The 144,179-nt window shown below is 34.7% G+C and overlaps 1 protein-coding gene across 8 annotated transcripts; it reads right to left on the bottom strand.

Annotated features, from left to right (window-relative positions):
* Positions 1-9,163: 9,163 nt before the first annotated feature.
* Positions 9,164-89,583, bottom strand: LOC121329840 (RNA-binding protein Nova-1). Of its 8 annotated transcripts, none has more exons than XM_041275732.1 (7): positions 89,022-89,576; positions 87,352-87,495; positions 87,149-87,205; positions 36,005-36,171; positions 33,785-33,856; positions 25,256-26,254; positions 9,164-12,164 (listed from the first exon to the last, which is right to left on the bottom strand). In XM_041275732.1, exons 1-7 carry the CDS (start codon positions 89,155-89,157, stop codon positions 12,087-12,089), a joined length of 1,653 nt encoding a protein of 550 aa, XP_041131666.1. In that variant the 5' UTR covers positions 89,158-89,576; the 3' UTR covers positions 9,164-12,086. The 8 variants fall into 8 exon arrangements, with proteins under 8 accessions (XP_041131666.1, XP_041131670.1, XP_041131669.1 ...); XM_041275736.1 differs by lacking the exon at positions 89,022-89,576 and adding an exon at positions 87,834-88,595; XM_041275735.1 differs by lacking the exon at positions 33,785-33,856 and having other exon boundaries at positions 89,022-89,583.
* Between the last annotated feature and the right edge of the window lie 54,596 nt (positions 89,584-144,179).

Here is a 144,179-nt window from a genome sequence, read left to right on the forward strand (position 1 = left end):
TTCTGTCACTAATTGTATCCACAGTAATCTTTGCTAATCAAATACTTATTCAGCTGTGTAATTACTCACACTAACAGTTCTGTCACTTGCACCCTTTTTTGAAAACAAAAGAACACAACCTGTAATTAGAAACCAGCGCCTCTGGCACATTAGCTTGGTAGTCAGCCATTTGCTTGGTACCTCTCTGTGGAGAGTACTGATCCTTTTCATCTCCAATCCCCACACAGGTTGCTGCCCTCTGGCATCAGCAGCCCTGGCCCCACTTGTCAAGGGGAACAACGTAAGGTTCGGGCTGGTCTATCAGGTTTTTATTAAACAGCACATCTCACCTTTGGAACACTCCAGCTACTATTGACAGCACAGAAAATCTTTACAGCTTTTGAAATAAAAGGTTTGGCACTTTTGGGACTATAAAGGTGTTGTGTGTTTTTTAATACATCTTTTCTTGTTTGTCAGTGGTTCAAACTCATGTACTGTAGTGTACACGTGAAAAAATACTATGCAATGATACATTACCTTTTTTATATCAGGGCTGAATGTCAACTCCAGGTTTAAACCAAGAGATCTTAGCATTGTATAGGCTTTATTTTTAGGTTCTGGGTTGTGCCTAAATTGGCTGTCACTTTGACTATTAAATGCAACATTTAACAGGACTTTTACATTGAAATGCCTGTCCTTTTGTGCTTCAAAAATGTCTGTTCACTCTACATATGAACTGTATCCGAGACCAAATACAACTGTTTTTATTTAGCATATTTACTAAATATTTAGTAATATTTCGTTCATGCAATTCAGAAACTATAAAAAAAAATATTTAGAGAAGGCAGCATAACTTAAACATTGCATATTCCTCCACCCATAATGATCGAATATGCCAATATTATGTACATATATTTCTGAGCATGACAGTTCTAAAATGTTTCCTTTCTGAAAAGTATTATCCTATTGAAAATACTGAGTACAATATCTTTGAGAAACTTGCATTTGGAGTGTATGCTACAGCTGAATTATACTCTTTGCTTCTATTGTATACTTCTTATGCTCTTGGACAGCATCTTTGTTTGTGATTCATTTTGTTTTAATGTTTTAGAATTAAAGAACAAAACACAGGCCAATCCTATTAAAAATTTTAAAATAAATATTTCTACCATCAAAAGCCTGCCAATTTCTTGGTATTAATTTTCCCTCTTTTTCTTTCATATTATTATCAATACAGTTGAAGTGCATGAATTAATAGAAGTCTCAACAAATATTGATGAAAAAATAAATTAGAACAGAAATAAAAAACATGAAATAAACAACAACAGCAGTAGCTTCAAAGGCATTTTAAGAAAAGTGTTTGTAATTTACTTGAAATATGTAGCTTTTTGTTACTTTTTATTAGACATTCATTGATCCAATTCACAGATGGGAATAAAGGCAACCCAATGAAAGTAAAATAATGATTTGAATTTTACCATGTAGATTATGGGCACAGAAGTAATGACTGTTTTATTGACTGCCTTGCTGTTTACTGCTTTTTAAAACCTACAGTTACCTCTCTACCTTTGTGCATTATTAGTTTTGATGAGAATTCCTCTGAAAATAAATGGCAATCTTATTTGAGCATGGCTACTGTAATTATCATGGGACATTGTGTTGTCCACCTGAGGCATAATACATTATACATTACTGGTTTAACAAAAATATAGTGTTCTGTGATTTATAGACTAACATCTGATGTCACAGACTCCAGTAAGCACAACCATTGGTCTACCATACCTAAGATTGGGAGTCCAATATTACTGCCATTTTGTAAGTTATATATCTATAGTAGAAAACAAAAAAAAAAAAATTATTGTAAAAATAAAAAAATTAAATCATTCTCGACTTCGACAAAAGGTGAGAAAGGACACAAAAAACTACCCCTCTTTTTTTTTTAAGACCATTTGAAAACTTGTGGATATCAGTAATGTTAATAGCTGTTCTTTTTTCAGTAGGCATGGCCTTATTTTGCATTCTCTTTCTTAAAAAAAAAAAAAAAAAAGCCAAGAGACACCAACTCTTGTATAACTGCTTGTTTTTGACAAAATCATTCCTATGAATATATTAATCTTGTATTCAGTTTTATGTTGAAGAGTGAGTTTTGATGTTGCTATGCCCTCATTTAATTTATATGTCAAAAGGAATTGAGAGAAAATCTTGATTAGAGAGAATTAATATATGAACAAGGAATAATGTGTTCTTGCTGGGTTGTTATGCCGTTGGGGTAGGAAAAATTAAGAACAGTTTTTAAGAACTGCTATGTTCTGTATCTGTACCAGAAAAAAAATAAAATAAAAACATTCAACAAATTTACTCCCATTCATTTTTCTACCTTTCTGTCATACTATTTCATTAAATAGTTACTGTATTTTTTAATGATTGAAGGGAAAACAATTACTTACCCCATGGAATGGTTAAACATCTTGCCAGATCCACTTTTAAACCTGCATACAAATACGCCATCTCACTGATCTGATCAACTTAACCAGTGGGATTTGGGAAGCACATATCCCCTTAGTTTTTAGTCTGGCTCACTTACACTTTGACAAGGTTTTCCATCAAGCAGTCGGAATGACCCTCAAATGAAAATATATGCAATCATTGAATATCTTTGCTAAATGTACTGCAGAATTACTCATTTGACCACTACATATTATATTCTGGATTTATACGTTGTGTATTGGGTGTCTTATTGTAGGGTCTCTTACTGCATAAGAAATGCCATCTCACACAGTTTGGTTGAGACTGTTACTTTAAAACAATTTTAGAACTATGCTGTATGCTCCATCAGTTTAGGGAAGGCTTCTCAAACCTGATCCTGGGGACCCCCTGTGTCTTTTTCATTCCAACTGAGCTCTCAATCGCTTAACTAAACCCTTAACTGAAATTATTTGCTTAATTAGATCTTTAATTGTTTTCAGCTCTTAAACAGTTGCAGAGTTGAAGCTACTTATGAAATTTTATAGCTAACTTGAAATCTGCAACTGTTTAAGAGCTGAAAAGGTCTGATTAAGCAAATCATCAGTTCAATTAAGGGTTTAGTTAAGTAATTGAGAGCTCATTTGGGATGAAAACCAGTAGACAGTTTGGGGCTAGAGGACTGCATAGCAAATCTGATTGGTTAGGGTTGCTCAAGCAATGCAAGATACCCTACACATGATGCTGTAACTAGATTAAAGGCATTATCTCTTCTTGGGTTTCCTGCAGCAAAAACTGAGCCTCTGCCACAGAAAGGACAATTTTACTACTTTGAATTATATCTATTTCGGTCGCCCTTGGAAAATTATTCGCTTTATAAGATTCGTTTTTTTGCTTGTCTGAATTATATGTTTAGTTGTCTCGAATTGGAATTTGTAATTTTGTTTTGCTTGTGGAAGTTACTTTAGATACTTGGTGGTTTTTGCTGAAATGCATAGGTTAAATTGTGTTTTTGGTCGGTTTGGTGTGGTCTTATTGAAACTCTAGTTTGGGACTAGATTACTCAGCTCTTAAAGCTTATTGGTTAGAGTTTGCTCAAGCTAACTTGAAATTTTATTTTTGATGCTGTAACTTGATTAGAAGGCTGAAAATGTTTTAGTAATTTTTTTTTTGGATCAAGTAATTCATGCTTTGAAATTTGTCTTTTTGGTTCCATTTTTTCTTGGAGTGACGAATTTACTTTTTGGTATTCTGGTTTACCTTCCTGGTCATACTTTTCTTTGTTTTAGTTTAATTTTATTTATTTTAATTGGTTGTCATTGTTGGTTACGTGTCCTCGATGTTTGTTTTGGGAAACTGTTTTGATCTGATTTCCGTTTTAGACTACAAATAGATTTTCGTCTCATTTTGATTCGGAGAACGGTTCTGATTTTGTTTTGTATTTTTTGGGGTTTGCATCTGTTTATATTTTTTTTTTTAGTTTTTTTTTTATGGGTGTTCGGTGAGGGCTTTCTTTGAGGATTAATTCTAGTTTGTTGGAAGAAAAGGCTGGATTAATATGGTATGTTTTGTAACATTGTTTTTGCTTTGGTTTTTTTTTCTGTCTTTTGTTTGGGTGTATTGTCTGTTTTTTTTAGAGGTTTGTGGGTGTTAATGTAAAATATATGTATGTGTTTTTCCGTTTCTATTGTTGTATTTAGGTTCTTTGTTGTTGTTTTGCTGTTGTTTTACTTTGTACTTTTGGGTACCAGACCTAATAATTGTGTCTTACGTTTTTCTAATTCTGTTGGTTGTTTTGTAGTTGTAGTATTTTTGTGTAATGTTTAGGTGTCTAGTGGATTTGTTTAGAAATGAAGGAGTCTTATTGTGTTGTGGTTGTTGATATGTTTTTTGTGAACGTTGTGTTTTTTTAAGTTATGTTGATTTTTGCTTCAATTATTTGTTTTGTTTGTAAATTTTTTATTTCTGGACTTGTTGTATATGTATGTTTAAGGCTTCCTTAAAGCTGTGATTGTTTATTTTTGTATTCCGGTGTTTGTCTGTATATGCTAATTTTTTTTTGTGGTTTATGTTGCTGTGTTTGGTTTTTGTATTAAATGTGTGTAATGTTTCGTTTGGTAATTTTGGTCAGTTTTTTCAGGTTGTTAGTATTTTGTAGTATTTTATCTCTTTATGTGTTTTTTGTTTGTTTTTTGTATGTTTGTGTGTGGAAATCTAATTTTTTGTTTTGTGTTATTTTTTTTTTTGTCCGTGTTACTGTTATTAGTTTGAATTTTGTTGTTGTTTATAATGTTTGGTTTTTGATTTTAATTATTTCTGTTAAGCGTTGTTTGTCGTTTTGTTTCTGTAGTTGTTATTATGTTTTACGCTCCCTCTTTTTAATTTTTTTGTGTTATATATATTTTTTCTTTTTTGGGATGTTTATATTTGATGGTGTCTTGTGACTACTGGTATTCCTTGAAATTTATTTTTTTTGTCTTCATGTTCGGTTGCTATTTTTTTTGTTTGTTGACTGTGTGTTTTTGTTTTGTGAATTGGTTTCTTGTCGTTTAATTTTGTTATTTTTCTTTTTGGTTTTTTTTGTATATTTTTTGTTTTTTTTTTTTTTTTGTTCGTTTTTTTTTTTGTTATTGTTTTTAGGTTTATGTAGATTTTTTATGTGATTAATGTAGTGATTGCTGTTTGTTGTTTGGTTATCTTCTTGGTTGAGTTTTTTGTTGTAAAACAATTCTTGTGTTTGCTGCTATTTCTGTTTTTTTTATCGTTTTTATCCCTCCCCACCAGTCCCCTTGTCGCATTTGTTTGTGTGATTGATTTGTTTTTTTTTTATTTATCGAACTGAATTCCTAATTAAGATCAACAACTTCTTTCTGCAGTACCAATTAATTTTATTGTGTGTTCCTGCTGGTGACAACAAAAAGATTGTATGCTTTAGAAAGAAGGTGGTGTATGCAAAGTTTTTAAAGGGACAACTGAGAAATCTTGAAGATATACAGGATATTAAAAGGGAAATAGTTATCACCCTCGCATCACAACATTTGAGTTGTTTTTCTAGGTGCTAATTCTGTTTCCTGAAGCAGCCATCAAACTATTGGACTTGTATTCTGACTTGTCAGTAAGCAGGTATAACAACATTTGAGACTGGAGGAATGAATTGAAGGAATGACACTGTCTACAACACATAGCAAATGCCAAAATACAAAACCCTACAAAAAAAAAAAAAAAAAAAAAAAAAAAAAAAAAAAGATTTATGTATTGTAGTAAGAATGGGTAGAGGCAATAGATTGAACACACACTGGCAATAAGAACTAGACAGTTCTGTCCCAATTTAAGAACTAAGCAACGGAATACACCAACCAATTGGAAACCAACTAAAGCCACAATGCACTAAACATAAAATACAATGTGAATCAAAAGTCCTGTTAAGATATTATACACTTCATAAATTCTTAGTTACTGTACATACCCTTACAACTGGTTTCAAGGACCCTGATTAGCACTAATCTTGAGCTATCTAACAGTAGTGAGTGCACAATTAGTTTTACTAGGGGTTTTAATAGAATGAAAATATTAACCACAAAGACAGTCTGCATTGTACATCAGCTCAAGTAAACATAAACATATGTGGAAACCTTGTGATGTTTTACCCAGCAACAATACAACTTTTAAATAAATAAAGTCATTATGAAACATTTAAAATTTAATTTAATAAAAGAATGTAATTAAGCCAAGCAATTATAATTCTTGGAAAGCATAACAGTTCATTCATACCAACCTTAACCTTTATCAATTATGTAACTAATTGTAAAACAGTGTTGGCTTTCAAGCTGTTAAATCAGAAGCTTACAAATAAGTGTTTTTTTTCTACGGCAAAAGTCCACTAATTTTGTTACGCTAAGATTCAGCTTCTCCTCAATTAATAGTCAATATTAGGAAGAGTTCTGGCAATTTAAACTTAAGGAATACAACCTGAAGAAATGGGCTTTCCCATCAAGTAAGGCCCACCTCATGCAGACAAATGTCCCAAGCCAAAGGCAAGGGTCTCAACAGAAGTTAAAGCCATTGTGAATGTACTGTTGCTATTAGAAAACGGCTGCATTTAAAAAGAAAAAAAATCTGTTTCTTTGTTTTTTTTTATTTTTATTTTATGTATTTGTTGCTAATGAATACACATGTTTTCTTATCATTCCATGAGTAGTTCAAGTTGCTGAAAATTCCATGTGTGGTCTGGTAGCCTTTAGGCTTCAATATTCCAGTTGAAATGGTTAATTCAGAGGTCTTTACAATATTGAAATTAAGTTCCCCTTTTTTCTGAATACATTTTCAAGACTATTCATGTTGGATCAGGTACTGTATCTGTAAAACTTTAAACTACTACTCGTGGACAATGTTGCATCGTGGGTATTTCCAATAGCATAAATAACAACACACACACACACACACACACACATATATATATATATATATTATATATATATATATATATATATATATATATATATATATATATATATATATATATATAAACTTTAGAAGATGAATATATGAAGCTGCTTTTTGATTCAGGTCTTGTACACAAATGCAAACATTGTTTGTGAAATGTTTGTTTTTTATCGACGTCTTTAAAAAGAATAAAAGGTAACGTTTTAGTTTGTTTCTTTTTTTCTTTAGGATCCGAGTGCAGGTTTATGTATCTGTATAAGTTTCATTATTAAATTATTTATTTATTTAGGTCCTAAAATGTATTAGTGGAAGTAAAAAACATTTTTTTAAAAGTTTTAGTAATTCAAAATTAGTAGCCAACATATGTTAATGCAAATTGTGCTGTTTAGTCAGTAACTTGTTCACAGTGTGTTCATAAAGTTTATTCAAAGCCTCCAAGGTTTGTTAGAGAAGTCTGTTATTATTATATGCTAAAATGAAGTTGCTGAAAGTAGATCAATCTGAATCCAGATGACTAGCAATAAACAGAATTCTCCAATTGTACTTGGCTCGTAACCTGAACCGTCAATTCTTTTTATTTTGTACACAGAATCATTCAACATGTCAAGCCTGTTTAGGGAATGTGGCTCGGTTCACAGGTCTTTTATTTTGTATGGTCAGAGATTAACTTTAGTAATTCAGGGCTCTTTTTATTTTGGTACAGGAGATAATGATTGGCGTCAAAGGTTCTTCTTCAGCTGTTCCAAAAATATTATACGACAACTTTTTGACATTAAAACTGCCGCAACAGCAGTTTTGGATTTTTTTTCCATGTGCAATAGTCCTAAGAACATTTACTATAGAGGGAATATGGAATACATTCATATTGTTTCTGTAAGTAATATTGATGCCAAACGTATAATATCCTGAACTGGATCACATTTTATTATCATTTTTGTTTATACAATATCTTTATATCAAACACTCACAAACAAACAAAAACAAACAGGCAACAATAGGCAATACAATTGATACAGTTTTTATAAAATAATAGTTAACACTTAAAATATATATTTATAAAATAATAGATAACATGGCGATTATAAATATTTATTATGACACGGATTATGTTCAATGACAAACATGTGTGTGTTTGTGTGTGTGTGTATATATATATATATATATATATATATATATATATATATATATATATATATATATATATATATATATATATATATATATATATATATATATATATATATATATATATATATATATATATATATATATATATATATATATATATATATATATATATATACATATATATATACAAATATATAGATTACTCCTAATATATATGCTTTTGTCTACTTTAGTGAAACTTCTAGTAACTAATTTTTGCCAATTTAATTATTTGTTGTCATTGTCATTTTCTTTTTCATCATTTTCAGTTTCCTTTTGACATTCAGAAGCATGATAAAGGGCTGTGAGCCTACAAGAGAGAGAGAAAATCGAGGCAGCGAAACAAAAGCATGCCTAGTGGCTTTGTTCACATATTTGGTTTGACCCAAGTTAAGCTGTTCAAGCTTTGGGTTCTGGCAAACCCATGCAACCCAATCCATCGCATGAAATATATCTAATCAGAACCCCTTTTTTTAAAAAATACTGTTGCATACTGTATACCTCAGTATATTTTAAAAGGGATACACGTGTGTCTTTGAAGAACATCCTCTGTCCTATTGAACCAACTCATGATGTATGACTTCTTTAGAGATTCAATAAATTTGATGAATGTTCATCCCCATGAACTTCTAGTATTGGACAGGTGGCATACAGTTGGTTATTAATGATGTAATGATGAAAGTGCTTTGAGAACATTCTTCATTTGACCTTTCAAGTCATGTTAAATTACATAAGCATGTGTGAGAAAAATGTTTAATAGATTTGTATATGTCCATTCTTTGCCAAAGTCCATGCCAAGACTACTGTAAATTATATCTTAGATTATTTCTTCTATCTACGTTTAAACTACCTTTTATTTATTTATTTATTTTTTTTACTAGCCATTCATTATACATAGTTCACAGGAAGATACTGTCAGTTTTATCCCCAAAAAAATGTAGATAGCTAAGACACTTAGGTATAGATATATATATATATATATATATATATATATATATATATATATATATATATATATATATATATATATATATATATATATATATATATAATGTATTTATCTAAAATACATGATTTAGTCAATCATAGTTACAGTACACAACCCATTTTATATATGTCTGTTTTTAGATGAGTGGTGGTTAATGTAAAATAAAAGCTTATGTTTAACTCCTAAAGCGAAGTACCTGCTTCTAAGCAGAACTAGAAATCTCTTTGTCACAAACTAGGGACCTATGGCTGTAGAGCAGTCTTACTGCAGCACTAGTTTCCAGTTTACATAACTTGCTGAAATTCAATAATAAACAATCCCTCACAATCTTCATAAAGATAAGTGGATACATCCTGATTATTGCTAAGCATGTTTCTTAAATTTCAATCAACCCCTTAAGTACTAATTAAGGGATCCCTACAATATTTGAATTAGTCTATTTGTCTTTTTAATTTTCCCTTGAGTTCAAAAACAGTTCTGTAATTATATATATACGGGTATTAAGATAAATTGTAAAAGATTAAGTCATTAAAATCGGTAATTCCCACAGAATGTTTTTGTACAATTAATGAAAACTGTAAGTTTGTATTAGTAGTACTGCTTAAAAACACTATTAGAGAAGGGAAGCCTTTTAAATATTTTGACTATGTTGGGCCATATTTACAGAAACTGTAAAGACTGTTTTATGGACTATTTTGTGAAGGAGAGTGGTCAGGATTCATAAATGACCCTCACCCCACACACATACATACATACATACATACATACAGAGACTTGCCATAAGACCAAGCTTACTACGTTAGGATACACATGACCATTACAAACAAGTCAAAAACACCCCTTAAAGCTGTCCTAAAGTTTTGTGAATAGGGCCCATAGTTTGTCTTATGCCAGCAGTCAAATACTAAAATGACTTGAGATTCTAGGATAGATGTACACGTGAGCAATGTGAGATAGTTGGTGCAGTAGTTTTTTTTTCCCTCCAGAGGCCAGGAATCAAATTAGTAACAATGATGCTTTAACTAAGATATTCAGGAACATAATGTTAAGATCTTCAGAAAGCTGTCCACACGACAGAATGGAAGTGACAGGAATTTACATAGTTCTTAATACAAACGCATGACAAACAACCCAGGCAGCACATTAAAACAATGAAACACCCAGTATTGGCTTCACATACTGTAATCTGCAACCACACTCATACTGGTGCCATGCAGTTCAATACATTTTCCTTACTGCAGGATCCAAGACACATTATTTTGTGGCTTGCCTCTCCATACTGCAGAGTGTTGAAATTAAACCTGCATGCACTGCAAATTATTGCCTCACGCCACCAGCTTATAATCAACCAGGTTTCCCTGTATTAACCACTGTGAAGAATTGCACCTCAGTGTAGGATTTATTTCATTTAAATATATAGAGCACACCCTCTTCTCATTTGATGTGAAGTGTGAAGGGAAATGGCAGTGATGCTGGTTTGTGATGTGTTTTCAAAGCCAACATCCAAAGTCTCTCCATTTGCTTCCCACCTAATTAACACTAATTTAACTGACAAGTAATCCCTCGCACATGGTGAATAAAACGATAAAGAAAACCCTCAGAATTTTTTTTTAAAAAATGACATTAATAAATAAAATTGAAGATGTAATTATACATTAGGATCTACTTTACTATTTATAGCAGCATCCTCTTGATTTTCTTTTGTACAGAGCCCCCCATCATTATTCCCCACAGCAATATTAGGTAACACTGCTAGACTGGGAAATTAGGATGAGGTGATATTTTCTAGGAGTGTCAGATCCAACAACTTTCTACGTTAAGTTTTTCTTTTTGCAGCAGATATTAAAGGAAACCAAACAAGCCTATTAATTAGTTTGATGATTTCACAAGGAGAAAAGATGGCTTCTCTATTCTCATATATAATCAAAAGTTTCACTACACTATACAGTAGATATGTCTATCAATAATATATGTGAAATTAATAATTGGTTGGTTTTTTTTTCTGGATCTTTTCGTATCGGTAAAATGTGAGAAGATGATATCTATTACTGCAGAAGGAAGGCATATATATATTTTGAGCCTAAAAAGAATGAGAAGATAACCTTGTTATCATTGGATTCATAAATGTTAATATTACGTTTATACTTGGGCTGGATAGTGATTAATACCTTTCCAATGGATGATAACATTTGTTATGATTTCAGTTCCAAATAAATCACATGCCAGCTGTATTCAAGCTCAATTTAATTAAAGTTTTACAGAACACCCTGCAGTGTTTACAATAAATGTATTATTCTGTCCGGTGTTGTCCATATCACAACAATTTATTTTTCATCGTAATCCCAGTTGTTTTGATAGCTTTATTGAACATCGTGAGGCAGAAATCAACGTTCACTCAAGAGCATTCAATAGGACAAAGATAGTTTCTCTTAGGCAGTGTGATGCTAAAAGAAAAACCGATCAATGTAATTCCAGCTGATTTATAACCCATGATGTGTGAATAAAATCAGGTTTATGTTGAAACATTTTAAAACACAGGATAAAGCAGCAATGGTTCCTTCTAAACACTGCAGGGTATTCTGTAGCACGTTAAGGTTGCTATGAATGTTTTCAGTGATTTTTTCATAGCTGTTTATCCTGACCACTCCTATAATGCAATACTTGTACATTTAAAATAATTATTTCCCAAAAGACATTGCTCCTTAGAAGTGCTCTCCTTAAAAAGTACTCTTTTCACCAGGGAAATCCCATTTCACTACTTGTAAGGCTCTTTGGTTTTTCTTTTCTTTCCTTCCTTAACAATTGGTCTTCCATCTTGTCGGTTGGTGATGTATTTTTTATTTTTTTTTACCTACAGTAACAGCAAAAAATCCTTGAACAATGCCATCCTTATTTCTCCATTATATTTAGTCTTGCATGCATGCAGATATTACATTGCTGTGTCTCTCCTTTGATTTGCTGAAGATGTTTCATAGGTTCTGTCTTTCTGATACAATATACTTTCGATGAATTGTCCTGTTTTTTCCCCCAGTATTCATTCTCGCCGCTACATATAAAAATAGTTTGGAGAAAGCTGACGCCATACCTGCCTTTCAAAGATTTTGCTTCCCAAAGCCATTTTGATCTGAAATGAAATTGCAGGAGTCAATATTAGGAAAATAAAATGCAACATTTGGCATTTTCATGATTACAGATAAAATAGTAACAATATTTGGTGCCTTACCCCAATAGCTACCCCAAAACTGTCACCCTTTTCAATGAGTTCCCTTTTGAAGAGGTAGTATACTGTACTTAAACAAAAAAACAAACAAGAAAAAAAAACACGCACACAACAATAGCAATCCAGGGTAGGCTGATAGCCTCTTTTGTGGGGAAATAAAACCACGTATCTATTAAAATGACTGCTGGGACAAGAGGTGGACATTTTTTTCTAATGTTTCTACTGGAGATGAGTGGACACTGACAGAAGTCTGGGAATTATTGGGATTATTATGTATGTTGAAGAGTGGTTCATGAACAGACAGAAATGAATAGACAGAGAAGGTTATGACACATACAGACAAAGCTACAGTAGAATGTTAACTTAAACTTCGGTCCTAACAAAGACCTAATACTGGATCACCTAGATGGTCTAAAGAAACTTGTGAAACAACAAACAAACCTAGTTCTGGGCAATAGGTCTTTGATTGATACAAATCTGAATGTGTTATCATTAAAACTACCACAATATGCAATTAAAATGAATTGGGATACACTGCTTAACCACGGAATTTAGATAAATAATTTATCAAAACGGGTTCCAAATTATGCAACATTTATAAATGAATATAACATATACTGCTTATAGAAAGGTATTCACAGATCAGTCTGTCAAAGTGTCACATCCTACAGTGTTTAAAATAAATCATTTTCTTCAATTTATTAATTTTTTCCCACAATATGATATTTTTTCTATCATCATCTATCTAGTTCTATCATCAATCAGATGGATGATAGAACTCTCAACATTGACTCAGAAGTGTTTCCGGAGGAAATTTTTATATTCACTTTAATGTCCCTACTGCAACAATGCTGGTGCTCTAATTGAAATGTATGGAAAATTGTGGGGGGAAAAAAACAAGCATTGTTGTAGGAGGATACACAACAATGTCAAAGAAAATTTCTCTCTTTCATGGTGAGCCCTCCCGAGTAAAAGTTGAGAAATATATTTTCAACTGATTTATGACTCATGGTGTGATGACACATAGGATAGAGCAAAGGTAAAATAATTAGTTTTAGTTAAAGGGTATTTTGTAACACTTACACTCTTCCTTTTGTCCTTTCTGTCCCTGAGGCTCTATATTGTTAGTTTTTACGCCATTCAGATGCATAAATAGATATGGGATATCAGGAGTCTTGTTGTAAGACTACACATAAGAGATAATGGCTTACATACAGGAGGAACCTTTCTATCTAGAAGACCTCATAGAAAAGTAGCAAGAGAGACTTCTGTTGATGCCCAGGCACAAGCCCTTTTAGCCTAGTATATAATTTTACATTTCCAGTATATCAAATATCCATAGGTAAAATAAGAACTGCATCTTACATGACAACACAAATCCATCTGTATCAGTATATATTATCTATAAATACCGCTCACATTGAAATTAGGTTGACACACCGTAACAAAGAGGCTGGACAGACTTTATGTAACTTTATATGATGCTGCTTTTCTTTAAAAGAAGGTTTAGCTTAGGTAGGTTGCATGTTTGAGTATGCCTGACAGTTGTCTCTGGTAACATGTTGGTTACTATTTTGAAGAGTATACTAGATGAGAAGCTGTTGACCTAACCTTCATATCCCACTCAAAGTATTATAAATCTATTTCTATATACACACATATGTAAGGAGACATTGATTTCATGTTGAAGTATTTCCCCCACTTTCCAAATGCCATTTTTTTTTTCCTTTCCCTCACTTAATACCAAAAGGTCTGCTCCCCCAGGTGAGTAATTTTAAGAAGGATTATCATGGAACATATGCCTTTTTGAACATTGGTAGATACCCTCTTACATGATAGAAGACCCAAATCATATCTAGGGAGAAGAACATCAATCAGTTGAAGTCCTTCGTCTTTCATTTTCCAGATATCAGTCTTTTTTTTATTTATTTTTATCTCCAGCACTCCCTGAAGCTTGCTTTATTCCTTCTTTTCTATAAAGCGAGCCATGGCTATTACAGCAGACCTGTACTGTATTGCACACAGTGGCATTACTCTGAGAGTCACAAGCAATATCTTACTGTTCCCAGCCCACTAGCCCCCCATTGCTTCTTGTGAATATAATTGGATTCGATAGTTGATATGGCCTTAATGATTCTTCAGAGCATACATTTTCAGCTGTTTCATGAGATTCATATGTCAGAATAGCTCTATTTATCTTAAAGTACATTTCAATTGTTTCTGTTGTATTGATATAGTGCACAATATGAGATCAATACAAATGAGTCACAAGGATGTCTCTGATGTATAATTAATCGATGTCAATATCACTCTCCAAATTTAATATCTGATCTCAGCAAGGGGGGTGGGGGGGTGGGGGCTAGATTGGTCAACCAGATTAATCTTTACATTATCCGGTTTATGTCTTGCTTTGACTTTGGAGTTGAGCAGTTCATGTTGCTGCATCACTTTGTCACAGCATGTGACAGAAATAAAATGACAAGCCAGAAGATAGTGCATCTCTTTTTCCTTAGCTCTATGTTTGTTCAAGCTTTCTTGTACAAGTCAATTTTCATGGTGGCTTTACACATTTTAATTTATTTTTCACTTACTTGCTTATCCTAGGCTTCATTAGTTTGATGTGGAAAGCTGTTCTCTAATTTGGCAACTTTCAATTTGCAATGTTAGACCGTTAACATTACATACCTAACAGCATTTCCCCCCACATAATTACTTATTAAATGTCAGAAGCTGCTACATTCTTTCCTTGCTTGAAATACAAGTTACACAACAATGGGCAAACATGAACGACTTTGTATATCAATTTCTTTTTAAAACTCAGAAAATCAAAACCAGTCATGTGGCCTCAATACAGCTCTCAAAACATGTCTAATCCCCAAGTACAGAGGATACGCCAAAGTGTAACCATTAACCGGTCCCCTTTGACCCCCACTGGATGTAAGCTTTACACTTTTTAAAAAGTGATCTGGGTGTATTGACTGAAACAGAATATGATATACAAAGTGAATCTAAACAAGAAAATGAATAGATAATTAAGATAACTAACATTTTATATACATACCAAGTGGCTCCTTACATACTTTCTTTACAATTGGGCTCATATTACCTTAAAACAGTAATTCTGGCACTGATGTGCAGATTAAGAGAATGTATTAATTGCTATCACCCGCTGTTAGACAGCTCACGTTGCATACAGGTATTGCAGAGTGATGTATTAAATGAATGGCAGTCAAAAGAGTAAAGTGCCCTTCTCTCTAAAAGCCTATCCTTATGTAAAAGGAGCCTTCGCTGCACATCGTTTCATACTGTGTTTACATGCAATGTCATTAGTGTTTATCCACTCAATAAGAAAAATAAATCATGCAGGATATTATTTTTCTTTTACCGTAGCGGTGAAAAACTATTTAGTTAATCAAACCTCCTTGTTTTATTATCCAATGATTAGCCTATGAGTCACCACCTTCATATTTATATTGCATCACAGATGATGGCATTACTGAAAAGAATACTGTATTTTCTTGTTACGTTCTAATCAGGGCATTTTTATTTTACAATCTGACCAGGAAGAAGTCTTAAAAACAAGGCTAATGTTTGCTTTTGTACATGTTGTACATATTATAAATAACTTTTTCATTTCTTATGAAAAAGTGCAAAACAATGGTTAATGCATTGTATCTATCATATTATATATATATATATATATATATATATATATATATATATATATATATATATATATACATACACACACACACACACACACACACACACACACACGCAGATGAAGGCTATATTTGTATCCTGAGCCATTTGGAAAAAAAAAACAAAAACGCAAAATAGTGCAGTAGTAATGTCAAAATGTCATAATTCCTCTAAAGAAATACTTGAACTTTGACCCATTCGACTCGAAACCACTTTGAATTCATACACAAAATGCTTCATTTTCAAATCACTCAACAACACCCACAGTAGAGAAATGTTCACCAATGAGCAACAAAAATTAAAATACGTAAAAAAATAATAAAAACGGAAACAAGAAAGATATTCTTGTCAATGACTTTCAATCGCTAGCCAACACCCCCATTTCATGTTTTTAAGCACTTAACAAATCTGTCTCTGAAGATTTACAAGCATCCTCTACCAACTGGAGCACCAACCAAGCGACAACGCAAATCTTTAACTCTGACAGAGACTTGGAGAGAAAAAAAAAAAAGAAAAAAAACATACCCCATTGAAAGACATTTTCCATTTTTTGCAGTTCATTATCTACCCAATATAATTCACCATTCCTGAATTATCAAAAAGATAATATTTGAGATTCTTTAATATTGACTTAATATATGTTATTTATTAAATTCACTTGTAATTTGAACCTTAACACCTGTTTATTGTCTATTTTTATAACAGATACTAATATCCATGTACTATAAAAACTAATAGATGGGCTTCAATGAGTTAACGGTCTCATAGTTTATGACATCACATAAACCCTAGATGGAATTATTTTCCTGCAACTCACTGAATCCCAGCTATTATTCTTTCTCTCTCACATTTTATTTTTATTTTATATATATTATATATATATATATATATATATATATATATATATATATATATATATATATATATATATATATATATATATATATATATATATATACACACACACACACACACACACACACACACACACAGGTTAACATTTGTTAGTAACATTTGCATTTGAATGGGTGGTATTTAATTCAAATAAACGTAAATGTTAGTAAAGGTTAAACTGTTCATAATCTGTTTAGAATTTCCAGTACTTTTGCTTGCTTCTCACTTGAAGTGTATATCACAGACAAGTTTTCCCATAAGGCTTCATTAAAGCATGCAAGCAAAATATTTTTTATTGATTTTATATTCTAACTTAATGACACATATTGAGTGCACTGCTGTCAGCTGAAATAATTTAAGTCAGTACTTTAAGCTATCAAGGCACAGGGAAACTGTCTGCAACTTGAGCTGGGGTGGAGAATGGAGTTTAAGGTGGATAATTGCACCTGTTGACAAATGGTAATACAACTCTTACAATTACTTCAGCTACCACCGAGACATCACCTCACTGAAACGTGGCACACATTTAAGATATGTGCTGTGTGTTTAAGGGCAATGTATTTTCTTTTGCTAGCTTGTCTTGAAACGTTGGTGTAAGCACCTTATTAGGAGTGCACAGTTTCCATCATGTCACAAAGCACACTATATAATACAATTCAAACCCCAGATTTTAGTAAAGCTTGCAGAAACAAAAGCAGTGTGGCTTGCCCTGTATAATGAAAAAATCTACTTGAGTGAGAACTTACTGACAGCTATTTGACCTTTTATTTCTGGTAGCTAAAGGACTGCCGGCTCCTGCTAAATGTAAAAGAGGTTTAGGAGCTTTATGAAATTGAAGAGTAGAATTTAATATTTGCAAGCTGAGATGCATATATTGCAAGATCACTCAACCTCAACTGACAGTACGTCTTGTTTTACATGGACTTATCCCACAATTTGCTACAAGACCTTATTTGCCATGGCTTACGCAGGAATAGCATTTGATGAAATGCCCTGATTTATGAACACAGAAGACCTGTTTCAAACAAGTACAGTGGCAAATTGTTGAAGATTAATTAATCATACAATATATAGTAACGATTTTCTTGCCAGGAAATTAAGAGTCAGAAAATGAAAGCATTCCTATGGCCTCAATACAGCTCTCAAAACAAGTGCACCGTATAAGAGTATAAAAAGAATATATTCCCCCACATCACCCCCCCCCCCCTCCTCCTCCTCCTCCCCTCCACTGTAGATATCTTTGGATATTTTCAGTTTCTAAGTAGAAAAGAGTTAAAGTTCTTAGAATGACTTCTGAGAATTATTTGATAGAGTACATTTGTTTTCTTTACAACTTAACTGAATGAAAAGGAGAAGATGGATCCTGAAACACATGCTAATGAACCCAGTGCCTCAAAAGGAACAATAGAGAAAGGAAACCAGTAAGGTTCACAATATCATCATGTCACATACTGTAGACAAATGTGATGAAGATTGTGAAGGAAATCTTTACCTATGTATCTGAACTTTCTCATTGATATCTTAATTTGAATGTAATGAACATGGTGAAATGGTCCTCACTAATATCTGAACTCATTTGTTCCTGGGTGTAATTCTGGAAGATTAGGAAATTGTAGCTAACTGAAATGCAATACCTTTGTCTTAAAGCAGAACTATCTAGCAGAATAAAATCAAATAAGAATTTCAATAAACATAAGCACATTTTCAAGAATTTACTCAGAATGGAGAATGTCTCATTATGGAATGTAAGAGGAATACAAAGGATATAAATGCATGTAATTATGGAGGAGAAACCAATTGAATCAAATAATGCCATGAGGGCTAATTGGCTTCTTTCCTTCTCTTTAATCCATTAGTGCTTATTTATTTATATAGCTATTTGCCAAGATAGACCAAATAAGATCTTCTGCAAATGTGAAGTTACTACTGTATGTGTATACCAGATCAATGAACCATTTCTGTGTCTGCTGCTTACAGAAACTTTTTGTATGTTTAAAATTTCTGTAATTCTGAAAGCATTTAGTCAGTATGTGAAATGCAAGATTTTTGTCCAATTTATCAAGTAACTTAAAAATAACATTGAACAATTAGGTTCATTGCATTTACATCATTGCATCATCAGAATTGCTCATATTCAGCATTTTTCATCAGATATTTATGATAATTACCAGACTGGAATTTTGGTCATCATGGAAATTAACCAGATACAAAATCAACCCAGAAGGCCATCTGAGATTTAACAAAATATCTGGTACATTCTGGTAATTAAATAGATATTCCAGATAGAATATCTAACACTGCCTGGTGCCTTATATGAAGCAATATTCATTTATAGAATAAGAATTAATTAGTAAGGCCACTGATAAATGATTCTATTATTAATGAGTTTGATACTTCAGGGACCCAGTGAAACCACTGTGGCAGTATATCTTCTATCAGCAATTGTAGTATGTTTAGTTAATCGATTAATGTTAGACAGCAGTGCTTACTTCACCTATTCCTATTGCTTAATATCAACAGACACTTCCAAGAAGTCTTTGATTTCTTGAGAAACATTCTCCTGCCTCTCTGACAGCCACTGTAACACTCTGTACTCTAGTTTAATTCAGTTTATCTGTGTGCAAGGAGTAGCTGTTGACTGGTTTAGCAAAATGCTAAAGAGAGAAGTTATAGTATTATAATGCAGGAGTCACGTTAAGTGTAAAGTAAGTCCTGGTTTTAAAGTCCTCAGAAAAAAAAGTCCTTGTATATGTTTAATCACCAAGGTAGAAGGTATTATCCTATTTTGTTTATTTTTTTTTTGTATTTCTCTTTGATTTTTTTTTTTTTTTTTGTGTTGCACTACAAATCATAATTAGAAACAATCAAATGTGTATTGTTATTTAACAAAACTCAAAGCAACATTATAACACACTTTGTTTATCTTAACTACACTACTGTAGCTGCTCTCTGGACTCGTCCTGTTTGGATGGGAAAGTAACTGATCGAGTTCTCCCCTGGTGACTGGAGAATTGCCAGTTGGGATCTTCTTTCCTCCCTTTTTTTTTTTTAAATGTCTGTGGCATACCTAAAATGATAAAATAAAACAAAAGAAAATGTAGTTTATTGGCAAGTGTGCAAATGGCTCTCTCGAGAACCCTGTTTGTTCTGAACCCTCTATATAATGGACAATTAACAATCACAGGGTCACTGGTTCAACCACCAGTCCCAACGCTGAAGTCACTTGGTTACATTGAAATTCAGAAGTGGCTAATCAAGTGTCTAAATATCTTCAATAATTGTGTTCCTAATGTAAATCATTAAGTATCTCCAAAAAAACAAATTGTTCCATACGCTATAGCAACAAAATTAAAACACTTTCTGAACTGTAAACAAATACACTTTCACTCCATGACTTCCTACTTGTTATCATTGTTTTGAAACCTGTCATTTGAATGATACACTGAATCCCAATAAACGATGCTCCAAATGTTTTTTTGAGTTTATTGCATGAACTTATTTACCAAAAGTTTTCGAAGCGCACCCATTACATTATTTTTGGAGCAAAACCTGGCCACAGGTTTTGGTAATGGCTAGTTAATTAGTTAATGTATACTAAACTAATATAATATACACTTTTCATATCCCAGGCCCATGAGAAGAGCATTGTTAGCAATCGCATAAAATTGTATTTTATACACATGCTACAATTAACTAACCATTAACAATTGGGATCAAAATTGAAGAACTGATGTATATTTCAAGGTGTTATAATGGATTCGTATTTGAATGTGTTGGTGAACACGTTGTAGGATCCTTTGGGCTGTTAATCTGTTTCACAACATTATCCCATTCAGTATTGTTCTGAACATTATGGTTAAACGCACCTCTGTATTACATAAATTGGCCTATATGCATGTATTTACCTATTAGAGGAGAAAAAATACATGTTATAAAAATAATGTATACATGTTTCTTTTGTTGGTTTCTGTACAGATATTTACAGGGTTTAAGATTCAGGATTTTTAACACATATATAATTGGTTGGTTTCACAGACCCAGATTAGCAATAACTCTGGACTACCTTACTTCAGGCAGGTCAAGATTAGCGCTAATCAAGAGATCACAATGAACTAATCATTCAAGTATGACTTATTAGCAAGGAAGTTATAATGAAAATCTGAAGCTTTCAGCTAATACTACCATGATCAATCACTGTGGACACCAAAATCCACCACATTTATAAATATTCTTTGCCATTTAAAATATTGGAAAATGTCATCAGACTCCGTACAGTGTTGTCCATTGTAGTTAAATTTTAACAAACAAAATCATGTTTTAGTGACTTGCTGTGGAAATTGTAAGTGAAAAAATGTTTGTTATTCAAATCCAGCAAAAAATCTCAAATGTATGTAAACTAATCTAAACTTGTGCACTGCATTCAATGTAAAATTGAAAATGCTTTAAAAGTTAACTAGGTTCTTTATTCATTGAATGTATCAAATGATCACAATTACATACATTTAAAATTATAAATTAATGGGAACTACTGTATAATTTTAATTGTAATATTGCAATCCCCAGACTTCTGCTTAATAGCTGTCTAATATTAGGATTACATTAAACTCATATTCTAATAAAATTCATATAAAAATGTGAAACGGACCACTCAAATAAGTTTACATTTTAAAAAAAGTACTTTAGTTATTCCTTACAAGTTCTGCAAAGACATTACTCTTGCACATAGGTAAAATACTAAAATCTACCATCTTTATGCTTTCATACTGTTTATTATCAATAGAAAAATAAATCTTATACATTCGAAGTCATACACAAAAAAACTGGGATGTTTACCAGATCCTCTATAGCACCGTTTACACAACCTTGACGTAAACATTAATTACAAAGCACTTTCTTAGAAAGCGAGATACATATAATACAGGAGGTTCTGACCTCTGTTAACCAACTGAATGTGATGGAATTGTCTAACTCAACGGCAAGGTAGCCTTGTGCATGATTGCGTGGCAAATTTTGTTTAAGGTTTGTTACAGATGTGATGGAAAGCTGAAAAGGAATCAAAGAAGCAGAAAAAGAGCTTAGATCTGTTGTAAGCAATGAATCGGAATGAACCGTTAGAATTTTTTTTTGTTTCTGATTTTGAATTGATGAGAGGAATGGATCCCACATTAAATAGGGGAGGTGAGGAAAAACATTTCAAATTATGATCATAAGGTGTGGTGCTGAAAGGAAAGCATACAGTGCAAAGTCAAGATTGCCTTGAAACTAGCTATAATGCTGCGGTGCTGATAGGAAAGATCCCAGTGATGCAGAGAAGCTGTACTATTAACTCTAATTGCAATTGTGTGGTGCTGAAAGGACAGCTCCCAATGCTGAAGGAGAGATCTTGAATCTAGAATGAGGTGTCCAATCTGTATGATAAACAGCACGCTCCATCTCAGAGCACCCATTCAATCTCAGTAAGTAAATGAAATATTGATTGAAAGTGACCCTGAAACAGAATGTATTCAAAAACACAGAATGTTGCAGGACTGAGGTAATTCTTATTCAGTGCATTCACCAGCCTCCATATGGCAACCTGAGCCTATAAATAGTTGCAATTTATAACATGGTTGGCTTTTGTATCAAAAGCATTCTCCCTCCTTTCATTTGAAATAGCTGAATTGCTTTTTGTTGTTTGCTTAATACTGTCCATTTTGAAGGCATTCTAATTGTTTAAAATATAATTTAAGTGCTATTGAGGCACTTACCTTTTTAAACAAAAGCATTTTGTAATCCCAAAGATCACAGATTAGTCAACTAAGTTCTAACAAAACACTTCAATTTCACTTAGAATTTGTCTTATTTAAAAAAAAAAAAAAAAAAAGGTCATAGTTAAAAAATTTCAGAGTACATATCCACTTCACTTAAACCAATAATAATTCAACACCTAATGTGCATTTTATTGAGTAATCTCTATACATGATTTTAGCTTAAATAGAGGTAAAAAAAAAAAAAATGTAATGAAAGCTCCACTGTCAAACTACGTTTGTTTTTGTTTGGTTTTTTTTTGTTGTTTTTTTAAACTCAATTTTATTTAAAATCAGGGACCAAAATGGTTGGAATGTTATCTACTATAATACAAAATCCAGACTACTCATGCTTTACCATCTCAGCCGATGAAATAGCCCCCATTAATTGCCTTTGTTCACTGCTGACTAAGACAGCATGGTGAAAGAAACTTACAAAGATATTATTAACTGTTAATGTATTATAAATGAACTTAGACTTGTGACATGCAAGAAAAAAATGAGACGGGAGACAAGTCATGCTACATGATGAACTAAGCACATTTATAATGATAAAATGAGTAAATATAATAGCGGCAATGCTAACCACTGATTTCACGAGATACACTATTTGTCAAAAACTTGCACAGCTACAGAATATTTGACGATTAAAAGTCATTTCCAAGTAACAGAGTTTACTACAGCTTTTCTCTTTCTTTAAAACAAGCAAATCATTATTTTTAATAAATTCTCTAAATAGTATTTAGAGATTGAGAAATCTAAATGAAATAACAATCCAATGCCAAAAAATTGGAAAATGAGTCTACTCTTACAATTTGACAGAAATGAATTATTAATAGGGAAAAGGGGGAGGGGTCAGGGAATCGTTTCAAGTTGTCAACGTCCAAAAGCAAATTGCACAGTAAATTAATATGAAATGAAGAGTCCATACAGTTCAATGAACAAAAGGGAAAGTTCATGGAGGACAAAGATCACAGTTCAGAAAGAGGCTGGACGAAAATTCAGGACGTGTAGCATCACACTCATTGTTCTTTGATTGGTTGCACAGAAAGGAGCAGCTGGGATGCCATTTAGCTTGGCAGGATGGACGTTATCAATGGGTTGAAGTTGAGATGGAAGTAATTCTCTTTTAAAAATTCAATTGCTCAGCCTGATGATCCAGAGGTAGCCAGCATGTTATTTTGTCCATTGAATTTAAGACTGCATGCACAGCATGAGGAGGTGCTTGGTTATGAATGCCCCTATGAGTGGCCTTGAGTGGGCAAACAGATGGTGGGTCAATGGCCTGGGCAGCTGGCACTCAGGAGAGGTACAGAACAGGGTGACAGTTGTTGGGTGTTGGGAACAAAGGCTTACTCAGAAATTACCTGTCCAAAAGCTTGGGAAAGGTAGATCACACTACCTCTTGAGATTAACTGCCTTGTCTTAAAAGCATGCAGAAGAATACTGGCTGGCTGGTGACATAAAAATGCTCCACATACATGCAAATTACCAAGTAGTATAAGCTGCACTGGCTGCTAACACCATGCTGCAAAGAAGCCATCGTTGGAGCGCATAGCTAAAATCACAGTTATCTTCACAGTAAAATCTACATTCACGATACTAATGTTTCTAGTGTTAAGAAATGATACACTTAAGTATAAGCTCTTAAAATGCAACTTACTGTATCAAGCAGTCGCAGGTAATTAAAACTATTTAGCTGTCATCATTTTTGTTGGCACTTTCACTTTTTTTCTTTATTATAAAATTCCTAATACACTGAATAAACAACAGTTATATGTTTAGACAGTGAGGATGTTAATGGAGTAATGACTGTTCTACTGGCCAGGCAATGGGTTCAGTAGTGATTTTAGTGCTTTAAAACAAATATACAAACCTCTCTGGAGGTGGTATTGTGGGGGGGGGGTATTTTTGTTGAACTTTCAAGACATGGTGAAGAATGGGCCATGGCCAGCGTGCAGCATTATTTCCATTGTCCAGTTCAGATGGAGAACAGGTGCTTTTGTTGATTTGTAAACTTACCAATACAATAATCCACAGTTTTAACCTTAAAATATTTTACAGTGCTTTTGCAACTATATTGCTTTTTAGTTATTTTTTTTCCTTTCATAACATATGAATTCCTACTTCTCTATTCCCTACGCAGAAGTAAGACTGTCATGACAGTGCTTTGGCCTCACTCCATTTCAAGTCACTGACCCGACCGGACCCGAACTAACAGTAGTTAATTTAGCGATATCACCTATTTTAACTAATACTGAAAACTATACGCATATCCCTGTCTACATTCAATCGGTTCTTTTTTTGTTTGTTTGTTTGTTTTTTAAACTACAATAATGCTGGTAAAATGGCAGGCTAAGATCTTCTCACACTAGAAACAATTCTGACAAATGTACACAAGCAAAGTATAGAACTAAAACATACCAAGAAAAATTTCTTTCTATGAAACATCTGGTAAAACACATTATTTACATATACACATCTTCAACATAAATCGCATTCTTTTGCATATAATATGTTAACAGAAAAGAATACTTCTGCAAAATACAGTACATCCTTCTTGAAAATGATAAAAGGAGGGATTAAATAGAATAAGTTTAGGCATTAACCCACTTTTTGAGGGTTAGCAGCCCGAACCCCTTGCTCGTATGTGATCCGCTGTGTTATTAAATACTGTGCAGCCTGTGTAGCAGCTGGTGTTCCTGTGATCGTCACCTTCCGGTTTCTCGTGCCAGGTACAAATTCTCCCTTTTTTGAGATCTGTATCCTTGCACCAGTCAATTCCTGGTATTCCACCAACGTTTTTCCTCCTTTGCCGAGTATTGCACCGACTAGGTTTTCTGGCACTGCTATTTCAACTACATCTTTCGATCCGTCTGTAGTTTTCTCTGTTCCCAGGATGGCACTAGCTGCAAGTGGAGAAGCGGCACCAAAATATCCATTTGTTGCAGCAGTGGCAGCTGCCAAGCTACCTAACGCGAATGGGCCTGCCGCACCGCCAGCAGTGCCGCCGCCGCCGGAGGCTTCACTTGCATAGGTGGCGATCAAGTTCGCTGCCGCTGCTGCAGCTGGGTTTGCACTTGCAGCAGCTGCAGCCAGCGCCCCAGTGGCTGCAGCTTGGCTTAAACCCAACCCTAATGTGTTGAGATTATATCCATAGCTGGCTAAAGTGTTGAGTGCAGAGGTGATGGCCACCAGATCGTTCCCGGTGAAGCCGGATAAAACTGCTGGGAATGCTGCAACTCCAGCAAGGTTAGCATGTCCTAGCAGCCCCGCAGCAGCTGCAGCAGTGGGTAACACTTCAGCAGTATTTGCGTAAGGAGAGCCTGTTGGGTTGGAGTTGGCCACTGGACCAGTGACATTGGCATAACTGATATTGAGACAGCTGCCGCTTTGGGGATCCTCTTGTATCTTTTGGATGATGAGTTCCACAGCTTTGCGGTTCTGCTCTGGTTCACCACTCACTGTAACTACTCTCTCCTGCAGGTTTATCCCATCAGGTTTCTGAGAGAGCTGTACCCAAGCCCCTGATTGCTCCATTATAGCTTTCACTGTTGCACCACCCTTTCCAATAATCAAACCTGCTGTGCTGTTGGGGACTATTATCTTCACCTGCAAAAAGGGGGAACAAAAGAATTAAAAAAATGAATTCCATTGAAATACATACAGAAGCCACTGCACGACTGAAAACAAAAAATGCTCCAATATTAATTACATACGTGTTTTATACATCTAAGAAACTATATTCTTGGTTGTGACCTTGGGAAGCTGTTTATCTTCCATTCTTAGGTTGCTTTACTTTGAAGGCTATTAAAAATGATACTTCTCTCCAAATATTTTATTGTTTCATTTGCTTCAGAGAAGCATAATTCTAAATCCATGAACTAAAAATAAAAGTTAAGTGACAATTGCTGCTTTACCCTATTTAATACTTCAAGGCTTATTTTGGATGTATGTATAGTTTACTTATGGTATGCACAAAATAAAAAGGAGAGTTTACCAGGTGTCAAGATTTAAAATGAATATGCCATTTTTATTTTAATTATTTCACATCTGAAGAAAACCTATTTGGATCAGAAACTGTGTATATTAAAAAGCCTACGAAGGTACCAGCTTTTTATCAGCTTCTCTCAAACAGTAATCTGTGGGTATTACTAGACCATGACTGCACAATTTATTTTAGAGAAATAGCATTTGCTTTCATGTTTAACAAGAAAAACATGTAACATAGTATCCACCTGAAGCGTAGGCTAACTGTGAACAGATTAACTGTAGTGCTATCAAGGAAACGGTGTATAAAAATGCATTAGATGTTCCTGTAATCTTTGTAGATAGCTGTGTTGCTCTCTAACATTTGGAAAAGAAAAATGAACTGAACAGGAAAGCTAGAGTAGACAAGGAAACAAGATGACATTTTAAACTAGAATTTATAAATTTAGGTCTCATAAAATAGACCAATGAGAAAAGTGACAGTGTAAATTGAATGATTTCAAAATCGCTCTGTGTACTGTTCATAGCTAACTAATTCCTAATTTTACCAAAGCAGTCTCAATAGCAAGGTAAGACATAGATGAATTATCTATTAGAAACCCATTAAGAATTTGAAACAAACTATTGATTTAAAAATAAACGAACATTAAAAATGTTCAGTAAGATTCTATTTATGCATATGTGTAATCTATCAAGGGTCTCCAACTGTCTGAAAAAAAGACTAATTAAAATATGCATTACATTTTCTAAAATAAAACAATAAAATAAAATACTTATCCATGCTTTCACCTTAGAGGCAAATGATTGGCATGCTTCAAGCTGATGAATTCAATATTTAAAACTGCCGTTGGGGCCCCCCATTACGAGATCAGAAAGCCTGTGATGATGACTTTAGGAGTTATCAAAATATATCAGCATTATATGTATTTCATTTACACTTTTTCAAAATGTTACATTCTTGTGCAAAGGCTCTGTCCTGATCAATATTAACTGTTACTATACATTCTTGTAACATGACAGGATTCTTTGCAATAACACCTCTTTTCTATAAGCAGGTCACATCTGCAGGGACTGCAGTTTAACACCAACGTGTTAACAACTAAAAACACAAAGCACCCCAATAACAACACATGCAAATTAATTCCATCAGATTTAAAAAGTCTTAAACAAGACTAGATTCTATGAAGGTCTGTAAGCCAATAACTATCATATTGCACTTTCAATTATATTAGTTCATATGTTTGTTTGTAACAAAAAAAAAAATATCCGTTGACAGAATTATTAACATGCAGGTACATGATCTGGAGAAATTGTGCATATAACTTAATGAGAAAATCTACTTAAGCCATTTTAAAAGGGGAATGAAACAACTCTTAACCTTTCAATCCTCTCCGAATCACATTTTATGGAATGCATGATTACTCAATGCCGACTTGATTGTGCTAAAATTAAATGGTTGAAATTATCAAATGTAGTGTGAGATTAAGGAAGTTCTACGAGGGAAGTTTCAAGTACAGTATAATAAATAATACTTTATTTATTATTTATAATAAAAGCGGAATCTATATTTGTATCACTTAATCTTATGCTGATGGGGAGCCAGTTCTCTAATCAGGTCATGCCTGTGGCATTGGATTGCCATTATAGATAAATCAGGAGATCTGAAATATCAAACTTTGTTAAAGTCAAGGTGATCTTTCTGAATGTTTGTAAAAAGCATATGATATAGGACAATAGTTTGCATGAACATCAATTACCTCAAGGAATACTGAGCTTTTTACAAATAGAAGTATCAAATGAAAAACACATGCAGTGCTCCCTAATTACTACCTGCCAATGCAAAGCTGTATAAAGAAAAACAAGTCTGAGTGCAGGTAGTGCTATATTCTATCACCCTGCTGCAGCATGCAACACAACACTACACATTACAGTGCACACAATGAAAGGTTTATAGCCAGCAAATATTTTATTTTATTTTGGTGCACTCTAACATGGTGGGATAGTGCAGATTTAAGGTTCTGCTTTTCTAGTTATTCATTTCTTTGGAGTGTAATATTATTATTATTATTATTATTATTATTATTATTATTATCATCATCATCATAACAAATAGTCTGCTATTTGTTCCACCGACATTCTCAAAAGAAGTTCTTCATATACAATGATTCTGTTATTAATGTACACATATCTCCAACTATGTTACTCAATTGTTCGACTCGACAGGAATAGAATCAACAAAAAATGCTAGTTACCTGATCAGCTTCAGGTACCATTTGTTTCTCTCTGCTACAGCACATTTGGAAAAAGGCAGTAGTGTGTAGAAGATTTTAAAGAATTCAGTTATATGGTCCACTTAACGTTCACTCGTTCACAAAGGAACGACATTAATCACAGTTCAATTTCGTAAGTAACAGTAATCTAGTATCTGCTTCACAAAGCAGCAGCTTTGAAAGATTAGCTTACATGGAAGACTGCATATTAAATATCCACTGGTAGGGGGTACAATAATTGTCCATCATAGCTGAAAATTAAAAAGAAAAAACATAAACCTTTATTTTTATTTCTTGGAATTAATTTCTGCTTTTTGGAGTAGTGGATGAGGCTTCAGAGCATGTCTAATTGTATTAGACTACACTATACTTTCTTTCTCCAATGTATTCATGCTGAACACAGTGATTTGCAATGTGACAGCAACTGCTGATGATCCAAAACATTTTAACACCTTGTTAATTTTGTTTGCAACTTGCTAAACACATAAGGCACACGAGAATCTAATTCAAATACATGGAAAGTGATTCACAAAATCGGACTATCTAAAAATGTACAAGTACCTGCTTACAGAATGTATTAATTCTGTGGAATAGAGGGAACAAGGTTCTAAAATTAACTGTAGATGGCCAAACTGATGATTCCAAACAAAACTGACCCATACTGATGCACATGCCTGTAAATGTTAACGTTGAGCTCAAACTTCACTGTGTTATTTAATTAAAATCTGGCTTATTATTGAAATAAAATGCATCACTTGAATACTATTAATGCCTTTAAATTGAAATTACTGCAATAATATTTAGTTATGATCATGTAATATGAAACACGAAAGAGTTTATAAGGTTGTGAAGAGCTTTGCCTAAAAAAATTAAATTACTTGATGTTAAATAAGATAGATTATGTTCATATAGCTTTATTTTGTTTTTATAAAAAAAACAAAAAAAGTCTCAATCCTAAAAATTCAGGTGATGCAAAACTTGTTTGTTTATTTTCTATTGCATTTTCATTAAGATATAACAACAACAATCAAAATGCAAAACCTTTGGCCACAGATGTAAATGTAACAGAGGACACATTTAAAACGTGCACTACAGCTTTATATCCTTACATAGTGAGTCTTTTTCTTTTATAAAAAGGAAACATTTTGGGTCTTACCACAGAATCAGACTGGGGTGTAACCCTTATTAAAGCAGTGTCAAAGTACAATATTGATGAGATTATTTTCAAATATTATTTTATTTTGTATTGTGTGTTTTATATGAAAGTTAACATCTTGATGGTTATTTAAATAAAATGGGCAAAAAACCAAAAAAAAAAAAAAAAAAGAAGATGATGATGATTATTAAGCCATTCTGGGTTTGATGTTTTCAGCAAAGGTTGTTCATTAATTTGCTCTGTATTTAACTTATGTTTAATTAATATTGTTTAGCAAAGAGCATCTAAAACATATGTACTTGAATTAGAAGATTTTCATTAAAACCCAATGTGAAAATAAAAGACTTTGCAACAAGACCAATACACTTGTCAAACGTGTGTGACTGAAGAGCCTCTGGAGTTAAACAGGGACATAAAAGTATATTTAAACATTACCAACATTTACTTGTGGATTTTACTTCACTTCTTCTAAGCCACGTGAAATTCTATTTTGAACGCCTCGAAAGTAATTATTCTAAGTACAACTTAATTGTATTTCACTCTGAGTCATATTTTGTATTAATAGTTTCTAGATATTGACAGGCAACAATAATAAACCCTAACACGATGAAAGTGTTTTCTTGCTTTTTTTTTTTTTTTTTTTCTTGTTGCTTCAGTGCACTTGAGATCACAAGATTATAGCTAACCTCATTTTCTCACTCCGAGTAGATCTGGCAAGGACTGGATCAGATATGGCCTGGTACAAAGATGATGTGCAAGGAAGACTCACTAATGGATGGGGTAACTATATAGAGTGTCAGATTAATTGACAGCACTAAAATTAAAGTGAACATTCTGTGTAAAAATCTAGTGTCTTCACAATTGTGTAGTTTTTTCAAAACAATAGTGTCTCAATTATAATTATTAATTAGCCTAATTATAGAAGTCCACTTATCCAGAACAGCAAAAGCATTAAATGCTGGATAATCACATTACGTCACACACACAATTTGCCATATATTAATTTCAATGAGCAGTGTGACATCACTACAGTTAAGAAACTCTGCAGGGCTGCAGTAGGGGCTATCATTACATCAGGCATTAGCATCACCTTGTCAAACAGGGTCTTCTCAGTAACCTACTGTTCCAAATATTAAAATCTCATTAATGACATTCTTCCCTTTGTTATTATGTTTACATTACTGGCGGACCATGTTTCTATTCTGCAGTATCCTTCAAAGTAAAATTGATTTTATTTTTCTCCTTGTAAACAAAAGAAAGCTTTTTCTCTGCTTCAAGGAACATATTTATCATGCCTTCATTCCTCCCATCCCCTCCTCCAGATAAGGCTAATCTCTGTTCAAATACAACAGTGATGAACGGTGTGGTTTTGCAAATCTCCCTGTTACTTGCTTATAGAACCACTGACAGCTTTGAGATTGCTGTGCAGGAACCTTTTCTCATTCAACAACCGCAGTGCAGATGCATGCCGATATACTAGAGCAGAATGTTAATCACTGTTGCACTCTGGAAACAATTGCCTTCTACTGTATGTCAGTTACTGCCACAAAAGAACAGCCAAGTTCCAAATTGCCTTAACCGTCAAATCCCTTACAAGCAAATGTGCAATTCTAGAGATTCAGTTTCACCAATACAATAAGTATGGGACATTATGATTATGTGTATTAATAACGAATTGTTTCACAAAAGGAGAGCCAAAATGAATTAAATGAAAAAAGAAAAAAAAAATAACATTTTAAAAAAGGCAAGATCAGGAATTTTCAGTCTCTTATAGAATACACCAGAATTTGATAAGAAATTTTCTTTAAAATGGTATATCTATATATATTTATATATATATATATATATATATATATATATATATATATATATATATATATATATATATATATATATATATATATACACACACATACACACACAGTACTGTGCAACAGTTTTAGGCAGGTGTGAAAAAATGCTGTAAAGTAAGAATGCTTTCAAATATATATACATACAATAAATATGTCAGAATAGACATTTATCCTTTACGTAAGGTTTACCATATTAAGAAAAACATAAATTACTTACAGCAGAGTATATCAGCATTGGTATAAGAAAATCCAGGTGGAAAAGGGAAAAGAAGATTTCTCTTTTCTGTTCATGTTCTCATTCTGAAAAAAAATACCTAACTGCTGCTTTAGAATAATGTATTCTTATTTTAAGAGCCAAGCTGTTCAAATGTTTACTTCAAGTTGTATATCATTTAGATATAAAATCTGAACAAACATACAATCACAGAATGGGGAACCCGTTAATAAAAGAAGTGTGTGTATATATATTATATTATATATAAAAGATATATATATATATATATTATATATGGTGTGCCATCAACACACACACACAGTACTGTGCAAAAGTTTTCGGCAGGTGTGAAAAAACGCTGTAAAGTAAGAATGCTTTCAAAAGACATGTTAATAGTTTATATTTATCAATTAACAAAATGCAAAGTGAGTGAACAGAAGAAAAATCTACATCAAATCAGTATTTGGTGTGACCACCCTTTGCCTTCAAAACAGCATCAATTCTTCTAGGTACACTTGCACACAGTTTTGTATCCTGTTAACCCATTAGGAGCGATACATTTCTACATCTGTAGATTATGTACTGTATACAGCATTTTCTAGTACACAAACATCTGTAATCTGTTACAGCGTTCATTTTTAGACTCAGATTAATTTATTTTGCCTAGGCAGTAGTCAGATTTTAGTTAAATGAAGTAGGACTATATATTGTGAAAGCAGCAATACATTTAACCAATTTCATATGAAAGCATATCAACAAGACAGCATGCAATAGCTGTCTGCAGCTGGATACCAAGTAACTGCTGTCACAAACTGTTTCTATTTTATAGAGCCACCAGTATTTACATATAAGTGAGGGTTAGTTCATGGATCTTAAACATCCTATCTTTAGGGTTTCTACCTTGCAACGTAAAAATCACTGATAAGGACAAAAATTACTAGTTTCTTAACACACAACAGTATGTTTATATTCTATTAATATATATATATATATAATATATATATATATATATATATATATCTATATATATTATATATATATATATATATATATATATATATATATATATATATATATAATATATATTTGCTAAAAGGGTTTACCAGTTTTCAGATCTTATATAAAGCTAAAAGGGTTTACCAGTTCAAGCGTACATTTTGAAACACACATCCCAATTGCACCCGAACATCATATGGCACCACATCATCACAACAGCGGCTGCAGTTTTGCTTTTGCAGCAGCAAGTCAGTTTCTACCTCAGTAGGGGGTGGCTACAGATTTAGGGGCAGCTGTCTGTATGAGGGTTATAACTAGCATTTAGACTTAGGATAATTATTTGTTTATCCAGCTGTTCTCAAAGGCAAATAAAAAGTTTAGGGGAGGTGGTCTGCCGTCATCTGGCTGGAAAATGTAATGGTGATGTCAGATGCTGGTGAAAGAGGAACATCAATAATTCGCAGTTCTGCCAAAAGTAAACCTACCTTTTCAGCTTGAAATCTTCCAAACTGTTAATGCTGTTTTGCAAACTGTAAAAGGCGGCTAAGGTTTTCCCTTATGAAGGAAATCTAAAACCCTTCCTCTTCCTGTGTGTACCTGTTCTCCAGCTGGCAATTGGTCACCTGTGGAAGGCATGGTGTAGATGGTAGGATGATACTGTACCTGATTGGCTCTGGAGGTGGTCATGGGATCGGATGGAGAGGACTTGGTGGTAGTTGGGGAAGATGGCAATGTCTGGGAACAAAGCAGTTCAGGAGCAAAATCACCAACCTTTACAAGCTTTATAAACATCAAAAAAAAAAAAAAATGAATGCAGATGCAATGTCAAACAATTTTGTTTAAATCAACTGCAAAATTAAGTCATAGCAAAAATCTAGGAGAACACAATGAATTGTTTTCAAGACAAACAATGTTCTAGAATAGTCCAATTAATAACTGCCATTACTTTAACAATAAAATAACTGATTATTTTAAAGCAAGATACCATGATCCGAATCAGCAAAAGTTAAATCTTTATCCTGTACACTTCCATTGCTGCATAGCCTTCAAGTTAGTTTTTATAGGTGAATCGCACCTTCCCTGGGAGGTAAGGAACGATTGTGCAGTGTATGTTTGGTCTATGCTGCTATAAGAAATTGTCATTGGCTTATTACATGGAAACTGAGATTAACCCTTCGCTTCCAGCACTCTACACAGCTGTTCCGATATGAACACTGATGCGTTATAGTTGTACACATTCATATATTACATACATTTAAGCAGTTCCCTGCTCCATTTATCCAGAACAAAATCAATAAAGGTTGTCTACAACGTTCGATGAAATGCTGTTTTATTGGTTACAGGAAGCTGCCCCTTAACTTTGAGAGTGTTAAAGAATAACTCACTTTCTGCTGAATTGTCTCTGTATAAATGTGGACTTTTGCTTCATTTTTAATTTCATGATTGAGTCACATTTTATTGTGGATACAGGGACACACTGCAAAGGTTTAGAAAACACACACATACACAGAGCTCATTTTCTCTGATGTACAGTACAACATTTATTTTATGGCAGTTGTGAAATGTTACTGGCCATATAAAGAAAATATTCCTTACAAGCAGGGGTATTATGATTATTTGTATATGTCATTATACAAATTATCCAGAAGGGTATGGAGACTTCTACTGTACATACAACTCTTACTCTTGTCTGAGATTAAAAATAAATACATACATAAAAAAAAAAACACAACACATTGTTGTGTTTAAAGTAAATAGTTACATGCATATAACTGGCCCACACAAGACACAACGAATTTGGTAGAAAGCCAAGGGTTAATCTTAAATAAATAGCAAATGTACCACTGAATGCAGCTTGGTTTGGGTGCAGATGTTTAAAATGATGAATGAAACACTCACATAATCCATGCATGCTGAAATGAATGACTTTTCAGAATTACTTCCTTAACAAAAGTCCTTCAGCAACAAGCAGTACAAGTGAACAATGACAGTCATTACATATTAAAACCACATTGCAATAACATCAAAAAGTATCTTGGCAGTTTTACTCTGCTTTTGCAATTTACCTGACATTTTGAATACAAATACACCACTTTGCAAAAAAAAAAAAAAATTTTAACAGTGAAAAAACATAACAATCTTTCCTGCAATTCTAATAATTCCAGCCAAAACATTCAATATAGTTTAACAAAATGTATACTCTTTATATTATTATTATTATTATTATTATTATTATTATTATTATTATTATTAGTTAGTAGTAGTAGTAGTAGTAGTAGTAGTAGTCATAGTAGTAGTAGCATACAATTAACAAGTATATAATCAGATCACTTCTGTAAACCAAATTATACAGATGAGTTTCAGCTGGTAAAACTTAATTACATTTAATAACAGATAAAATATCTAGAACAAGTTACAAGTTACAGGCATATAGAGATATTGATTAATACATCTAAAGAAAAGAAATCATGACAGATACCAGTTATCATGCCAATAATCATTAACTGGTACCACTTTGCTCTTGGTTTAAAGAAATATACCAGCAAATTACAAACAGCTGCAAACATTTGACTAAATTAGCACCTGGTAATGGGATGCAATACACCTAATTTTAATATCTGGCAGATTATCTTTAAAATGCACGGGTCACAGAAAATTATGGTTGCTAAGCATAGCCAACCCTAAACACTTGCAATGCCCTAGGCTCTTTTAAAAATCAGTATCATAACTCATACTAGATTTATTCACACCAGACATAAAAACACCTGTGTTTTTTGTAACCTTGGAAACCTGTGTGTCAATAACAGTGTATTCATTTATTCTGCATATTATGAAATGCCATTTCTGCACCTAGTTAGCAGACGGAGAGCTCTATTCTCTCACCTGTTTGATGCGATCTGGGTTAACGGTGGTCTGGGGCTGCAGGATGCTGACAGGCTCTGTTTTTGCTACATTCTGAGGCATTTCCCGAATCTTCTCGGCAATGAAGCCATGGACTGCATTTAATGCTTCAACTGTTCCCTGGATCAGACATACCCGTTCCGTGGTACCTGCAGAGCCCATAAAACTGACGTAAGTACCTTTAAGGAAAAGCAAGCAAGGAAAGTAAGGCAAAATCAAGGCAATAATCATTGTGGTAACATTCAATGTTATCCAATTTTAAAAATAGTTTCCCCCTTAATAGTTGCATTAATGCATATTAAGCAGGATTAATTCAAACATTTAAAAATGTAATTATTCCTAATGTGCAAAAAATATAAATCACCTGGTTAACCTTTAACAAAAAAATACATATTCAATTGTTCAATGTTCAATTTACTGCATTATTTTTTGCATAAACAATGTGAGGAACAACATACTAACGTGACAATGAATTATTCATTATGGTATTAAAGAACAGAGTTGTGAAAATTCTAGTAAATCTGTTTCAGCACTCTGTATGTGTATTAACTACTGCTGAGATGAGTAATTTGCTGTGCGTTTCTAAACTGCATTAATTGTTCACACTTTAAATATTTGATCTTAAACTATCAAAGCATATTACAAAATCATGAATCATCATTAACTGTCCAATACTTAGATTATTATTATTATTATTTTTTTTTTTTTTTTAAAAGTAAATGATCATGAAAAAAGGGTAAAACAGTAAATACATAAATAAGTAGTAGAGTTCATTGGTTGCAGCATAACAATTTGTTTTTCTTGATAAATTACCTGTTTTTTTTTTTTATTATTATTCTAAATCGTTACTTATTTTCACACATTGTACCTTGCTTAATCTTTGTGAACAGGTGGATACACTTTATAACCTCAGCCTTGTATTGTTGTAGGACAAGGTTGTGAGAGTTTTGGTGATTGTCATTGTCATGTGTTTACATATTAAAATACCAAACAGGTATTAGTATAATATGATTATTCTTGAAAAACATAAGGAAAGCATGGCCAAAACCAACACAGTTAAAAAATGTAATGTGTGAACTAAATAGCACAGTACCAAAAAGGAACGTCCTCATTTGACAACTGTGCTAACAAACATTTCAAACCCCTCAGTAGTCCATTAAATTAATCCTTGAAATCCTGTGTCATTGTTCAAGTTTACTTTTTATTTTGTGTGTGTGTAAATATTATATTTGAATTACCAATTCTGCTAATAAATCTTGCTTGTTACAAAGTTTGATTTGTAGAAGTTTCTTACAGTACATTAGTTGCGCAAAAATGATCTCCTTTAATGACCAATACCAGTGATACCAGTTTAAATTGGGGTCTGCTTCTAATATACATCAAATCAAATGCCTTCCATAATTATAGAAATATGCAGTAGACTTCCTAGATGACACGGTTTAAAAAAACTAAATAAATAAACAAAAAAGGTATGTAGGTACTGTAGTCCAAGATTAGTGTGATCACAGTGTGAAAGTAGTCCTTAAAAATCAGCTTGCTGCTTTAACTCTTACTTTTCAGTTACAACAGACTTAAATTGAAATTCAGTAACAGTAACTGGAATCCAAACTGTTGTGGTTTTGTTTTGTAAATCACATTTAACGTTGTGTGGTTTCCCAGCTAAAATATTTAGTTTCATAGATGTGCCTTGAGGAGTCCTTACAATGCAGTACTACTTGCACGCTAAATGATGAGAAGTGATATGGATTGATCAGTGTAGCTAATACAAATGTTTTTTCTCCGGGTCAGGAGACAACACATTTAAACAACCAGAGATTGAGTTACACTGTGCTGCAATCACAGCCTGTCTGATCTGGAAAGCAATGACGGAGTGAAGATAGGTGCCAACAAACTGCCATAAAGTTAACCTTGTAGGAGACGCAGCATATTCAAAACGATAACAAACAAATAAAAACACAATTTAAAAATCAATGCAAGATCCTTTTCAAACATTTCCATTGAAATGTTTAATAAAATGCTATGCTGTTTAAGGTTGTTTTTGTGTTTGTTATGATACACTCAATTTTTGAATCTTTTGTAACAATCAAGCAACAGTCCAACACATGGCAGTTTAACAGCTTTGCTAACTCATGATCAAAAAAAAAAACCACTAATTAAATCCATACACTTCTGTACTAATGTCAAGAAGAAAAAACAATCTTTACAGTAATCTCCCTATCATTATTTCTTTTTTGTTGAGCTGCTGATTAAATGTATTGTTGTTTTCAGTAAAAAGGATTATGGGAGGTTCTTACTCCCGATATCCAGACTACAATGATCTAAAAAATGTTTTTTTCCTCCCTAGGGTTTTTAAAAGGTGTATTGCAACTGAAGTTGCTGTCTGTGACAGGTTAAACAATTACTAAGAAAAGGCCAAACAGATGTCAATCTAAAAACAAGTCCACGTCATCTGAGTGGAAATTATTTAATCTAAAAGGCTCTTTAAAAAAAAGAAAAAAAAAAAACTAAGGGCAGGCTCAAACAGCGTGCACATGTTTGCAGTGCCACTCAAAGCTTTTTATTCAGTCCTATTTTAATTCAATCTAGGATATTACAATACTATGAATTTGAAAAAGAAGAATGGCTTTGTACAAGAAAATAATTCCAAAATGCTTAATATATGACCAGCAACTATAATGGCAAGTAGAGTGAGGTTTTATGACTAGTCATCCCTGACAGTTTTCTCTAGTTTACAGAGCTTTTAAGATCCATTAGTGTCTAAAGTAAACTGGTAACTTGTTTTTCATTTTCATTTGTTTGGCAGAAGAAACATCTCTTGCTTTTGTATGTGCACAGTAAGTGTGGAGAAATGTAATGTATGCCTCCATAAACTTTAAAGGCAGAAAAAATACATGTATCTGAGGCTTGTGCAGTTTATCCATAGCTTTCACTGAGATTCTCAGAAACCTCAAAACCAGAATGCAAACTTATAATTAAAGAAAATAGATTACACTCTCTTTCTTACCAAAGCTGGAAAAGTATATCAGATGTAACCCATGGTACATCTATTTGTAATTCTTGTAAAATAGCATTAAATCTGGGGTATACCGGTTGTAATTCCAATCTGATTGCAAACCTTCAGTTTTGAAGAAAGTCACAGAACAGTATTTACAGGAATACCATTCAGATCGTCATTCAGCAAAAAACATTTTTACATTCATTTATAAATACTACATATTGGCAATTTCAATGAAGTTTGAAAACGACAATATTTACAAAAGTGCTTGAGAAGGAAACAGCAAGTGTTACTTGCAGCTACTGTATTACCAACTGTTCAGATTTCTGAGCAGATGTTCAATACAGACCATGTTTGGAACTTTTGGTTAACATCACACACTCATTACTCATCTCTGATTCATCACCCTCTACACTGCACATCTCTCTAGGGAGAATGTGGATGCTGGTATCCAGCTCCAAATCAGCAGATGCAAAAAGTCACTGTAGGAGCATGCACATGAATACAGATGATGCAAGGTTCTGTTGTGTTTTCTAATCAGCTTCAGCAAGACAAACACAAAAGCAAATCATGTTTTTTTTTTTTGTTTGTTTGTTTTGTTTAAAACTGCAGTGCTTACTGATCACATTTTTAACAAGGTAACACATCCTCATCAAGCAGCTGTAGCAGGTCAAGCAAAGATTTGAATCAAAGCGAACTAGCCAAATTATATTATTTTAATGAAGTTCAAGTCCAAGTTTCAACAATGTAAAACCTGCATACTAATACGAAGACACATAGGGTCACTGTTGTACTACCAGAATATCCAATACGCCACAGCATTACAGTACATGACTGGCTTGGGGAACTGCAGGTGTAGCACATCAACTAAACAACTGATACTCCTTACAAGCCAGGATACTCTGTTTCTAATTGCAAAGCACATTTGGAAATATTTGGGTACAGTACTATCAAAAGCTATGTCCAGTACATTTCATTTGACAAACACCACATCTTTGTTCTTCTCTCAAGTTGTATCCTTCAAACAAAAGGAAGTTAGAAAGGCCAAGATAGAGATAGGAATGAGCAAGTGGGCTAAAACCAATTCCAAAAATGTTTTTCCAATAACAGCAAAAGAACATTCAAGGAGGAATTAAAACGTCTCAGGAGATACAAATAGCAAAATCACAGATGAAGAGAAAAAAAATATCAAATATAATAAATTATTACTTTTCACAAGTTTTTACAAAGGAGGATACGGACAATATGCCCCACGTCGACCTGCTCCTATCCAGTTTTAAATAACTTTAGCATAACAAAGGCAGAAGTGTTAAAGGGACTAGGAGCTCTTAAAATAAACAAATCCCCTGGGCCGGGTGAGATCCTCCCAATAGTACTCAAAGAAATGAAAGAAGTTATTTACAAACTGTGAACCAGGATCATGCAACAGTCTTTTGAGACAGGGGTTGTACCGACAGACTGGAGAATTGCAAACGTAATAACCAATCCACAAAAAGGGAGACAAAACCGAACTGAACGCAGTAGGGATCCAAGAAAATGCATGAACATGGATTAGGTACTGCACACAGGCAATACAAATGTGCATTGTAAATGCCATATAGGGAGATACTGGAATTGAAGAAAGAATCTATGAAAAACAATCTAAGTTTATGTTGACTCAGAAATGTCTTCATCTAGACAATGTGGGGAAGCTATAAAAAAAGGCCAACAAAATGCTTGCCCATATTAAAAGAAAGCATATGTCCAATATATGATAAATATATGCCATATATACTGTTTTATATGTTACCTATATACTTCACATATCCATATATTGGTGTGCATATATTCCTAATCTAAACAATATATGTAACAGCATAAAACATTTGTAGTCTAAATATAAAACAAATGACAGGCTTACATATATTGCTGTTAATATACGTAAAATATGTTCTTTCTGTATGGGTGGATATACAGTGAAAAGCATTGAATTTAAATCAAGGGAAGTAATGTTAAAACTCATTAGTAAGACAAAATCAGTAGTAAGACCTCATCTAGAATTCTGTGTTCAGTTCTGGTCACCTCGCTACAACAAGGACATTGCTGCTCTAGAAAGAGTGCAAAGAAGAGCGACCAGAATTATTTCCGGGGTTAAAAGACATGTGATATGCAGACAGGCTAAAATAATTGAATATATTCAGTCTTGAACAAAGAAGACTACGCAGCAATCTGATTCAGGCATTCGAAATTCTGAAAGCTATTGACAATGTCCACCCAAGGGACTTTTTCGACCTGAAAAAAAAAAAAAAAAACCACAGGTCACAAATGGAGATTAAATAAACGGGACATTTAGAACATAAAATAGGAAGCACTTTTTTACACAGAGAATTGTGGGCGTCTGGAACCAACTTCCCAGTAATGCTGTTGAAGCTGGCACCCTTGGATCCTTCAAGAAGCTGCTGATGAGATTCTGGGATCAATAAGCTACTACCAACCAAACGAGCAAGATGGGTCTCCTTGTTTGTAAACTTTCTTATGTTCACAAAAGAGTACGGCTATTGTAGTACTCAATGCTGTACTGCATACAGAACTAATTTGATCTTGCATTTGACAAACTAGAACATAAAACAGATTATCAAATGCTTTACATATTCTATATGAGACTCCACAGTGAAAATGATGAGAAAGAACAGAAATCACTTAATACAAAAAAGCAAATCCCAGAAGACTTGTGGCAGGCCATCAACTACACAATAAACTGTTTGGTATGCCAAGTAAACAGAAGAAATAGACTATTCTAAACCACATCCTAGCATGTACTTATATACTCTAGTAGGCAATCCAATAATTTACCATGTGCAGATAGTTATCCCTTAAATAATTAGTTAACACTAATAACATTAGTATTTAATTTAATTCTTTTGTTTAAGGAGACAAGCCACACCCATATACAGAGGTCAATCCCTGCAATTCATCTGGCAACGGTTATTAACCTACTGTTTTGTGATAAGTTCCACATGACCCATAACAGATGTTAGGATTTTTATATTACACTAAATTGTTTTTAAATATTTTTTTATTTTTTTTATTTTCTCCTGATGTGTAAGAAAGCCAATATATTAAACTGATTTAACTCATTCAGCCCGGCAACATGGATTTAAAATGTTAAAGTTGTTGCCAATACCATTTCAATGGATTTCCTGGTTAAAAAGTACAGTGTGTCTATTTACCACAACATATCTAAAGAAACACTCAAACTACATATAAAACCATGAGTTGCAAAGTTGTTGAGCACTGACAGCACTTTTCAATGGTGGCTAAAGTGGATATATCTAAAGCTAACTTCTTTACAGGTTTAATGTAAGCATGAAAAATAATTTTAAAAAAATTAAAAAAAACCTTTTGTACACACATGATCATCCATCATTTACGGTTGAAGCCTTCTGGGGGAAAAATATATATACAAAAGATGTATTTCTTTTTTTATTTTCTTTTTGACACCGTGAAATAATTGGTTGCACACGTGCAGCTAAAACAAAATCAGTGTTCTCACAAACAACATTTTGGCTGCATATGCCGATTATGCGTACAGTATGTGGATCTCATATGTGCACAAGTAGCATGTCAAATATAAAACCATGAAAATGCTGTAACAGAGCTAGCGAATATCCAGCTATATTACATCATCACAAGGCTGCTATAATTTCAAATTCAATCTCAGTGAAAAAGTCAAGCAAGAAGACTTATAAAAACCTAAAACAAGAATCGAATCTTAGCTATCGCCTGTCATGTAAAATCCCACAGAATGCTGAAAGCAGGAATTCTTGTGTACAAAGTACATTAAAAGGAACATTAACAGGCTGCTACTGAATTTGTTGAAACATAAATTATGCTCACCAATACGTCTATGGGACTTAACAATTCTAAAGGTAAAGCACTGGAAAGAAAGTAATTTTGTGGCTTATCTAACTCATTGGTGAATTAGTCTAGGAATTAACAGCTCAAGCAATCTGCATGTTTATGTAGAGATACAGCATGCACCACCCACATTAAATTAGTTTAACCAAATATCCATTAATAATGGATTCTGTTGCTGCCAAACAATAAAACAGAGTTTCACTAACAACATGTGGTGAAGACATACAGCAGACAAACGATGCTGCATTTGACAAGTTTTACCTATAAAACTGCAGGTTTTGTCATGCCGCTTGAAGGAATAAAACTATAAAATCACACATAACAAACATGGCAAACTTGTCAGTCTCGGATTCAATCTTACCGATTTTAGTTTGTTTCATCAGACAGTACATCTACTGTACTGCACCCTGGCAGAGGATGTATGGTAGTTTCATACAATAAAAACAAACAGACTCAATGGGCAATTTGACAACTTCCTAAACTGTCCAATAAAAATCAATAAGCAAATAGTTTATAATAAGCAAATCGGTTACTGTGTGTTGTTTCTCAAATGATAGATCAAACAACTTTGCTGTCAAGGATGTTTAGTTCAGTAACTATGTTTTTCTTATGCTCGGGTTCATTTCATAACGAACTTCCAGATGTCTTCCATCCGTTGGGTGTAAATGAAAACAAACTATTAACAGCATAAAACACTAAACTAGCTGGGATGCAGAGTCTTAAATGCAACAATGAATGAAATAAATACTCCGTGAATACTGTAAAAAAAATAAAATCTATATTATTTTGTTTTTTAAAGAATGCATGCAATTATTTCCAAATCCTTCCAGTATGTAAAAGTAAAACTTCACTTTAATATTACAGTATTGTACTAAATGAAATGCTCATACAGTAGATAGCAGGTAAATATACAATGTGATGAAGGAAGTTTGTTAATATGTACTCTAACCAATTATGTTTCTGATGACGACTGTTACAGATACCGCTGACCTCTGCTATTGAATGACAATTTCATATTTCTTTAGCTACTGGTTGAAACTGGTCTGAACAACACTTAAGATGCTAGCTTAGGTAGCACAAGGTAACAGATTTGCGCCCAATCTCTCCTGATTGTGGAGGTCTCAAAAGGGAGAAGAGTGTACTGGAATGCAGCAACATCATGGTGTTGATGCTTTGGTTACACATACCGCCAAACACCCATTTAAAAGAACAGTTAGCTAAAAATATGACCTACTTTTCAAGGAGACTCAGAAGGATAAAATCAATAGGCTATGTTACATCTAGAGAGGGAATACTGTAGCAAGAAGTATAACAAACTAAAATAAAATAGTCTTGTCTACCATGCTTCTGATACACTGTACCATCTCTCTCCCTACACTTGAATGTATGGCATGGTAACACAGTATAAACTCACTTAAATACAATTATTATAATTTTTTTTAATGTCATGCACAACAATTCTTTGCCGCAAGCAAAAAGTGACGGCTGTATTACTGCACATGCTGACGTTTCAATGAACTGCACTTCTGCTAGCTGACCGTGAGCCGATCCCTGAGACCTCAGCCGCATTCCATCCCATCTTATTGAGTTTCATAGGAATCTGCATATCATCCAGCAAAAACAACAAAGGAATAATCAGGATGGTCAGGAAAGCCCTAGGATGTGCTATCATCTGAGAAACCACACTATACACCTTACATACAGCTCCGAATATTAGGAAAGGAAATAATCCAGAAAGATTCACTATATAAAGATCATTTGATAAACTAAGCATGCAAAAAGAGAGAGAGGCATTAATAGGTTGGTCAAATATGCAGGATGACCACTATATTCTCACCCTTTTTCCTTAAACCTGGTCTTGAGTAAATAGTAACATTCCAGAGATAAAATCGGCAGCTTTGCGTCTTGTGGTTTACAAAGACACAACCACTGCGACTCCCATTACAGGGTCAGATTGATGCTGACAAGCAGGTCATGGCCTCCATTCTCTGGAAAAATAAACCAAAAGGACGAATGTGTTACCATATTAAAAATACCAGGAGAACTTAAGATGCAGTTTTGAATGTGTTCTTGCAAGAATTTAAAGTAAAACTAATAAACATCCAATACTTATGTAAAAATCAGATTCTGATACTCTTAATAACGTGTGCTAAAGGATGTCCTTTTAGACACCCTCTATATACCCAACGAGTATAGTACACTCAATGACCTTTGCTAAAAAAGGTCCTTAGCAAGCTTAGTCACAAAAGGACACTCACATCTGTAGATATATATACAAAAATCTATTGTAACATGTGTGTACATCTTCATCTGCATCCCAGGTGGTGTTCATAGTTGCTCAAAATTAGCCAGAAGCAATTGGATCATAAGAATAGACTAATTTTATTACTAGTTTTGAAAAATATTTTTAGTGATGCAAAAAACACATGTTTATTGACATGTATTAAAATCACTTTTTTATTGCTTAAACTTGAAACCCTGATACAGACCAGCAATGCAAGTGATCAGGAGGTAAAAAGGAAACAAAATCCAGTCCTGTGCACATCGTAAAAAATTAAAGATGCATACATTTAAAATGGCCAAGCTGCAGTAGTAGATTAGTGCAGTTTCAAACCCAGACAGAATGCGGTTACACTTATATTTCATCCAGCTTCTTCCTTTAGAGGTTTTTTCTCCCCAAATTATTTAATGCCTACCTAGAGTGGTCACTATTGAAATCTTTATCAGAAATCTTCCGCCCCCACATTTGGAGCACAAACAACTCTATTAAATTAACTACCAAAAAGGCACAACATGTGCTTAGTGTTTAAAAAGCAGAAAATCGAAACAGAAAACACAAAAAGCTAGATCTCAGTTGTGGAGTATGGTAAGGTGACAGATGCAGAATATAAGTTCATCCTTGCTGTAATTGCAGGGCTGATACAATTGTCAGAACCAGGGATGGATTGCCACTGATGCTGGGTCACTGTGGAAATATCTTTCTGAAAAAAAGATGGGTGACTTCAACATCATAAACAATAAATAATAAACACTGTTCATGAGGTTGTGTCATCACCTTAGACATTTTAAATGTCCTCAAGTCAATAGAAGGAATAAGGGCAGAGTCATGCAGAGCTACTGTAGGGGATGTCTGCTGTAATATCAGCATTTCTCCAAGCTCCTCCTTTTGGTAACTAATATAGAATGTGCAGTAAACTGCTCATTATTATCATGATTTAATCTGATACAGCCCTTGACATTTACTGAACAGACTACATGCAACTGCAACAGCACAACATTCTAAAAGTGTTACTTAAAAGTAACGAGGGCGCACATTTAAATTTGAAAATAAACAAATATTATTTAACTCAATGTTATTCTGCCATTTCTCTCAGTTTGCTTCAACGAAACACATTAACAGATGGCAATTTTCCATTCTTTAAGGCCCCACAAGACCTTGAGACACACGGCATCTACATTACAGTACATACACTGTACCAATTCTGTAGTTTGTCAGCCAGAATATAACAATGTGTGTTTTGTAATGAATAGACGAACCACCCCCACCCGTACATAACTGATATATATGTGTGTGTGTGTGTGTGCGCGCGCTGATGTGGTAATAATTTCTAATAGAACACACACACACACACACACAAACAGGTGCAACGTGACCATAACAGATAACACATTATCTACGGAATAAAGCTGTAACATTTGCCTAACTGGCTTGGTCACTGTATCTCTTAATTAGGCTATAGCAGAATCCACAGGGACCTAGCATGTGTTGGTTAAAGTGGTTTGCCTTGCATTCCAATAAAGTAATTTATTTACCCGTCACTGCTGAGCCTCCACAGCGAACAACTTGCAAGCTTCTTAACTTTGCCCACACCGCCTCTTCCAGCCCAAAGGTTTTACACCATATGCAGATATAGGATGCCAGTCAGGCTGGGCTTTTTATACACTCATTTTGGACCTTTTAATAATCATTGATATTCGAGCAATCTTTGTGTGAAATATATATATATATATATATATATATATATATATATATATATATATATATATATATATATATATATATATAAAAACACACACAATTACATACTAGCAGAAAAGCAGGGCATTCTTTAAAATGGTACATTTGTTTCAAGGTGTCACTGGACTACTAGCCCAGTAGCATGTAAAATACCCATGACTGGTCTCCCCCATTCTGTATATCAATTTACTGATGGCAGGATTATAAACTTCCTTATTTTCATGACTCTGCCTTTCAAACCCTGTCACAGTATTTAACATATGTATTTAGATAGTCCTAAACGGACAACTGCATAACTTTCAGACACGCAGAGTAATTTAAATTTAAAACCTCAAACCATCAAAATGACTTCCGTGGCAGTTCTAGTGTGAATACTGGAAAGAGATTCTTCTTATACAGGGGGCCTTACAGGAAGCAATTCATATAATGAAGAGAGGTTAAGTAAGGAGCACACATCTTGTTTTTTTGGAAGATGCGTTTAAACTTCTCAATATTTAAATATTAAAAAAAAAAAAGAGTCAAAATGATCAAGGAAATTCAAGCAGACATCATGTCAAGAAGTTTTTTCTATCAGACTGAAGTGTTGCATTCATTACAGTATCTTACTGAAATCAAACATAACCTTTCAGACATTAAAAGAAAAAAAAAATCCATTGAGGAAGAACACATCTGCACCGAGTCAATTCCGAATCAGAAGACAGATTATGATGTGGTTTGTCGCCCCTCCCCCAGTTACAATGCAAGACACTGTTGTAATAAACATGAATTTTTAAATAACATTTCCACCCAATTAACAATTGTGACCCAATCCTCCAGCTTCTGAGTGGCGCACTAAGAGAAATGTTGCCATGGAAACAGCCAGCTCTCATTCTACAATAAAATCATGAGAACACGTCAATGCCTTTGAACAGTGCAATGTGAAAGTACCTAGTCAATAACCGTCCCCCCTCCCCCCCCAAAAAATACATAGTACATAGAAGGAAAATTTGATTTTTCACACCAGAACACTAAACATTTGACTTGCAAGATGGACTGCCCTTATTTAAATCAACACATTTAACTAATGATCGCTAGATAGAGGGTTACATGTGGTTGTTTACTTTAATAAAGCGTTTGCTAAGAAGATTAGCTACAATACACCATAATGTCAGAAAACCCTCTTTAAAACAACAGAGCGGTTAAAAGTCACCTTTGACACATTCTGACTGAAGGGTTTTGACCGATTATTAAATATCTACTGGTAAAAACACGCACTGTGGTTACCAAAATGTGAAGCAGATCTTGTAGAACCAGTGAAGAAAATGAGGGAAGCAGAATCACCCCAGCCTGTGATTAATGATCCTGTAATATTTCCTTCCCAGTCACCGAGATCAATTTTGACCCAGTCAGACAATGTAGGAATATAATAAGCAGACATTGGTTGACATTAAATCATGAACATATGACAACAACTCAGGAGAGCTTGATAGAATTTCCCTCATCTCCATTGTTTAGCCTTTTAAAATTAATAAATAATTACACAGAATATAACAGAATATAGTGGCATTTACAAGAAAAGGGCATACAAAAGGTGCCCTATTATAATGCTTCAAATTATGCATCAGAAATTGATTTCTACGTTGCTGGAGGGTTTAAAAAAATAAAACAGCTGCATGGTATCAAATCAGCCATTTTAAAAGCAGGACACAGACAGCAAGTCAACCATCTTTGAAAAAGTAATATCCTGTTTCAATTTTTTATAAAGAGAAAAAAAGAAGACTTTCTAATGACCAGGAACACTAACATATCAACACATGAAACAGAAGAACATGAGGTAACAATACTCCTTAACCAGAAACAGGTTTCACATGATCTCAGTATTTTAATAGGCTGAAGTCATGACACCATATTTCTTGAAGAAAGTCTCAAGAACTCCCAGTGTAGACATATAATCACTGGCAACTACACAGATGCATGATGTAACAAACACAACATGTTGTTGGGTATGATTTGCCTTTTCATCTCTCGACAGCAGGGATGCCCAATCCTGGTCCTGGAGGGCTGATGTCCTCCTGGCTTTTGTTCCAACTGTCCCCTAAATTGCTTAATTGGACCAATTATGCTTCTAATAAGTGCCTGATTGGTCCAATTAAGTAATTTAGGGGGCAGTTGGAACAAAAGCCTGCAGGACCAGGATTGGGCACTGCTGTTCTATAGTATAAAGGACATTTGAGTTATCTGAAGGTTTGAGAAGTAAACAAAGCAAAAAAAAAAAAAAAAAAAAAGTAAACAAAGCAAAAAAAAAAAAAAAAAAAAACCTGTGCAGAGCCTTAAAATCATGTCATTGCTTTTTGTAAAAATATTTCACACTCAAAATGTTATTCACAGAAGTGAAAAAGAAAATCTGTGCACATTTGCACTAAATACTAAAACATCGTTCAGCAGACTGCCATATCCTTCACATAGCTATAAGGTCATCAATAAGGCATTCCAACTAAAAAATACTTTCCATGTGATGTCATTAAGTTAAAGCCATCCAGGGAATAGGGAGAAACAAATGTTCTGTTTCTGTTAAAATACTCCTTGTACTCATTTAAAACTAACAATATAGCACAATACAGCTTGTACTATTTTTATTTGGTATTTTGACAAACGACGTAAGGCCTGTGAAAAACCCAGCTGCTGCTGTTAAAGACAGCACATATTTAAAGTGATAAAACTTATAAACAATATAAACAAAGCTAACTATCTTTAACTGCACAACTGCAAATTGTTATGTTATGCTTTGCAACATAATCACAGAACATTATGTAGGTTTTTCTGAAGCTAAAACCCGCTTGTAAAACATTAGGTTAACTACAGTAACTACAGTACATGTGCTTTTCATTAGTCCTTGTAAAATGCCCAGGGATTTGTTGGCTTAGAGAACTTCCTGTTCTGTCCTCTTAGCTCAATATATGTTGACACCCAAAACCTTTGTTTCTCCGAATCCCCATGCTTGGAACCCAACCCAGAAGTCTTCGCTGCCCAGTAAAGACAGATGCCCTGAGCAGAGAGAGTGCAAACTCCAACACCTGAATCCTTCACTGGAAATAGGAGTGGAAAAACCAGAGCCATTCTGAGCCCTTGCCAAGCAAAGCAATAAATCAGCATCTCAGGTGAAACCACACTCTGGCGAGTTTTCATTTATACCAAAAACTTTAAATGCACTTAAAGTGATTTTGGTTGTCCCCCAATTCAAGTTTTAAAGCTTGAAAAACATGCTTTAGTTACAAATACATAACCACGACTCTATAGACGTCTTGTATGACCATGCTAAATGGCTGCTAAAGTTAAGAGCAATGCAACAGGAAACCCACAATATTTAAAACGATCTATTTTAAAGTAGTAGAATCACAAGCTTATATTACAACTCTTTCCTCTTCGCAACAGTAAGGGTTTTATAGCAGAGTTACAAGTTTTACAAATTATGAAGCTTTAAAGACTGCTAAATTATACACGAAGAAATGTAATTGTGGTGGATACGGTTTTACACGGTTTTGTGTTGAAGACAATTTTTACAACGCTGGTATTTAAATGTTGTGAAATCTTAATAAAACCTTTTTTGCATATCTTACATTGTTATTTTGATGAATATTTTATATCCTTCAGAATCTGAAAGATGTATTCAACTGCATGCCAGTACCCAAGACTTTTCTCTCGTCTCACGAGTCTTAAGACTTGATTTAAACCGATGTGCAATAGGTGGACTTTTTGGCACACAAGTAAAAAAAGCTCATTGTGCTCAAGGGGTTTTTAGCTATGAGTTAGCACTGTGATGTCAGCAAACAAGTTTCATATGTATGTCAGACTCAGGACTATGTGTACCAAACTATGAAAGTGTCTCTTTGTTAGTAAACTGTTTATATATCCTCTATGCTAATACAATCTCTCTTCAAATATGGTATTTCTTGGCTCACTTTGTCCCGTCCATCAGAGGCCCAAATGCCAGCCAGGGAGACAGAGAAAGCAGACGTTCGAGATTTTTGAGGTCAGTCTCAACCTGAATGATGAGGTTGTTTTGAACTTTACAGACAGTTTGCACTGCCATGTCTCAGGGTGTGAAGCAGAGTATTCAAAGAAGGGATGAATGAATTGAATACATTATTAATTCCTCTCTATGCATCCATTTGTTATGGACCAGTATTAAGCACCTAGTGCATGACTACATTCGATCAGTTATTACATGCAAAAATCAGTATGCCCATGACTGATCAATTAATAAATGGTGTTCCGTAATTCAAACATACAAGTTTTTCATTTTTGTTTAATTTAAATAATTTTTTTAAAACTAAAAAAACTTCCAGCTTCAGTGTTTCACTTCATGAGTAAATACATTTTATTTTGAAAATCTAAGGTCAGCTTCAGATGATACTGCCACCACCCACCCACCCCCCCCCAACAGGAACGAAGAGCTGGCAAGCTGTGCATGCTTGCTGCATTTGCTGATCATTTTGGACAACCCCTTTACATAAAAAAAAATAATATAAAAAATAAAACACTTCAATCTACTGTATTACATTTTGCAAAAATGAACACTAAGCACAATCATACTGTAACACATATCCCTGCAAGTGGACTAACAGATGTGTTAGGAAAGGGAATTCTGGAATGTTAACCTAAAACTGGACAGCTTAACTAAGAAGAGAAAGACCTGCTTGTTGAACAAATTAGAAAGAAAACTAAGAGAACAAAAAGTATGTCATTCTTGAGAATTCACAACTGTTGAAGTTTTTCAAATGTCTAACTGGTTGTGCATTTCCTCCATTTCCATTTTAGATTATTCAAGGTTGTTCTACTCTGCCCTCAACAGCTTGCTTGCATGACATGAACTTCCACAAAGAAAAACAAATACAATAAACTCCCACTCCCTCTGTTAGCTGCCAACCTCTTTGGAATAACTAAAATATTTTATATGTGTTTTTATAAAAACAGTGCTTGCCAAGTTTATATATATATATATATATATAGAACAACTATTTTGTAACGGGGGCCTTTCACAGATTCCCCTATTTTTTGTATTTATTTTTTTAAGTCTGAAACAGCTTTCTGCTTTCAATTTGCCATTTGATTTATTTTAATGTATTAGCAGTCATTGTAGGGTGGACTCAGCTGTAATTAATAACACGGATGCCGTCAACAAAAAAATAAATAAAACAAACAAATAAATAAATAAAATTCCAGTTGAGTGCAATTTCCTAGGGTCATCTTTCTCCCATTGTTTATGCATGTGTAATAGTGCCATTGCCAGAAGTGACTAATGTATTTCCAAGGCAGCTGGACACGATAAGCTCTCACTTTCCCTTACAAACTTGGCACATACTGGACTGTCACTGAGAACCTCTTATATACTGTATTTATATTTAGTGCCTTGATACACTAGTAGATTAGCCTGCTTCTAGGGGCTGCAGTAGAAAATAAAATAGTTAATTATAATATAAATTATCATTTACAAAGTCTGAAGGACATGAACAGCAGTCTTTTTGCACATTTACCCTGCTTCTTACAGTATGTTTCGCTCAGATTAAAAAGATTCTGCAAGCAGCTCTGTTGACATACATTAGTAAGTGCAAGCACACAATCTAGAAAACAGAGCTTTTGTCTTCCCAGCTGCAGTCATTTCAGCAATCCAAGTCTTGCATATTAAAACCATTTTTAGTGGGCTAAAGGGACTTAAACACACACCACAGCTAAACCGGTAAAGCAATTTGCAAACAAAAAGTGTGTGCATACTGTAGCTGCTGTAGCTGTAGTGTAATATTGGTGCAAAAAAAAAAAAAGTGTGTGCATACTGTAGCTGTAGTGTAATATTGGTGCAAAAAAAAAAAAAAAAAAAAAAAGTGTGTGCATACTGTAGCTGCTGTAGCTGTAGTGTAATATTGGTGCAAAAAAAAAAAAAGTGTTCCTGTAAAAATAAATACATCAGAAGCAGTATTTTAGCATTTGAACCCATACCATACCAACCCCCCCCCCCCCCCCCCCCAACCGTCAAGTGAAAACCCTTTGCCATGCTGTGGGGAGCGGTACCGTGGGGTCAGGATTGAGGGTTCCAGGCAGTGTAAGGAAGCCTGTCATTAGATTTTCATATCTGAACAACCACCAGTGTCCAGAGGGCTTTTTCGGTGCTATCAAGCCTTTACTTTCATTTAGCAATGAATTATTTAGCACTATTTAGAAAAACAATTTAACAATAAGCTTTCTTCCATTTCATCCTGCTTTATTTAAGCTAGAAAGAAGGGGTAGTACAGTAAATGTACCATCAATCCTGGTCCTATTTTACAGGTTTGATATAAAAGGATTGGAAAAAGGATTGGATTAATAATAATAATAATAATAATAATAATAATATAATAATAATAATAATAATAATAATTAAAAGGCCAAAAACTACTCTGACTCTATCTGATCTGATGCATTGAACTGCAAAATACTGTAAGCAGGGTGTACATTGTGAGCAACTCTGTTAAATGATCTGTAATGCTGCACTGCTGATAATTATTTGTCTCTTACAGACTTTTCCTTGAAGGCAGACACAAAGCCCTCATAATGAATTGTGTGAGGGTAGCACAGGGAAATTTGAATTTAATAATTACCTTTGGTGTTAGGATGGATTAACTCTAATACTGCTATGGAAGAACAAATTATTTATAACTTACTCTAAGAAGGAATTAAACAGTTGAATTGCAAATTTAATTGCAAATGTCATAAAATTTGACAGCTTTAGGTCTGTTAATTAACATTCTTTGTCTCTCTCTAGACAAATGTACACATCATCTAAATCAATACTTAAGGTATTGTATATCAGAAAGGGTAGCCTTTTTTCCCTGAAGAATGTGTCCTGACTTGCTGTATGTTCTGAAGGATTTTTTCAGCAATTTTGAACAAACTTATACAATAAGAGATAAATAAGTCTACCTTATTATATTTCCATTGATTTCCTATATCATGTTATCTTATATGCCACTTGGGTATCCCCATTTTGCACAATCAATAAACCTAATCAAAAGTTAGAAATCCTATTTTAAAAAGACAAAAAGGCACATTTCCCTTGGTCTGACTTAGTTTTCTGGCCTACCAGAAGTTAATGAGTTGATTATACAGGCCTGAACTGGTACAGAATACTGCTGGCAGAATGCTTACTGATACTCACTGTTCTCAATGTATCACTGGCTTTTTCTGAGTTTCAGAATTAATTGAAAAAGTCATGGCTTTGCTTACCACATCTAAGACACCTACAATACAGTGCATGGCCTTGATGACACACCACCTTCCAAGTCGTTCCCGGCACACACTGAATTCTGATCAATTGGTGCTTCCAAAATTGATTTTTTTTTTTTTTTTTTTTTTTTTTTTTTTTTTTAAAACAGAACATTTTCTGGTTGCTGACCAATGAAGCAGAAGTTCTGTCAACACACTTCAGAAACATGTGCCTGAAGCTGAGCTGCTCTTATAGTGTATGGAACAGGGCCTAAATATGCAGAGAATCCAAAAGAAAATCAAAGGTGGCAGACAACGTTGCACTTTCTGTTCTTGACGGTGTGAAGTAACTTTGTTTCACTCTTTGCCCATGTTAGCTTACTCCACCTCACTCAGCACGCAAAACTCACTAGAGATGAGAATGGACATTAAAAACAATGTCTTTGGGAGTTATAAAAGTAAATGGTTAACTTTTAATAGCAGATTACAGAAAATATTTTTTTGATCTGTTAACATCTTTATACTGTACAAAAACTACAGTACTCTGTACAATTATTCAAATACAAGGAGAAGGGACGACAGCGGATTTAGAAAAAAATCTTAGAATACAAATTATTGGATTTGTTTTGCTTTTAGAAATATATATATATATATATATAGATATATATATATATATATATATATATACACACACACACACACACACACACACACACAAAAATAATATTAAGCTTATAAAATCTGTTTACAACACCATCAACCTGTTATCGCTTATGAATTTGCATCGAATACATTAGTACATCGGAAGAAGCTCATTAAAAATACTTATGCTTAAAGAGCATCACATTTACTGTGTTAATACTCAAGATGGGGTCTGAATATTTAAACAGAGAATCAATAACCAATGACTAGCATAAATAACTTGCACACACACAACTGTAGACTGATGAGTCTTGTTTATTATAAAGCTGTGAAATGTGTTTGTCAAAAGAGCTGGGTGTCATCTTATGTTGCAGCTTTACAAAATAAGGCTACTTAAATGACATGGAAGGAGAAGATGGGAGGCAGCAGGAATTCAAAATGCTTACATTTTCCGTCAGGGAGGGAATGGAAAATGAATCCACCAGCAAGCAACAACTGACTGGAGGGGAATGCAAATTATGGCAATAACTATACATTTCAACATGTTCAATTGAAACCTGAATAATTTATAGCAAATTGCAATGTGAATATTCAGTGCAACAGTACATTTAACTGACACTGACATTGTGCTATCATCATGCTTATTAGGATACAATATATGCAGATCTATTTTTCAATGTTTATGACAGATTTCTTACACTTCCCTCCAAACTCAAAGCAAACCAATGATAATGAAAGCATCAAAAACGTGTGCATCTGTACAACAGTATTTTCAGTGATAAAATGGCTTTATGTTACATAATCAGAAGCAAAAGCCAGTGCACCATTATAAGTGACAAAAGGATTAGAGAAGACGATAAGAACATGTCTCTGCACTGTTCCTAATCAAGTTACAGGGCTGTTGGTTCGCTCCATTGTTAGGGTTGCTTTTCAGCACACTAACACGATTTTATTTTTTGTGTATTTTCTTTTTTAACCTCATAGAATACCCAAGACTTAAATTAAGTCAGGGCTCATATGTAGTTTTCTAAGGATTAATATTCATGAGGCTTGCTCCTTCTGATCGAAGGAGTCCTTGAAATGTCCTTTGAGAATACATTAATTAAGCTCTTGTACCCTAGTTATAAGTTTCTGGTCACGTTTAGGGCAGCACACAGTAGAATGCATTTATGGTATTAGGAATTTATCTTTTTAATTAAAAAAAAAAAAAATCCCATAATTGACAGAAATTAACAGGTCTTTGGGTAAACAGACTAATTTATTTTACAATATACAGACTGAAATTATTTACAGACACTACATAAACATTTTGAATAAAAAAGAGACACATTGCTTTAGTTTTGTTGTTATGAAACCTTGTACCATTATGTTCACACCCTCAAGTGTGCATGACACTGGAACTACAAGGCAAGGAGATTAAAACAAACTTGTATGAAGTGCAATCCTGGTGTTCTTCAATGCATCTACCATACTGTACTAATAACTGCTTTAAAAAAATTAACTAATGACAAAATCCTGCCTTGAATCTAGGTCTATACCCACAGATTCAAAGAAATGTCTGCAGGGCCACACATGGGCCAGAATTAAAAAACGTGGACTTTATAACATAGCTTATAAGAACAAATGCGAACCACAAATTGTTAGGAAAAAAATACACTCCTTATTCAACAGTACGAGAAAAAACATCTTTTTTCATCAAAAAAAATTTACATTTTAAAGTGTTCCCAAAGTTATGACATCCCATAATAACCTGAGACACTACCGTAGTACAGTGCCTATATATATTTGATGATTGCCTAGCAGCCACAGCAAAGCGAATGGCTACGGCTCTTGTTGGCATACAGAGTTTAGAGATCTGCAAGGCAGAGCTGAGTTTGTAAAATGCTTCTGTTCTACAAATATATTTTTCCAATTGAAAAAACTGCGCCTAGCCTTGCCAACACCAGTGCAAATTCCCAGAAAGACACTAGCATTGGACTGGTTTATTGGAAGTAAACAATAATGCAAAACCATGTTTTAGTAACCTTTTAAACAATTTAAACAAAATAAAAGCATTCAGGAATGACAGATGGGCTAGTCTTCTGTTTGCTGATCTCTGCTACTCATGTAGTTTTACGTTAAATGTGGTTGTTCTATGTTATTATATTATACAATGTCAACTGAACCATTTCAATTACTGTAGCTGTAACACTTATTTGGAATACCTCAAGTGGACCCTTGAGCTCAGATAAGCTGACTAGAAGTTTTATTTTCCTTCTTCAGTCAATTTTTTCGCCTTTGGCTCTGTTTTTGTGCCAGGCTACGGCTATCTTCATTATTATCAGCAGTTGGTTTTCCTGTGGTCCCTGCAATCTGATCTGATCTGAAAGGAGTTTCTCCATTAAAACTCGCAGACTATGAACATTTCGCAATGCAATTTCTCGCTGCTGCGCTGCTTCATTTACTCAAAATAAACTCACTGGAGCCTCTCAGCAATTAAATGTCTTCAGCACTGCATTTAAACCTCTACGAAACTCATGTTACAAGGTTTGCAAATTTTCCAGAAGGATGGCCATTAAAAAAGTAAATTTCAAACAGAACAGTATGCCATGACTAAGGTATAGTACTGATGAGCAAAGCTGTACCATGAGAGAAGCCCATTGTTAATCCTCTTATTTAGTGAGAAACTGTCCAACTCCATCTCAGTTTGAAATTGAACTTCCATTGGTTGTAGTGCTAAGAATCTCATATTCCAAAAAGTATGCATTCCATATTTCACAAAGTATCCATATTTTTGAATTCCTTTTTACAATCAATTCCCAATTCCAATTTGATCAATTCATTGATCAAGATTGCAATTAGCTGTATTCCGTTAAAATGAGTTTCTCAGAGTGACCAGAAATTACTTAAATTTACATCACTGTTAGTCAATTAAATTGGCTTCAAAATGAAATCAGTTGATTAAATCATAACAATTAATGTCTCAAATATCAATTCCAATTTCTTTGAAGGAATTGGAACTGGGATTTGACTATAAAAATGAATTGGAAATGAAATTGCAATAGAAAAACAGGAATTGACCACAACCCTGGATATGACGAAATATCTCAAATATATTTTGTTTATCTGTGTTTTGCTTTTTGTTTTGTTGTCAGGGTTCTAAACCTACTTTGAACCACTGTATGTAAACAGTTGTTTACCGGTTTGTTCAAATGTTCAGTGCTGTACAATATATCTTTAAAATCAGAATACAATGTACTGATACCTAAACTTGCTACTGTATGCCAAAAATGTAAAAAACAAATACGACAGTTTGTAGAAGACCAATGTACTATTTCTACCCCTCACCATAACATTTAATAAAATGAGGCAATAACAAAAAGTCAGTATTAAGTTAGCAAGCCTGTAATTTTAAATAGTTACATTTATGTATTTATTATTATTTAAAAAATCAGACATTGCATTACTCACATGTGCATAAAGAAACTACATTGTCTTACAACAAAATTAAAAAATATTTTTTAAATCAATAAAACAAATTAATTTCCATGGGTAGCAAACATTTAAAAAAAAAAACAATCACTTTGTGGGGACAGCTAACTTATAATAATGTCTAAGCATCTACCTAACACGTCCTACATGTATTTGTTTGCTGCATAATTAAATAAATTAAATAACATGCCGAAGGGTAAACCCTGACTTTAATATTATTCAGAGACAGATCTCTAAAAACATACATCTGTTAAACCCATTAACAAAAAATGAGTTTGTTAATGGGTCATTGGTGTTGTACTTAATTTTGAATATATTTTCTTTCTAAAGAGAAAATCCTGTTAAAAGTCTTAGCTTGGCCAACCCATCCTTCAGTCAAACAACAAGACGACCCCTTTAAAAATGCTGCACTGCAGTTATTAAAAGTTATTGATGGGTCTATACACTGCAGCTTGTTAACCTACTATAGACACCAAACACTTACTGTAGCATTTCATTCAATTTTACTCAATGTATTCTTAAGCTAAATGCTTTTTTTCACAATTCATTTAACGTCTCTACCAACAAGTAGCCTAATTTCTATGTAACAAAGACCTCACAGCTTTTCCCACACTTCTGAAGTGACAGCTAAACACTGTGGTGATATTTTCTTTAGTTTTATGCAATATGGAGTAAGTGGAAAATAATCAAGGAACACAATGCCAAAAAGCCTATAACCAGTTCAAAGGCACATTTGTATACTGAACAAGAAAGTCATACAGTAATAACTTAAGTTCAATAATTCCTAGTATAGGCAGCAATTTAAACTTGTTGTACAATCAATTAAACATCTGCTGTCAAAGGCAGCTCGGATAGTTGATAAGTTAACCCTTTGGGCTCTACAACAATTTACCACATCATTTAGCATACCTCTGGTCAGCTTGGTGTATATTTGCCAAAAAGCCTGAGGCTAGAGAAATACAAACGGCTGGAATGAACAACTAAATGAGCATAAATATCAAGAGCTGAAGTAATATTGTCAACATTGATTTTTAGTTCTGTGTTGGGAATGTCGCACACAGACTTTAGTCATTACATACTTTTCATGGGCTCTAAAATTCACATTAGATTACATGTATAAATATGTTTCTTATTACTTCAAATTTGGTATTATGCACATTGATGTATAATAATGTTATATTCTAGTAAATTCTGTGTACTCAATTATTAAAATAAGGAAATGCCCATCCCTAATATATAGTTATCTAGTAAAACTAATTAAACCTGACAGAGAATAATAACTATATGCAGAATGTCCCATCAACTTATTTATAAAAAGAAACCGAACCAAGCTTTAAAAAAAAATTCCAATTAACAGACATATAGCATGATTTCAAAGTGGTTAGGAAGCACATTTTCACCCAGTGCACTGGCAAGTTTACTGTCGTACTTAAGGCCATAAATGGACATAAAATGTCGCACTTGACCAAGAGAATCATAAAATACAGCTGTGTACCAAGTATGAAGTCAAACCTCATCCGGAAACGACAGGTTTCTTAAACTAAATATATCACATATATAATACAGTAGGTAGATAGGTAGAAGATTACAAAAACGACTTTCAATTGATCCAGCACTGATATTGCACACTAATCAAAGTTACAGTAAACACAACAGACATGATAACAGATCTACACAAATAATCTATGGCCCGTACCGAGGTGACCATTGAACTGTCACAATTAATTCCCACAATCGGATTCATACAGCAATGGTACCACAAGTATGTCAGTATCATGTAAACACAACATTTTTGCTATCGGAGGATAAAAAAAATTACAGTAGAATACCATGACCTGTAGGCCTACATACAAGTACTTTGGTATTTAATTACAATTGGATATGAAGATCTCTGGATATATGATCCAAGTGTGAATTTCTCACAGGCAGCTCTGTTATAATCACCACCGCCATGCATCCCTTGTGTGGAGAAAAAGAATCTTGCCTCATCATTTTGAATATAGGATACAGTGGGGCTTTCAAACAGCTTTATTATTTAATTACCACTTTCTACACAATAAGTGGCAGATTCACTTCAAATATAATTTACAGTCAACATCTCAATTTAGCAGCATTTAGCCCTGCTTGATAAACTGCATTATCTTATTCATAATTCTCTCTGCAAAGAGCTAAATAAGTGTGCTAGAAAGGAGGGCATTTTCCAGCTGAAGTAGGCCAGCAAAAACAAGTTAGGTCATTATTTTGTCTCCTTGCCAAGTGTTCCCAAGGACAACTGGCTGCATGTTACAGACACTTATAACAAATATGGAGAACACAGCTAATTGGAGGGCCTCCTAGAAATATACTATTTCTGCTTCATTAAAACAGCATGAAAGACACCCACAGCTTCTCTGGTATTCAGGTAGCATATCTAAAGTCAAGGAGACACTAGTCTAGACGTTGCTAGAAAACGTAGAATGAAATCTGTTGCTTCTGCATTGTCCAAAATTTCAGGGGACACTATTCCACAGTAAGTAGAAATTGTAGACAGAACGTTAATAGACAACAGAAATGACAATACAGAAATGATATTTACTATCAAAGTTTATTGGTGTTTATTACGGTCCACAAACTGAATTTTCTGCTGGCAAATATTGTAAATAAACGCTGGGTCTCTGTCATTACCACTGAAGCCGAGCAAGATGAGAAGGAGCTTGAGTGTACTGAGCTGATAAGTGACAGCAATGAAAGAGAATCTCTAGATTAATAAATAATAAAAAATGTAATTTATGATAGGCCTACATGTAATGCATACTTGTTTAATGCAGTTATTATGTTATTAAAGGATTTGATCATTTTAAGCATGCTGAAAGTAGGCCACATACAAACCTCTTGGTGTATTTTGATGTGTTTTGTTGTATTAATGTACAAGTTTGAGATTAAACAATATAATTTGATAAATGATACTGATTGCTTTTATTTTTCATTTTTTAAAAACATTTAAGTTATTATTATTATTACTATGATGCTGTAAGCGTAGCCTACACACCTGTGTTCTGATATCTACAGGGCTGTCTTTTAGTGGATTTAACTATTATTATTATTATTATATATTATTATTATTATTATTATTATTAAATTTTCCAAAATTTGCATATCATATCCTTGTTAACCAGTGCATTTAAAAGGACCGTAATAATACTTTCGTTTTATACTTGAAGGTGTACAATACAATGTAATTGTTATAAAATAAAACTGTTACTCAGTCCCAACTGACACACAACCTTTTAGCAAAGTTGCTGGAATGTTGAGTTATGATGTTGCTACAAGATTGTGTGTTAGCACCTTCTCAATGACCACACAAAACATGTGAAGCTAGTGATCCATTATAAACGCCGGTCTCAAGTACGCGCGGGGTCTGCTGGCAAATACTATAAATAAACCGCAGAGGTGTTTAATTGAAGTCTTACAGGAATATAATATTCATAATTTTGTGACTTCAATCAACTCCACTACATCTTGTGGCATTAACTACCAGGAATGGAGTGATTAACACTTACTTACCTGCCTATACCACCTCCCTCACACCGGCTCTGCATTCATTTCCTCCACCATTTTTTTAAAATGTTTTTTTCACCAGCAAAGAAGCTAGTCACATAACTTTTTGTATCACTTTCATTAGCTGATTTATTCTATGATGTAATGATGTTTCTATAGCCATTTCATACAGGTTCAGGTAACAAAGTTCCTTTCTACATTTTTCCAGCAACATGTAGACTAGTGTCCCCTCGACTTAACTGTTTAGTAGATACAGTAATTACCTGATTGTATACAGAACAACGTACAAAAACCATCCAAACAGAAGAAAAAAATAATAATAAAAACACACCAACGCTTCTGCACTTAATTTCCAGTGCCAAATCTATCCATTTAAATTAAGAAATGTTGCATACAATAAATATATTTTGTTTTACATCAACAACTTTTCAGTATTACAATATTTCCTTAACTCTTATTAGTCTCAATTAAATTAAAAACACCACCTTCACTAATGCATCAGAAAGTTTGCACTGTAGAATCCTTTATTTGAAAACCATATAATGGTAAGTGCCCATAACCAAGATAGCAGGTAATTATCCTTCTGAGTAGACTTTAAAATTGCAGAAGTTGTTAGAAGAGAAGATGTTTTTATAATGTTTTTTTTTTATTTGACATGTTTCTATGCTTTGTGTATTTTCTTTTTTTCTCTTGTTTGAATTTTGCAAGTTTTCAATGTAAAGACAAGCATGTGGAAAGTTACAGACATGGACAGGTGCCTTGTACTCTTTTGTTGTACTCTTTTGTTGTAATCTCTTGTAGCGGTATATCTTATTAGCAGGGTGTGTGTGTGTGTCAAATGCATGACTTGAGAGTATGTTATTAGAAGGACTATAAAAAGATATGAAAGGATATGAAGTTATACTGGACAACAGTTACAAAAAGAAAGAATTGTTAAAGAACGATATAACCTGCACGTTAGGTACTAAAAGGAATATTTAGAACTTTTTTAGACCACAGGATGCTGTACAAACTGCTGTATTGAGCGAATCACTCAAGGTTAATCTACACAATAAGACACACCAGTGAGCCAGTTAACATTATAGGTTATACAATAAACCTGGAAACCAAGAACAACTCTTCACATTGTATGTACAATATGGAGTTCAACAAAAAGTGGGTGGCCAGTAGATTCAGTTCATGTTGGTACCCTTGAAAAATGCAATATTTAATTCATAAATTCTTTACATTACTTATTTTGTCAAAAGCGTCTGCAACAAATATGTGCACCTTAAAAAAAAAAAAAAAAACCCGATCGACATAAACTTTACATCTCATAAAGGTCAGGGTCTTTTTTGTATTTTATTTCTGACATAACTACTATAGCAGTATACAACATCCAACTGCATTATTACTGTTATGCAATAGAAATAAAAGGGCCAAACACTGTGATTCTCTTTCAATAAAACAGTGAGTAATACTAATGATACAATCAATTCACTTTCTCACACACCTAAGTGGCATTTCAAGTTGCTAGGATACCAAACAGCAACACCAAAGTGTAATGAAGTTGCAAGTTTAAAAATACCAGTAACATAACTAGCATCCACAGAACAAATTCAACAAATTCACAGACTTTGTAGCACTTTTTTTTGTTTGTTTGTTTGTTTTTTGTAAATAGAAAAATCTACCTAGAAAAGTTAATATGAAGCTAAAAGGTTTATAGCGTAACATTGAGTATTTCACTTAGGTTTTCTTAACAAAGTATGGATTCTTAATTTCTAACCAGATTTTTTCTTTCCCCTTGATATAAACAGATATCTATTTCTGAACACATGTTTGGGGATATGCATTTTGTGAGGCATCTACCATTGTGGTTTAATTATTTCTTCTCCATACCCTGTAACTCTAATTAACACAAACAGGGTTCCTCATTGATTTGAGTATAGAGGAAGGCTCGTTTCAGTGAAGTGTAACCCACACCAATTTATGAGGTAGCAGAGCAGTGGTTAGTCTTAGCCGAGACATGTCCTGTGCTTTAGCTTTAAGCATATTGGCTGCAGGAATGTAAATACCCATATTGTAACAAACAAGACAATCATAAATATCACATATACATACATACACACACACACAGTACCAGTCAAATGTTTGAGTACACCTGCTTGAAACCAGGTTTTTCATGATTATCTATGCTTTTAACTGTATAAACTTGTCTATAAACACTTAATATTTCATTATATGATACGTGTACTTCTATAAGCTGATAATCATAAGTGGATTGCATTGAAAAATTTAATTTTTAAATGAATATGTAAATCTTGTCAATTTCAATGAAAATCACCCAAAGCAAGGGGATTTCAGTCTGAAGCCCAAGTCAGTTAAAAGTCTGAAATGTGTGTTAACACGGTATTAGAACACTGGCATAAGTATACAAGTGTCTTTGTTAGATGTTCTCTGAGTTAACTAGCATGTTACCTAATTAACTTTTTGTCAACAATTATTGTTAACAGGTGAGGGTCCATTATTACTATAAATATAGGTAGCAAAGACAGAAGTTTGTCATTCATGAATGTAAGGGAGCAAAAAATGGCAAAATACGCTCAGTTAAGCAAAGAAAAAAGAAAAGTCTGTAATTACTTTAAGAAATGAAGGTCAATCTTTAAGACAAATCACAAGAACTTTGCAAGGGCCTGTAGTCAAGACCAAACAATTTGAAGGAACTGGCACTCATGAGGACCGAACAAGGCCAAGGGTGACCTCAGAAGTTCATTCGAGTCACAAGTCTGCGAAACCGGCGATTAACTGCCCCTGAAATACAAACTCAGCTAAATGCTACTAGAAGTACAGACGTTTCAACATCGGAGATTGTGTGAAACTGGCCTAACTGGAAGAACTGCTGCAAAGAAACCATTGTTAAGAGTGCAGAATAAGAGTAAGAGATTTGCCTGGACAAAAAACACAGAAACTGGATGTTTGAGGAGTGGAAGTCGGTTTTATGGACCGATGAGTCAAAATTTGAATCATTTGGGTCCAACTGCCAGGTATTTGTAAGACGCAGAGAGGGTGAGCGCATGAGTTCTGCATGCGTGGTTCCCACTGTCAAGCATGGAGGAGGCAGTGTCATGGTCTGGGGGTGCTTTGCTGGTGACACAGTTGGTGATCTTTACCAAGTCCATGGCAAGCTCAAACAGTATGGCTAACATAGCATACTTCAGAGGTATGCCATTCCATCAGGATTACGACTAGTTGGGCAGTCCTTCATCCTTCAGCAAGATAAAAACCCGAAACACACCTCAAATTTGTGCAAGAACTATCTGGTGAAGAAGGAAAGTGGACAACAATCTAATGACCTGGCCTGCCCAGTCTCCAGACCTCAATCCCATAGAACCTGTATGGGACGAACTGGACAGAAGAGTCAAAACAAAGCTACTCACAAGTGCCCTACATCTCTGGGAATTGCTGCAGAAGAGCTGGGAAGACATGTCAGGTGATTTCCTGCTGAAACTTGTTAACCGAATGCCTCGTGTTTGTGAAGCTGTTAGTAAGGCAAAGGGTGGCTATTTTGAGGAATCCAAGATTTAGAGACAATTTTAAATTTTCTTGAACAATGGTTTGATACTCCTTATGTTTTGTTTTGTATATCGTAACGTGTTTTCATTTTCAATTATTTCCAGAAATGTATACGACGTAAAACATTGTCAATTATGAAAAAAGCCTAGTTTCCAGCAAGTGTACTCAAACTTTTGACTGGTACTGTATGTATGTATATACGTGTGTGTGTGTGTGTGTGTAATTTTTATATATATATATATATATATATATATATATATATATATATATATATATATATATATATATATATATATATATATAATATACACACACACACACACACACAGAATATAAGCTGTTATATGAGCTGTTATTTCATCATCATATGAACTGAATTCTTTCAAAAGCACTATAGTAAAAAGTTTAGTTTTTGTCATTGGAAATCTTAACAGGCACGTCTGGAAAACCAGTAATATTACAGATGGGAAAAAAAAAAAAATCTGGATGAATTGTCATTAATTAAGATGATGGCGATATGTTTGATCCAGTGAGCACTACAAGCTCTTTCATGTATTTATTTATCTCTACTTTGCTATTCTGGTTCACTCACTGCTTGGTGAAGTAATTTTATGACTAATGTGTTCTACTCTTTGAAGTTTCAGGAAAACATCATGTGGCCCGAAGAATATAATTGGACGGCTAGTTTCGATAAGGCTCAAGCATGTTTCTTTTGTTGAGGTTTTGCCAAATTATCTCTTCAGTTGAAATTTACTATACACAAGCCAGCAAAATAAAAAAAGCTGCAATAATTCCCTGGAAATAGCTATGTTTCTGCACAGGATCTTCACACAAGCTGTATAACTGGACAATCTATAGTCGTGCTTTCTGCTCTTATGTGAATAGTGACAAAGAGCTAAAAATGGCAACATCATTGCCTAAAAGCAGTTGCAATCAGAAGTAATACTGCCTACAGCCAAATATTTAGAATAGAAGCTTATTATTTATTTTAAAGCATACATTGATGCCTTTACATTGACGTTCTATTAATTAAAAATCAGTTCTTTTTAGAAAGGATTATAGCATTTTGGGGGCGGGCTAATTTTAAATTCAGTCATGTGATAATTTACAATTCACAATAATCATTAGGCTATTTAAACTGTTTGATATAATGCAATATATAACAAATATATTCGTATAATATCCTCAAATTGAATGTTGTAAACCTTACAATGCAATTATCTGTCAACGTTAGAGCCATCATGTGTACATATTTGATAACCCTCAGTACTAACCAAATCAATGGTTTAAATCAACAGACCCCGTCCCTTCCAAACCTACATCACTCCCCCCCCACTACTTGCAGTAGCAGGGTGGCAGGTTTTTAATTTTATTTGACTAAACTCAAACTCATTCTCAATGAATAAATAGTATATAATGTTGAAAATGCATTTTTACTTTTTTTTTTTCTCTCTCTCTCACATATATCACACATTTTCCATTTTTTTAAATTGTCGTGCAAATTCTGGTGAGACGGTAAATACTTGCAAGATATTTGATTTTTGTATCTGAATACATGCCAAAAAATATTTGTTTGAATACTCGGATATTTGTCCCAACACTAGTTATATTTTTTATAACACATACACACACCTTTAATCTACCTGCATTTTTATCAGCACCGGATTTGTTTAGCTTGAGCACATACACTGCCTTTATAAAAACACCATCTGCAGAACAACATGTCAGTTCCTCATTAAAACATTATTTAAATGAATTGCTGTTGTACCCTACTTAACACTAGTCATTAAGTTTGGATAACATACAGTAATTGCACATTGCAAGGTAAAAAATAATTGTTACCTTGCAGGTCGTTACAGTTGCATGGTATTTTATTTGTAAGATAATGTGTGTTGGAGTCCTTTCTGTTGTACATTGGTAAAAGATACCAAGAGCAGCTTAGTGATTTATAGCAAAAAAACAACAAAAAACAACTATAGCCTATTTGTAATATATACTGTACAAACAACTAGAACATATTTTAAAAACAATAAAAATATATTTTAAAAAGGATCCCCCCCCCCCCCCCCAAGTAACAATAAAAACAATCAGGAACGTGCAGATCTGTTTTCTGATCCTCATTGCTGTCTTGACTTTGCAAACATGATTGTGCAGAGCTTTGAGTGAAAGTAGTTCTCTGGCTTTTTTATTGGCATTTTTCCCCATCAGCGCCAGGTCCGATGCCTTTTTTATTACAGTAGGTTGTACTTTGTCAGGCGCTTTTAAATGGCAGGCAGTTTTATATTAGATCAAACTAAGGTCTTACTATGCAATAGATGTTTATGTTTTTTTTGTGCAGTCACTGACACAAGCCAAGAGACTCTGAAGTCAGCACTCAGCCAAATACAAAGCCATTGCAAATGCAGTAAGGAAAAATGCCATTTGGGATTGCATTTTCCATTATCTTAGCATCTCTATAAAAGCCAGGAAATTATATTTTTTATACATATATAAATTAAATCAAATGGTTCTCTCACTTCAACTTGGAAACATATTCCATAAACTCTGTATGGAAAAGCTGTATGAATCATTAATCGGTCATGGTACTTAAAACTACATTATCTTTCACTTGTTTACTGATAAATTCAAGTGGCAGCACTGGGTGGTTTGGGCCATTGCAATGCAAGCAACAGACATAATGGTTACTTAGCTCTTTGGGTTTCAGGGCTTGAGGAAACAAACAAAAATGTATCTCGTATCTTAGTTTGCTGTAGCCCCAGAGCATTCTTGTTGCTAGCAATATTTATTAAGTTGCATAGCACATTGAGTTTGCATGTACATGAGACCTGTTGGAAATCAAAACACATTGGGCTATATTCTAATGAAGTCAGCAGACCATACATCTCTTTTCAGCTTATGTGTGCAGTCCTGGAGCATGCCATACAATAGTACATGCTATATGAAAACATTTTCAAGAAATGTCCAGGTATTTGGAAAGAGCTACTGTACTAGTATTGTACCGTATGTCTTTTGACTCATAATCCACATGTTCACACTTCATAAAACCAAAAGTAGCTAGGTTTATGCATGTACACAGCCACTAAATGAGAGCTACACTTATCTTTAAACCACAACTGGTTTACTCAGTGCACATTAGGCTTTTACAGAACTGATTTTTACATACCATGTAACACAGATTCTTTTAATCTCAGGAAACCACAACTACCAAAACAAATTTATTGAACATTATCATTACCACTTGTGTTTCATATACAGTGGCTTGCAAAAGTATTCAGACCCCTGACCAATTCTCTCATATTACCGAATTACAAATGGTTCATTGAAATTTTGTTCTGTTTGATATTTTATTTTTAAACACTGAAACTCAGAATCAATTACAGTAAGGTGACATTGGTTTTATGTTGGGAAATATTTAAGAAAAATAAAAAACTGAATATCTTGCTTGCATAAGTATTCAACCCCTGTGCTGTGGAAGCTCCCAGTTTGCACCGATGAAAGAAATTGCCCTAACGAGGACACAATTACCTTACCATTGGCCTCCACCTGTGAACCATTAAAGTTGCTGTCACATTTTCTGGATAAAAACCCCACTGTTGAAGGATCATTGGTAAGGCTGTGAATCTGAAAGAAAATGAAGACCAAAGAGCATTCTACAGAAGTTAGAGATAAAGTAATACAAATGCATAGATTAGGGAAAGGGTACAAAATAATATCCAAGTGTTTGGATATCCTAGTGAGCACAGTTGTATCAATAATCAGGAAGTGGAAGCTGCATCACACCACCCAGGCACTGCCAAGAAAAGGCCGTCCCTCAAAACTCAGCGCTCAAACAAGAAGGAGACTTGTGAGAGAAGCCACAGAGAGGCCAACAATCACTTTGAAGGAGCTACAGAATTCAGTGGCTGGGAGTGGAGTAATGGTGCACCAGTCAGCCATATCAAGAGCTCTGCATAACACTGGCCTGCATGGGAGGGTGGCAAGAAAGAAGCCGTTACTCAAAAAGTACCATCTGAAAGCACGTCTGGAGTTTGCCAGAAAGCATGAGTGACCCAGCTGCGATGTGGGAAAAGGTTTTGTGGTCAGATGAGACCAAGATAGAGCTTTTTGGCCAAAACTCAAAGTGCTATGTGTGGTGCAAACCTAACACTGCCCATGCCTTAAGACACACCATCCCTACAGTGAAGTATGGTGGTGGCAGCATCATGCTGTGGGGATGCTTCTCATCAGCAGGGACTCGGCATCTTGTTACAATTGAAGGAAGATTTGATGGAGCAAAATACAGGAAAATACTGCAAGAGAATCTGCTTCAGTCCGCTAAAAAACGGAAGCTTGGGAGGAAATTCACCTTTCAGCAGGACAATGACCCCAAGCACAAGGCCAAAGCAACATTGAAGTGGCTCAAGAACAAAAAGGTGAATGTCCTACAGTGGCCCAGTCAAAGTCCTGATCTCAATCCCATTGAGAATCTGTGGCACTATTTGAAAATTGCGGTCCACAAGCGTCGTCCAACCAACCTGAACAACCTGGAGCAAATCTGCCAAGAAGAATGGACCAAAATCACTCTGACACGGTGTGCAAAGCTGGTACATACTTACCCCAAAAGACTTAAAGCTGTTATTGCAGCGAAAGGTGGCTCTACCAAATATTAATGTGTGGGGGTTGAATACTTTTGCAAGCAAGATATTTCAGTTTTTTTTTTTTTTTTTTCTTAAAAATATTTCCCAACATAAAACCAATGTCACCTTACAATAATTGATTTTGAGTTTAAGTGTTTAAAAATAAAATATTGAACAGAACAAAATTTCAATGTACCTTTTGTAATTCAGTAATATGAGAGAATTGGTCAGGGGTCTGAATACTTTTGCAAGCCACTGTATATAGGTATTTTAAAAAACAGGTCCCATGGGGGTGTTGATATTACAGCATATCACCATGGGTCGGTACTTATTTTCAAAAAGGGGCAAATCACTGGTAGATATCCATATGCCAAGAAAAAAAAGAAAAAAAGAAAAAAGGCTGACATTGGAATTTATCACAATAAACGACAGACGCAATTTATGTAAATGTTACATGAGATACTGCGAGTCAGACACCAGTGATTAATTAAAAGTAGTGAAAAAAGCAGAAGTATTCAATTCAACATTCTGATCGCTCTCTGTCCGTTCTCCTCTGGTCAGTCTGCCTGCCTGCTGCAACTAGTCCCACCCCCTGCACAGCCGTATGGTCCAATAAAGAATATTTATAAAAATGCACCTTGGCTATTCCTGCCGTACCTTTCTCTCCACGTAAATGTGTCCAGGTACAATGGTATCACCTCTTTTCCTGTGCCTTGCATTGTTTTAAATTGTTTCTTAACATGAGCCCAGTAGTTCTCCACATAGTCGAGCCATAAACTGCAAAGGCAGTTTGACAAGTTACCAGGTATTCCATAATAAAAATGACTTTTTTTTTGTTAATTAAAACTTCATACTTTTGTTTTTCAATTTAGTTAGTTAACCCATTTTAGTTAACACAGCAATAAGGCACATCAGGTTGTTTGATTTACTCTAATATGACTATGCTCCGGGTGTTTGAAGCCACTCTGCTTTGCCTCAAGACTTACAATGCACCCGGTTCATGATGACATTAGTATATCACACACTCAGTCGTGCCTTATTGCTTATATATAAAAGACCTGTAGTCGAGTCCGAATCATCAGGGTCAGAATCCGAGACACTATTATTCGAGTCCAAGTCCGAGTCCTTGAAACAAACTCAGATACATTTTTATTAAACTAGTAGTCGTAGTGGGGGAACAGTTTACCTAATGGACGTGGTCTGATAGGAAAAATGCACAAATAATAAAAAACAAAAATACAAAAAAAGTTATTTCAGTTTAGTTTTTTCTAGCTAGATTATTCTATTTGCATGCATTTTTCAACTTGTCTGTCACCATCTTCTTTTCTTTTGGAATTGGAATACTGTTTGAATGTGCCTGAAGTTTATAGATAAGCTTCAAGTTCAAGCTTGTGGACGTTGTTTTTCACTTTGATAGAAGCTGTGATCTGGGCTATAGAGCTGATGTAGTGTTAGAAAGCGTTACATACTGAGAATGTGGTACGTGGTCAAGTAGTACTTCGGTAGGGGTACAGGTGCAATCAATAGCGATCTGATGGGTGTTTTCATATTGTCAAAAAGAGGCACATTTACCATAACACCTTTGCAGTGCAATATCATCAAAAAGACGTCAAGCACCGATCCCTAGTCGTTTTTTTCTCTGGAAAAAGTCGGGAAAAGCTTTAAATGGCTGATATAGGCCGATAAAAGCCGAAATAAAAAAAATTATAAAAATGGAGGCAGAGCTGAGCAATACACAATGTCCCTTCACAACAGACATAAACAAAAACGATAGCTGCTTCCACATCCAGCACTCAAAAAAAATCATGAATGTTTGCCAAGCTTTTTGAGATGTTATAGTAATAAAATAAAGACTTTAAATATGCCCCCCCCCCCCCCCCCCCCCCCTTGTATTACCCTATAATGTCTCAAAAAGAGATTCAAATATCAGAATACCATCCACATCTGGGATTACCAGATTTACTCAAATACACTAACCCCAGGTCACTGCTTTGTGTTTAGAAGTGGATATTGGCAAATGCATACAACCTACACAATTTGTAAAACACAAATTTAATAACAGGTTATCCGTTTCAGTTGTGTAACACATTTAAAAATTTGACAATATGGGAAGTATACTTTCTGCTAAATGTTATATTTTAATCATCATTAAGATCAGCACTGTTATTTGGATTTGTACACTGGTTACATTGAGAAAAAAAAAAAAAAAAAAACATTATAATTTCCGAGTATTATCAATGTGACCAAGACTAGCTTTAAACCTGGATCGACACGTCAGCAGTCTAACAAAGCAGAATTAAACTTGCCGGTGCATGTGTACACACACAGCATGCAGCAGGTGGCAATTCTGCTCATTATCACAGTTTGTGTTCTCATATTTTAGAAACATTCACAGAAGGTTGTCAGAATACCTAATTTCTCCTACTACATGGCGATCGAGCTGAAATAAAATAAAAAAGTACCAATTCAAGCTAAGTGCTGTAGCGAAAACTGTCATATGTATGTTAAATAATGGCTGAACTGTTTAGGATATATGAAATGTTAAAAGCTGATCTATTTATTTATTCTCATTTATCTGCTCAGTGAATGTATTACTGCATTTTGACACCACCCAATAGATGCCCGTTGAGGGTTTTCAATTAGTTTTTAAGGTATATGGCACGTATAAGGAAGTAGGGGGCACCGATCTCATTGTGGCACGTAGCGTTGAGGGGTTTCCCCCCCTCCCAGTGGGGCATTTTTTGAAAAAAGGGATTACAATTATGTATTCTGGTATATTGTTGCATGATTTTAAGCATGTGCTACACTAGTAGTGGTCTGCTTGTAGTGTCTGACAAAAGTACTCCATTAATAAAAGGAAGGAGCATTATTTCAGCACTGCTCACAGCAAGGCAAGATCAACGAGAAGAAAACTGATTTTTGAAGCACCAAGGCCCCTGCAATACAAGGAATTGGTAACGCACCTTTAATTGTTTAGGGTTAATATGGGAAACAGCATGCTGCAGCTCCTATGCTCCATGTTAGTCAAGTCCTGATCTGACAGCACGTAACATAGGCAGATATAATTACATGCTAACGTTCATTTTTAAATTGCACCGTGTTTGTTCTGCTATTTTTTTTTTTATATATTAAAATACACCAAAGCAAACACACGATCATATTTTAGACATTTACATTAGCACAATGCAGTCCGTTTAACTTTTAATTCCATAAATATTTAGGGTCAAATATTCAAAAGGTCTCGCAGATTTTCTTATCTTTCTTGCAATTCTGCTGGTGATGAGAATTTCGTCGCAAATAAGTCTAAAAGAGTTGTTGAGAAATTGCAGTTATCACAGCAACTGCAATTATCACAGCGCTGTGGAAATGAATAAATTAACATGAATTAACACAGGAAATCACCTGCAACTCTCGAGGTATATAACCATTACAACTTTCTACAAAATGAAGATGCATTACTTGGGCTTGACGAGGCATGGCCCCAGCGCCTCTTCTATGAAAGTTAAAAATGTCATTAAATGGTTTTGCTCTCAAATATGTTTTCTTACAGATTTATCTATTCTGCAAGTTCTTGCACGCACTAAACAGAGACCATCCACAGCCAGGGACATTTACGTGCCATAAACATGACACTGGCTGCAAAAGAAGGCCTGCGACTCTTTTTTTTTTTATACACAAATGAAATAAGCTTACTTGATTTGAAAAAAGTCGTGAACGACACAATTAAATTCCTGCACTACTCGGTTTGATTGAATGTGTAGTACACAACAAGATTCAATATGAAAGCTGAACATTAATTTCAATAAACATAACATTTTTTAAAGAAAACAAATATTTTAGCCTACTTCACGGAATGAAAACAGGCTTGTGTTATTTTTAAATACCACAGCTACTGATTACACTACTGCTTAACAATAGGATCATTTTATTTAGTGTTGAGCTTAAACGCGTTCGTGCCTGTATCTACCCCAACCCGCACACAGGAACATTGCCTGCTAACTCCCCTTATTCAAAAAAATACAAAAACAATAACGGTCTGGTTCTCTCTTTCCTTTTTTCAATGAATTTAATTTTATTAATAAAGAATAAAACCAAACCAAGCTAACCACTATCTAGTGCATACAAATGTATTTATTTATTTACTTATCAATTTCTTTTTTACAATCTTCACAAACTGCGGTTTCTGTTGTATTCACAGCACTAATAATGTTAGATATACTAGATATTACTACAGCACGGACCATGGGTCAAACCAATATGTGTAGGGCGTGTGTATCATTTTTTTTTTCGTTTGTTTTAAATCAATGTCAGCCTTCTGGAGTCTTCTGAATGCCTTTCATTTTAAACCGTTTAAATGCCAAACCATAACAAAACATAGAATAATAACGCATATACACAGAGCAAAAAAAGTAGACGGGCAAAATACATAGTTGTCCCCCCCACCAAAGATGGGGTGGTACTGCCCCCTCTGCCCTACGGGTTACATGCCTATGTATACAGACGTGCATGCGCGCATGCATATGCATATATATATATATATATATATATATATATATATATATATATATATATATATATATATATATATATATACATATTACACACATATATATATATATATATACATACACACACACATATATACATATATATATACATATATATATATATATATATATATATATATATATATACATATATATATATATATATATATATATATATATATATATATATATATATATATATAATATATATAATATATATGTAACTTATTTATAGTGAAAGTGCCTATATATGTATATACCATATATATTATACATACATATATATATATAATATATATATATATATATATATACATATATATATATATATATATTGTCCTACATTTGCTTTTTTTTTTTTTTTTTTTTTTTTTTTGCACATACTACTGTTTGCATTTGTATTTCATATATATACATGATTTTAAAATCTAACAGTAATATGTACAATACTCTCTCAAATAAACTTTGCTTGCACCCCAGCACCTCTTTCTTTACAAATTAAGCACTGGTAATTAGTATTGTTTAAAATAAACCACAAATAAATTACATGTTTGAGTTGGAAATAAAACAAAATGTTATTGTGACTACAATCTGCCAGCACGATATTTCCTTTTTTTTCTGTTGCTATGCTACCACTTGCAAATATAGCCGCCTGAAAGCCATGTTCACTGTTTAACTAGAAACAGAGATAGTCCTGAAATGCTTCCTGCGGAATAATTAACAGGAGTGTAACCAGTCTTAAAGGGTACATAAGGACCTTTTTATTTTGTGTTACATGTTCCCATGTGTTGCTACAACTGTTTACGTAAGGTGTGTGTATTGTTTTTTTTTCTTTTAAAAAAAGAAAAAAAAAAGTGGTAAAAATGTAAATTTTTGAATTGCATTCCCTGCCTCAAGATGGCTTCACATGTACCCGTAAGGACCTCAGAACTACATTTCCCATGTACATTTCCTGCTCACTGGTAAATCCATCTCAGGATTGCTTTGGTTACGCAAGTAAATCACCCTTAGACTCCTTATGGTAAACAATGTTATAGCTGCTATAGAAGAACGGGGAAAAAACGGGACTCTTCAGTTCTAAAATGTCTTCAGCAACTGTTCATTTTAAGAGATTTATTTACACAACAGTACTCCCACACGTTTGGTCACCATCACAACTGTTGCATGAAACTGGGGTTATCGTATTTAGCTGGTGTTAATACAGCATCTCTGTGCACTGAAGCATTTGTGTACCAGCTGACAAGGGCTTGGCTGATATTCTATCATGCATTTCTTCTTAAAGGCATATAGTCTCTACACATGAACAGCCAATATCTCTAACAAGCACCCGGACATATGGTCCGTTTCAAACAAATGTAATATGAGGAAATGGCTATTCACTTGATGTTTTTATACTGTTTTGACTTATACAAAGTAGATTTAATTTATAATACTGAAAGCTTACATTTAAACCGCGGCAACGATTACAATTAAAAGCATATTCGTCATATTGCGTCTTTGAATCAAGTGTAAAGTAATTTTACAAAACTGTGGTTTTATACCAGGTTGCGACACCCCACCACAAAAAGAAAGAAAAAGGCGAGGATTCGCAAACACAAGGAACATGACAGAGAAAAGAGGCAGCACACTAAGTAACCTGATTTTCACAATTTGACTGGCTGCAGTAAGTCTATGGCGTCAGAAAACAAGACGCACTGCAAGGTTTGTGTCCAGTATGACAAAAGCCAGAGTGGCAAATTTGTGACTGGGTCGTCCACCTTTAAAATATTTTTTAAAGTGGACAAAAAATCAAGTAATCATTACAACTGTGCGAAACTAAAGGCAAGACTGCCAAAACAAGCCACATCAAAAGTATAACAATTACTACACACTATAAACCCCTGCAAGTTTAAAACAAAGTGCTTTTTAGAACAGCTCACGCCCTCGCAAAGCATGCACGACCGTATTCTGTTTTTGTATGGATGTGTGACTTGGATGAGGCGAAAGGATTCAATATTAGGAAAACCTACAGAAATTTTAAACAGGCACAGCAGTGTATACACGCTATTGCGAGGACCCAGCGTGCAGCCCAGTTAACCAGAAAGGCAACTGCTAAAAATGTGATGGTTATCTCCTATTGTTCTACAAATAGTTCCATTACTGAGGCAGTGATGTTATGTGAAGTATGCTGACAGCGGTGTCCACACAGACTTTGTTGGGGTTCGAAATGTGGTGAAGGCAGATGCAGAAACCCAATCAATGTATCTGGGAATGAGCATTAATGTTTATGTATTTGTTTCGTTTTTTTTTTAATACAATTTAAAAATTAAAAAAAAAATATAGAAGTGTTTATTTTAAGAAAATAAAATGTAAGCCTAACATCTGAGAGACCCCAATAGCTGTCGTTGATTCCAACTCAGGAACGTCACATAAAGACCAGTAAGTCTACATCAGGACTAGCAAGTTTCAAAAGGTACAAATCCACAATTGTTAGTTGCTAACCCTGATATGTATAGCTATTATGTAGTACATATAGCCTTACAGTATGTTAATACTACAAAGATGTAAAAGATCCCAAAAAATAATCATATTTTTTAATATAGAATCAGGTGGTGGCTTGCCTGCTTATTTTGAAAACCCTGCTCATTATCAAGAAACCGTTTCAGAGCTGACTTGGGCCATTGTGCTATGCAGCTGTTAAACTGTAAAGCCCTTTTATTTAAAGAGAAGTCTCCTTGTCCTGCTTTATGCATTATTGAGGAACATAAGAAACAATGTTGTTATATATATATATATATATATATATATATATATATATATATATATATATATATATATATATATATATATATATATATATATATATATATATATATATATATATATATATATATAAACAGTGTTGGAAGTATATTTACCTGTATTGTGCAAGCGTATGCAAGGTGTTTTCTACTAAAATTAGTGCAGGTGGCTAAAAACTGTGTCACTGTAGCCACACCTGGCACCCGGCTACTCCAATGATTTCTATTAGACAACACTGTTTCATAGTAAATTGAGTAAAACACAGTAACTGACTGTAAAGTATTTTTTGCAGGAAATCAAAAGGGCTTGAACATGAACAGCTTGACATGTCTATTAACAAAAACCTCTGAATCAACAAACCAAGCAAAATACAGGCTATTCTGTACGTGTTAGTCTTTGTGGGAGTTAACATATGGTCGTTTTATACTTCCTTTTGTGCTCATAACTCAGCCAAAAATGTTAGATAAATGGCATTCAGAAAAAAAGAAAAGGTCCTCCATGTTCCTGTCAATATTACTACATCTACGGTTCAAAATGTGAAAAATACTGTTCACATCTCACGGCACCACGTCATTATGCAGCCTCACATGTACATCCAATAGTCGCACTGCAGAAACACTGCACTTGTGTTCTGCCTTTATGTGCAATTCGACCTTGGTGAACACAATCGCCATTGTGAAGTAACGTATTCTAATTGCATTACTATACAGATGACACACTGAATATTCTGACTTAGATTCTCCCAGCTGGTACCTAATGTCAGTTCAGCTGTTGGAGACTTTTTTTGCCCCATGTTTCTTTACACAAGAACCACAGTATAAAACCTGAACTAGTGCTGCACTCTCCAAAACAAACTGAGTTTAGTATCCAACAGAAAAATAAATTAAAAAAAATAATAATACAAGGACGGCTGTAACCAATTATAAAATAAATAAATAAATAAATAAATTCGAATCTTATTCTTTCAGGTTGTAATGCCTTTTTTTCTTAATTAGACCAACATGAAGATAAAAAGCAAGCTAGCATGCTGTGTGCCACAGAGGTTTTTATTTCTTGAAGCTTCAGATACCACTGCTGCAAATCCCTAATATTTACAAGACACATTTTTTCCACCCATAAATTAAAAAAAAATGTGTTCTTAGAAGTCTGCAAACTAAACGCAGACTCTCCATTACCGTTGACTTTCTTCTACCATGACAGCGCAGCCTCCGAGGGTCAGATTAATTAAGCTCAGCAGCAGCTGCAGTGCAACATGAGACACACTATTGCCACAGTTCCCACCAGTCCAGCCCAATTACCTGCGGCATTGCAGCACTGGACAACTGACATTTCTCCTGCTTCGTTCACCAGGGCTCTCGCTTGCCTCCACCACCCCCTCCTCGATTAATTTTTCAATCAAACTTCAATGTCTTTTGAAAAGGAGCCTGAAGAGCCACTGCACCTGCTGTGGCTGGCAGTGCTGAGTCCCAAAGAAATGTTTGTCAGTCAGATATCTGCAGATGTTGCTCCATTTCAAACAAGAACTGCATCCAAACATGGAAATGATCTCCAGACTTAGGCCTTCAAAAGGGAATTCTATTTTGAAAATCTCAGAGCTAGACAAATTCACAAAAGCCAAGGTTTTTTTTTTTTTTTTTTTTTTTTTTAAATCCAAGCCTCTCTCCAGTGAAAGCAGCTGAGATTAAATTTAATGGTCAACAACAGTAAATAGCATAGTCAAGTTCTTCTACTCCAGTGGTTCTCAATTTTTTTTTGTTTGCAGACCACACAATAAACAGTATAGCTGACTGAAAAATAAGCACATCAATCAATGCAATACTAAGCATAACCGTAGACTTATCCTTTCTTTGTTTTAATGCCATGGGTGGGCCTGTTTCTGTGAGCAAAATTATTTTAAAATTGGAGTTTTAAAGAATGGTTATAGTTTAAAAAAAAAAGCATTTTTATGTTCTAAGATGAATTTACCAAGAGGAGGAAAAAAAAAAAAAAAAAAAAAGCATTTTTATGTTTAAATTGATAATTACAGCAGAAATTGATGTGTGAATTTTGAAGTTACTATACAGTACACCCATGAGTTGTGCCACGGAAAATTCACAGTACTTTTTCAAGAAATTCACGAATGACAATAAAAAATTTTTTAAAAAATACATTTCACAGAAGTGCCATTTTATTAAGAAAAAAACATTTCTATTGTAAGTTTCCTAAAATTAATAAATTAATAAGGCATCAAAGAAAACCCCCAAAGCTGAAACATGTTAACATGTAATGGTAGGGTCATCAAACAAACAAGGGTCATTTAAATGTGTTGGCTGAAAAAAAGAACAAGCAGGCAAAACCGATTAAAACAAAACAAGGTTGAATGACAAATTTGGCAACATTGTTTTGTAAACATTTAAAACTTAGGCTATGTTCATACAGTAATTAAACAGACTGTGTTGTATAGCGTTATGCTGACTTCACTATCAAATGACAGCCTGGCCTACTATTGTGTAGTTAAGAGCGTCTAGATGCAGTGTATCTACTAGGTAAGCTGCAAGTTCCTCTGAATTAGCAGTAGTAATGTGGGATAAAAATAACATACATAACACAGTTGTCTTGATCATCAGTGGCCTCGTCACCCACAACGCACAGAGACAGACTACCTGTGCTCTTTTCAAATAGCCCTATGATTGTGACCTGCTTGTTTGGTAATTGTTCAGCCTAGTTTTATTTTTTGTGTAGTGAGCTGTCTTGATGCTTGGCAATAGTACCTTTTCTTAGATGATCCAAAAAGACATTACATGTTGAGCAAAACAAAATCCCACCATGTGCATGCAACGTCCCCTTTTCGTAGTTCTGAGTTCTTTTTTTATCAGCTGTCTACATTTTTATTGTTAATTACACATTGTAAGCTAATAAATCTTCACAATGTAAACTGTATAAATACTCCCGCTTCCGTTACGTAGTATGAGGAATTCCTCCAATCATAAAGCCGGTATTTGTTTGACCCCATTCCCATAGCAACAAAAAGCACGTCACTGATGCCAGACAGCTACTGTCAGCGGACAGCTGTTTCTACCATGATAAATATAAGATCTATTATTAGTAGTAGTTTTATTATTGTTGCAGACATTTCTATATAGTTGTCTATGGTTTCTACATGATAAAAGCTGAAGAGTAATGTGTAAAAAAAAATAAAAAAAAAACACAAAACACACGTTTTTCACAGTAGGCAGTCAAATACACGATTTCCAAGAAATCGTGAATTTTCCGTGGCCCTACCCATGAAGTACCAACACAGTCGGAGCTACGAATCTCCACCTATAATCTTTATTTATAAAACAGAATGTTTGGATGCTGCACACCAATTGGCTGTTGAGGATTTCTTACCACGCAATCCTATAGTACTGTACAGTGCACGGCGGAACTTATTTTTGTCGAAGCCACAATTCAATTTATAAATTACCAATACACAACATATTAAACACTCAATCAATATACACATTGTTGTGAGCGTTCTTTTAAAGTTTAAAAAAAAAAAAATAGTGACATTCCTTTTATCACATTTGATCTTTTCAGAGGCATGAGAGTGGACAAGTAGCTAGAATTACAAGAAGAAAAAAAAAGCAAGAGACACTGAGATTTAGCAAATCAACAACTTAATGAAATCAAAGAAAATAAAAATTCTTGAGCAGCTGGTTGATTGGATGAAACATAAATGGTAAATCAACTTAAAAACAGTGTCTTAAATGTAAAAGGTCTGTTATGATAATGCTATGCTTCAGTGTGCAATTCGGCTGGTCAAGAGTACTCAATTTTGTTAGCCTCCATGCTGGTCTAAATCGCTCCATAAACAGTGCTGACAAACCACAATGATAGCCTGTTAGTGACCAAGCATTTAAAAATGCCAATCATGTATTTTTGCATTAGCTTCTCCAGGTCAGCAGTAGTAATGCGTGGATAGTGAACTTTGTCGTTGCCTGCTTTTCATTATAAAAAATAGATACTTAGCATTTTTAAATGCTTGGTCACTCAAGGCTAACATTGCAGGTTATGTCAGTTCTGTTTACAGAGCGATTGAGACCAGTACGGAGGGCTTCATTCATTTTAATTACAATAAACTGAAACTTTGAAAACCTCCAGTTAAAGTTTACAACAAATTCTTGTCTCCAAAGCTGAAGGAATATAATACAATTGTTTTTAGTTTTTTTTGTATCTTTTTTATAAAGCTGGATAACACTCCAGGGCTGGTGCGTTGTGTTGCTTCGCTTCTTGCCTCCAACCCAACTACGGCAGTGTTTTAATGCAACACAACTCTCAAAGAACAAAACATTACAACTTCTCTGTTTAACAGAGGAGACATGCATTGTATTTTTAAGGAAAGCAAGCAGACCATCTTTATGCAACAAAAGATTAAAGGGCTGCTATTAGCCTGTGCCAAGGTAATTAAAAGCATATCATTTACTGGAGTGCTATGGTATACACTCACTGAAAGTAAGAACTAATGGAATGATTATAGCAAAGAGACCTACAAACACCCCACTATAAGATGACTCTGCAAGCATAACTTGGAATTGTATCCTTTCCATCTGTGACAGGCTGTAATTCACTCTCTGCTTTCTATTTAATAGCACAGAGGATTTAACATGGAGTTTGCCATGCATGGCATACCAATACACTGCCACTGCAAATTCTTGTCAGCATGAGGGAAGTATGTTTTTTTTTTTTTTTTCTTATTGCTTTTATTATGAGGTGCAGGCCATATTGCAGACAGGTGTTACAGTCTTAATATGTGAAATAGCACTGCATTATATAAGAGAAACTGTTGCAGCTCAGTAACGTTTATAACTTATCATTAAAAACATTACTTTGGAATAAAGTAGTAAAAGTGTGCAAATGCTTTCTTGATTTAAACTGCAACAGTCTGGAGGTAAATGTACTGTATACGGTAATATGGCTTTGTTAATTACTTAAAAACATGTACAAATTCTTATTGTCAATAAATTGCTTTAAAAGAATGATGCATCCCAGCTGTACATGTATAAATGAAAGACATCTCCTTGTATTCCTAGATGCAGTACTTTCAATAACTTGTAAAACTCGACAGTGTAATGCACATATGCTTCCACTATATCCAGTCACCAGGGCTATGCACCAGTGGGAAAGAAATGTTGTTTAACTACATTAACTTCAGCAACAAAAAGCCTCACATTTTCCTACACAGAAATGATATTAGGACTTTGTTGAACTATACCCCAGTGGTTTTTAAATTGACCCATTTTTCTTGTGGTTTAATCACTCCACAATAACTTGAGAACTGATCTCACTGTAAGAGTTGAAGTTCAGGATATTGGCTTCAATCCATTTCAATGGCAACAAGTGGCAAACAGATCTCAGTAGGACATCAAAACAAAGTATACGACTATACAGCTACGATATCAAGGGCCACAAAGAAGAAATGGGTTTAATTTACACTGCTGTGATCATGTGTGCCTTTATAATTAAATGTTCATTGTAGTTTAAATTTGTCCTGGCAAACAACAAAATATAAAAAGTACTGTACATACCTTTTGTGACAGTGGAAAATTGTTTTAGATTTATTATATTTTTGGAAAGACAGCTAACTACAATACAGCTACTGTTCAGTGCCATCATCAATTTCAAATTATTAACAATGTTACAAACAAACAAAACTTAAAAACAAACAGCAACAATCTGGTATTACTACAATTATGATATATTACAGCTAGTTATATTAATTTAAAAATATTGTACAGGGATTATTTTTATGCATAATTTTGCATTACTTGAATTTTATATTTCCATACAAAGTACTTCCCTCAATCTTGTTCAATCCATAGTTTAACTGAACATGTGACTAGCTGCCATATTTAAATGTGTCAGTAGGAACAGCTGGCAACCAATGTAACCTGCCTCTGCCTTACTCTTAGACACTGGTATCACAGAACCCGTTCAGGTTCTTAAAACACTGGAAGGTAGGCAATTACACAAAACGAAGCAGCAAGAACAGGCTCTCATGGTTGCTGCTTATTACAGAAATCAAGTACACTGCAGCAAAAGATATCATCTTCAGGGCCTGTTACCTTAGCAACCAGTTTAATCATGCTATTTATCACATCTCCAACTCCACACAGAGAACCCACCCTTTGAAATATTTCAATGCACTCTTAGTTAAAAGCTAACTTTGAATGAAATGAAAAAATGCATTACAAAAGGTAAAACCCCAGAGTATTCTGTTCATTTGATGGAGTATCTTCCAAAGTACAATTTGTTTTATTTGGTTTAAGATGCTAAATTTAGGATTCATAGATTAAATATATTTCTTTAAAACATGTTTTAAGGTACTGCTAGAATCCATATTCACTACAATAATACTATGACTACCACCACTCAAAATGCATTTCTCCTACACTAGGCCTAATAAATTAACACACCCCATGGAATTATGCACAGAAATAAAATCAATTATGCAGTATCTCAGTACAAGTATGTTCTAAGTAACAAAAAGTATTGTGCAGTTATATTGGGTTCTTCTCTCATACTGGATATCAAAATACCAATATATGAAAACAAAACAAAAAAAAAAGTAGAACACAATGACATGTATACAAAGCAAAGCACATCGTTTACTCTAGCTTTTGACGATATATTTGCAAAGTGGGGCCTTTATCATGGCATTTTCTGGCAAAAATCGATCCACGTTCCCTTTATCCTCAGTGTGATGCAACATTTCTTTATCCTTCGCTGTTAACAGCGGTATTACTTAATATTACACGCCTCTGCATGGCGATATGTTTTAATGCATACAATTACGCGGGTGCATAATTGTGTAATTCCCCAGGTTGTGATAATGCTGTCCAATATGGATTAAATTAGACACAGTCAGCCATTCATTTAATAATATTTTATATATCATTGTATGGAGAGAAGGAGATTAAATGAGGTCCATATCTTGAGAGAAAGAGACTATTAGTAAAGCAAGACATATTAAAAAAAAACATTTTTGTTTAACTGTAAAACTAAATGTACGTGAAATCCTTACAAATGGTTCTTCAAAATAAAATTAAAAAATACAAAAAGAAATACAGCCATAAATACCAGTATATTAGCTTTAATAAATAGCAAAACCCTTTGGCCTGCTTAAAGCTTTCATAGTGATGTTCCAGAAATTAAAAAAAAAAAAAAAAGCCCTTCCCATATCTCAGTCTTTAGAAATAAAATGTTATTTTCTAATTGCAATTACTCATTACAGATACCCATTGTTATCTCTACACTGTATTATGCTTGCTTTATTTATTTAGGGCACTTTGACGGTTTGAATTTCTTTAGTAAACCTTTCTGCTGTAAACACTGGTTGTTCAGTCTCAGCAGAACACCTCAAGTTTAACCTCTATGACTTGTTTAGACCAATTTAAATGTTTAAGCCAAACATGAATTATACAAAATGTGACTTTTAAGACCTTGTGGAATGTACAATAAGTTCAGGTGGTGTCACATTCTTGATCAATTGTATTTCCTGGCCTGGTTAAGAAAGCACCCAACATACAGTATCTCAATAAAACAGCCCGAACAAAAAAATGGTCCGCAGCTCTCATAAATAAGTTAACATGCATAAATATACAGACTGAAGAATTCTATACATTGCTATGCTATATATTTTTCTTTTGCAAATGACTGTAAATATGACGTGAGATCAATCACATAGGATTACATTATAGAGGTATTTAAGTAATGTACAAAAACTACTGACCATTTAGCACTATTCAAATGTCACTAATAATGAAAATGCACTATAAAAAATACCATATTTTTACGGTAACTTTACCTTAACAAAACTGTAGTGGCAGATTAATTCCAGTATATAGTTCCGTATTATTGGTACATCTTATTTTATTTTTTTAAAGCATTTTACACTAATATTGAACAACTTATCATAATAAAATGAAATATAATAATGTCAATATTAAGTCAAATTTGTCATCAAAATATGGTATTTACATATGGATTAGAATGTCCAGGTTTCCTGTATTTAAAGAAGTACTGTATTCCACAATTTCTTTAGAAAAATGTATTTTTTTCTTTCTAAATTTGCAATGAATATTAAATCAATATGATTAAATCAGCATGCATTCGTTGCCTCCATTTTATTTGCTTTTCACAAAACCAGTAAAGCACCAAGCAAAAGACATAATCCAAAAGTCATAGAGAATCATGATTTTCTACTGTTACAATACTGTGGGAAGAGCAAGGTTCACATCCTGTGTAAAGAAAGTAAGAGGGCTGGAAGCAGCCCAGAAGTCGTCAGCTCAGAGAATTCCAGGACCTCAGAAAATTCCACAGGCTCGTGGTCAAATACAAACACTAAGCAACAGTCAGCCAAGAGAGGACACACAAGCGGATCATCTGTCCAAGTGATCAAGAGACTTCACCCAATCTTCACCCAAGACCACAAAATTACTTTCACATTCAAATCCTTAAATAAAATGCCCCATAATCTGCAAGGCTTTATACTTCACGGATTCTCTTGTGCCAGACAGATGTCATAAACACACTGTGCATGCTTCTAATTTGCCATGGCATATCCTTGGTAGGCAAGATCTATTGCCTATTGAAAACCAGTTCTGTTCAATGGATGTATACCTTGAAAACAGAACCATTCTGTTGATCTCTTAAAGTTGTAATTAAATGACAAAACTGTAAATCAATAAGCAGCGTTACAAATTGAGATTACTTTTAATTTGTAAGTACAATTTATTAAAAACACGCTGCAATATGCAGGTATGAGAAAGATATTGGTCTCAAAACGTGGATAAGAATTGTAAACTAAATGAAGGGCATTTAATTTCACACACTTCATAAACACTGTGTTTATTATCCTTCTACACTATTGCAAAAACTTAAGGACGGATATTAAAATCTGCTGTTAGAGCTATCTATTTCAAAACACACAACAGCACTGCTTACTTGCAATTATAAGTTAATCAAACTTTCCAGAAGCACAAGCCACAACATACAAGCCACATCTACAGTAACTACAAGGCAACATCCTTTGAAGCTGTTTAACAGAATGGCTGCCCTTTCCTCCACAATTATGACATCCTCCCCACCCCCAACGCAGAGTGGACATGAAAATGAAATGTTCCAAATGTTTTCTGTCACAGCAGCTGTCCAGGCTATTTCATGGAACCAGTTCAAGTCAATGAACAGCCTCATAAACAGCTCTACTTCACTACAAAGAAACTAACAACCCCGTTGTCATCAAGCTTCTGATTTATCTGTCGTAACCCCCTCAACCCAAAGCAAATCACATCGATATGAAACAAGAGACGGCACACACAGCATAGCCAGCAAGTTGCTGTCACAGCAAATGCATGGTTTTGACGTTACCTTTCTACATTACAAATACAGCCTTTGTAAAGCATTTCCAAATAACAGATAAAACACTGCCCGGCTAAATGTCTTCTCGATAAAACTGACTTATTTTGGCAGCAGTACAAAGTTTAGATTTTTATTCCACGGTGATACTGTAAGACTACAGTAATCAAAACTAGGTTTGCAGGTTTTAGGCTATGAATACACAAACATTTCAGTTACTAAAAACAAGACATTAGAAAAGTATCAAAATTTGCAGAGAATGCTGCATGTGTGGAAGACCTGCATGATAATGTAAAACTGGAAAGGCATATAATGGCAGACAATAATAGCTACATTCTCTTCTGCAAAGAATCCAGTCTGATTGCCATGACAATCAGCCATTCCTTTTTCCTTGTACCATCTCTGTTGTTTCTAAGTGTACCTGTCAAACTCAGAATTACACAAACAGAACACATATGTAGATTCTTATACTAACAGTACCTTCTGTGTATTTATTCTCTAATCCTGTATCTGCAACCAGCGAGCCTCTAACAAACACTGTATGAAAAACATATGTAAAAAGAATTACAATGGAACAATATGTATCAAACTGATTTCAGGTCAGGCACAAGTCATGCAAAGTGTTGTATAATGTATTTTCCAAAACATTATCATTCATGTAAACATTTAGAAAATCCACCTACCTGGGTAAAAATCTTTGGATTTAGATAGTTTGATGGTGGCCCCGGTCTCTTTCTGTAACTGAACAATAGTCTGTCCTCCTTTCCCAATTATAGATCCAGCAGCATAACTAGGTATTAGGACTTTTAAGAAAAACTGACCGTCTTCTGCAAAAAACAGTAAAAAAAAAAAAAAAAAAAAAAGCATTTTATATATATATATATATATAATTTAAAAGTGATAAATCAACATGTGAAACCATAAGAGCTATTTGTAAAACATTTCATTAATTAACGGTAACCAAAAATTCCAATAGATGTATTTGTATAAATATAAAACGCATAATTACAATAACATTTTAAAACGTTGTGCAACAGAAAAACCTGTACGCCCAAAATGCGTGAGGATGTGCTATCATGGTAGAATAGACCAAGCAGCAAATCTCAATGAAATACAAAAAATATATAAAATAATAAAAAAAAAAAAAAATAAGCTTTATGTTTACTTAGATACTGCATTCCAGTTTCCTTTGCATGGAGCATTTTCGTCGGTCTAAATTAGAAGCAGATGACAACTGTGGTCCCAGTGATTTGTCATGAATTTCTAATTGATACTATGTTGCTCCACCGATACCAACAACGCCTTATTCCGACCGACAACTGCTGTAAAATGCAACAAATGAACAATGTTAAAACCAGTGCCCTGTCTGAAGGTGATCATTAGAGGAAATGGCTTGCGAACAAGAACTTAAATTACCAAATACACGTGAACGCCCAGGTAGTGTAAATAACCATCAGCACACAAAGCTATTAAGCTGTTTATTTTCTTTAAAACTGCAATTCGTGACCCCTAATCGCTATTGTTAAGTGTTAAAATCCGACATCAAAATAATCCTGCAGTATAGCTTTCATTGAAGATTTAGGCGATTGATCTCTTCTAAATTCATTATAACTATAGAACCCTTAAGTAGTATTTTCCAAATTAAGCTTTTGATCGCGAATTTGATTATTGAGCAGCATGCTGTAGAACGTATGCAGGTGGTGTCGCCAGGTACGAAATGCAGTACAAACAGTTGTACACAAGTTACAGTTTGCAACCAAATAAACTAAACACAACACAGTGAAAAAATGGATTTCCATTATTTATTTATTTTTTAATGTACCCTGTTGAGGTTTGTATAAAACAGTTGACCAACTTAGCAGGTTGCCTCGCCAAACCATCCAAGGCACCAGCATCCTGGAAATGCCAGTACCAGCAGTGTGAGGCTGCACAGTACAGGTCAACACAATATGGCATATTTAAATATGCACGCTGTTATGCCGAGCATCATCACAGAAAACAATTTTTGTAACTTGTCGGTTTTTACAAAACGAACTTTAAATCGAGTCGTGATGGTTGTAGGACAACAACAACAGTTTTCACATTTTAAATATTAGTGTGGTTATACGAAGTTTGACAAATGATACACTGCAGGCAACGCTTAACAGGGATTCGTTTCTTTCGTTTTGCAACTCTGTCACTTTCTAATCATAGTTAAGGCTAATCTTAACACTATAAACTGGAGATTGCTTCTCTTTATTACAACTATATAAACAAACAAAAATGGTCGCCATTTTTTTCTTTATTTTATGTATTTTTTAAATGCGTTTAACAGCAAAAGCCCTGTGAAAAACGCAGTGATAAATATACCCACCGCCCGTGTTTGTTCTCTTGGTGCTGCCTGCTTCAGGCGGTGCTTCCAGCGGCCGCTTTCTGGAATCCGGCGGGTCCAGGTCTATGGGCACCCCGGTGTGGTTTCCGTTCTGCTGGATGGGAGCTGCCGCCATCATGTTTGCAAGCTTTATTAAAAAATAGTTAGCTCGATTTTGAACGATTTAAATATCAAAATAATAATGGAGGTGCAGCTCTTAATCCGAAATGTAGGTGGATGGTGCTGGGGAAAGCTGAATGTGTTAGAGATGGTGGGGGGAGAAAACAAGAAGAGGGGGAGGCAGAGAAGTGGGAAAATGTGAATGTTGAGCGTGTGAAATGGGTCCTGAAGCGTGGCTGTGTTGCTTTCTAAGGCTGGAGCTGCTCTGTGCGCTTTCGGTAGTGCTGGTGCTGCCTCTGCTCCCTTTCTCTCATTATTCTGCACAATTCCTGGGGCTGCCGGAGCTCTCCCACTCCGTGGAAGTCAAAGGTCACCCATCCAAGCAACACGGCTCAACCCACCTTGCACGCTGTCAATGAAAACAGAAGGACGGCAACCAAATTTGTGGGAGGGCAAGATTTGTGAATGATATGCGAGGCAGCCAATACAGAGAAAATAGGTGAGATTGGAGGCTCTGCTTTTGACGAATCGATGATATCAGAGGCAGAAACCTTAAACAATATTTGGGAATTACGTCATGGTAACCCATGCTCAAAGTTGTCTGTACTGTTTGCATTTGTTTTGCAGCATTTATTGTCAATTATTTAACAATACATTCACCTTAACTTTTTGGACAATGCTGTAATGTATTCATTCAGTTTTGCAATCTGGTTGTTTATCGATTCTTTCCAAATTAATATGTTTGTTTTCTTACGTGCTTGTTTTTTGTCTTTTTTTTTCAGTACCAATAAGACCATGACAAACCAATGGTTGGCATAGTCCAGAACAGTATACTGTAATACTGTAATTTATAACGTCCTTTTTTAAAAAAATCTTAACATACAAGTGCTAATGAAATCATTTCATATATAAATTATGTGATATATATATATATATATATATATATATATATATATATATATATATATATATATATATATATATATATAATAATAATTATCATGCCAAATGATTTTTAAATAACGAACCAGCTTCTCAACAGTACTGATGTGAATTTAAAGCTTTGAATATGTGAGCAGAACTCTTCATCTTCCTACTAAATAAAACGTCTCTTCATTATCTCTGTACAGCAGTTGGTTATTGTGCTCCAATGATACTGTGATTACATACTGCATACAGTAATGTTATTTGCTCAAATAAGTTAAGTACTGTGTATTGTAAGATGGTATTCATTGTGCAGCTGCTGTTAGGACTGACTTGCATATTCTGTAATCAGAAAGTACACTGCTGCATAATTAAGCATGCTCTTCATTGAATAATGACACATTATCTTGCTATTTAATTGTTTGCTCAGATTTGCTAACAACACCCATAGAAGGTTAGCTAAAGAACCTCTGAAATGTACGATAAAGTATGTTTAACAATCTGTCTTTGAAAAAACCCCACAAAGCCTCTATTAAAAGTTATTTCATAGGGTTATTTATGGAATAAAGATGGGTGTTCACTAAAACATTTTAGATGAATCTACAGATGACCAAAATAAATAATTTCAATAAATCAATTATAATTTACAGCAATAAAACCTATTAGCTGGTGATATTGTAAGATGCTTGGCAACTAGCACACAGTATACACAAAATAATATTCTATTCATCAAACCAGACTTTAAATCAGTTAACACTTAGTGATTTGATATATTGCATTTATCAATCCAACCGTTATCTTAAGTGATGCAGTTCATGTGTATTTTCTTACTGTATATTAAAAGCATCCTGATAAAGTAACACTGAGAAACTTTTTTTTATTTAGTATGCCCAATTATTTTACGCCCGATTGTCTTCCCAATTTGGAATGTCCAATAATTTTTTCTCTTCACTGCAGTAGTTCCCAACACAGCTCAGGAGATCCGGAGGTTAAGTGTGCATCATCTGATCCCACGAACAAGCCAGCTTCCTCTTTTACACCCTGGAACCCGAGAGCAGATGTCAGCGAGGACAAAACCCAGCCCTGCAGGTGTCTGCTGTGAGCTCACTGGCTGCCTGGCCAGCAGGGTTTTCTGTGGCACGGCGAGCCCCCAGGATCACCAGAGCCAATGTAACGCTCCCTTCGGAATCCCCAGTGAAGCCCGGTGATTTTGCACAGCCAAGACTCTCACCTGTGCTGAATGACTCATCCTGCACACCACGCGGCTGTGCTTTTACCAGGTGAGCCAATTGGGGACCCCATGTACCTCTAGTTTTAAAATAGAAAAACTATGTAACCAAAATTGTTTGCCGGTAACACTGATGCATTATCAACCTACTGGCTGGAATTTTACCTTTAGCTTATAAACTTTTTGAAACTACACCCTTGGACCACCCAATCTGTTTATATAATACATTTGCTTGGAACATTTCATCAACATTTTACAAATGTTATCGTTTTTCTAACACAAACTACCTGTGGATTACAGTTAAAGCAAATAGTTTCTTATAAAAACATTGTACTGTCCAACAAAAAAAGAGTTTCAATTTTTTTTAAATTTGAAAGCGGTTGACATGTTGTTCAACTGATCACTAAAGGCTGAATCACAATATCTCTGACAATCTTTAATTCTGGGATGGTGTAAGTAAGCAGTTTGTATTTAATTTATTTATCTGTTTCCTTTGGATATTTACACAACCATGTATTCAAATGTTTTTGTCTTTTGTGGATATCACTAGTTTCTTTTAATTTTGTTTGTGACTCATTCATATATATTAACTTCAGCTGATCTGATTAGAATCAGTCGATTCAATGGAACGTCAAGCAAAATTATCCTATAGGAATGGGCCAGTAGGTACCTGCTAGCCTCATATACCCCTAAATCTACCCTCTACCCCTTAACCTAATCTCTACCTCTAACCCTAATCTATACCCCTAAACCTAACTGTGTTACTATTAAACTAACTGTTAGTATTATTTCAACATGGTTTGGTTAGTACCCTTTAGCGGCTACTATATCCGATGTCCATTAAAGCGCTCAATACTGACCTACTCTACCTGTTGAGAGGCTAGTAGGTACCTACAAACCCACTGCTATGGGATGATTTTCTTTGATAATGTCCCATTCAATCGACACGACATTGCAGTTGGCCTCCCCTGTTCTCTGCCATTTGCCCCTACTGTAAGTTATGATAATGATCCTTGTTTTTACAGGATAATGTATGCTGTCTCTGTCAGGTCTGATGAAATCATTGTAGATGTATGCAGGGAGTAATGCCAATCCTGGTAGGGATCCTTTTTGTTGTTGAAATTGTTTTTGCTTTATTCCATTTCAGCAGTTATGAATAACCTCACGCAAAGGTTATGTAATATATTAGACCATGGCCAGATGAAAATCATAGATGACAGCTTTATCTTTTGCTTCTTCAATGAGAAAAACAATAGGTATTAGGAGTTAAAAAAAAAAAAAAGTTTGGTCCAAAGGGTTAAATTCAGTGGCATTATACTTTAATGGTTATACAAAAAACATTATTTTCAGTTTTTTCTAATCACAACGTTACCCATTTTGGAAGTGAAACAAGCTGACCCGACATCCTGTCACGCTGCAAGTGAGTGTCTTAAACACTATAGGCTTATTTGACTTGGTGGTTTTAACCTCATCTTATTTCATCGACAGAGGACAGAAACCACAGAGGTAACGTGCTCTGACTGGCAACTGCCAACCCTCTTTATTTAAAACTTTTCCATGTTCTTTAGACAGGCTTTCACAGAAAGGAACTGTATAATGTAATATTTGCTTCTACTAATGCACGTCTTTTACCAACAACTCAGTACATTCAACTGATCAGATCCATTAATGCTTGATTTTCTCACTGTGGCTGCTCCTGTATTTGCACAACTGTTGCAATTTAAGAGGTTTTTATTCAGCAAGATAGCATTTGCGCAAATCTCTTATCTTCTTATGCTCTTCCCCCCTTTTAGTACCAAACTGGTAATTCAAATCTTGACTGTGTCAAAACTGCTCATAGCAATCTCTTGACAACTCAAGCGTTACTAAAGAATTTCTTTCATCTTCCAGAACCAATTTAGATCCATCATTAAGCCAGAAAAAGCCTGAGCTGTCAGAACATTTACTAAATCATTTCTTAAAACATAGAAATACCCTGAGCTTTTAAATTAACTTGGTTTATCTGACTTTTGCAAATAATAGGAAGTCCATGTTTCATGCCAGTAACTTTGAATGGGTGAAGTTATTTACAGTGCATTTGTATAAACTTTCAAGAGCGACACAATAATAATATTTAAATTTTGTACCATTATAATTTTCTATTCACCTTAAAAGAATTAAGTTTTTCTATGGAGCACATTATGTTTAAAAATCTACTTTTTTGACGGCACTAAATAATTTATTCTGTATAATGATTTGAGTAAATGTCAATGGTTAAAATTCACCAGCCAGCTTTTATACACACACTTTACAGTTCATTGGTAAAAGAACATTCTCAATATGTGTGGCAAAGTGGGTACTGATTGTGAACAGGTGCAGAGGTGTTGCAGTGCAGGAATAATAATCACAGGCAGGCAATTGTAATCCAGTTTGGGAAAAGGGTGTTTATTTATATTTTTAATCCGGGTCTGGTGACCAAAAGAATAAGCCCAAGCAACACCAATGCGCGGAGCTAATAATAACAACGGATTGCAGCCCAAACAATAAACACTTTATCCACCCCACAATAATACTAATCACAGTCACCAGTCCTGGGTGCATGCAGTAGTGCTCGTGGTGGGTGATAACAGGTTATTTGTGACTGTGGTGTAGTGCTGTTCCGGCTTATTGCTGGCCCAAGGCGATAGCTCCGGATACGTGTTAGCCAGCTAGTGGTTTACAAACAAAGACAATTACTAACAAGCACAAACAAAACACTCACAAATATTCTCTCTTTAAACAGTGGTTACTGTGTTTCTCACAGTCCTTCAAGTTCAAGTGCGAACCAAGCGAAGGAGTAGATTGCGATTCTCTGGCCCCTTATATGCCGTCACGCATGACCCCTTGGTAACCAAGTGCAATCTGCAGCTGCTACGTCGTTTCCCTTCCGGGTCAATACATTCTTCCAACAGAGTCTCGCCTTCTTTCAGACTGACCGACTTCCTGACCCTGGGAAAGAACTGTCAGGCCAGCCCGTCCAAAGAGCTCTACATTCGCTGCTTAGTGCTCTCACAGGTCGTGAGGGAGATTTACAACCAAGGTTCATTATATTTCTGGCACACTGTGTCTTTCATTATTGTTTTACTGTTGGTGCCTACTGGGTTTAGAACCATAGCTTTAACAAATGTGTTTAAAATTGCATGAAAATGCAATGGCTAATCAAACAAAGTTCCTTCTATGTTGGCCAACACTACCTTTTTCAACGTTATGGTCTCTTCTCAAAATTAACTATAAACATATGCACTATTGATGCTGGTTTATTGAAAACTAAAGGATTGGGTAATGCACAATGTATTTAGTGATTTACAACCAATGCAAAGGCCATAAAGACTCTTATCTTGTTAGGAAAGTAGTTATTAACAATAAATAAGCTCTAGATTTCAATCTGTGACAAACCTGGCTAGCTTAGATATTGTTTTTACTTGGCTCAGAACAGAAATAAAACACTAAAATAAAACACTAAACATGTAACAACATCATTACAAAATATATGTGGCAGCATTGCAACGTGAAATCTAGTCAATTATAAGACAGCTCTAAGAAATTACCAAATTAAATCTGGGATCCATTGGAATGAAATTTTGCATCACAGTCATTTGCGTAAACATTACTAGCGGTTCCTTTTCCTTTTTTAACCAATTTTGCAATGTAGTCAATAAGCATTAATTAACTTGACTTTGAAGTTAATTGCGTAGTTTCAGACAAAATTATCTTACATAGGATGAATAAAATCAATAACTAATTTCACACACACACACACAGACACACACAGATATACTATAGCAATAACTATATTTGTTTTTTTTGATGAGGAATCTAACATCTCATTGAACATTTACAACATGGATTTAACCAATTGTAATTGTGTTGCATGCCTCAACCACATAATGTCTTTACTATTAATTTGTTGTAAAATTATTATTTATTTATTTATTTATTTATTTTATTTTATTTTTTTGGAGGAACATGAAGCACTGCTGGTAAAATAAAAGTTCAGGTAGTGAACAGGGTTTGGCCGCCCCATTTATCGGAGAACATTCTAATCAGCTTCCTACTAGAGTAGAGCCTGCCATATCTGATTCAATTGGTCCCAGGGGTCCATCGGATATACAAAAATATTGTATCTCAGAGAGACAAAGATAATTCATCATATGCTTGTATCTACTTTAAACAGACAACTACGCATTAAGATTTATTTTTGTGTTTGTTTTAACTGGTCAAAAAAAACAAGTCCATTGCTTACACAAATCTAATGTGTATCACTTGGGCAAAATAATCCTTCCAGTACATTGTGGAGTCTGTGCCACATCCTGTAAAGACTGTGATTAGGACAAACACATGTCCAACCTGATATTATGTACAGGTCTTAAGAAATGTTCAGCTATGAACAAAACTCTGAAGATCAGTTGATATCTGAGGAAAAAAAAGTAATTTATGACCTCTGGTTTCTGCCAAGTTCACCTGTACTTAATTCTCAGACACAGTCATTAAATTAATTTCATTGCTGTCACATTGTTCCTGAAGCAATTTTTTGGACAGGTGAAAATTGTTTCCTTTTTTTAACCATAAAAGCATCCATTAATTGGTGTCATCTCTCAGCCGTGCTTTATTTGCTGTTCTAGCAAATATAGTATAATTCTGAAGGACTTCCTGTAATTACAAATCACTGAAAAATGTCAACCCGAGTGAGATACCGCAGTAAAACAGATTACAATTACAGATGATAAAAGAACATTTATTAAGTTGATGTTAATAATAAAACCATGACTGTTTTTATTATCACTGTGCCATTTTTTTTCCTATTTACTTTGCTCGTCCAGGCCAAGAATCATGGGGCTTCCATGCAGGTCAATTTACATGTGAAACGGCAATGCGCTTGCATGTTTGGGAGAATTACTCGGGTAAATCAGGTTTGTGGCCAAAAAAACGGCAAAAGAGAGGGATAGGGTAAATCTCAATTACTCGTGTAAATGGCGAAACACTGGAAAATCCAAGCCCAATTTCGCATGGAAACCCACATTTCACGTGTAAATGTTAACAAGCATGTTTATCCTTAACTAGAAATATTGCAAGGGAGCAGGTCAGCTGTTACTGTGGATTCCAAGACAGCAGATGGTAGTGACTGAAGGGTGATTTTATGGTTAGCAGTGGTGTAGTTCACCTTAATGATAATGTGGGCGACCTTTCTTTATTATTGTGTTTTGCTGTGTCTGGTCTGTCATGTTGTATAGCTCTTGTGGGTTTACATTTCTGTATAAAACCACTTACCATGAACTGTGTTATGGTCTTGTTGTAGTATTAAAGCAGCTGTTTGAGAATACCCTTGCTGTAAAAACTATGCTAAAGTTTAACACGAAGTGCAAGTGAGCTGCTTAAATGTAAATGAATTAATTCCCATCCTTTTTTTTTTTTTTTTTTTTTTTGATCCCAGCTATGTCCAAATACAATATGTGTCTGCCCTCCACGTTAATAAATATAGTTGGTGAACTGGATGTCATGAGTCAGCTCAATCGCCCAAAACAGCGCAACAAACATCCAACAAGTTGTTGATGCCCTCACAACTGACCAACTAAAACTGCAAATGAACGTATTGATTGTGTTTTATTTCTTTGCATCATTAACATCTAACACAAGGATAAATTCAACACAACTTAAACTAAAGGACAGAATCTCTGACAGCACAATCCTCCTCAGATCGCTGCTGCCCAATTGAAAATGGCCGCTGAGGTGCGTCGCATGTTGTAATTTGCATAAACACCCACTCCAAGATGGGTTGCTCTTGTTTTGGGCTTGTTGTGATAGGCAGTGCTGCTTTTTTTTTTCTAGTGAGACTGTAACCTTCCCTATCTGTCTCACAGGCAGCCACTGATTCCTGAACACCTCATTTTGTTGTTGGCAAGGGTTTGTTCAGGATACAGCAAGCTGTGGCAATTTTAGGAATGAATGAATGCACTTCAGTCCGTTTCATCAGTATCTGCCACCTCCCTTTCAAGTGCCCACTACCTGTGTTTGCCCAAGTGTGGTGTTGAATGCTTCCTCAGCAGCTATCAGCCATCTGGACAGGTAGGGCTTCTAAGCCCGGGTAGTATACGCAGCATCACCTGATCCCCTATATGCCGTATTGCCGGTTTTCAGCCATGGTGATCTGCAATACGTGTTGGTCAGTTTAATTTTATACCTACGAGTTTATTTTTAATTAATAAGATGTTAGATACATTAGTTGAAACTGTATTCACTGCTAATGACGTTTGAAAAACAATTTCGGCAAAAGCAGTAAAACACATTATTAACCAGCCAGGCACAAGGTATTTTGCTTTATTACAGCAGCTTCACTTGTATACCACTAGTAATCTTCAAAAACAGCATGAGTACTTTACGCATAGCTAATTTATTTATCAACCCCCCCACCTTTCCCATTCATTTGCATGATTTTGGATGAAATGCCTGGTTTACTTGAGTAAAATAAACGGAGCGAATGGAAACCCAAAAAAAGCATTTTACATGAGACTTTATTCTCATGTAATGTCTCGAGTTAAAAAAAATAATAATAATTGCATGGAAACCCCATGAATGATGCCTCAGTGATAATAATAATAATAATAATATTGACCCTTTTGTGAAAAATAATTCAGTATAATATGCAGAACAAGACAGAGAGCATTCACGTGGATTGGGTGAATTAGTCAGAAGTCTAGAGTGTGTATAGATGACATTGCTCTATTGGCACTTTATTTTAAAGTATTGACCACATTTCTTAAAGTATTAACAAGGAAACAGAATTGCATTTAAAATTAACATTCCAAAGACAAAATAGGGAAAGGCCCAAGCAAAGTCAGATTATAAGAACTGAAAGGTACAGAATGCTTCCTAGCAATAACAAGAAAAGTATGTAATAGTTTACAGAAAACACTCCGGGAAAGTAATGATATTACACGTAATCTCTACAGTCGCATACATTTGGGGATTATCCCCAATAATCAGCATAGCATTCTGAGTTTATGAATGATCTGCAATAATCTTCAGAGTTAAATATCAGGTCTTTCGAGACCATTCAACTTGATTTTGAAGCTTAGCACAACCACCCGCCTACTTCCGAATCCATGCAATTATTTTGCTGAATTTTAATTAGTTTAATTGCATTAATAGCATGTCCCTGTATGAGTTTTCAAATTTCTAAATATTTTATTGTGTAAATGTCATAAGAGAAAATGTATTTTTGTATAAAAATACAAAGCTTTGTAGCCGTCAATATTTCCTATAGAAGCAGTTTTTAAAAAAAAGTAATCAATGAACACTTTTTCCAAAACCAGGCTGAGGATTTGTGAATTAGTAAGATTTTGTTTTTGACGAGCAGTAGAAATTGTGATTGTTACCACTTTAACTACAATGCCAACAATTTGAGAATGCACAATTTCCTATGTTTAGAGCTATTTATTTTAAATTACCTCAGATTTTACACAATTCAGATTTAACTTGTTGGGTTTCTAGAGTTAAAATGTCCTTATGGAAATAGATTCTCTTGTCTTTCAGCATTTTCCATGTTGAAGTCAGATAACCTCATGATGTATTCAAATGGGCAACTTCCAAATCACTTAGAAATACTTCTTGAACAAGAGAGTCCTTTACCACTTTATAGAATTTTTTTAATTACATATTATTTTTGTAGTATTTCCGCTAATAAACAAAACTTTCAGAAATTGATTTTTATGCAATTCACTGCAATGTTACTCTTTTGTTTGTATTTAGGATATTATGGATATTATGTTGAAAACTGTAATGACTCAAGGGGTGGGTTGTGGTGTTGCCTAACCCCACTGTAACCCTCTCTGACTTCACAATAAAGTAGCTGTAAGAACTGCAAAAACATAATGCAATACATATTGAACTGAAAATAATATTCAGCAAGATAGACAACTGCAAAAAAAGTAGAACACTGGGTTACAAGAATAGGCAGAATGCATTTGCTATGTGTCCTACATCATTTCAACTCAGAAATATGTACAGGATGAAAACATACACTGCCAGCAAAGCATTAAGGGGAGCTGACAGCTGGGTAATGACAGAAAATGACAGAAAATGATACAATATTAGCTTCTTTTTTTTTTTTTTCAAAATAAAGCATTGCTTCATCTTTTATATTTAAATATATGATCTTTTTCTCTTTTCTCAAGAAAATTGACCAAAAGTAAAATGTTATCCATTATCTTTCCAACTCTATATGACATTTTAGCTTGTATATTCACTTGTTATATCACATATTGCTATTGCATTGCTCCTGTCTTCTCCTTTTGCCGACAGAAATGTCCACGTTGGAAATTAACCTTTGTTGTTAAATGTCCTTTAGTTATATATATTATATTATATATATATATATATATATATATATATATATATATATATATATATATATATATATATATATATATATATATATATTTTGGAATATGCCTGCTATGTAAAAAGTATCAGAGTTTTCCTGAAAGGTTTCAAGTTACAAAGGGATCTTGTCACAGCAAGGTTTTATATGTGCTTCTGCCAGTGTCAAAACACACCCACCTACTGCAGTGTTTAAAGACAAAACAAGTCTACTCATTATAATACAAAAGCAATTACTGGTATATCATGCTGTAGCCTTTAATAATTAGAGTCTGAAATGGGCATTGTGCTGCTATTCACGTCAATCACATGGACAAGGATTTCAAGATGCATCCTAATTATTAAGATTTTCTCTTTCACACTGTGGATTCATTTGCTGATTAATTTTCAATTTGATGACAACTGTTTAAATCAGCGCACTCCAAGATTTATTACTTCAGTAAATTGACTGCAATGAACTATTTCTGTAGCAGTCATTCAAAACCAGCATATTAAACAAAGTAGTTGATATTCTTAAAGGTATACGGATGAACATTTATACAACTAATGATGTCATAGCCAGTGCCAACTATGTTCTTTTGTGGTCTGGATCTCTATTTAATCCTTTATCTTTAGGAATATCAGGTAATGCCGATCTGCATATTCGTAGAACAGACGGTCTGAAGATCTGATTTTTTATAAAGTGTAAGACATAAAAGGTAAAATATTGTCAAAAATAAGTATTTTTACCTTTCCTTACATAAAAAGGGTAATATCTCAATTCCTTGTACATGTCAAAATCGTCTGTTATAGAAAATGTTATAGTTCTAAATATGAAGGACAGTTTTTCAGAACAGCTGATTGCATCCACTGTTTGTGAATCATATCTGAGGAAATTTAGATTGCATTAAAAGATGAAACAAGATACCAAAATAAACAAATACATCCATAGACTGTAGTCCTTAGAAAACAGTGTAAATATGACATCTGCAACAAAGCAAACATAGAGACTTTAGTTACACAAAATATGAACAGTCACCCATCAGTTTTATAAAAAAAAACATTTTGACATTTTTTTTTTTTGGTCCTTAAGCTATAAAGCACTAGAGGACATTGGCTGTGCTGGATATTGTCACTTCATGGTGCGTTATTAGGCAAAGTCTCTAAAGATTTATTAACATGTTTGCAGGAAAACAAAAACGTGCTTAAAAGACACACATGATGTTTGATTTTCAAAACCCCGATATACAAATTTCAAATATCTCAATGGACCTCACAGTGTTAGTGAAATACTTTGAAGCACGTCTTTGAAAGCATTTATAGTGAAATGATATGTTTTCGCACTTATTTATTTTTTTCCTTAGCATTACAGAAAATTTATATTTCTGTTGACATTAATTTAAACCGTGTTTTGCTTAAAGAGACGTTTTACATTAAATTGTAATTTTACATTTGTTTTTTCAGAGCTCATATATTGAGTTAAAATGGGAAACTATAATGTGGCAAGGCATGCCTACCTCTTGTTTTTAAACGTCAGGTTGAGTGTTTGCAGAACGAAAACAGAGTCTTTTTAATCCCAGCTGGTAGTTGTATTCAATAAACTGCTAAACTACCCTGACAAAAGGGACTGCATGAAGATAAAACACGATTGAACCTTTAAATATTGTAATACAATAAATGTCTGAAGACCAGTGGAGTAGTCGAGCCGGAACAGCGTTCCAGTACTTTTTTCAATATGCAGAACCTTGATTTAAAAGTTAACTTAAGAATCAATTTAAGAATAATTTCGATGCATGCGCACTGTTGAAGCGATCTCTTTTCCGTGTGGAAATCAAAATAGTTTTTCTGTACAAAGCCACTGACTAGGCATTAGGAACCAGATTCCCTACGTGCCATTACTGATGGGACACGAATCGGAGTCTCCGTCTCTGATAGCCGGCACGTATTTTAAATGTTTGCAGTCAAGTCACACATGTTTCCTGCGCAATTGTACGATTCGTCCTTGTGATGCAATGAAGAGAACATTAGGAACTTCTATTACAAACTACAGTACTAAAGTTTAATAGTGCTAATAATGTTTAGTTTTTTTTTAGTAAAAATGCTGATGAAGAAGTAGCCAAATTGTTTTTTTTAAAGCAACCAAAAACTGCACTACATTTAAGATTATATATATATATATATATATATATATATATATATATATATATATATATATATAAAAAAAATTAAAGTAAATTCGCGTAACGCGCATTGCTGCCATACATTTTTTAATGTAGTGAATAATGACAATTGTGGACATAATGGCTTAATGCGCATCCCAGGAATTATCACCTAATTTGTATAGGGGTCGGTTTATGGGGCCTTTTTAACACAACGTAACTGTGTTTGAGTAGTTTGTAATGTCGAGTTATATTAATACACTAATTGCAACCTGTGTACTGTCCTTACTCACCTGAGTAAATCCTTTGCCAGAAACATAACTTTGTCATCACATTTGTCCATGCATAATGTTTATGCTATTCTATAAACCTGTTGTTAAATTAAATAAATGCTGTTTGTTTAAAAAAAAAAAAAAAAAACGTGGTTGTATCATTCATTTACTAAGAGTATACAAACAACAAGAAACAAGTATCATATGAATTTTAAGCCGGTGTCACTAGTACATGGGAATGAAAGACCACACAGTCATTCTGAATATAGAGAAAGCTTCCATGTGACCCAGCATTGCAGTTCCATGTGTTAAGAATTATCATGTGATTAGAAATTATCACGTAATTACATGATAATTCCCTATCACAAAATTGTGTGATAATTCCGTATCACAAAATTACGTGATAATCATCACGTTTAATGTGTTCCGTAATGCACATCACGTAATTAATGCTATAATATATATATATATATATATATATATATATATATATATATATATATATATATATATATATATATATGCTATATGGCAGCAATGCACTGCACTTCCCTAATAAATAAGTGCTACAAAACCACCAATCTGGCAGCACTGACTTGGGGAGTAGTCTATAAAAATCGCATGCAAGACGCATGCATTACCTATTAAATGTTACCTCAAGCTCAATGAACAGATAAAAATGGGAATTTGTATCATTTTTGTTTAAGAAATCTATATTTTGTTGCCGTTCTGGTACCTTTGGATTTAGGACAACACCACTACTGAAGACACACACACACACACACACACACACACACACAAAAATGCACATCAACGATAAAAACAAACTAAGTGTATTTACAAAACCTACAGTGAATACATCTAATCAAGAATGATTAAATTAGCCGGGTGACTCTAAACTTTTTAATTAAGATGACACTGACCCTTAACTAACTGAACCCTGAAGATTAAAGCATGAAATATTTGCCTCATTAAGAGATCAACTTGAGACTGTGTATGTTATACAGTGCACTGGTTTCAGACTTTGAGTATTCAGCCCTGTTAACAAAAGATACAGTTCAGTTCATATGACCAAAAAGCCAGATGAGAGTTTTGTATTTGTATACAATCATGAGGCAAAATAACTACATTTATTATCTCACCAACCAATGTATGTCAAGACCTCTTATTGTACACAATCAAGTCCAGAATGAAGCAGCATTTCTTATAATACAGAATGATATAAAGTCAGTTGATCATTATTTGTCAGGCACAGAAGGCCAGAACCTTTGTATTCTGATATGGATAGATAACAGCAATGGCAGTGCAAAAAAGGTGAAACAGTAATAATCTTTTAATTTTCTAAACACGTAGTCATGGTAAAGTGATAATCTGTTTATAATAAGCCACAATACAGTGTCTCACAAACAAAGCTTATTAACACTGCATGATATATTAGTATTTGAAAAATGCTACTTGGTGGTAACTTTGGACCTCTTTTTGAATGGCAGCTTTATGAGGACCAACCTGTTTCGAGAAAGCTTGATTGTGGAGCTCAAAAGGAAATAATGGGTGCAGTAAACTCCAGACATTATATGTAAACATCATCAAACTGCTTTCAAGGGAGAACAACATGGTGTCTGGATACCTTGCTGAAAACCCTTTTATGGTCACAGCATGGGGGGAAAACATGATTATTTTAAATTATTTCTTAGCCACACAACAGAAAGCATTGTACCACTGTGTTTGTGAAAAACAAATAAGAATAAAGGTACAGTACATGGATTTGAAATGTGTGATACAGTAGACATGTGTGATACAGTAGACATCGACCAGCACTTTAACTGTTTAAGTATAAGTATTATACACTATAAAATACAATACTGTTCTAATAATTAATAATTATTTGTATTCTATTACATTTATTGATGCATAAGTGTATTTGTGAGTAGTCAACATTTGTCTAAAGCACATTATTCCCCCATGCTCCATATGAACAGGATTTTGGCTGAATCATTTGCATGGGCTGACATTAGGCCATGATACATGAGTGTTTGACTGTTCTCGAGACATTTATCTCTCGTGAAATAAACGTGAGCATGGTGCCTTTTTGTGTTTACATGTAAAGCCTCTCGTTTCCTTTGGAACGCCTACTTTTCCCAGAATGCTATGTAAATGAAGGAGGGGGGGGGGGGGGTCAGAGTTAAATTAGCCATGCTGACAGCCCACTTAGATTGTCATGCTGTTAACCGTGAAAGTCTCTAAAATACAGTTTACATGAGCAGAGAACAGTTTCACGAGAAAGAATCCACGTCCTCATGTTTGACATAAATAGATATTGAAGATCTGATGTGCTGGCGGATAATGCCTCCTTTTTTAATTCTTGGTTTTAGTGTTGTCGCCTACACTGCTTTTTCACACATCATCTGGTGGGTGTGGGGGGGGGGGATTTATATTTTTATTAATAATAAACTGGGCCAAATCCAAGTGGTGGTTGAACAGGCGATTGGCTATTGCAAGGGAGATGGCGGATGCTACTGAAGTGTACTGAAGTGAACCACGACTTTGTTCCCCAAATTATTACAGCATGCTGTATCCTGCATAATCTGTGCCAGGACTGTAAGGAGGTGTTCAGGCAAACAGAGGAACAGCTACCTCATCCGCCAGCAAGAAATGTACAACAGCGATCTGAAGAGGATCCTACTATTAGAGATGCACTGGCTATCTTTATTTTTGTAACCCGACGGTGTACTTTTATTTTGTATTCATTAGCTTATTTTGTATCTCTTTATACCAAATATAGCATCTTCGTTTGTGCTGTACTTGTATGACTGCTTCTGCTAAATAAAGAAGTGGAATTTTGCGTATTGTTGATTCCCAAGAAATAACTTGCAAACATTTTGAGAGTTGTTTTGAAAGTGTATTCTGAAGTACAGTACAGTAGCTGTAACAACCTGAATTCACAAACACATGATACAGTTTATCAAACATTTTTAGTAATAGTTTTAAACAGAAACTTAATCTGTAAAAAACAATCTGTATGATACTTTACAAACGCATTTAGATCCATGCATGATTAGCATTATGCAAAGTTCTAGGGAAGACAAAGAAAAAAGTGAGGTTATCTGCAACATCAATCTGATAAGGGAAATACTGCAAACAAAACATTAACTTCCCTGCTGCCATCTTTGGACCATGGTAACTGATGTATTCCCATGTGACTTTTGTAGCGGCTTTAGGAAAGGACTTGAATGAACTAATTAACATTTTCATGAGAAACATGTGTCTACATGTGTAAGTGGCCATTGAGTTCATGAGCATTTGTTGGAATCTCACAAAAAATTGAGGCTTTCACGGTAAAATACTGATGCCATTTTTTGGGACATTTTCACAAGCTTGTCCATTCATGTGAAACAAACCAACATGTAAACTGACCTATTGTTGTGATGGGAGTGGTTATGGTGATGTATATGTGCCACAGTGGTGTGTATGGGTTACTGTGTTTTTGTGTAAGCATTTAAAAAAAAAGGCTCTGGACTGAACTTGAATGAAAACTTCATATCAGGAAGTTGCTGAAAGGACATTGAAGGAAAGTGGCATTAGGGTAACCATAGTCATTTACAGTGACATTTCTGCTCAGATATTCTTTTTTGTTTGTTTGTTTGAGAAACTTGGCATAAACAGAAGTAGTTCAACATTCCTAAGAAGACATTGGTTGGTAGTGGTGGTTAGCACAGTAGGATCAACCAGTAATGGCCAACACAGCAGTATGCCAGAACTGGAAGATTATTATTCAACCATGCAACAGGAACCAGGAGACCCACGTATCTAATCCTCAAGATCAACATGAATTAGTATTCGAAAGATAAAAGATAAATAAATCCAGAATCAAAATGCTGCTGTACTAAGGATTATTGTCTACTAATCCTTGGAGGCAGCATGTTTCAGGAGAGAGGAGTGAATAATGAATAACACATTACAGATGCATTGGAGAGTCATAAACACAGTACTGCTTGACTGACTGAGCAAGAAAAATTAGTAAATGGCTTTGAAGATCAGAATGCAGGCGTCCCTTTTTATAATTTCTCTTCTATTTCACTGCTCCATTTTGTTGCCCAAGGGCAAATTAAACCTGAAATAAAATGGACGATGGGCAGAAAAAATATTTTGGAATTCCTGTTTGTAAGGTTTCAAGCACCATGAATATTTTATCATCATGCATTTTCCAGTCGTTCTTAAGTTTCACCTTCAACATATGGTTTAACTACTGAATTAAATTACATATGGTTGCCCAGTTCTTTGGACATATTAAATAGTGAACAGTAACCATTTGTAAAACATTTTCCATATGCTGCACTGTGTACCTGTGAATATCAAGGAAAATTATATTAAATAGTGACCTAAAAGGCTTAGCAACTCTCTCTTGGCCACACCACTGCCTGTCTTTGCATTAAGTCAACAACTGTTTAGATCTTTCTTAATGTACCTAATACTTCAGTGATTTCGTTCACCATAATACAGTAGTTAAATCACCAAATCTCAAAACCAAAAATACATTGGGAGAGATGTTTAAATTAATAGCTATATTGTAAGTTATTTTGTATAATTGTAATGTATTTACTTGCAAGGTAAGGTTTGCATATATATGCACCATCCCTTTGCTTTCTTTAAAACCATTTTAAACTCAGACTTTTAGACAGACACATATCCTTAATCAATCAAAAAATGTACACATAATCTGAAAAATTGGAAAGCTTCATCATCTTTTATTTATTTAGCTTTAATTATTAATTAATCTTAGTCAACAAAGTAGAGCTAGGACTTTTTGTTAGTTAGTTAGACATTTATCACAGTGGCTTCCCAGTAAGCATTGCCTGCACTGTGATGAGCCACCCTGAGGAGTGATTTGAATTTAAATGTAATTCCTTTATTAGTTTCTGCTAACTGCAATTATCTCAGGCACTTAATTAAGTGGCAGACTAATGTATGAATGCTCAGTTCTGCTTGTCACGCATAACAAAGTGATGTATTTATATTCCATGCACAATATGAACTGCAATGATAAAGGCAAACAATAATTGTCCAAACCGTTTGTCTTTGTTCTTGCAGTTGCATAGGCACTTTCTCTCCATGTTGGGAATACTCTGATAAAGATAAATAGTGGCACATTCAACTTTGTTTTGATTATACCTTTAATACAGAATCAGATATGTATTCATTGTGTACCCTGGAAATGCATTGAATGTTTTTAATCAGTGATGACGGACTCTGTTTCTGTACAGTTACATTTAGAACTAAAAAAACTGCATTTCACTGCTTTTATGTCCAGAGTTGGCACTCAATACTATATCCAATAATATAATTTGAAACCAAGGAAAAACTCAGCCAGCATAACTAATTAACATACAATGAGCCGACACTGATTTTACGTCATCATTTTGAACAAACCAACCAACTCTCATAACAATGAATGTGTGTTTGTCAGTATTTTTAGCTGCTCATAAATCATCTCATTTAGTCTCAAATGTTATCATTTTGCCCTTCATTTCTTTAATGTTTTTTTGTACTGGACACATTGAAGTAATAAATAAATAATAATCAGTGTAAATTTGACGTCTGCTATCACGCATATTCATTACACTTAAAAGGCACTAGCTGACACATTTGTCTGCTTGACTTAGGAATTGATATAATCAACCTAAATCCTGCCAAGATACAGCTGTTTTTTCTTTAGAGCTTTTTTTTTTTAGTATTGCAATTAATCATGTTATGCATACATGGCATATCTATTTGATTGCTTATTAACAGGTAACTAAACTTTAGCAAATGGTTAATTGCATATTAATTAAATACTTTTATGTCAATAATAAAGTGTTACCACATACTTTTAAAGAACAGAGCTATTATTACCTAAAATCTGTATATGTCTTATTTTAATCAATATGCTGTAACAGTTAAAAATGTTTTGTTACCCTGGGTTGTAATGATGTGAATAATTTATATTTTTTTAAAAACTTTTAAGGTCAAATGTGCATGTAAACCAGTTACGTGAATTGTGGGTACAAGTCTTTTTGCTGAATGAAATTAAGATTTATTGGGTTTAACAATCAATAATGCATATACTTTCCAAGAAAAGGTGTGTTTAAACAAAGTGTTGGTGCTCCCCTGGGAATATATAAAACACATCTTAAAGCTTCTAGTAAAAACAGAAGTCAGCAATGCAAATAAATGGAGAACAATGTAGATTTTAGTGTAATTCAATTGGCACATGTTGTTTACGACTGTAAACAGGAGATTACAAGTTTTAATTAAAGTTAAACAAAAGGGAGATTGTGACTTAAGCCTTTTTTTTTTTTTTTTTTTTTTTTACAGCTTCAACAAATATGGGCCATAACTGACTAATGAATTGTATGGAACAAGATTTTAGCATCTTACAGAGTAGCATAATATTGTTGAAATCATAGAAAGTTTTAAATGATTTGACTCTGCAGCCCGAGTCACTGTTCCACATGTTTTGGCAGAGGGTTTTTCACCTGCTCCTTTGAGAAGACTTGCAAACACAGTTAATCCTTCTAGCGGGTGTCCTCAGTGCCTCATTCATGGTTTAACCCTTTGGTTTCCTATATACTGTTGCAAAGAGAAAACATCATAGATGTGCATTAAAACAGCAAAACAAAGCCAAAAACATGGTTTGTCAATAGTTATTATATATCAAAATCATACAGTAGTTAAAAGGTCAACTCAGTTCCATTTAACTGCAGCTATGATCAACCTATACTTATTATTTATATGTACTCTTTACCACCTTTCTGAAAAAAAAAAAACACAAAAAGGGCTTATAAGAAGAACAAATCAAGGACATTCATTTTAATCTTCTTGGTCAAGCAATGTGAACGTAACTTTTCTGTTACTATCAAACATGGAGTTTAAAGACCTTGTAAAAAAAGTCATACTGTTGTGTGATAATAATACAGTCAGCAGAAGGCTGATAAAAAAAAAGGTAAAATGAAACAAAGAGTGTGAACCAGTAGGGGCACCATGCATCATAGCATGACATTCAACTAAATACACAAAGTAAGTCCAAACAATATAATATGCAACCAAGTATATTCCTTCCATACACCATTGAATTAGTTAGAGTCAAGGCTTACACAACCAGCAAATGGAATTATTTACTCTTACTTGAACTTGCTCTTATTTACTACTGAATTTATAGTTTTTATAACTGCTCTCATCTGTAATACGATATTTTGTAGCAACTGGATAAGAGTGTCTGTTAACAAATAAATAAATATACTCATTAATTAATTAATAATAATAATAATAATAATAATAATAATAATAATAATAATAATAATAATAATAATAATAATGACCAAATAAATAACCAAATAAAGGCTCCAATTTAATAGATCTAAAGAATAATTATATTTTAACACATTAACCGATTTCTACTTATAAAAGCTGGTCATGCTTTATTTTAAGGGCTATTTTCTTAGTTTATTAACTGTTAACAAACATTATTAGTTTTTACCTGATGGTTAGGGTTAGGGTTAGGGTTAGGTTTAATAAAAACCTGATTTAATTTGTTGAAAATTACTACAATAACAATCTGAACCGATTTCAAGCATATGATCGACTGGTTATTAATCATCCATAGGGCTCTGGTGTTGATTGATCATTGTGACAGAAAGACAATGATTCATAAGTGGTAAATCTCCCTCCCTACCTGTGAGGGCGTTAAGTAACGAGAACTGAGTACCCTGGACTAATTGGCCTGAGATTTCGTTTCGAGGGTTAAAAGGAAGTCATCATTTAGAAAAGGAGAAGAGCTTCGGTACACCAACTCATCGACCTGGAAAGGAAATGATGTGTCAGCCGCGGATTGGAGGAGTGAGTATAATTGTTTACCAAGAGGTCATGAGTGACGGTATAAATAGGGGCAGAAGCGACGCAATCTGTTCCTTTGTTTTGGTTTATGAAAAGTGATCTGGAAGGACCTGTGTTTTGTGTATCCGTATTGTGAGTGTTTGTTCAGTGTATTTGTTGTTTGCTATCACTAGACAGCTAACATGCCAGAGGCCAGCACAAACCCAGAACAGCACTGCACTGTATCAAATAACTGTATTTGCACCACTAGCACTAATTCACACACTAACGGACTATATATGTTTTGTGTGGGTGTATAATAAAAATTGGACTATTATTTCGGGACAAACCCGGGGGTTACACATTAAGTAACACACACTGCTGTATTAGTTAACATCATTTATTGTTTACTGTTTGTTTCGTCAGGCACTGGACACAAGATTAAGATTTCCATCACATGACAGTAGATGTTGAACTTCATGTTGATTTGAACTCGGCTCTCACCAAGATAAGCACCTACTAAGACATAGCTTTGCAATAAACTAATGTGATCCATCTGCATCTCCATCCATTTGCATTGTTTTCCATCTGATGATGTAGATATCCTTCTTTCTTCTGTTGATTGCTGAAGTATAATGCTGGCTCCAGGGATCAGCTCATTTTGGCTCCCCAGCACATCAGCACATCATTAAACAAACTTTGCACCTGTCTTATAATTGTCTGTTCATTGATCACCTGCACCTGCACACTATCAACCACTTTGCCTCAATCGTCCATAGCGCTCTGGTGTTTGCAGCTTAGGTTGGCCTATTATATATTATTAACTAAGAGTTAACAGAAAACAAATACTGTACATTAAGATGTTTATTAGCTGTTTGTTAACAGTTAATAAACAAACAAAAAAAGTCCTTCAAATAAAGCGTGACCTAAAAGCGTTCCTAAAAATGAATAGAAATTATGGCCATAGAACAGAAAACATCAAGGATGGCTTTTTCTGCTTGAAGAAATGAACCCCACCCCCACCCCCCGCTCCCCCCAAAGGTTATCCCACATGCAGGCGGATGGGAACCACTAGGCTGTGAAGAGTGGAAGTGTGGCAATGACATATGAATTGTATTAGATAGATAGGGATGGGCTGAGAGACAAAGAAACCCAGAAACTGAAGAAAACAGTTTTCCGTATAGAATGGACATTATCTTGAGTACTGCACTGCACCAGTGACTCTGACAGCTAAAGCGGTAACAAAAACTTGACAAAGATATTGGCTTCTGCCAGTGCTTTGCTAAAATGATTAAATATTACTGATTTTCCACTGACGATATCAATCAAAGTTCCCTAAACAAAATAAGCTCAAACAAGAACAATTTCTTGAGGGCACAGGGAGATTGATTGAAATTTTCTATTCCCATTTTGAAATATATTTTGTACTTCTGGAGTGAAATGTTAGATTTGATTCTAGGTTCCAGACAAATGCAATACATTAGGCCTTCCAAATTTTCTGTCAGGACTCAGGATAATACTGTAAAAAGGGGTAATCGCAAAGTCTGATTGATACAAACCTAGTCAGCTAGACTGGTCACAGTGTAATTTGGCCATTTTGTAACATAGCTGGCTGACTCTGGGTGATTTGCAATTACATTATCAAGTGTGTAACTGTAAAAAAGAAAACAAGAAAGAAAAGCTTGTGTATATTTTGTTTGTATGGTATATATTTATTTCTAGAAATTTGTGTAAATGTTTTCTAAATCTTGAATTGTATATATATATAGTATATATATATATATATATATATATATATATATATATATACACACACACACACACACACACACACACACACACACATATATATATATATATATATATATATATATATATATATATATATATATATATGAGAAAATGTTTTGGTTGGTTATACTGTATATAAGAATCCATAGTCCTAGAATAAAAGAAGTCCACTGAGCAACTACAATCTGCAATGTTCAAATTAAACCCTAAATCACTATATTGTCCTTTTGCAATTGCAGTAATAAAGAATTGTCCCAAGTCAATATTAATTCAGTATTCATTAAATTACCAGTTTACAGATGCAAGTTACAAATAGGTTGTTGGAAACCATATTTATTTGTAGGTTGATTTGTAGCAAGTTGTCATGGTATGCTGTCTGATAAGGTTAATTTTGTTAAGGGTGAAAAGACTGAAAACAAAAACAGTCATTTTTGATCATGAATCTTGTGAAACGGGTTGTAAACAAAAGAAGCAGGTGTAGAGTTTGACATTATCAGTGTTTGTTTTTCTCTCATTTAGGCTGCAAATACATAACAACAGCAACTACTGATAAAAAAAAAATAAAAATCTCTCCTGGCTTCATCAGTCGTTCTTTTCATATGCGTGTGTGACAGTAACAGATATTCTTGAATTGCTGGAATGATCAAGGGATTTGTTCATGCTTTGCAGTTTTGCAACAATTCCCCCCTCCAAACAAGATGCTACCAAGTTCTTTTACTAGTTGCTGCAAGGAAACAGTCTTCCCCTGTCTATTTTTGATGGGTTTATATATGATTCATAGTTTACATGTGGCTTGTACAGTCCAAATTGCTGAATAAACAATGTTTGCAACTACTATACTGTATATGTTGTATTGTAAAGTAAGTGTGCTTACTGTACATGCTATAATGCAAAGCCAAACTGGGATTCCTATTAACAATAAAAAAAAAAGGTTCCAGTCATGTATACGCTTGTGTTTCCCATCTACCATAGAAATATAAAAATATATTATTTTACATCTCATGACCTGAGGTGGCTAACCTCACCAGGATACTGTATGTGAATGTGTTTATGAGGCTAAATAGAAGATTGCTTACCTGGAAGTTTGTCCCTTCTGGTGAATGTTGAATGGCATTGCATTTATCACTATTGCTTGCTTTTGGCAAAATTTCCTTTCTTTAATGAACACTACATCTGAATTCTAAGAGATAATCCCCCTAAGCTATGAATTCTACTCTCAGAAGTACATAGTGTGCTTAACATTGTTATTGTTCCATCCATGTCCCCCCATTATGAGTGCTAGGGTTATTGCAAGCAATGCATTAGATATATTACAATGTACTACATCACTCCCTGCCAGCTGGTCCAGCAATAACAACACCAACTGTTGAATAATGCAGAGCACCTGCTACTTACCCTGCTAATGCAGTCAATGCAAAAAAATCACTATTAACAATAACATTTTATAATTACCACAAGATCAAAGAAAATACAAAGTACTGTGTCTTATGTAGGAATGCTTACCATCTTTCCAAAGCCAATGCACAAAAGCAACCATTAAGTATTGAGCAAGATAAATAAATACAGAATGACTAAGGTGGGATATAAGTCTTTACTTCACGTTATGAAGGCACTAGCTGAAACATTTGTTTTCTTGAGTTAGAGGTTGATTTGATCAACTTATATGCCACAGCTGTTGGAGCATTTTACAATTCTGGGAATCCAGCTTAATTCCATTAACCACTATTATGCAGTGTTAACCACTAGGGGTGTGCCCAAGTACGAGTACAAACAAGTATTTGTAACAATTATGGCCATTTTCCCAGAGTATATGTCACACACAAGTAATTTTGCTATTAATCTTTATTAAAATATACATGTAAAGAAGTCATTAAATCAGCTCCTGGCTGCAATAGGGCAGTGACCACTGTCACTTTGAAGTGTAGAAAGCCAGTTCAGGGTGCAAGTAATGACAATAATACCGTTTTTAAGAACCACACATTCAAAATAATGCATTTGTATTTGAAAGAGTATTGTAGGTACACGTATTCTATATCATTCACATATAAAGTAGTAGTATGTGCAGAATAATTAATTCAAGGCAACCGCAGGACAACAAATAATTAAATAAATAAATAAATAAATAAATAAATAAATAAACCTGTATACATAGTAGGGTTACCATCTCTGAAATGCCAAAAAACTGTCACAGACAACGTAACCGCCCCACTCCTCACAGTGAGTTACAGGACTACATGTCTGATATGTATATTAATAAACAATATTTACTTATTATGCCAATAATATATATATATATACTATAACAGCAACTTATAGTAGCACATATATAGATAAATGGGTAGTGATATATAAATACAGAAGATAAATAGATACCAAGATTTGACATTTTTCTTACCTTGGTCGTGTTTCAACAGCACAGAAAACTTGAATGTTTCAGAACTTTGTAGCCTACACAATATCCTTTGAGTATTTTTTGAATTTGCACTTGCTGTTGGATTTTGCCAACTATTTATTATTTTTAACCGCGACATTGTAGAATTCCACAAGAATAGCAGAGGTTGCATCTAATGCAAAGTTCGCTTTTGACCAGTCCAACAAATTTCACTTTCAAAACCAGTACTTCTCTTGCCTCTCCTCACTCTCGGGTGATTTTCAGACTCACACACGTGGTGCGCTTGTGTGTTGGTGGACAGACTGACAGCTGTTGTATTTTCAGCAGTTTTAGTCTGTTATCACTTAAACCCGGCAAGTGGCAATACTGCAGCAATGATCTTAATACTCATATTGAAGTATTTTTCATTAAAACGTGTTGTTCTTTGTTCTTTGAAATTAACGTTCAGCTTTCATATTTTTTTGTGTACTCATTTAATCATACCAAGTGGTTCAAGAAGACGTTTTTCAAATCAAGTAAGCTTATTTGTGAATAAAAAAAACACAACAGAGTCGCAGTCCTTGTTTGTCATTTAAGACGGTCAGCTAAAATCGTAGAGCATAAAAGTACAAACTTGGCAGTGGACTGTCTCTCAACTGTGTTGAGAATTTTAAGAAAACACATTTGAGAGCAAAAATTGGCATGACATTTTTAACTTTTACAACTGAAGAGGATCTGGGGCTGAGCCCTGGCAAGCCTTGGCACAAATTAAGCATTGATATTAGTACAACGTCTACCAAACCTGATTTTTTTTTTTCTTTCTTTGCTTAATTGTAAATACATAGTACTGAAGAAGCCATCAGGAATCCCTTGTTCAAGTCTGTTGTACCCTTAGGGTTCTTTACATAACCATTAATTGTAGTTTGTGATGAATTAAGTCCTAGATATTAGATTAAGTCCAGCTGCTTGAAATAAATTATTGATGAGCTGCTTTTGCAGCTTTTCAGGCAGTGTTGAATAATATGAGAGGAAATTAACATTAAGGTGTAATCTTACCTGCATTACTGAGTCGCTGCACTGGTCATTATACCTGAGTTGAAAATATGACTGAATGAAGGCTATAAAATGCTTGTGTTTTGGCAAGTCCGTTCTCAGCCTGAATTCAGATGCAATTTTTAAAGCAGTGCACTGATACACTGCCACTCCAAGTCCCATGTTTAATTTTGAATGTGCATTGTTAACAATATACAGAACTTGAAAGGGTTTCTGCAAAAAAGTAGTGCTGAGATATGGAATACAAAAAATATATGCTGCATTTTATGCTGTTTGATTTCTGTTTTTTGTTTTATTTTATTTTATTGTGCCGTTGAAGTGGTTTTGTAGGCACCAGTGTGCTGAGGTGAAAAAGAAGAAGAAGAAGAAGATGGGATGTGGGACCTAGGTTGGTTCTGCAGGGTGGTGTAATAGGAAAGTAATGAGTTCTGTCAGTGATGGCCTTCAAGCTATTAAACTGCTGTCAGGACTTAAGGCTGAGAGGCAGGAAATCATGCTTGCCACACTGTGAGGCTGACATTTTGGGTAATTAGAACTTCAGGATTGTGATCAGCTATCCAATAATAACCCTCATCCTTAGGTTTTCAGAGTGCAAGCCAGGGAGATATGCAAACATGTACCTGTATATACTGCCTGTGCACTTCATAGCAGCCCCATGAAATGAAATACATGACTCCATTCCTGTGGTTCGCTAATATGCTGTATATAATTAATAAAAGGCATTCTCTCAGGGAGCCATCTAAGATGCTTAACTGTCTTCACTGCCTTTCTGTCAGTGATCTTTGTCCACTTTGGAATCTGTGCATTGCTATTGACTGAAGTTACTGTTTCTAGGTTGAAAAGTAAGTTACACCTGTCAACCTTGGAGCCTTGTCAAGGAGAAAGAAATGAAATAACAAACACCAATGTGTTTAATCACCCATCACACACAGTTTATAGCACTGAAGCAGCTGGTTTGGGGCAAGCTATCACCACTGCCGTATTCATGTGTAAATTTTCTTTGATTAAATAAAACAACAGCTCAGAGATTCTGAAGCCATGTGTGCGCAAAGTCAGGCCTGGGTGTGAATGCAGATTGCTTCATTATTGGCTGGGTCTATGCACACTGGTAAGCAATAGGAACCTGGTGGTGACATGACCATTATATTCCAATTTCTCAGTGCTCTTCCATCAGGAAACTAGTGGCATGCTATTTTTCTTTGTGAAAGGGGGGCAATTATTTCAAAAACTATCTTTTGATGCAAAAGGAGTATCTAATAATATATTTTGTATTTTATTGTTGTAGCAATGAAATGTACAAAGATGTATTACATGTTTTAAGAAATGCATGACATGGCCACTTTTATTCTGGTTAGTTATTCTGCAAAACAAGCCTTTAACCTTACTTTCTGTTCTAATTTGCTCTGTTCAGTTTGGTTTGCCAGGACTTCTTAACACAGAGCAGTCATGGAGGACACAATAAAGTGTGATTATTAGGATGAAACCTGATGAAATGCTAACTTTTCCACACATTTTATTGCTAGAGGCTGTAGAGAGACTAGAAGTGTCCATCCTGTTGTGTAGCTTTTCTTAATCATTCTGACCATTTCCTTTTAGATTTCAGCTACACATCTGGCAGAACACCTGGATAATTTTACCAAGGTCATAGACATGAAAACGAAACTTAGCATTGTGATTAGACTTATTGAATTATTAAAAAAAAAAAAAAAAACACACACACACAAAACAAACAAACAAAAAAAAAATTATCTTTATTTATACCTAATTCAAAAAAGTCACTTCATTAATCAACACTAGAAACCCTAAGTGTTTCCGTGTATTCATTTTAAAGAGCCATAAACAGTACACATGGCAACAAAAAGAAAAAAAAAAGAAAAATGAAGAGTCGTTATGACCATTCATTCCTGTTCTGATTGCTTCCTTACATTCTGCCCCATTGTGCAGTTAAATTAGCTTATAAAGGAAAAATAACTTCTTACATCTATGTGTTTGAAATGTGCATTTTTTTCAAGTTTAGGCACAGTTAAAATGGTCTGCTGTGCGGAACACAGAAATGATGCATATTAAGAAATATTGTACGTGATATACTCTAAGTAGCCTGGATGCTGCTGCAATGGTGCCATGTGACCATCACCAGCTGGCTGTGAATAACAGGAGTGAGCCTTACAGCCGCAAGGCATATGTAAACATGTACCCAAAATCTTAATTTAAAATAATGAATTATAGAAAATCGACAGCCAAGGCTGGAAGTTGCTAATCTGGCTAAATTTCCAAATCCAAAAGTAACAGAAGACATATTACACCGATAGTTAAGGTACCGAACATGGGCGTACACAGAATTAATTGTAGGGGAGGCAAGGTGTTTAAAAGTAGTCAGGTGACGTGGTTCCCTTTTAATTTGAAGACGTATGGGATATGACTGTGAGCTATTCACTGAGCTCTCATACCCCTTGGCCCCGCCTACCAAGGGGTTAAAACCGTCATTCCATGGAAGCCATTTCTCTTTTTCCCTCTCAAGACGGTAAGGTAAGAGCCACTGTGTTTTTATCTGAGGGTTTTTTGAAATAGGGCTTTGAGTCTATTGCAGTTTTCTTGCCTTTCGGCTGAAAGCTGGCTTGCCGCTTTCACAGAATCAGTGACTCCTATTTCAGCCTTTTTCTTTTATCTTTCCTCAGCGACCTGTGCGCTCGTGTTGCAGGCTGCTGCTTTCTATCTGTGGAATGTGAGTTGACTGCCTGTGTAATATTGATTTAAAAGAGTGAGTGTTGTTGTCTTTTTTCCAGCTTTCACTTGTGTGGGAGCACGTCCTCTAACAGGGCTAAGCTTTGCCTTACCCCCACTGTTGAACGACTATGCTGGCTGCTGTTAGCAGTTTAAATATATATATATATATATATATATATATATATATATATATATATATATATATATATATATATATATATATATATTTTGTTGTTGACTTATACTTGTTGGCACATCTGCAGTGCACATGCGGTACATTCGATTACCTGTGCTGTGCTACAGTTAGGTGAAAAACAAAAAACAAACAAAAAAACAACATCAGGCCTTGTCCTCCATGGGGCTGTATTTTTACTAGCCCTGCAATAGAGCAGACCACGCCAGCTGCCTCTGCCTGCCCACCTCGGTGCGTTGGGCCTTAAAAAAAAAATAATAACACCGTGTAACAATTTTTTTTTTTTTTTTGTTCCTGGGTAGTAAGTGTTATTTCCTAATTGCTTATGCCTCAAAAGTATAGAAAATGGCTATTATTCCCCACAAACTTTGCTTTTGTGACCAGGACAGTGATATTTCAAAACATCACTATTTCCAATGGGAAAATGGGCAAATGTGTGTCTTTTCGTTCACATAAGTCAGAAAAAAACAACATATGAATCCAAATTAACATGTATTTATACTAAAGTAATACAAAAATTACTGCAAAAGATTTAGAAGTGAGCGGGTACGTACTGTGGCTCAATACATTCCATTTATACCCAGAGAGCGACAGACACCGTTTGCTGACAGTGTCTCACACATGCTCCGCGGCCCTGAGATGGTGGAGGATGTCGTCTCACCCGCGCGAGGGCTTGACGATGAAGTAGTGTTATCTCGCCAAGTAGTGACAATGGATGCCTCCGACTTGGGTTGGGGGGCGGTCTAGGAGGGCAGAAGAGTCTGCGGCACTTGGTCGGGCAATTGGATAGGCCGGCACATAAATATCCTGTTTTCCTGGCTCTCCAGTAACTTTCTTCCAGTGTTATATGGAAAACATGTGCTAGTCCGATCAGACAACACATCAGTGCATATACGGGATAAGATCGCTCGTTTTGATGACAACTTCCTCTGCTGGTACATATGTGATCAAGGATGTTTTTCTAAATGGAACGAGGTTTAAAAAAAAGCAAACTTTTGTTTCACACGGTTGCTGGCATCTTCTTCACATGCGCTGTCAGAACTGCCGTAAATGATACAAAACACGATGCAAAATGTATGCAAAGTAGAAAAATGGAAATGATTTGTCACGCACAAGTAAACTTTTCTTAGCTTTTCCTTAAATTAACATAATATTCATCTCATTGTCATTTAGTGTGTTTGTGTGTGTGTTTTGTAAATTCAGATTCCGGGGAAGGTGGGTGTCAAGTTCCCCCCCTGCATCTATCTGTGGACGCCCATGGTCCCAAACCAGAATAAGCAGGGAGCTGGGGTGAAGCATTAAAAAGCAATAAAAGTGATGGCATTGGTTCCCTCAACCACAGACCTATCCAACATGATGTTACAGTTTCTGAAGTGAGCTTTATCTGCTGCTTTTTTAAGTTAGCTCATAAGCTGGCATCACGTTAGTGTTGAAACCACTGACTGACTGAAGTAACGCACAACAAAAATATAAATAAATAAATAAATAAAAAATACATTGATTAAAAAGGACATTGTACATAGTGTAGCGTGCACGGGGAAAGACAGCAGCAGGGCTGGCAAGTGTCGTAATCACACATGAAGACATAAGCCCAATATACACTCCTTACAAAGGAGCTGGCTCTTTTGTACAGTAGTATTGGCGCTGTGCTTTAGTGCAAGAGGTCCCGAGTTCGCGCCTGCCCTCCACCTATCTGTGGATTGCCTCGTCCTGTGTGTGATGCACCTGCCTGTGTTAACCAAGATCACTGCAATACAATGTTTAGTTAAATATATACAGTGGAATCCAGCTTTGACCAGCAATGCAAATGGTCTCCATAAAACTTTGGTCTTAACTGAAGACTTAAAATATAGACAAAAGAGTGGTCTTAGTGGTGAGTTGGTGTTCAGATGGAGTCAACCTTCTTGGCAGCTGTAACCCTTTATTTTATAACCAAGAAGAGCTTGGCCCTTTCCATTTAGTAGATCATGTTAGTTGAATATCGGGTATCAAGAGAATAGTTACAGAACACTGAGTCAGGTGACAAACACCCTAATATTTCACTTTCTGATCAAGATTGCTACAGGTTTACTGCTCTGGGTATATCATGAACAATCTGATGTCCAATACAAACCTCAACTGAATTATTGAACAAAAAAAAATGTTTTAGACATATGGACATTTGTGGTTTGTTGAAGGAAAAGTTACTGAAAAAAAATAAGTAAGGCACTGTATTAGGTCAAGGCAATCTTGCAGTATATTATGTCAAGGCAGACAGCAACCATTAAGGCAGCTGACTCATTGTGCAGCTGTGGGTGAGGACAGCAGAAAGGAATCCTTGCACATTTTCTACAGTTTACAAAACACAGGCTTTATGGAATTGGCTTGAAGACACCCTTAATACAGTCAGTAATATTCTCTGTTACCAGTGGCTCACATGATATAGCTACAAGTAATTATTCAGTAACATTAAGTAAATTATGAAGTAATTAGGCATTACCTGTGTAAGTAAATGGTAACCAAATTAACTTTTGATACCTTAAAGTTACTTTAGCTGCAGCAGAAGTAACTTCATTGTGCTGCAATTTGAGTTCATTTCATTTCATTACGAAGAATGAAAACAATAATTTTTTTTAGGTCGGATCATACTCAGAGACCTCATTCCGAAAGGAAATCCATCGTTTCCGAATCTCATTTGCTAGTTTATTTGATACGTGTCCATTCTGCAAACATTTCGAATCAGCTGGAGCTATATCTAAGACTTTGGGGACGTACATTGAAATAACACAGTGCTGCTATAATTGTGGGTAGGTCCCTTCATTAGTTGGAAATGAGAAGAACTCTGTCTTGGGTTTCTTTTCCCTGCAACCACTTACACAGTACAGACTTTTTTTTTTTTTTTTTTAATGCAACATTAATCATAATAACACCGATACAGTGTACAGTGTGAGAGATGTCTACTACACAAAACAAAAGCAGGTACAAGTTCCTTCCTTATGGAAAATTAGATGGACAATGTTTGTTACACAGACTAGTGTCTTTCCACATAGAGATAAAGCTTATGCAAAGCTTCTTGGGCATGTGCCGGTACATTCAGAGTACATGTGAGGGTACATGCGGAAGTCATGTTTTTTGGCTCAGAAGAGATACTCTAGAATAGTGATTTTGGACATAGCAGTGTGGCATTATGCAGATGTTGGGGTGCATACAGATTATTATACAATGACCAGATACATTCAGAACAGCAAGGTGGGATATGTTATATGTTTTATTTTTCATGTAGTGCTGATGTACTCTTTAACTGCAATTTTACTTTGAACTACTGTACAACCACACGTGTGCTCAGGTTATTTATCGGAGGTATCACACTGACTCTAATTAATTATGTTACTTATATTTTAACATTGAATTATTAAACTCAGAACTTAAAACTTCAATATAAAGCCATACATATAAGTAAAATATGGAAATGCATTAATAAGTTATAGAACAGTTTTAAATAGTTGGAAATAGCTGTTTAATATTATAGGCACCATTTTTTATGTGGTTTGACGGTGGTTCCAGTTGGATTTGTAGCTGGACTGGGGTGTTTACACCTCAACCTGTGCAGCTTTGAATTTTTCTTTAGCTTATTGTGATTGGCTGCAAAGACAACATGCCTAGCCATGTTTGTTAGGTCGGATTGTCTTGTGTACAGTTTTCCTAGTAACTGATAACATTGTAATCTGGGACATGTAGTTGTTAATGGAAGTTTTAGGGGAGGTGGGAAGGGAGGCAGACAAGCTGTGCAGCAAAATTGCTGTGCATATTTTTCCCCATTAAATTTAAATTGAGTGTGCATTTCGGATTTTTTTTATGAGTAAAACTGCAGGTACACAGCTTCTCAGATGATTTGAAATTGAGGCTGAAAATAGCTCATTAAGATTTTGCTAACAGGCTCTAGACATGTATTTTGAGACAGTCGTTTCTGTATATCTTCCTTTTATCTTGGGGTATGAAGGTTTTAGTTACATGACTTGTAGCTTTATTCTTCACATCAGCTCTGCAAACACATGCTGCAGCTCTCTTCTTGTTCTTTCTAAATATCAGAAAAGCTACATGTTTAAACACTGCTATTTCTGTCTATGTTTTTTGGTTTTTTTTAGCTAGGCAAATAAAACCTAACCTTTTAGATCTGGTTGTCTTGAGTGCATCAATAATAGATATACCAGCCTGAAGGATATGTCTGATAGTTTATTTACAGTTCAGTAGCAGTAGTGTTTTTTTTTTTTTACAGGTTTATTAGTTTTTTTACGGCTGACATTTCCCTGTGATTTTTGTATTCAGACTTAAACGTAAAACGCAAAGTTTTCTGCAACTCTCTTCTTCATGCCCATTTGCGCTGCAAATGCCATCGGCAAGACAGGGGAACATCTGATTATTGCAGTGCAGCAATATCCTGTTCTTTATGATAAGCGGCACAAGAAACAGCTAGATGAAGAATAAAAATAGTCCGCTTGGGGAAATACAAGTGAGGAAATCGGAATACCAGGTAAGCACTATGTTTGGTATGTAAACACACTGTTTTGACTACAGGTTTTTGTTAAATGCCTGGGCGCAGTTTCTAGAAAGTGCATGCCATGAGATACTGTTTCCCATTATTAAATACAGATTGAACTACCAAACAAATCACGTATCTAATTATATCCAGTAGCATACGCAGGTAAGTGACATTGTATTTACAGCAAATTAAACTAAAATGGTTTCATGTCAATCATATATGTTATGAATTTTCCCCCAACTTTTTAAAAATAATAATGTATACTTCAGGCACATTGTCATATGTTCTTCAGGGTCGATGGATTTCCATGTGTCTTTCTTGGAGTTGGCTGGTCCCACAATGTGCATCACGTTTGCAAACTGAAATGTGGACATTTGGTTAAAAACCTACTCTCGTTGAATTTCAGCTCTTGCACAAAATGGTGGTACTCCCCTAGGGTTTCCCGTTGTTCATTTATAGGGTGAATCCACATTCTTCTGTTTCTTTCTCATTCATCTTCATGGGAGCAATGACCATGCGGCAGCTTGCACCCGATCGATATTGCTTTCAGATTATATCCAAATTTTGCAGGGCAAGGTGGTGATCGCTGCTTTTTTTGTCCAAAAATCAAATCTGTTTCGATTTTTTTTTTCCCCGCAGCGAATTTCACATTTTTTTCACAGTGATTATGCTCAAGTGTGAATTCAATTCCATGGGTTTGACTTTTACCTTAGAAAATGCAGCAAATAAACGTTATAGTGTTAATAGCCGCGATTGTTGAACAACTTTCTAATAAATATATATATATATATATATATATATATTATATATAATTTATTATATATAATATATATATATATATACATGGCTTGGAACCTTACCCACCTCTGATGGTTAAACTAACCATCACATGTACTGTGCATATCAATATCAATTTTAAATAACTTTAGCATAACTGAGGCAGAAGTGTTAAAGGGACTAGGAGCTCTTAAAATAAACAAATCCCCTGGGCCGGATGAGATCCTCCCAGTAGTACTCAAAGAAATGAAAGAAGTAATTTACAAACCGCTAACCAAGATCATGCAGCAGTCTCTTGACACAGGGGTGGTACCGACAGACTGGAAAATTGCAAACGTAATACCGATCCACAAAAAGGGAAACAAAACTGAACCAGGTAACTACAGACCAGTAAGCCTGACTTCTATTATATGCAAACTTATGGAAACTATAATAAGATCCAAAATGGAAAATTACCTATATGGTAACAGGGTACTGGGAGACAGTCAACATGGTTTTAGGAAAGGGAGATCGTGTCTAACTAACTTGCTTGATTTTTTTGAGGATGCAACATCGATAATGGATAATTGCAAAGCATATGACATGGTTTATTTAGATTTCCAGAAAGCTTTTGACAAAGTCCCGCACAAAAGATTAATTCTCAAACTGAACGCAGTTGGGATTCAAGGAAACACATGTACATGGATTAGGGAGTGGTTAACATGTAGAAAACAGAAAGTACTGATTAGAGGAAAAACCTCAGAATGGAGTGTGGTAACCAGCGGTGTACCACAGGGATCAGTATTAGGTCCTCTGCTATTCCTAATCTACATTAATGATTTAGATTCTGGTATAGTAAGCAAACTTGTTAAATTTGCAGACGACACAAAAGTAGGAGGAGTGGCAAACACTGTTGCAGCAGCAAAGGTCATTCAAAATGATCTAGACAAGATTCAGAACTGGGCAGACACATGGCAAATGACATTTAATAGAGAAAAGTGTAAGGTACTGCACGCAGGAAATAAAAATGTACATTATAAATATCATATGGGAGATATTGAAATTGGAGAAGGAATCTATGAAAAAGACCTAGGAGTTTTTGTTGACTCAGAAATGTCTTCATCTAGGCAATGTGGGGAAGCTATAAAAAAGGCTAACAAGATGCTCGGATACATTGTGAAAAGTGTTGAATTTAAATCAAGGGAAGTAATGTTAAAACTGTACAATGCACTAGTAAGACCTCATCTTGAATATTGTGTTCAGTTCTGGTCACCTCGCTATAAAAAAGATATTGCTGCTCTAGAAAGAGTGCAAAGAAGAGCGACCAGAATTATTCCGGGCTTAAAAGGCATGTCATATGCAGACAGGCTAAAAGAATTGAATCTGTTCAGTCTTGAACAAAGAAGAGTACGTGGCGACCTAATTCAAGCATTCAAAATTCTAAAAGGTATTGACAGTGTCGACCCAAGGGACTTTTTCAGCCTGAAAAAAGAAACAAGGACCAGGGGTCACAAATGGAGTTTAGAAAAAGGGGCATTCAGAACAGAAAATAGGAGACACTTTTTTACACAGAGAATTGTGAGGGTCTGGAATCAACTCCCCAGTAATGTTGTTGAAGCTGACACCCTGGGATCCTTCAAGAAGCTGCTTGATGAGATTTTGGGATCAATAAGCTACTAACAACCAAACGAGCAAGATGGGCCGAATGGCCTCCTCTCGTTTGTAAACTTTCTTATGTTCTTATGTTCTTATATATAGCGTATACCATGGCTTGCATACTAATGAGCCGCTTCACACTGAATAAATCACTACGCACCACTACATTCTAAGTAGGGAATGAAAATCCACATAAGTGGTACAACACCAACTTTCTGAGGGAAGACAGCAGTCAATATGAAAAATAATAATAATAATAATAATAAGTATACCAGCAAGAGTAGACACATAACAGTTGATGAGGAACAGTTAAATGAAATAGAACAGCTTGGGCTGGTTAATGTACCTAAAGAAAACAAAATATGGACATTAATTTTATGAAATCGAAAAAAGTGAGATGGCACTTTCAATGCAGAAATTCACAATAAACGAACATGTGCAATTTATCGTTAATAAGCGAACAGTGAATTAAATTAAATTAAATTTGGGACTATATTACACTGCAGATGTATACACAATAACATTTTTTGGTTTTGTCTTAATTTAAATGTGTTTTAATTATTTTAATTATTTTTCTTCCCACAAATGACAGGTAGTTGTGTTATAAGCAGTATAAACCACTTTGGGCCGTGCGGTTCCGATGATATATACCACTTCTGGGGTGGTTAAAGGCTTAATATATATATATATATATATATATATATATATATATATATATATATATTTTTTTTTTTCATACCATGCTGTGCATGTGAAAATTTATCCAGACTAGTTAATTAATTTAATTTACTTACGAACTAGACAGCAAGACAATAATCAGACTTCTTAAAAGAGCTGGTACTTTCACCTTGAGTTGTCATTCTCTCAAAGCAATTCATATTCTGTTCTTGTTTATTGACAATGAGCAGTTTTATAATTAGTGTAGCACTGCTGATAGACCCAAGAGATGAGAATGCGTGGTTGACTTGTACAACAATCCTTTCTATTTAAATATGCATGCAGGTACTGGTTTATAGTGGCTGTTAACTGAAAATAAGTCAACCTTAATGAAGACAGAATAAATATTTTTTAAATTTTTATTGTCATTTTAATTATATTATAATGCCATTTATGTTGTATTATCTTATATAATGTGCTGCATTAGTTCAAATACTAGTTTTATTAAGTACATAATTATACTTGGAGGTTGTAAACACAGTATAAGCTTCAGGGTATTCACATTAATATCCAGCTTAGATAGACTACATTATATTTTAATGACTAATGTAATTTCTGTGCATTGAAACTTACTATTCTATTTATTTTTCTTCTACTTCTAATATTCAAAACCAAGACTTATGTATAGAAAATTGCCTTTTGGAAAATTGCCTAGCCTAAACATCAAGTAGATATTAGATGCATCTATGTTTAATAAAAAGTTGCTCTAGGGATCTGTGTCTTCAGCTATTAGCATATTTATGAAAGGCACCTGTCTGTTGTTTTTGTCAGGTGGCTAATGTGACTTATTTGAACACGCTTCATGGAGATTTTATATGTGTGAGTGAATTCCTCTGCTTTACACAAAGCTCCCTACACCCTATAATGAGTTTGTTTGCAGACCTGCACAATTAGGTTGACATTCATATAATTTGGAAATGTTAATTGATTTTTTTTAATGTATTATCATACTATGTAATAAAGCAATATCTGGGTGCCAAAATGTTTAAAATTATCCCTGGGATGACCAGCTTCAGGACAGTATCAAGATCAGCAAATCCTTTAGAATATGTCAATATCAAGTTTACCCTTTAATGTTGATTCCTCCTGCTGTTGGGCAGGGTTTACTATAGCTGTGTAGCAAAACCCTCAACTGCTGCTTCTGCTTATTATAGCATAGAACTGCCATCTATTTAGTTCAAAGCGAACAGTACCATGTTGTTTTTTAAATGAAGAAATTAATGACAAAGTGAATGCAGTTGGACACGAAGTATAGACAGCAGAAAAAAAAGAATAAAACTCAGTATCAAAAGAACTTGTTTTTGGTGTTGTTTGTTAATTTATTATATTCTTCAACCAGGAGATTACTAAACGCATACTGTTATGTACAGTATATATGTGATTTACATTACATAATTGTATCTGATAAGTGCGTGCTAGGTAACTGCACTGAATAGAAGTAACAACAGTGTAGCTGCATGTAGTCATACTTTTGATTTGCCAGTGGGACAGCCTGATTATTTCCCCTGGGTTCGGCAGGATTGAAGCGCCCACAGCTCTTGCTTGTCAGTTCCACTGGAGGCTTCCATTAAGTGGCGTGCAATGTCTCAGCCCCCTCCCCTCCATCATTCAAAACAACCCACCGACCGCTGATCCAATCATGAACTATAAACTCAATGCATTCTTATTATAAGATATATGTGGATGTAAGGGTTGTGGATTGGTGATATTTTTATAGTTTCTGCAAAAGGTGAAGGTTAAGCGGTTGTATATCTAATACCCTTTTTGATGTAAAGAAACAAGGATAGCATAGAAGATGTACAGTATATTACAGTTGCATTATGATAGACTGCAATATTATAGTCAGTAATATTCACGACAATTACAAATTCAGCAAAATGTATAACCTAAAGAACATATTTGACAGTGCTAGCAAGAACCAGACAGCTATAAACTCTGGGGTGCCTTCATAATTATTACAAGGGAACATCTGCTGTTGGGATTTTTTTTTCCTGTAAATATCAATCAGAAACACATGCAAGCCCCCAAAGTATGCTGAAACTAGGCAAGTGTCCTGCTGAACCTTTGTTTCTTATCTTAAGATTTATAGAACAAAAATCATTATAGAATAGATGTAATGCAAGTTCTTTTTTAAAGGTTTGTTCCAACTGAGAGGAGAAATGCATAATTGTTGGCATGAGACCTGCCTCTGTTATTAATAATCATATAGACTTCAGTTGCAATATAACATTTGGTCAGATCGTTGTATATATAGAGTAGTTAGGGAGACAATTCTGCTGCAAAAAAAAAAAGAGCAGTGAAACTGATAGGGAACCATACGTTTCTATTTAATGTTAGTGGCTGGACAAATAGTCAGTGTAAATAAGCCCTGACAGGTTAGTTTCCCGCTATATCTATGTCCGTTTTTATTTATTTTTCAGTATAACAGAATTTGGTAGCTGACAGTCACCTCAGTCTCTAGCTGTAGGCATACCGGCAGTAAACAGAGGGCAAAACACAATTTACTAGTCTGTCACTTCTGTGATGTCAATTTTTTTTTTTTTCCCACCATGGCAGGGAACAAGAAATAGATGGCATTATAGCAGGTATTTTACAAACTGAAGTACCAGTCTCAGGCTCCTGCATCTGGTATTCATATATGGTATGGTATATCACAGTGCTTAAAGAACATCTTTGTTTGGTATCCCAGTAACAGTTCCTTGTTAAGAGTCCTTTAGTCATCTTCTGTTGTTTTTATGACCGGCATATTATTGCTGTACGTTTGTTTTGTTTTTTTAATGTTTTGTGCAACTGCAGAAGTTATACATCTACTCATATTGATTGAGGCAGGGTGGAACACTAGTCAAAAGGTTTTCACCCCTGCCACCTGATTTAAATCTTGCATCACAACTAAGTAGTGTAGAATAATGTACTGTGAGCACTGTTGTGTTTATTTAGTTGATAACAATGGTGTCAACCTTAAATCCCATCACAATTTAAATGATTACATGTTTTGACAATCAAACACCCAACAGTGCGTGTTAGTCCTTTTCAATTTATTTCCATGCTCATATTTAAATAAGGTAAAAGGCCATATTTATATATGCCGCTGTTTAGATCAATTAAATTGTTCAACAGTCTATCAATGTAGTAAACAAGTCCAGAAGTTTGCCTATGAAAATAGGTAATTATCAACCAGTGTGTGTGTGTGTGTGTGTGTGTGTGTTTGAGTAGCTTGATGCTTTTAAACATGTTTTTTTAGCTACTGGAAATCTGGTCGTCAGTAATAGAATAAAGAGCGAAAAACAATACCCTGGTCTAACAGCATGCTCACCTAGTAAGAGACTATAGCTTGTGGTTTCAGTTCCTGATCATTCTCAATGCAGATGCCAGAAAGAGAGAAGAGTGAAAATAAAAAAAAAGAATTTCTGCTGTAGTACTTGAAATGTCAGCAGAAGTGGGGTGAGATTCCATTGGAGTTCTTGGCTCATCATGTGACCTTAGATTTGACCTGATATTAGGGATGCCACCCAGCCGCTTAATCAGGTTGTTTATCTCACCTCTCTAAAACACAAATGAATAGTTTTTGCATGAGAAGCCTCACTACATTTACACTAGAATTACTGGAGGAGTCATGTTGATCGATCGTGGTTTTTAAATGCATTTTATGCCATTGATTTGGCAACTAGTCACTATTTATATATATATATATATATATATATATATATATATATATATAGTATATAATATATATATATATATTATATATAATATATATTAAACATCTGAAATTATCAGTCAAGCCAGGGTTGCAGAACCCTATGGAGATACAATACATTATGCCTAGAACTACCAGAGCTGTAATTTTGACCATCATAGTAAAAACAGTGGGTTTGGCTTAGTGCACGTCAGATCAAGCACATGCTGGAGCTGCTGAACTTGAATGCTTTGCGTTTATTTTGAATAGGTACAATAGGAGACTTTTTCAGACGTGATTTATTCATCAATAACTGTAAAAACACTTATTGTCTAGTGAAGGACTGCACAACAAGTCTTGCAATACTTTCAGGAGTTATCAGAAGAAGAATCTGGACACGAAAATGCGATTAAAATGACCACTCTGGTAGTTCTGGGTATATACGTACATCCGGTAATTCTAGTGTTAAGTCAGTTGTTTTAGATACTAGTTACCTACAGCACGTGGCCAGCTTTTAAAAGGGTATTACATACCGCAAGCACTGTTTCCATCAGTCAGACCTCTACAGCTTGACTGTAAATAGAAATTGAATCACAGAAACTGAATTGGAAATGTTGAAAAATTGGAATTTTAACAGGTAAATTATGATTTGAATCCATGTTGTTACTATGATGTCAGGATAATTAAACAATTACATCAACTTATTGAAGCATATTATGCAATACATATTCACTTTACATGTTGATTTAAATAGATTGATTTGTAGTTTAGAGAGGTGAAGATAATCCCATTAAATATATTTATTAAGTTCATATTTAGCTTCATACAGCTGAATCAGCCACATCTAGATTTATGTCTCCAAATTGTGATTGTGACTTAATTTCAGCCTTGTTCCTTTCTGAGGTCTAAGACAGATAAGCTTTGGAGGTCAGTCTATAATGTTAAGTCCTTTGGCTGTTACAGAATCACACCCAAGAGCATTAATTAGCTCCTAATTTGTCTCAGGGTAGCCAGAAAGTCAGAGAGTGTGGAGACTGAAAATGTAAATGGCAGGATAGTGAAGAAAAAATCTTTGAATTCTTAATATCTTCAATAAGCTTGCTCTTGCATTGTCTTCCTGCAATATGACAAGCGCCTAAACTCAGCCAGTACTAAACCAATAATAATGTATTTTTTTGTATAACTGTGCTAAAGTAACATGAGACACTGTTTCAAACACAATCAGAACTTAACGCTTGCCAATCTTTCATCTTAACCATCATTTGTATGAGCATCTACTTTTGTGCAGCACCGTGACAGAGACAGAATGATTAGGTGATAAATCTCCCTCCCGACCTGTGAGGGTGCTGTGTAAAGGGAACAGAGAGCCAGGGACTGGATGGCCAGACAGTTAATTCCCAAGATTAGGCGGAAGTTGGCCATCTAGAAAGAGGGCTGAGCTACGGTACACTAAATCATCAACCCTGAAGGGAAACGATGTGGCAGCCACGGATTGGAGGAGCGGTTGCAGTCGTTAACCAAGGGGTCATGATTGATGGTTTATAAGAGGATGTAGCGAGGTGATCAGTTGTTTTGTTTGTTTCGTTTTGTCTAAAAAACGGTTTGTTTTTGGTTATTAGATGACTAACACGATTCGAAGCTTTCTCTAAAGGCCAGCACCAAACGTGAACATTGCACTTGTGTCACAATTAACTGAATTTGCACCACAAGCACTATAGTACTCACTGTGGACTTTTGTTACGTGTCACTCATGTTTTTGTTACTTGTGGGTGTTTAGATATTTGGACAATTATTTTGGGGCCAACCCGTGGATTACAACAGAGCAATATGCAAACCACTGTGTATTGTCTGTTATCATTATTGTTTACTGTTTTGTCATCAGACTTTGGATTATAAAAATAAACCTCCATTTCACCAGTACTTTGTTGTCTGTCATTGTCTTGAGCACTGCAACCACTTTGCCACAAGTACTTATTGCTTACTTATTTCTCCCAGAGGACTCAGATTTGTAGGTGTAGAGGCGTGTTGAGGAACCGTTTTTCATTTCGTTAAAAACAAAATGGTAAATTTATCACTCCATTGCCACTCCATTTATCACTTTCACAATGCTCAATCAAAAACTTGGAAACTGCTAAAGCCTTGTGGCTTTTATTTTAATCTAGCAGGTAATAACACCCAGTTCATGCCATTAAGCATTTCATAATCTCAGGGAATATGCAGGCTTCCTGTGTGTTCATCCAACTTTCTGTCTGTATCTGACGCTAATTTTGAATTTACAAATGTCAGTGACATGCTTGGTCTAGCTGATGTCATTGTATGATGCATATTAAGGAATGGTGAGCCATTTATATATTTTTTGGCAAATGTAATGTGTGTGATGTAAAAGCAATGAAAAAGATTAGGTCAGACAAGGAGGAATTAGAATATGATTAATATGGGTTCCCACTGATGACTCATTCTGTGTGATTTCAAAATTAATTTTCTGATACGCAATAAAAAGCTTATTTCAATGTCTGCTGAAAGATAATTAGAGGTCATCTGTGGTTAGGCTTGTGCATTTGGAATGTTCATATTTAAAAACTGATCAATGTCAAGTCAGTATAAGGATGGGGGGGGGGGGGAGTCAATTCAAGCAAGGTCTTCCAGGGGTCTAAGTGAATGTACTGAATAATTTAAAGGTGATTTATTCTAACAGGGCTTTAGCATACATTGTGCATTCAAATGTTTTACATAACTGATTCATTTTGAACTATGGACACAAGCAGGAAATAGAATCTAACCCGTGTGCCATGGCTAATTTTCATACACAATACTTTTTGTTAAGAGTTATATTGAGGGCCTGTTTAAGTGCTTGTCTAGTGGCTTCCAAATGGATGGACTATAACATCTGCTACAAATCATCTCCCAAATACTGTAAAAAAAATGGAAACTGCCTTTGGTACAAAGCTGAAAGTACTAATTAAATGATCAGATAGCATATCTTATAACAGCAAGCTCAATTTCTACAGAGACATTTTCTTAATTAAAAACACATAGCAAACAAACTCGATCTTTGAGGTGTTTTTCATTATATAAATATTTCACAAGGACCAAGCTTTTACCATCACATCCTAAACATTGAATGGTGTTGAAGACAGACACATGCTTCAAGCTCTTGAGATAAAAACAGACAAGATAAATCCTTGGTCATGCAACATAATATATTTAAAGAAAAATGCAGTTTAGTGCATGTGTGGTTTTGTTATTTAGAGAAATTAGAACTGTCACAAAAAATGAAGAAAAAAATGAAGAAAAAGAAATAGTAAGGGCAGCTTGGTTCCTTTGTCAATATACGCTTGCTCTAGTTATTACCCAGGAAAAAAAAAACAAACAACCATTATTTCTTTTTCACATTCTTGTTTTTTTTTTTTTATATCTGTAAAACAGCTTGCATTTGACATTGGGGTTCAATCACCAGTGTCAAAAAATATTTAAACAAACTGAAATCTAATTAAGCATAGGAACACACACAGTACATGGTAGCATGATCACATTGAATACAATATTACATTCTGCATTCTCTCTAATAAATCCTTGCACTTATTTAATGCCGCTGCACTAACATTACTAACTTGTACTAATGTTCAGTGTTGTTCAGTTATCCCTGTTGCTTAAATATCCACCACTTTGACTTCAGATTTAGTCACAAAGGGGTTTTCCGATCAATGAACAGTAAATTACATGTTGACAGAACTATGCATAAACTATAATACATTATGTTGCAAAAACATTATAGATCAGATTTTTTCTAAATTCTCCTAAGTAATGGAAAATGGTTGCATCTGGAAGACAGGCACTATGTGCTTTCCTTGACAAATTAATATGGGACTCTTCCCAGCTTTGGCTCATTATGCTAATGAAGTGCCATCAATGAAGGCATTCCCTTGATTATTAAAACTGTCAGGTAATACTTCCTAAAAGCTGCATTCTGTTAATGCCTGTTCAAGTGTTTCTCGCACCCTTTTTCACTGCTTTTTTAATCTGGAGCAGTTCCAATAACCAGCACTTCCAGCCACACATTAGCCTTGACCTGGATACACGTGAAAGTGGGACATTCAATGTTAAACAGGAAATACAGCCTGTCGCGGTGACATGGCTAATCTTTTGTATAATTATGAAACAAGAAGCCATCATTCTTCATTTGTGGATCATTGTTTCCGACAACCAGGTCACAGATGGGACAGAAAAAAGCCTAGTTCCTTTTAAATTCCATTGTATTTCTTACTTATTGCAGATATATACAGAAGCAAGGTAGGAGGTTGAACTATCATTTCCAGCAGCTGTCTTCCGCAAGGACATCTCAAAATAACAGAAATGGAGCAAAGAAATTCAGGTCATTACTAAAAATATCAAGCACCGTGGCTGTATCCGACTAGTTCAGAATATGTAAAGGTAATTACCTGCTCCAGTTTAGAAAACTACAAATGCCTTGTGTTCTGAAACTCTGATTTACTAAACTGCTAAGCTTAAGGTGCACCTATATAGATCCATAAAGACATGGTAAAACTATATCATGGCATTTACCTCATACAGTTTTATTTTGGTACAAAACAATACAGAGTAGAATAAATAAGGTGGCAAACCACAGTTCCCACAGGCAGGTGCTTCTCACAGGCGGAGGTCGGATGTGACCCCATGACCTCTCGCTTGGAGCAGAGCACTGATACCACTGTGCAAAAGAGCCGCGCTCCCTTGCAGGAACAGATATCAGGCTTATGTCTTCATATTTAGATTGCGTCAGCTACCAGCCCTGACCCTACCCCCATGCATGCTAAAGTATGTTTACCTGATTAACTGTTGCACGTTATCTGAAAAGTCTGAACATGTTTCAGAAAGCTGCTTTCCCCAGATTGTCATTAGCACTCTACACAGGTTGCAGCTAACAAATAACAGTTCCCTGTGAGGATTGATTTAAAAAAATGTATTAATTAAAATTATTCAAATGCAATTTTAATTGCTTTTTATTTTTTTTACATTTCCCTGAAATTAGATATGACAATGTTGGAGCATCAAAATATATACAAAAGGAAAATAAAATGACAGTTGAAGCTACTCAGTCTTAACTCACAGGGCCTCAAGCATAAATTCTGAAAAAAAAAGGTCTACAAGTATTTTGCCTAGAATAAATTTATTGTGCATTTATAGCAAAATAAGTAAGGAATGATTGAAAACTGAACTGTATGGGCACTTGATTTCTATTTTAGTAACAGGATGCTCCTTTTGTGGTATTTGCCTATGACTGCTGAACAGGGCTGCTCCAGGGGCGGGACATAAATATGCTAGGGCAAGGGTGTAACAATAGCCTAGTCTTATTACAGGTGATTATTGAGAATTATATTGAGAACTTCGAAGTAATATTTCCATTAAAATAAATAAATAGCATAAGGCAACAGAGACATTCTAGTCGATGTGGTTATGAATCAATTTTAAAGAACTTTCTCCAAAAAAATGGAGTTATGCTATGCACCACAAATACCTGAACTGAAACAGGAAGTGAAGGGATATATTTGCCACTTCCAACATTCAAATTATGAAAGGTATCCGTGGCTGTCAATTAAAAAAAAAAAAGTATACCGCTGGAACTGTATTTTGTTCAGTACAGTAAAGGCAATATGGAACAGCACTGTCTACAGCAATCTAGGATGTCTAACGAAGTCAGCACAAAAACCAAAGTCACTTTCAAGCCACTCTTACACTCAAAACTTTTGGACAAACCTGGATTGATGTTAAACTGGATGATCAGAAGCGTAGGGAAACAATACATCACAATGAGCAAGTAAGAAAAAACTGTGGTTCTTAAACGCTTGATTGGTTCTGTTTAACTTGGGAAGCAAGAACTGGCATTCAGAGGGCATGATGAAGGCATCAATTTCTCAAATAGAGGAAATTATGTGGAATTACTTTCTCTGATTTCTGACTACAACAGCATCTGACTACAACAGCCATACTACAGGTACCCGAGAATACTGTGGCTATTGACAATCACTTGTCAATAGCCACAGTATTCTTGGGTACCTGTAACAGGGTTAAGATTTCTTTGCACTTTATTTTGTATTTATAATTTAAGAAGTGTCATTTTTCTATTGCACTTTTATATTGATATGTTTGTTTGATTTTTTTTAAAGTACATGTGAATGTGTGCAGGCAAATCACATTGTAATTGATTAATTAGTCCAATTGTTTGTAGCTGAATACTTAATAAAGCTTCATTAAGAAGAACGAGGAGAGCTGAGAGGAGGTTCAGGATAACGAGCAGTTCTTGTGAGCGTGGATGAGAAACTGCTACTTTGTGTGTGAGGTTTATGAACTGTAGCGCATACTGGTGGTGGTGTGTATCCCCATATAGCAATTGTAGCTCATGTGTTGCCGCTGCTGCTACCTTCTTAGCCTGGCACCGGCTCTGCCTGTAGTGAGAGGGGTAAGGGAAGATTTAGAATAGCCTGTAAAATGAAAATCCATTTCCTTTCTTTGATCGCTGTGAGAATGGGATTATTTAATCAATGGCATACTTGCCCGATGCTCTGCATCTGAACTCCACTGGAGGTGAGATTGAGGACTCGCTAGGTTTTGTTTTGTTTAGTTGGAGCACCAAGTTATATGGATTTGAACGTATTTTGTTGACAGAGTCCTCAACCACATCTCTGTTTCACCAATGTAAATAACTCTGGATTGTTTAATTCTGCTTAGGCGCCTTTCAGTAGTTTACAAACTGTGATGCAGACTTGTGAACGATGGTGACTAATTTGTGTAACTAATATGCCTCTGTTTTTACGAAGCCCTGGAAAAAGGGATCTGTTTGATATAAACTATTCTTGTAAATTCGAAAAGCATATTTTGCCTTTATAAATAAACACTGAACCCCATTTTTTCTTGCTCTCTGCTGTTCATGCATTGCTCTTTCCCAATAAAATAACCTGTGCTGTTAAATTAGGGCAAAATTGGCAAGAATTACATTTCAGTTGCTCTTTCTTTAAAGAACTGGCATAGTTGGATTACTGCACAGCACGACGGTGGCTTAGCCTGAGCTTAGTTGCCCCCTCTGTAGCTTCGCACCCTCCTATATTGGTACGGGCTCAGTTGCCTCCTGTTCCCGTTACATACTTCTAACAAGATTCAGAATGGCTTAACTCTTCTGTGCTTCAGGTTCTGCTAGATGCAGAAGTATAGGAAGGATGCCAAGTATGTCGCTATAATGTTAGATTAAACAAGCGATGTTGGAAACACAGCTCAGCTGTCTTGTGTTTTCAGGTGTAACTGAGTTTCCTGAAAGATTGGTTGTTCTGTGAAAATGTGTTACATTTAATAATAATAATAATAATAATAATAATAATAATAATAATAATAAATGTTTTTAAAAAGACCAAATTCCCATTGGGATTTTTTTGTTTTTTTCAGATTCAATTGATTTTTTTTTTTTGTATTACTATGCCAGACAGCCGCTATAATATGGTTAGATTTCTTAAAAATGTGCACAGATTAATCTACTAATTAATCCATCGATTAATCAACTAATACCTATAAATTAACCAATCAAAATTTTTAATTGATTGACAGCCCTACTGCTGATACACAAGTACACATCACAATTAAGAACCAGGGTAACCAGTAAGAACATTTCTGGTGTGTCGTCTTCTTTCATAAGTAATCTGTATTGTTTTTGAAGTGATCAGACATCATACTTCCTAAAACTTGATGTTATTTAATGCCATTTCAAGGGTCACTCTCAATGATTTTGCTAATGTTTGACCAATAGCATCTCAATGTCAGTAAGCTATACAGTAGGCTGGTCATGAAGATAATTACTGTACCAACAAATTTATTGAGACAAATGTGAGGCAGATTTTGAAGCAAGTAGGAGCAACTTTAAAAGGTATATTTTAGTTTTAAACAAAGCAAATGTTTTTTTTTTGTTTGTTTGTTTATTCAAGCCAAATGAGTCTAAATGACTGACAAGCTGCATGGATGCATTTTGTTTAAAATAAAATAAAAACAAGCAATACATTAACCCATGTGTTCCTGGAGGTTTAAATCTGTTTTTGCTACAGTTACAATTTCAATGGTAACTTAAATGTAGCCCTTTTCCATTTAATAGGACTGTTTTATAGACTTTAGAACCATAACAACATTAGTATTGCATTACTGTGCTGTATCCTCGTAATATCTGCCAGATTCAGGATGTAGATAGCAGGTGTACAGATTTATTCAAATCGTTTTAAAACTGATTTTCATTTTTGGACATTTCAGACTTATTCCATTCCCAAGGTTTTTGTAACTCTAAGGTTCTGCTGCATGTTTTTTCAGTCACATCATGCTCAAGGCAAAGGAATTTATTAACTCTAGAGGTAAAGGTGACTTTACTAACAGAACTGAACTTTTTTTATTACAAATTGAGCTAATGTGAAACTGTTGAACTATTGTTCTCTGCTTAATGGAGCAAATTCATGATACAGAGGTATGCTTCTTTATTCAATGGGCACAAGCCTTTTTTCTGTGCTAAGATGAAGTAATAAAAATCTTTTGTATTCAAATGTAGAAAGTATGTTAATTTTAGAATACATCAAAATAAACCATTAATCCTGAGTTTCTCTTCATTTTTCTTCTATTGTTTTCTCAAATGGTTCTGCAGACATTGAACACAGCAGTCTTTATCTATCAGTTATTCTTTATATTCTGCCTTACTTTGAACAGGATGATTCTATGTGCAAATAACGCTGCAGAGACTATAGATTTGCTTAGGATAAAAGTATTTACAACAGTGGTACTCAACTCTGGCCCTCGAGATCAAGTCCAGTCCAGATTTTTACTCCAAGCAGGTTCTAGTGTAGTTAATTGAAGCTGCTAAGAGGCAATTAACTAATTTAAGACCTTGTTGGGACAAAGACCAGGACTGGAATTCATCTTGAGGGCCAGAGTTGAGTACCACTGACTTACAAGAAAAATAAATAAATAAATCATGACCTGAAATAGCTACCATTTTTTTTCAACCTGAAAGTACTGTTAACTATTGACATGTTTTTTTTTGTTTGTTTTGTTTTTTTCCTTAATGCAAACTGATGCAAACCGGCGTCAGAACCAGGAAAAGTGATGTTGGCGCCGGTTTAATACAAAATAAAAGGTTTACACAAACACGAAAAACACAGGACACGGCACTCTACGCCAAAATAAATAGACAAACGAAAACAGACTAAACTTAACAAAACGGTGCACGCACAGACACTGACAAACACGGTGAGCGGATACTTTCTCCTCTTATTATACTACTACTGCTTATTTCCTCCGTCTCCAATCCCGTTCTCCGCTCACCGAACAATTATGTTGTAATTTATTGCAGAGCTGTCTTTTCCCTTGTATACCTGTTGTTTAATGACACAAAGGGAATTTGAATAGTGGCAAAAGTGTTGTTTTCTTATACCAGCAAAGCTTTACAAGAACTTACTTCCAAGAATTATCAAATTTGTTGTTCACACTTTACAATGAATCTGTTGTTTTTCATAAATATATGTAATCTAAATCTTTTTTTTTTATTTACTTGCATGAGATGTAGTAAAGTTTAACAGTAAAGTACAAATAAAATGAAAGCATGGATAGTGTATACTTGTATACTCCTAGATACAAATTTGATTGAACGTAACTTTTATTTTCACCTTCAGAACTTTCTTATTGAACTTTGACAAGCTTCAACAGCCTGTGGATTGTTGATCCTATTATTGTTCCCTTAAGTTATGCACAAATCATTCATAACAGTTGTTCTAATAATGCCCCAAACTGACACTGTCAGCGCTGTAAGCACAACCCAAGTACAAGAGTACAAGAGTTCCCTGATTGAATCACTCAGGAGGCTAAAGTACACTGTCACAACAGCAAAGGGTTGATACTCAGGGATGCCTGGCTTGAATGCAAGACATCTTAATTTACATGTGCTGTCAGTACCTCACCTCTCTTCACTCTTTCCCACATCAAGTACATGTTTACATGTTAAATGCACATTTTTTTATTTCTTTATCAGGGTACATGTGCACAAAACCTTTTCTGTATTGCTTTGTCATGTACATGTGCACAAAACATTTTTCTGTATTGCTGTGCACTATTTAGCTGAAAGAGATGTTATTGACTCCTATACCCATCTTTTAAGTACATGTAAGTAGCACGCTAAATATTAAGGCATGACAGATCACAGTACAGTACATATTTTTTATCCATAGTATTTACTCGGCTCACCTGACAAAGGCACGACTGTGTGATGTGCATGGTGAACGACACAGAAGAGCACATCCTGGCTGTATGAACCTTTGCTGTGGATTTGCATTGGCTGTGGCACGCTCACCGTTTAGGTATGCAAAATCGTTAGGGAGTGAGTCACCTTACTGTGAAAAGTGACATTAGCAGCCTGTCGGTTAAGTCATGCATCAACAAAGACATACCCATGCTGCACATTCAAGACATGCAGGAATTGACTAAAATGACAAGTTTGCTCAACTGTAAAGATTTTAATAGATAACAATCAAAGGGGTGTGTAGAGAAAAGTGGAGCATTTGAAATGCAATTAAATTCAGAAACGGTGGTGAAAATGTTCATTTTTCGTCCTCTACAGTTATTAAACTCATATTAAGATCTTCTATGCCAGTGTTGCTCTTGTTTTACACTTCAGCTGCAGTAAATGCAATTAAAATAACCCACTTTTGTGCATTGGCATTGATTTATGTGCTGTTCATACTACCTAAATAAGGTACGGTCATCACATTTTGAAAATGGTGTAATGTGCTTTCAGTTGTGTTACTCATTATGTAAGAGGTGACTGATAAAACAAATCTATTGTTTTCACAAGCAGTGTTGAGGTGCAGCACTTAAAAAGGATGCATGTGTCATCCTCTTGTCTGGGCAAGTTGGATTGAGAACAAAATAATGAAAGAAAAGGCGCCCATTTTGATTGCTGCACACTGACACTTCCTGTAAGCTTTCTGATATTTTGATCAATCACCAATTAGATGAAAATTACATTTGCATGAAACAAACATGAATATATTGGACGTCATGTAAGGCACAATCGATATCAGGTATTCATTTCTTATTAATTTTTACAAGGAACACACAATTTAAGAAATTGTATTTCTGGTATTATTTAGGTGGGCAAAATATGTTTGACCTTGCCTGACAAGGCTTCTAATTTGTTTTATGCGACACAGGAACTGAAACCGCCTTAGATATTTCAAATGTGACTTGTATTACTACCAACACTATTCCAGCCTACTTGCTTTTAACATATTATTTTGGAAATCAAAGCTGCTCATGCAAGAGCAGATAGCTTCAACTGCCATTTTAACATCCTTAGAGATAGAGCTTGGTAAGGAAAGACAACTAGCATAGCATGTTGGTTATGTGGCCATTTTGAGTTAGCAATTTTACAATATCAAGCTCAATATGGAGTGATATCAGCAAGCAAGATAAATATTTGTGGTTGGCCAAATGTGTATTAGTGTGTATCTCATTGTCAACTGATTTATACCTCATAAAAATAAAACTTACCCTGATGTCTAATTTTCGTAAATGTGAACAGTCTATTCCTTATATAGAATACCCTTATTTGCATTCCTCATTGCTGTACACCACAAAGTGAGTCATGCTAATAGAAGATAAAATGAATGCTATTTACCATATTATAATTCAAATTGCTGCCTGATTTCTTCAGCTTCAAGGTTAAAATAACAGACGTGTGTGTCGTTGCCTGTTTTCTACAAACTGTGAGGGATCAGCAGTACCGTATGCTTGATTATGTTTTAAAAATGGTAAATATTTGATGTAATAAAATTTCTATTACAATCTGCATGTCATTAACAAAACAATTAACACAAAAATGAAGCTGCTGTAGCTTACAGACCATTCCAGTCTAATTAATTGTTTGTTTTTGTGCTTGCTATTGCAGCTTTGTAATGGGGCTATATATTTCTATGAATTTTTTATTTATTTATTTATTTATTTTTTATTTTTTTTTTGGATCAGTTAGGTAATATCAATGGCACAATAATAAGCTGTTTTCTTAAAATAAAAGGAATACTATTACCCAAAGTGTTCTTCACAATGTTATATTCAGTCTGACTTTTACCTTAAACAATTTATGAAATGGAACAGATTTTAACCCTGAATTTTTAATCAAATACAATAACCAGGAACAATGTTAAGAAGTGAAGATGGTAAATCAAAACTAACTGTGGCTTTCAAATCATACAGAGTTTACAGGGTTATTATGCATATATTTATTAATTCCAACAAAATGAGCAGCTGGTATGACAGGGAAATGTCAGTGTGTTCTAGAGGCTACTGTTATGAGTACTGCAGTTGAATGCAGAAAGAGAAATTCCATGGTTTACAATGTTAATTTCTAAGCCTTTATGCGGTCTCTCTCTACCCAAACAATGATTCCAGGGCAGAAATCAAATCAGCACAACAAATGCTATACTTTTTAGCAGAATACAATCAAACAGCTTTGCTTCCTCCAAAATGTTTCACAAATTACGGACAGAAATGTGTAGGCAAACACAATGCACAATCAGTGTGGCTATTATAATCTGCATCACCCTAAAGTACTCATCTTATCTCTGCTTTGCCCCTTGTGGTGATCTGTAAAGTTTGATGAATAACTCACAAGTCATTTATTACATAATCTCTATATAAAAACGTGGGACTTAAGACATTCAAACATCACATGAGTTTTGGAATATGAAAAACTGTTGTGTTTCATGTCAAATTCAGGACGTTTGAAACAATTTGCATGCCATTTTGTCATGAAACAACCCCCTCAATAATGTCATGAATACATGACAACAGTAACCAAATGGACCATGGGCAATCAATAGTAGAAAACATCACTGTAATAACATTTTGAGTTATAGGTCAGAGAAAAATAGTAAAACTGCAACCCAAAGAAGATTGTATCTACTGGTATGGTTATATAAAGTACAATGAAGGTAGAGAAAATATAAGTTGGTGGGGGAAAACAAAAACATCCTGCCATTTTACATAAAGTAAAATATTGTGCATTTCCCTGAACACTGAATCAGTATGAGAATCGTACGTGCAGATTCTGCAATGGTAATTCATTCACAATAGCGGCACTCAGCATGTTGCTTATCAGGACAGTGTTGAAATATTCAATTTTGATGAGCTGTTTATGAAATTAGATTTAAAGCTATTGCCTGTCAAAGCTGTTTCTTTTCTTTTCTTTTTTTTTTTTCAGCTCCAGCATGTTTAATGAATTTAATGGCATTGTGGGCCATCTGTCACTACACGAATCAGAGAGATGATCAGATTTGTTGTGCTGGTGCTGTGAATCATCCAAAACCCACAACACGCAGCAGGGATGGAGTTCTGCATCATTAAAAGCCTCAGTAACAGGCAGTGAGAAATATCAATTAAGAATACAAATTGCTATCTAAGGACAGGTCACTAATAAATGATAATATTCCAGTATATAATCTATCATTACTATGTTTGAAAGTGTTGCATTTTGACCATTGATGCAAGTTGTTTTATGATTTATGTATGTTATATAACTCTAATGATGTCAAAAATATGTTAACAGAGTCACATATACCAATGAATTGCAGCACTGCTGATTTGTTAAAGCTTATACTCTTGTGTAGTTCTAGAGTTATAATGCTCAGCCATTTAAATATTTTTGAGGATGATGATGAGTGTTGCGCGGAATCCATCAAAGCGGTTTATCGATGATTTGTTTTTCAAATTAGATGCATTTGCCGTGAACTTACAACATACACATATGTTGCCAGAGCACAGCTACAGGAGACGCCACTAAAACTTGAATAGTACTGAAATATACAGGCTTCCTGAAAAACATGTGAGAGCTGCTGGTAGGAGATCACAGTAAATAAATATGAGCGTATAAGAACTACTGCAACTATTGACACAGAATACACAAATGTATTTTTGTGATGTTTTGCTAATACTACCATATTACAATTGATGGCCCGTGCATCATAGCAGTAACGCTGGGCACACGTGGTTTACTGAGATTTGTTAAATTAAAATGCATCAACTAAAATACATATTTCACCACTCATAATTTGTATACATTGCTAAGTTAGCTGCCAATAAAATGTATAATGTAACAAAATGATGTAGGATTTGTAGATTTTAAAAATGTTTTACGTAATAAAAAATGTACTGGCAATGCAATAGTAAATAGGTATTCGGTAGGGAATCATACTGACCGTTTCTAGGTAGAAGAAAACTGAACTGAATCACATACTGTAGCTGAGACTACCACTGATGTTTACAAGCAGATGATCCTCGCTTCCAAATAAATTTCTTTGGATCAGTTAGCCCTTGCTTATGCAGTAGACTGTCGGACACTGTGGCCTTGAGTATCAAAGCTTTTCCGAATGTCGGGGAGGGCTTTTATGACAGTGTTTTATCTTTCTGACTGTTTATCATGTTCCGTGCAAAACTCTAAAATGGCCAAGAAGGATGAGAACAGTGGCAAAACCCCAAACCCGACAGTATGTGGGACCTTATGGAAATCAGTGGGTACCTAATTAACATATCCCCAATGCAATAATCAAAAGGGTTGATGTTGTCGGATTGAAAAGTGTTTCCGCCTGCTTCAGAGCCCTAATGAAGATGGGAACTTATTTCAAACAGGCTCCGTCTGAAATAAATGATAATAAATAAATAAATGGTGAGGGTATACCCCGTTGGTTTATCGTCAAAGTTTGAACCTTGCAGAAG

Source organism: Polyodon spathula, chromosome 17 (assembly GCF_017654505.1).
Source record: "Polyodon spathula isolate WHYD16114869_AA chromosome 17, ASM1765450v1, whole genome shotgun sequence".
NCBI classification, from domain to species: Eukaryota; Metazoa; Chordata; class Actinopteri; order Acipenseriformes; family Polyodontidae; genus Polyodon; species Polyodon spathula.

Bases quoted from the DNA above. Each gene is read 5' to 3' on its own strand.
- LOC121329840 (XM_041275732.1), bottom strand. From the start codon at position 89,157: ATGATGGCGGCAGCTCCCATCCAGCAGAACGGAAACCACACCGGGGTG. The intron at 87,206-87,351 runs GTAGGTGGATTT...TTTTTCATACAG, and splicing joins ATCCAAAGATTTTTACCCAG to TGTTTGTTAGAGGCTCGCTG. The intron at 33,857-36,004 runs GTGAGAGAATAG...CTTTGTTCCCAG, and splicing joins ACCCAGATCGCATCAAACAG to ACATTGCCATCTTCCCCAAC.